General features: G+C 34.3%; 5 protein-coding genes across 14 annotated transcripts in view; all 5 read right to left on the bottom strand.

Annotated features, from left to right (window-relative positions):
* The window catches only part of LOC128206653 (multiple epidermal growth factor-like domains protein 6), a 20,044-nt gene extending 3,482 nt beyond the window's left edge, over positions 1-16,562 (bottom strand). For 2 of the 6 annotated variants that reach the window (XM_052909254.1, XM_052909256.1), the window contains exons 1-2: positions 8,107-8,270; positions 162-234 (exon numbers count right to left, since the gene is read on the bottom strand). In XM_052909254.1, the coding sequence (XP_052765214.1) occupies positions 162-213 (52 nt within the window). In that variant the 5' untranslated portion in view covers positions 214-234; positions 8,107-8,270. The other 4 variants (XM_052909252.1, XM_052909255.1, XM_052909253.1 and 1 more) reach the window with 3 other exon arrangements.
* Positions 16,563-37,456: 20,894 nt separating this feature from the next.
* Positions 37,457-47,807, bottom strand: LOC128204107 (receptor-type tyrosine-protein phosphatase H-like). Of its 3 annotated transcripts, none has more exons than XM_052905456.1 (12): positions 47,670-47,807; positions 47,024-47,111; positions 46,795-46,862; positions 46,071-46,107; positions 45,444-45,547; positions 44,621-44,746; positions 41,069-41,217; positions 40,376-40,511; positions 39,746-39,874; positions 37,937-38,038; positions 37,683-37,759; positions 37,457-37,515 (listed from the first exon to the last, which is right to left on the bottom strand). In XM_052905456.1, the coding sequence occupies exons 2-10, from the start codon at positions 47,055-47,057 to the stop codon at positions 37,967-37,969; spliced, it is 855 nt and encodes a 284-aa protein (XP_052761416.1). In that variant the 5' UTR covers positions 47,058-47,111; positions 47,670-47,807; the 3' UTR covers positions 37,457-37,515; positions 37,683-37,759; positions 37,937-37,966. The 3 variants fall into 3 exon arrangements, with proteins under 3 accessions (XP_052761416.1, XP_052761417.1, XP_052761415.1); XM_052905457.1 differs by having other exon boundaries at positions 46,795-46,864; positions 47,038-47,111; XM_052905455.1 differs by lacking the exon at positions 47,670-47,807 and adding an exon at positions 47,364-47,459.
* LOC128204862 (multiple epidermal growth factor-like domains protein 10) lies at positions 47,647-66,674 on the bottom strand. The gene is made up of 6 exons (XM_052906269.1): positions 66,561-66,674; positions 51,256-51,323; positions 49,328-51,141; positions 48,934-49,039; positions 48,011-48,099; positions 47,647-47,813 (listed from the first exon to the last, which is right to left on the bottom strand). Exons 3-6 carry the CDS (start codon positions 50,301-50,303, stop codon positions 47,647-47,649), a joined length of 1,338 nt encoding a protein of 445 aa, XP_052762229.1. The 5' UTR covers positions 50,304-51,141; positions 51,256-51,323; positions 66,561-66,674.
* A 3,914-nt stretch (positions 66,675-70,588) lies between these two features.
* On the bottom strand, positions 70,589-82,336 carry LOC128204106 (multiple epidermal growth factor-like domains protein 10). Of its 3 annotated transcripts, none has more exons than XM_052905454.1 (9): positions 82,277-82,336; positions 80,493-80,567; positions 76,338-76,358; positions 75,754-75,834; positions 73,995-75,461; positions 71,883-71,997; positions 71,629-71,717; positions 71,290-71,457; positions 70,589-71,079 (listed from the first exon to the last, which is right to left on the bottom strand). In XM_052905454.1, exons 4-8 carry the CDS (start codon positions 75,830-75,832, stop codon positions 71,324-71,326), a joined length of 1,884 nt encoding a protein of 627 aa, XP_052761414.1. In that variant the 5' UTR covers positions 75,833-75,834; positions 76,338-76,358; positions 80,493-80,567; positions 82,277-82,336; the 3' UTR covers positions 70,589-71,079; positions 71,290-71,323. The 3 variants fall into 3 exon arrangements, with proteins under 3 accessions (XP_052761414.1, XP_052761413.1, XP_052761412.1); XM_052905453.1 differs by having other exon boundaries at positions 82,066-82,302; XM_052905452.1 differs by lacking the exons at positions 80,493-80,567; positions 82,277-82,336 and having other exon boundaries at positions 76,338-76,410.
* A 16,121-nt stretch (positions 82,337-98,457) lies between these two features.
* Positions 98,458-103,615, bottom strand: LOC128205026 (perlucin-like protein). The gene is made up of 6 exons (XM_052906420.1): positions 103,535-103,615; positions 102,827-102,915; positions 102,431-102,521; positions 101,278-101,364; positions 99,008-99,131; positions 98,458-98,542 (listed from the first exon to the last, which is right to left on the bottom strand). The coding sequence occupies exons 1-6, from the start codon at positions 103,578-103,580 to the stop codon at positions 98,506-98,508; spliced, it is 474 nt and encodes a 157-aa protein (XP_052762380.1). The 5' UTR covers positions 103,581-103,615; the 3' UTR covers positions 98,458-98,505.
* Between the last annotated feature and the right edge of the window lie 40,564 nt (positions 103,616-144,179).

The following is a 144,179-nucleotide window of genomic DNA, read 5'->3' as shown; positions in this document are numbered from 1 at the left end:
ATTATCAACTGACCAAAACAAGTGGTAAGCAACAGCGTGTGATCAGTTAAACTAACCTACGGATAACTTATTCGTATTTTAATGATTCGGAAAATAGTTTAAAGGCCAAAACAACTACAGTTTGAGAAAAAATTTGTTCCTCAAGTTTTCCACTTACTTACCTCCATTGCAAAGACGAAAAATGAACAACAAGTAAATATTGTATGCTTTCATTCTCTGACCGCTCTTCAGGATCTGCATTTGTTTAAAAAGAAAGTATAGCTTTAATATTAGGCACATAAACTAGCAAGCAAATGTTTTGCAGCTTTGCGGATTTAAGACCAAAATATATTGGTGAATTAACTTTATATAATACTATTTTCGTATTCGTTTTTTTAAACAATACCAATTCGGAATGCATTTCATAGAGGAGAGCAAAAAGGCGGAAGCGGAAGAAGCACTATGTTTAAATAAGGACATACATTAAATCAAAAACAAGCACACCCGCCAGCCGAAACGAGTTAACAATAGCATTATTAGGAACAAGAAAAAATAAAAGATACATGATTGTGTAAAATACTTTTTATATTCAATGTATATTTGAAACAGGAAGAGTATAATGCAACACAGGTATAGTAAAGTGGTCTCATTCCCTTTTAAACACAACTTAAATATGAGATAAAACAAAGATACTTGATATAACGGTTAATACATGTTCCCTGGGGTGATATTTGAGCTATGCAATGGAAAAGTACAATGAGTTTAATTCACCTATAGTTTAATCATTGATGACTGTATATTATAATATTAGTTATCTCATAAACACATTTCAAGTATTAAGTTCAAAACAGACACACGCTTGATAAGTGATACAATATTCTCAGGATAACCTGCCAATTCGGAAATAATAATTCATATTGTTATAATTTTAGCTCAGTATTTTGTAAACAATTACGCGTCTGCATATATTATTATTCAAACACGATCATTATACATCGCAGGTTAGTATCTCGGTTGGGGAAGGTCCATTTGTCAAGGCGTAGAATATCAGGATTATTATTATTATGATTATTCGTTAACAATATAAATATACATTCATAAATGGTTGACATACAATACATCGTGTGGATTATCAGAGCTTGATTCCATATTAAATAATGATATACATGGTTGGACAAATGCTAAACCTAGTGTCATAATTTGTGGCTTCTTTGTATAGGACTACTCTAAGATCTAAGCTATATACTATGGCTACTGGCATTTGAGCTCTATCCTATCACGTTTAAAAGACGATTTAAAGACTTATCGTATTGTGAATGGTTAGAAACAACACGACGCTCAAAGTAAACAGAATGTTACAATATATATTAACAATAACCTGTAAATAGTTTTCGTATGTCAGGAAAAAGCGTATATATTACGTACGCCCGTCCGTCCTACCATATATTGATCTTTCATTTTTGAGTATTGACTCTTCGGGGGTTAATTTATGCGCTCCTTCTTGAGAATACAAGTCATTAGCGAATATCGACAAATATATTGTTATAAATTTGTATTTATATATTTTTAAAACTTGACTGTGTGATCAACTCTTAGTAGATGCCAAAAGCCTAGATAATTAAACATTCATCACTAATTAATGAATTATTAAACGTAATGAAATCGATCGTATGAAACTTTCTGTATTAAACTTACTATGATTGAATATGAACAGTGGGTATCCGAAGCAATTGGCTATTTGTTTAATCCAAAGCTTGTGACAAAATAATCCCAATTTAATAATAAGTATTTCGTGCCTTAACTATTATGATCTACAGCCACGATTGATATATTTATGATATTTCTCAAACAGGAAGAAAATATTTTAACTTTTGTTAAACTTCTCACTGCAATTGAATGAACATAACGTTGAAACATGATACACCAATTTAAACAATGTCAAAAAGCGTACTCAAGGTTTATGAATGAACGCATTCGTTTTTAATTTAATTGACCTGTTTATGCGTTTAAGAATCAATGATGCTTTGAAACCTGCTGTATATGATAGTAGTTATTAACATAAATTAATATAAAACAGATGTATAATCATTTTACTGATAAAACATTCAAAGTTCTTGCTTTGATAAAGGAACAATGTGGAACGTTATAGTACCATTTATCACATTCTTTAAGTGGCCCTTCACACCTGAATATTACAATCATAGACTGTTTATATATACATCCTATATCTAGTTCGGCATTCGAGCAGACTAGAATATGGCTAAGCACGTTAATGAATATGGGCTCAGACTAAGCACATCAGTGTGAAAAGGCTCAGACTAACCAAGTCAGTGAATATGGGCTGAGACTAAGCACGTCAGTGAATATGGGCTCAGACTAAGCACGTCAGTGAATATGGGCTCAGACTAAGTACGTAGGTGAATATGGACTGAGACTAAGCATGTTAGTGAACATGGGCTGAGACTAAGCAAATCAGTGAGTATGGGCTGAGACTAAGCACGTTAGTGAATTTGGGCTGAAGCTAAGCACGTATGTGAATATGGGCTGAGACTAAGCACGTCAGTGAATATGGGCTGAGACTAAGCACGTCGGTGAATATGGGCTGGGACTAAGCACGTCAGTGGGTATGGGCTGAGACAAAGCACGTCAGTGAATATTGGCTGAGATTAAGCACGTTAGTGAATATGGGCTGAGACTAAGCACATTAGTGAATATGGGCTGAGACTGAGCACGTCAGTGAATATGGGCTCAGACTAAGCACGTCAGTGAATATGGGCTCAGACTAAGCACGTCAGTGATTAAAGGCTGAGATTAAGTACGTTTCTTAATATGGTCTCAGACCAAGCACGTCAATGAATATGGGCTCAGACTAAGCACGTCAGTGAATATGGGCTGAGACTAAGCACGTCAGTGAATATGGACTCAGACTAAGCACGTTAGTGAATATGGGTTGAGACTACGTTTGTATGTGAATATGGGCTCAGACTTAGCACATTAGTGAACATGGGCTTAGACTAAGCACGTATGTAAATATTGACTGTGACTAAGCACGTCAGTGAATATGGGCTCAAACTAAGCAAGTTAGTGAATATGGGCTGAGACTAAGCAAGTAAGTGAATATGGGATCAGACTAAGCATGTCAGTGAGTATAGGCTGATACTAAGCACGTCAGTGAATATGGACTCATACTAAGCACGATAGTGATTATGGGCTAGGACTCAGTCTGTTAGTGGGTATAGGCTGAGAGACTAAGCACGTTAGTGAATATGGACTCAGACTAAGCATGTCAGTGAGTACAGGCTGAGACTAAGCACGTCAGTGAATAATGGCTGAGACTAAGCACTTCAGTGAATATTGGCTATGACTCAGCACGTCAGTGAGTATTAGCTGAGACTAAGTACGTCAGTGAATATGGACTCAGACTACGCACGTTAGTGAATATGGGCTGAGACTAAGCACGTTAGTGAATATGGTCTCAGGCTAAGCACGTTAGTGAATATAGGCTCCAACTAAGCAAGTTAGTGAATATGGGCTGAGACTTAGCACGTCAGTGAATATGGGCTGAGACTAAGCACGTTAGTGAATATGGGCTCAGAATAAGCGAGTTAGTGAATATGGGTTGAGACTAAGCACGTTAGTGTATATAGGCTCAAACTAAGCACGTTAGTGAATATGGGCTGAGACTAAGCAAGTCGTCAGTGAATATGTACTCAGACTAAGCTTGTCAGTGAATATGGGCTTAGACTAAGCAAGTCAGTGAATATGGGCTCATACTAAACACGTCAGTGAATATGGGCTCTGACTAAGCACATCAGTGAATATGGGCTCAGACTAAGCACGTATGTGAACATGTGCTCGGACTAGGCACGTTTGTGAATATTGGCTCTGACTAAGCAGGTTATTGAATAATGGCTCTGACTTCCCTGGTGGGTGAATATTTGCTTGGACTAAGCGCGTAAGTGAATATGTGCTAGGACTTAGCACGTTTGTTGATATTTGCTCGGTCTAAGCACGTTAATGAATATGGGCTAGGACTAAGCACATCTGTGAATATTTTCTCGGACTAAGCGCGTAGGTGAATATGTGCTAGGACTTAGCACGTTTGTGAGTATTTGAGCAAATATCTACATTTGCTGAAGGGTTCCAGCTATTGGCATCTTAGTTTTAACACTTCTAATGATTTAACACTCTCTTTTTTGTCATAAAAAGAGCATTTCACAGGCGAGTCGAGGATTGGAAGTCTTCAATCGACAATCTTTTTTTCTTTTTCATTTCTTTTTGGGGTTGGGGTGAGCCCCCCCCCCCCCCTTGGATACGCTAATACATTTAACAAAATCATGAATGAATACCTCTAATTCAACTTGGAAGTATTTCATCTAATTTTAAATATCAAGCAGCTCTGATGCAGTTGGAAGGTTATTTGATAGAATTATACAAATTATTAGGAAAAACATTCCACTATACACACATATATATATATATATATATATATATATATATATATATATATATATATATATATACAAAATCATGCTCCAAAAAGAGTAACAGGTTGTCTTATTATAAACTTTATACGGAACAACATGCAACACGACATATTTAAATGCACTAGGTAATACAAATATATTGAAAACTATATAATGCAGAATCAAAAATTAGTTGTCCCACTCATTTCAACTAAATAGAAATAGTATGCATTTGAATAAAATATCGCGACCAGGTACAAAGTACCCGATAACAGGTATTTATCCGGCAGCAATTGACTAGGGGAATGTTATATTGTAATATGAAACAACCAAATGAAACATGTTCAAAAGGTTTATGATCTATCGCCTTACTTTTAATTTTCAAAGCGCATTTAATTTGTTATAGTGTTATTTATTCAGCCGCTATATTCAGTAATAATAAAAATTATTTTATTAATAATATTTTATTATATTGCACTGTTCAAAACATTTTACTAGGTGCGCTAATTGATGAGTGTCTGTGATTTTGGTATACCTCCTGCTTTGATCAATATATTTCTGCATACATCCTGTCTCGTAAAGGTCGCAGTTTATAACGTTTTGTTAGGTGGAGAAAACATAAAATATAGTATATACTAATAACAAGTTCTCATTTTACCTGACTGAAATTAGTTTATCATAATCTCATTTCCCTTCAAACGATGACCATGCAAAGTAATGTAGTCCATAGTCCATATTCACAAATTATTGATTTACAAAACCTCGTGTTAGTTGTGAAGATGAAGATAATATGCAAGCGTACATAATAAACAAAATGATGTCGATCACAGTATTTAGTTCTAAAGTCAAAGTTGCTAGTTGTAATTCATCTAAAAAATAACATCAACAACATCAATCAAAGCTTTATTGAGCATTATTGAGTAAAACAGCAATCCAAGCGACGTAATTGCCACTGTCAGCTAAATACATAACATTATAACTGATATTTGAAGATTTAAGGCTCCATACATACTGCTGATTAAAAACACCAGACGCTTTTTTGCTAAGGACTACTAAGATCTTACTTAAACCGATACTGTTAGAATGAAGATATCAACTGGCAATTATCCCCCCTAAAATGCAACCGGCTTTCATAGTAATAAAATCGCAAAGTCCATAAAGTTTTCCGAATGTATTGTTGATAAAACAATTTTGTGTTGGTTTTTAGACAAATGGACAGAATAAAAAAATCCACATCGTACTCCTTACCATTTCATGATGATGTATTTGCATTTTTAGGTAAAAGTTCCCGGTTAAATTGTCTCTGTTTAAGAGCTGGAAATTGTATACAGAGAATCGAAATTGAGGAACAGTCAAACAATAGAAGTACTGTAACCAGCATTGTTTTGAAGTACACGCATTAGCCGAATTTCAGGGGCTATCATGTGTCGAAGAAGAGGGACACGCCCAGTATCGGAGTACAGGGACATTCCAATTTCTGTCATAGTCATATCTTCATAGTGCAGGGATAGGCCAGGCATGTTGGTACAGGGACAAGTTTAGTATCGAAAAAAGCGACAAGCCCAGGGTCGAAGTACAGGGACAGGCCCGGAATCGATGTACATGGAAAATATCAGTACCAAAGTACAGGGACAGTCACATCTTTGAAATGCAGGGGTAGGCAAAGCATTTCAGTAACGGGACAAGTTCAGTATCGAAGAAAAGCGACAAGCCCATGATCGAAGTATAGGGACAGACCATGAATCGATGTACATGGAAAATCTCAGTATCAAAGTACAGGGAGAAGCCTAGTAGTTTAAACAGGGACAGTCTCAAAATCGAAGTACAGCAAAAAACCAAGGATCGTAGTGCGTGGACTGGCGCAACGTCAAATTACAGTTACAAGCAAAGAAATAAAGAAGCTCTGTTTTTAATATCTGAGACAGACCCAATAAGGAAGTACAGGGTCAGACCCAAATTCAAAGTACAGGGACAGACTAAATGTCGAAGTACAATTACCGGCACCGTTACAAAGTACAGGGACAATCTAAGTATCGAAACAAAGGGATATACATAGTATAGAAGAACAGGAACACGCCAGAGTATTGAAGTACACGTAGAAGGCAAGGCTCGAAGTGCAAAGACTGCCCCAGTACACAATAGTATAGTGACTTATTAAGTAGCCCAAAACTAAGAATTTGTTTAGGATTGCACATTAACCAAAAACGCAATATACCACACAAGCATGCGTTATAAATTCGTAGTATAAAGTGAAAGCCTGTACATTTGCAGTCATAATCAAAAATAAAATGCATAATTATTCCACATATTAACTAAATTAATTTAATAAAATGAACTGTAAAAGATCAGACTTACTACGATTGAAGATGTACTGATAGGCTATATGTTAATTTTGAAGCTTGAGGCATAAATTCTAAACTAAAGAATTAGTCGCGCGTGCCGAAACCGTAAGGATCTACATCCCCGACTGTCATATTCATCAATTTTTCTCAAACAGGATGAAAATAGTGCAACCATAGTTTGTCTGCACACTTAACAATATTAACACAGACGGTAAAGACACTTGCAATGAAATGAATAGATGGTTGAAACATGATACAATTTAAACATTTTCAAAATAGCGTCCTCGTATCTCAGGTTTATGAATGAACGTATTCGTTTTCAATCTTAATGAGATGTTTATGCGCTGAAAAGTGAATGCTTATATGAAACCTAATGTATTTAGTAAAGTTAAACTCAAATATTGTTTATATTAAACGAGATGATATCATAATGTTGAAAAAACTATTCATTGGTTCTATTCGGTATCATGCTATCGTCGTTGCCCTTTCTATTCTATATGTTATTAGTTTATGCAACGAAAGGTAGCATAGTCGATTTGTTAAAGGGACAACCTCGGTTTCCAAGCTAGCACTAGATGTATTAAGACTAAGATTATGGTAGTCAGGCGTTGAGTGCCTTATAGAGCAGTTGGTACTTAAACGGAAACCAAATCGAAATTGTTCCATTTGATGAATATCCTATATTTCATACCCTAACATTTTCCTGAACTAAAACACAAGAAACACTTAGACTACAAAGAACGATGGCAGTGTCTTACATCTAAACATTCAGACCACATTCGGTTATCATAAAAGAAAGGAGACTATTAAACTGTCTGGATCCATTGTGAGCCATATACAGTGTTATTCAACAGAGATGTGTATATTCAAGCTTTTGTAAACAAATAGCATGCTTAAATAGTAATGTTTCAGTTTTTTTTTGAATAACGCGATTTTTCAAGTCACCCACAAAACGTGATATAACAGAACTTTTGTGTAAAGCATTTTACGTAACGTAGTAGCATGCCTAACCAAAGGTACCTAAACATTAATGCTATAAGACTAAGAAAATGTTGGAATGAACGGGATTGGACAGATTAGCTCGCACAGGGCTTGGACACAATTTTAACGTAGTCATATCCGAAATCATTTAACATTTTCATACAATTTGGTGCTCTATTCTGAAAAACTAAAAATCAACTGCCACCTAAAATTATAACATGTTAAAGGCATATCATGAAGAGGAAAACAAAACACTTTTTGTTCCAGTGTAAGATCCAAATGTATTTCATCTCGTTAATTTATTTAATTCACGGAAAATTATCTTTTGAATAACAAACCTCTTAATCCACGACGTGTGATTTCCAGTAATCTAGTGGATTTAATTATGATAAATGCAAGACATTGATTATTTACCAACACTACTGATTGATAATGAGCTCGTTTGACTAATTTGAAAAACGTTAACACTGAAGATCTATACAATTAATTGATTATATTGAACTGTTCTTACTTTACTAGAATCCAAGTTTTAATAATGTTCCAGTTAAAGCATCAATGCCTATGTATATTGAGACTGTACATCGTTTAAACTAGTTTTTGCACCGATATATGAATTAAAAAAAACTGTAAACTAATCATTCAATATATATTATATTGATTTTCCTGTATAATCGTCGCTATAAATGTACTGTTATTAATTTGGTGATAAGTCCAAATGAAGATGCACAAACTAAATCATGACAATCCGCAGTCATGACAATCATATTACAACTAAATAACGATAACAGGAAGAGAATATCTTCATTTCTAGTCCTTCTAACCTAACATAATTTAGCGACTGTAATACTCGTCATTTTCTCAAACAGGAAGAAAATATTGCAACCATTTTTGTCAGCCCACTTAACACTTTTAACAAAGACGGTTAAGTCGCTTTCAATGGACAGTAAATATCGCTGAAACATGATAGTATAACAACAATTTAAACAATTTTAAAAAGCGTCCTCATATCGCACGTTACTGAATGTACGTGTTGGTTTTCAGTCTAAATGAGATGTTTATTCGCTGTTCAGTGAATGATGCTATGGAGCCTGCTGAATTTTATAGAGTTTATTCAAATAGTTTTATATTATAAACCCATATATAATCACACTTGTGGTAATCCATTAATTGTATTGGGTTTCGTCGTTGCCCTTACTTTGTATGCGTTTTGGTTTATGCAAGGAAAAGTAGCATAGTCGATTTGATAAAGGGACAAGGTCGGCTTCCGAGCTAGTACTAATGATCTAGATGTATTCAGTCTAAGATTATGGTATACAGACGTGAAGGGCCACTTGTGCACTAGGTACTATAGCGGAAACCAAATTGAAGTAGTTCCATGATATTAATTTCCAATATTTCATACCCTTACCTTGTCCTGGACTAAAACACAAGAAACACTTAGACTACAAGCTACAAATGAAGTGTCTAATATCTATACATTTCAGAAGATATTCGAATACTTTCAACGAAAGGAAGCTGTTAAACTGTTTGGCTCCATTGTGGGACCTATACAGTGTTATTCCAAAGAAATATGGGCTTGTTGTTATAATGATATGTTGAGAGTGTATATTCAAGCTTCTGTAAATAAATCGCATGTTTGAATAGTAATGTTTCAACTTTTTTTAATAATGCGAGTGTTTAAGTTACCCACTTAATGTGATATAATTTATCTGTTTTGTGTAAAGCATTTGACGTAACATAGTAGCATGCATAACCAAAGGTAACTAATCATTAATTTTATTATATTAAGAAGATGCTGGAAGAAAACAAGATGGACTTCGTCAGAACGCACAGGGCTGGTACACAAAATTTACGTAGTCATATCCGAAATCATTTAACGTTCGCATACAATTTGGCGCGCTATTCTAAGAACCTAAAAATTAACTGCCATGTAAAATTAAAATCCGTTTTATCTTTTGATTAACAAAGCTCATTATCAACGACGTGTGATTTCAAATAATCCAGCGGATTTAATTATAATTTATGCAAGACATTGATTCTTTACCAACACTACTGATTGATTATAAGGTTGATTTATTTGAAGAACGTTAAGACTTAAGATCTATGCAAATAGTTGTTTATATTGAACTGTTCTTACCTTACTAATGTCCACTTTTTATCAATGCTCCAGTTAAAGCATCAATGCGTATAAGTGTGTATAAGTGTTTGTTTTTGCGCTTTGAATTGAATAATGCTGTGTAGTGTGTACCTACTTACAATAATAAAATAAAATTATTAAATGAGAAAACTTAACAATTAAAGGGCATTTAATTATTGCATTCTACAAAAATAAATAGTGATTATAGTATTTTTGCAGGGCCTGTTGTCTAAGTTATTGTTATTGCTGGGACTGTTGTATAGGTTACCGCCTCTTACCCAAGAGGTCGTTATATTGAACTAAACCAGGGCCTAGATCGATATGCCTCCCAAAAAGGACGATATGCTTTAGTCCAGAAAACTGACACGATATTGTTCATAGTGGCTGATAGTTACCTATACAAAAATAAGTTTGAATGAATGGCATGTTTGTATCTTCAGCAACCCGTCTAGTCTAATGGTATGTCAATTTGAAGATGATTTGCAAACTTAATTCATGAATATTTACTTCGTTTGGATGTCTTGTTGGACTGGCGAATTAATTGGCATGAAGGATAAGTGTATTGAGTTACTTACATACTGCATAACGCACCTTTCTTTGTAAAACCATATATTCTGTTTGCGGCAGGCATTTTCTACTTGCATTTTAGGAACTGTGAAAATGAATTTACAAGATCAATGATTGGACCTGGTTTTATATAAATGAGTTGCAAAGAAAAAGTCATATTAGTGTGTCATATTTTCGAGCGTTTCCTAATTATGTTTAACTTTACGATCTCCCCTCGTATATGCATATCAATTGTTCACCTATATGTAATACTTGCCCTTTAATATGACCTAATTTGTCCATGCATGTAATATAATGTGTGGATGCAAGAGACTTGACTTGATTTCATCGACCTCACTGGAATCAAACATGTATACACTCTTTCATTTACACGGTTCATAGAATTATACGTATATAGACAGATAATTTCTAAAACCGAATAATTGAAATGGTTTATACAATTAATGCATTTAACTGAGGTCGATGTAGCCGGATGGTTGATATCTTAATCATGCAGAAGGTAACGTGCTTCTAAATAGTAAAACATTAGTTATTTCGAAACATGCAATGCCGTAACGTGGAAAAAATGAGTTGAATTTGAGATTGCGAAATGAATTAAGTATTTTCCTTATATTATGGCAAAAATAAAAATAAAACCGGCGAAATGCATGTCAGTTCGCATAGACAAGTTTCCTCACTCTGTCACGCGGGGACTTCAGCGATTACTCAGACTACATGTCTTGAAACGTTATAACTAGAAGTTGCCATACAAAGTAGTTTAAGCCTCGAGTACACACATGTTCCACTGAACTCGTGATTTACTGACCGTTACAAAGCGTTGATTAGAATATTGTCAGAATAAAGCTTCTTTTCAGTTATTTGCTGACTAATTATTTACTTATGTTATTGTTGTCCAAAGTTAATACAACATTGCCTTCAATATTTAGGACAGTGCATCTTGAAATATTTATGTGTATAAAGTTAAAATAAATTGAACTCAGAGAATTATTATTTATGTGCTAGTGGTAATACGGACACCAATGAATACTTCCTCCCTATACAATATATTGCTGTGATTGTATGGTTGTGAGATTTTCGTATGCAATTTATTTGGCACCCTGATTATATTTTGTTATATTTTTGTTATCATCATTTTTGTTCTCACGGACATTCTGCCTTTATGTACTAGTAGGAAGGAAGCCTATGAGGAAAGGATTCCGGTGGCAGGATTTACATTTTCTTCTCATCAGATACTAAATAGGTAGTATTCATACCTTATACAGATTTTTATGTTTCTGTACTGTTAAAATGCATCAAATATTCCAATCCCATCATCGAAACAACTGAAGAATTCTCAAATTCCAAAGAGAAGGTCGACCGTTATATTAACAATACATAATGAATGACATATTTTAAATGACAATATTCGCTTTGGTCTAACATCGTGCTTGTTGTGCATGACAGGAAAGATAACCTTATTTGTTCAAAATATTGAGACTGGAAGTGATGTACCGCATTTAAGAAGTTTACCTTTAGATTGTTTTGCTGAAAAGAAGATAAAGGTAATGTGTTTGCGCCCGTTCAAGCATTCAAGACATCCAGACACTACTAGTTCGATACAAGATACAAGAAAATTTATTTCACGTCAAATACACATAAATTACAGCTGTTACTCGCTTTTACTTTACGAAACAATACAAATCAAATAACCTAATTAGTAATAAGTGTCGGAACTCGTATTTTGATCTAAATCTACGACTGATATATTTATGTTTTTTCTCAAACAGGAACAAAATATTTCAACTCTTGTAAGCCTCCCACTGTAATGGACTGAAAACATCGTTGAAACATGATACACCAATTTAAACATTGTCAAAAAGCATACTCAAGATATGAATAAACATATTCGTTTTGACTTCAATTGATTTTTCTAATGCGTCAATTCAATGATGCTTTGAAACCTACTGTATTGCATAATGTTAGTTAACATAAGTTTATATATTAAAAAAGTTATTTACTAATTTTACAGGTAAAACATTAGTTGTTATTGTTGGGCCTAATGCTATCGTTGTTGCACGAACTTTTTTATACGTTATTTGTTTATGCAACCAATACTAACATAGTTCTTGTTTTGATAAAGGAACAACATACGGAAACTTTAGTTTTTGTTATAGTACCAGTTGACATATTATCTAAGTGGCCCTTTAAGCCTGAGTATTGTAATCATAGACTGTTTATATCTAGATCTTATTTCTAGTTCGGCATTCGAAGAGGGCCCTGCATGGCGATGTTATAGCGTATTTTGGTACCCAGCACCCTTGTATACAGGAATTCAATTGATAGCCTTGAGCCGCTGATTTGGTTCATGAGTAAAAAAATGCGTGTGAATATTAACGTTTTCTACTTGACTTTCTGTTTTAATTCCGAATGAAACGACAAAGAGCTAGCACCTATGTCCCCTCTGACCATTGTTTATCGTTGCACATAATGTAAGGATGGATGTATGTTCTTAGCGGCACTGACTAACAGGATATTGTGTTATGCAAGTGGATCTTCAGCCTGTTTTTAACACAGCTGTTCACTTTCTATACGTTTAAACCGTCAAGTAAGGCTTGACAGGGTGAATTCATTATGCTGCTTGCAACGCATTACCACTGGTAAAACATTTTATTCATCAAACGTACGTCAAAGCAAATGATTTACGTGGTATATCGGTTCTTGCGGTTCGGTTCAATATTTAGATGAATAAATAGAAATAGATCTTCTAAACACCAAACTAATAGGTAACATTTCTTACCTTAATAATATCCACTATTTATCAATATTCCAAGGAAAGCATTAATGCTTATGTATGTTAAGGATTGTAAAATCTGTCAGGTTTAAAATATTGTATGCACTGGAAAAAAATCTAATCATTCAATGGGTAATATATTGTATTTCTGGTAGAATGTGCCTCCGCTTAAATGAGTAATGTTGTTAAAAGTATGATAAATCCCAAGGTAGATGCACTAACCTCAGTCTAAATGATGACAACCCGCAGTCGCGACTATCTTGTAACATTTAAATATCTGAAACAGGAAGAAAATATCGCAACCATTATTAGTCATACTCACCTACCACTGTTTAGCAATGCATGAATAAAGCTTTGTTTTATGATACAACAACTTAACCATTTTCAGGAGAGTGTTCAAGATTTATGAGTCATCGTTGATCGTAATATTGATTTAATGATAATAGTTGTTTTACACTATGAATAGCATAATGATCATATATTTACATCCGTACTTGATTTTCTGAACGATAAAAATTGAGTTCATTTAGCATGAACCGGTCGACCTTTCGTGGCCTATGTAGGCGGAGTTTGGCAACAAAGCAACGCTCTGATTGGGCGTAGTGATCTTACTACGATCTACTTTATTGCTAAATATAGCATGGCACATGTTCTGTTGAATGCCGGCTTGTTTACATGTTTCTTTTGATGTTTTACGAAGAATTTAAATGAAAGCCATTATTTTCTAGAAGTATCATTTGGAAAATGCTTTATTTTGCATTTGAAAACCAAAGAACACGCATTGAACAAATAATTCAGACAAATTAAAATTGACACGGTTTTTACTACGGGTCGTCTGTAACAACTGTCAAAACAAACATGGCTGATGATTCTAAATTTGGCGATTTCTTTTTAGGACAAATGTATTCGTTCGAACAAACATCTTAATATTGCAAATTCGAGAAGACTAGCACATCACAACACTTCAATATCTTTGCGAATGTTAAAAGACAACAAAACAATGAAATTTTGACGCTATAATTACCTTCAACTGGAAGTTATCCATGAAATCACCATGACCACATTTTTATGCCCACTCACATGGGCAATATAACAATCTAAAATAATAATTATCTTTTATATCAAAGAGTCAATAATCTAAATTTACCGATTGAATTTTAACTTAAACTATGTGACCATTCAGTGAGGCATATTTTACTTTTCTCTTGTACGGTCTGTATGGAGGAGAATTTTGATTTATTTGGAACAAAATACATATATCAGTCCTAAGAACAATTAAAAAAGTATAAAAAATATCCACCGACTTTCATGGTATACAGTAAACTCAACTGGGACCCACTCTCATTAATAAAATGAACTATTGGAACAACTTCGCTTCAGAACGTTTTGAATTGTACGCAATCAAATCATGGAAGGCAAATTCTGGACTACGAACTAATTTCAACACGTTATTTCGCAATAAATCCTTTAAAACATCGCATAACAACCGAGACTTTGATTGAAAAACGTTACCGAATATGTTGGTATTTTGCAAAATTAATAAAGGGGAACATTTTGTAAAACAAAGAGAGTTCTGTCCAGCTGGTTGTTCGACGAAACGGAGATATAATGTTGCAAGAACACAACATTTATAGTATATTTTGCTATTTATGTTCCATTGTGAATCTTTAAATATGGTAACAACATTAAATTAAAAAGCATATTGAAGCGAAGTTACTTTACTTGAAGTTAACTCGAATAAAATTATGTGTACTATGACTGGACTTCCTCATTAGAAATGTTTAACCCAAAAAGTTCCTTATACAATCATGAATAATAATCATATATAAGCAATCATTACATTAAGTTGGAATTTAATAGACAAATAAAGTCAATACATAACAAAACTATCTCATAAGTCGCCGATGAAAAAAGAATTACTATTGTGTGTGCACCATAGAAATGATTTAAATCATGTATTTAAGTTTTGAAAACGCCTGTCATTTTTTCTCATGCTCATTAATTATCACAAACTAGACTACATTTCCATGTTGTGTTTGACAGTTAACATAACTACAAATTTTCAACTGAGTATTGAATGCATAGCCAGACGTTCACAGCTCTATGCAACACAATGTTGTTATGTGTCAAAAACAGTTTGTCAGTTTTTGCTTCAGTCGGCATATAAAAAAGTAAGTTTTATAGGTTCATGTTATGTGTACCATAAATAAATAGAGGATTATTGTCTGTTTTAGCTAAACATCATTTTACCCCATGAATCCCATCTACTGAGAACAAACTAAAGAAAAACAGTGAAGATGACAATTTAAAGATAATTTTTTAGGTTGACTGATTTAAAAGTAAGGAGAGCTATTCTATGGGCATTAGCATGAAACCTTGTTTAAGATATTGCATGTAAGGGTTGCTATAAATGCCTTATATCAGAAACCACATTGTTAAGTTTCTTCTGAGTTTTATACGTTCATTCGAATTGCACCAATACTACGTAGAGGAATATTGTCTGTTGCAGCTAGATATCACTTCAATGCGTGAATATTGCATGATGTTAGCATGACAGTCCATTGTTCATAATTTATCACCAATCTTAATATCATAATACCCGCGAGGCTAAACCAACTTTAGTTGGCATTGAGTAATCATTATCATTTTGATAAAACACAATGTTTTTATGCTTTTTTACTCTAAATTGCCACTGCAATAACTTTTTGCAAAAAAACTATTCTTGTTTTAATGATCTAAAAATAACGTCTCTTAGCAATACACAAGTTTAAATGAACAGCTTGTGCAAGTACAGCAAAAAAAGGTTTCTTTTGCTTTTCTAAAGTTCCTTGGATTTAATAATAAATACGAGACACACAAGATAATTAGTATCTTTAGTTTTAAAAAGCGAACAATTATCAACAATACATGACGTTTAATTATAAATTCAGTATTGTCTGATCATATCAGGTTTTTGTGCTTTAGTAAGCTGTATTTTCGTGATTATGGATTGGTTTGTGTACAATAACGTCATATTCTATACATATATGTTTTAAATGTATTAATAAAAACATCTCAATCAAACTTACTATACGAGGAAAAAAACGATATAATGTACTTACTCTGATTAAGAAAGCCGTACACATAATCCAGCAATATTTAATTTATTCCGAAAAAAGTGATTGTAAAACGTCGAAATATAAAAGGACGTTTTTTATTGAGGTGAAAGTAAATTTAATCCAAAGAGCAAGGCGCTAACTTCATTCTTAGTTATGACAATCCGCAGTCACGACTATCATATTTTTAAAACAGACATTGCTCAAACAGGAAAACAAGTTCAGTTATTGTCGATCTACCCGCCTTTCCCTATTTGAATAGATATATTTTAAGTCATTCGCAATGGGTAAAATACTGAAATTTAATACATCCATTTAAAAGTTTTCAAATGCGGGTTACTCCAGGTTTAGAAACTTTCCTCTTTGTTTTGTATTTAAATGTGTGTTTTGTACGCTCTGGGTGAAATTATTTACCTGTTATTTTATCCTGTTAAACTGTCGCGTGAGACATTGTAAGTCTGCAAACATGCAAAGGTTCCTGCACGAATTTGCTGAATCCACATTTTCTATATTTCCTCGTACAAAGTTTCCTTAATAAAATATTTACTGTTTTGGATATAAAACTGTCTAATTGAGACGGAAAGAAGTCTCAAACTATTAACGCCGTGGATATTATTGTGTCTAGTGTCACGAATGACAAGAAGGAAATTGTGCTCATTTGGCTGATCCGTAGTAAAAATATCTGAACACCGTTTGGTCACGGCTCAAGATTTGAATGACCGCTAAACTGTACGTCACGAGGGTTCGAGATTCCAGAAATACCGAATATATATTCGTATTGTTTAACAATATAAATGTTCTATGTACAAATCTTTACTTTAATAACTTTGGACAACATATATCAACAAAGAAAACATAAGTGTTAAACGTACACGGACCTGTTGGGTTATGATATTTATAATAAATAACTGGAAGGACTTTTCCAATAAAACTGCGATCACGATTGTAAAAGACTGGGTTATATACTTTTATGTGGTCATAGAAACACGAGAGGACCATATAGTATGACAATCGTAATACCGCTTTATTCAATGCGCTTTAGAACCTTTTAATATTAATTTTTATTCATCATTGAAGCCGCCTTAGGGTTATTTCTGCGGTACGTTCGTTTGAATGTTGAGTGTTTGTCCGTGTAAACTTAAACAATAAGTTTACAACTAATTATTTTTGTGTTTTAGTTCATCTTAATTGTCATTCACTGTCATTTTGTATAAGTTGTTTTGTCAATAATATACTAATCAAACTTTGATATGACAGGACTCGGAAACAAATGCATTTATGACAGGAACTTGCTGGTGACCAACAAGGCATTAACCGTCTTATTATTTAAGAGTAGCGATGATTGAACGAGTTTTACAGGTCTAGCAAAATATATGCGATTTTAAAATTTAAATTGAGGATGCATTAAAACGAGTGTAAATATATATCGGAGCTGCGTGAGAGTCAACAACATAGAATAATAGTTTCTTGAAATTCAACGTTATGCATTTATATGTGTCTGCTCAAATATAATTCAATTTGATGGACGAACTAATTAATAAATCAGAATGATGTCAAAATATAAAAAAAAGAACGATGCATCAAACTGGACAAAATCGTGTTTATAAAAGCAGCAGTATTACCTAGACGTTAAACCTAGTTCATTCTGAATGATTTGTAAAGACGTAATTGAATTTTGATACAGTTATTTTATGCAGAATGCCTCTGTCAATCATCTAGAGTGAAATTTCAATTTCTGTCACATATTTACAAAACCATCGAATAGCGTATTCCAAATTGTGGAGTATATACTGTTAAGAAATGTTGTCGTGCCATAAATGTAATATTTGTTTAAAACTCTGCGGGCGATCAATAAACCATTATCGCACATTTATGATTGAGCAAAGATTGTTTTAAGTTATTATTGTTTACCAGGTTTTATTTATAAACAAGAAAAGGGACATAAATTTACTGAGTCTTAACTTAAACGGAAAATGTTCGTATTTGCATACGAGCTGGAGTTATATAATAGTAAGAATTACGTGAAAATAATGATTAAAAATGCTTATAAAGTTCCGTCTGATTTCAATGTGTTTCAGGGACACCGGGTAAAGCTAAAATAAGAACAAAAATGATTAACTCATGCACATTTTAAAAACACAGTATGAAATACGAGGTTTTTCCTAAACCGCTGATTCGGGCTTAAAAGATATTATGATGAATAGCTAAGCTACGCGCGTTTAAATAATACTATTCTCAAACATTCCAGTTGAAATCTGAAGTGCGAATATGGATTCTGCATTGTCCCAAAAGCTCCGAATGATGTACACAAATTAGTTTTACCTTACTTTCTAAGTTATATAAACATCCAATAATGAAAACCTTTTTCCGACAAATAAAAAATAAAATTTAGTAAAAGAAAATGTTTTCAGAATTATATATATTACATTATGGCCAGCAAAAGAAAAAAAAACAGGATTCCGAAACCGCTGACCCGCTTTCAACATAACTTCACAAAATAGGAACCTTGCTGCCAGGACAAGGGCTGTTTTTCACCTTATGTCCTTATGGAAAACTTCTTTTTCTCAGAAACCTGTGGCCAGATTTCAAAACATTTTCACAGAATTGATCCCTGTGTGGCCTTTCTCGCAGTAACAATGTGCTCTTTCGTGACCTTTTTAACAAATTTATATTTTAAAAGTTTTCGAAGCCCTTTTTAAAAACGTTTCGAATGCGGGGTACGTGAGGGATTCTTCACGTATGTTGTCCAAACAATAAACTAAGAGACATTTGTTTAAACTGATGAAAAATATAGTTCCTCCTTCATTAATTGAAGTTTTCACACAAACTCCCTGAAAACACAATGTCATAAAAACTATAAAATCGGTCTGACTTCGTATTTTATGGCAACCCTTCAGTTATCGTTGTGTACCCTAAAAGTCGATCAAAAAATAAAAGAGCGAGACAATTTTAGCCACAAAAGGTAATACCATGTTTTATTAAAAGAAATATTACACACCACTTACGGACGGTCATTCGCCATTATAAGGACCGGCCTGTCAACCCCCGAAGATATATATCGACTTAGGCATTTTTCGATTCCGAACTATTCCCTTGTTTCTTTGTAACAAAAACACCACTAAAGTAAATGCAATGGGATGATGACATTTTAAAACTTCTCATTCCTGTCAATGAACATTGTCATTCAAACCGGTAGCAGAGGATGAGGTGTGATCAAGGAATTACATATCAAGCATGTTTTTTTTTTCAGAGAAATAAATATTTCCGAGAGCATGTTACGTAAGTAGTTCTTGCAAATTCAAACACTCCATTTGAACGGACAGAGCCTAGTGTTGATAAAAGAAGTTAAAGGGCACCCTTCTTGATTTTAGCATCATTCGCAAAATGCAACTAAATGTTTCAAATAATTCGGTCATAATTTGTGTTCTGATTGTTTGCTTATGCGTTAGTCATTGACAACACAAGGGCATGCATATAAGATTTAATTTCAGCCTAATCTGAACTGATGCTTTGACAACTTCATCGCATCCCGGTATAAAAAAAAAACAAATTATAATTTCAAAATGGTAGGTATGTTGGAAATACGAGTGCATTTCGAATAGCAAAAATGTTGTGCTTTTAAGCACAGTATTCAAAGTATCGTAATTAATGAACTACTAAAGGAGTTAACGAGTTTATAAGGTGACAGTCTTAATCTAAAAAACTGAATGCGCAAAAATGTTATAGCATATAATTAAAGTTCAAGAATACATATAAAAAAGCAATACTGCCAGTTGTTAAATATATGACTGAATATAAAATAAGGTTGAATCAATTAAGGTTGTAACGATAACGAAAAGACAACGTTACACAATCAAAGAAACACATAAAACATACTTTTATGATATACAAAAATGTAGTATGCTGTAAAGGGCTATTGCAGTCTCCCAAAAGTTGCCGAATTTTTTATCTTTACATTGACTGTCTATGCATATGGCTGTTAATACGCACGCTTTGCTTTGATCTACCTCAACATTAAATAAATCTTCATATAACAAATTAGGCCTAAAGTTTAGACTGATGTTCAATTTGATGATGGGTGTTGATTAAGAATAAAGTTAATGTTGGCAGACGTTTCATTGTTAACATGTTCATCTAAGGAATCAACCTTCACGAACAAAAAACATAACCTTTGGTGCTACATAAAAAGGCAATTAGTATTTTCATGGGGTTTTATTTTGTCTAATATACATCTTTTAAACATTTTTTTTAAAATTTTTGATTTTTTTCGATTAGAAAAAGTACACATTTATAACTGATTTGTCTCTTAATATTTCTGATTCTTGTTTTATCACGTCAGGATGAAACATTTTTGTTTGATTGAATCTTATGTTTCAAAGTTATGATATGTGTACACTCTTATACAACATACCGATCATTTACGATGCAGGATTTAGTGTGATTTTATCAAGCTTCTATCTACTCTGCTTGTTATGTAAGTGACACTTGCGTCAATTTACAATGTTTAGGAATTATTTGATTGACATCATTTCCAACGATCATATCTACCGATAATGATTAGAGAAGTTACATTTTTGATAAAACATTTTATTGTAGTAAAATTCATTTAAGGTTGAAATAAATGTTAAAGCGAATTTCGATATCAAGCACACGTATTTCTTGTCATTCAGTCACTTTTCCAATCTAAATAATGCATTGACAGATCATATTTGTGAACTAATTTTCACAAATGTTACATATATCCCCCCCCCCCGTACAGAGCATGGTAGGTCATTCCACATGTAGTTATACATTGAATAAAGATGAGCACAATTTCCGTTACCATACGGCTCATTTAGACTCCAATCTGCAAGTAAAGAAGATAAATAGGTAACTTAGTAATATTGTTGACTCATTTGATTATCATCATGTGGTAAACGCTGTATAGGATATACATTTTTTTTAAAAATGGGTGGTATAATACTTTTCCCCTGTGGCGTACAGTATGTTGTCCACTCTACAACTTTTTAAGCCTTTGACCAATCATCACTTAATTTGGTCAACATATATATTGGCATATTATCTTGATCACCAGCCATACTTTTTTAGTAACCTTAGAGTTATCGCTCTTCAATTTTATAAATTAGCTAAAATTGGTCTTGTTCGCTCGATAACTATAGAAGCCTTTGTCCAATCACTATATAATATGGTCAGAATGTGTAATGACATAATTTCTTAGTTTAATTATCAGCCATGTTGGTGTAGTCGCACGAGCGTGATCGCCCTCTAATTATTGGAATGTCCTCAAATCGGCCTTATTCTATCAACAACTTAAAAAACCTGTGTCAATCATCACCAAACCTAGTCCGAATATATATGGGCGTTCTGTTTGGGACCATTCCGATAACCAGCCATATCGCGGAGAAACACAAGAGTTATTGCTCTTTAACTGTATGAAATTATACCCCAAATCGGTCTTGTCCGATCAATAACTTTATAAACCTTTTTTCTAATCATCACCAAATTTAGTCAGAATGTATATGGGCAGAATATCTTAGTAAGATTCGATAACCAGCCATGTCGACCCTGTCACTCTAACGATATGACCGTTGGAATGGAAGAAAACACTGTCTTTACAGTGTTCGCTCTCCAAATCTGGTTTAGCGGGCAATCACTATTACCAAACTTGGTGTCCGTAAACACGGACGGGCGTTTGTAGTGGCAGTTGGCGCGCTTGTTTAAAATAGTTATAGCAACGTATTCAATAAAATAGCAATACAGTGCCTTATAACTTAGAGTCGTTATTTCCAATATCATTGCTAGATAAATGTCCCTCAAACAATTTCATACATTTATATAATCCCTAACATGTATTTGCTATAACGATTAAATAACACTGAATCAATATAATTATAAATATCGCTATTAAATAAACTACTAAATATCATTGAAAACTGATGAATTAATTACACCATATTTCCTATTTCACATACCAGTAAAAGTGAGCTTCGAGCCATTGCCAAGCATCCACACATCCTCGACTACATTGCGCGTCACACCGATCCACCAACTGCGTTCTTCGGAGCCGTGCACAAAACAAGAGTTTACATTTCATTTTCATTTAAACGTTCAATTAATAAGTTACAGTGTTAAACAAGCAACCTCAAGTTGTGATGTCATTGTTAGCAACACAATATAAATATAGGTCACACACACATATTTACACTAAGCACATCATAACATTAACGAACACGATGTATGGCATACAACACAAACGTTGTTACATTTGGCGTGATGATAATAGAAATTTAGAATACAATTACCTCTGAATCTGCAAACGACGAATACCCATGTTGTCCAAACAAATAACAGGAGCTCTCGTAAGACAGCCAACCATTTGGACACTCACCTACAATGTAATGCATTTTGCTCAATTTTCTAGTTAAAATATCGATGAAACAAGGTAGTCACAGAGTTGTGCACACGATCAAGTGACTGCCTTTATGTCTTAATGATATACTCAATCTAAAGAATATTACTAATATGTAACTTTTAACAAATTGCAGAAGTAATCAAATAACATGAAGCAGAAAATCGGCCAGGCTTTACCATGACATGCATGTAAACTGGTTAAAAGCTCCAATAAATTTCATTTAACTGACCGTTCCAAGGCGGTAACTAACATTCCTTGATAACCATACCTACTTTTTAATATAGTATATATGCACTGTGTTGATTGTTGAGTTTTGTGCTGTTGTTCCATGTGTCTTGTTTCTGATTTTTTCGGTGAGTTTTATGTCTTTTGCGTTTAACCAGTGCCATTAAACGGGGTTTATTTTTAATTTTTAGGCTTGTTTCTGTAGTTTTTCACATAAATATTAAACTGATATTTTAAGGATAGTCTAATTAATCATCGTATGGTATTCCTATGATGTACCAACTATTACCTAAAACAAATCAAGTATGGTTTATGCTTATTTGATATTAAAAATGTTTTTTATCTATACATACACCATAGCGAGGTTTATATTCATACATTATAGCTACCTTAACTTATTGATATCTTGTTGTTCATTGTTATGATGTAAATATATTTTATTATATAAATATCAGATACCGTGGAGGGTGTTAGCCTTTAATGTTAACCCGGAAAAATTAATGTCAGTCGAGATATAACGTTTCTAGGGTTACGCTTATATGCTTTCATGCATCATGATATCTGATATTATTATAATACCGAATAACTTTATTGTTTTAACATATGCAACTATACAATGAGTTAACATGATCAAATGTATCAACCATGAAGTTATTCAATTATTCCTACGTTATTATAACATCATATAATGAATTGTTTGAGATTTATTAAAATCACTATTTTCAGACTTTTCGTGTTCTAACACGGATTTTCAAATTAACTAATTTACTAGAATGTTTTATAAAGAGGTTCAACACACAAACTCTAATTCACTTCATTCATTTTAAAATTAAAGTTACATCAAAATAACTAACAATGTTGATCAGGTCACAATCATTGTTTTCACAATGGAGTAAGTTGTTTGTTTCTGCGAAACACTAAATAATACAACGAACAACAATCATTGAAAACTTGGTTTCATCGCATTGCGGCGTTTCTTGTATACTTGTAAAGTTGTCTTTTTAGCTCTACTGGCCAAAGGCCAGAAGAGCTTATACGTTGGTAATGTGTATGTAATATGTGCATCCGTGCGTGCGTCAGTGCGTCTGTAAACAATTGCTTGTGAACACGATACAGTCTTCAGTTTTGATTGCATCTCGATGAAGCTTGTACAGTATTTATATATCTATCAGAGCTTGGTTCCTTTCGAAATACAGCCAGATCCGCCCATGCATGCCTAAGTTATGGGCCTTGAAAGTTTTAAAGAAGTGCTATATTTAGCTTACCTATTTTTAGCCAATTCTGTGTGAGCGAATTTATCTATTTTCAGCCAAGTTTAATGTAAAGTCAAGTCTAGGATGAAAGGGAGACAACTTGCTTTCATGGTTCTGCAGTTGATTTTGTGAATTTCTCTGCCAAAGGCCATTTTTTAGCTCTATTGGCCAAAGTGTCTGTTGTTCGCGCATTCATCTTATCAAAATTGGTTGTGAATGTTTGTTCAAATTATGCCCCGAGGTCATTACTGGCCACGCCCCAGGGTTCACAGGTTTGGTATACTTAAATATGGAAATGTTTGAAAATCTGTTCGAGTGTTTGCGCATCCATGCAAGCACAATTGCTTGTGAATGATTGTTCAAATTATGCCCTTAGGGTCATTACTAGCCATCCCCTGGGATTCACAGGTTAAGTATACTTTGTTCTACAAATTATGCCCCTGGGGTCAAAACTGGCACTGCCTCTGGGTTCACAAGTTTCAAAGAGACTTATTTAAGAATTATTTTCAAAATATTTTTGTTTCAAACCACAAGGCTCATACCTGTTGTTGTGGAGCATCATATGATGACTGTCTAGCAAAATAGTTGAAATCATGCCCCTTGGGCCAAAGCTGGCCCCACCCCTTTTGACCTTTTTTATTTTTAAAGCTACAGCAATGATATTTAGACCATGTGTACAGTTTTGCAAACGAGCATCAATGTTGTCCTCGGATGACCTTGACTTTGACCTTTTGACCAACTTTTTTATTTTTAAAGCTACAAAAATGAAATTTTGACCATGAGTACAGTTTTGAAAGCAATTTTATTTGTCAGGTGACCTTTACTTGGCACATATTAAAAAGTTCATGCAACTAATCTGTTGCCTTTTACCCATACATACATGCTTTGGATTGGAAATGACAACAAGAGCCATGCTAGTAGAGCATAGGCCCTATATAGAAATGATGCAGTAACTGTTTGAAACATTAAAATCGCATACAGTCTGTCCTTGTAAATAATAAATTCAAAACATTATAAGCATCTGTATTACGAGTTTAATAATAATTGTTATAACACTGACGTGATAGTTTCCCGTCACTTACAAAATGAATACTTTATGAGACAGTTCAACTTATTATGATTCAAAACAAATAGTAAAACACGGACATGCTGTAATAATGTTTGAATCGTGAAAACATGCTTGATTAAATACCGGTTATGCAAATTAATGGTTTTGGCCTCCAGGATCCGTCAGTTCCACACGTTATAGTGAAATATACAGGTCCCTTCGCGAATCCTTTCTTACATCGCATCTTTACCTTGGCTCCGATTGCTTTCACATTACCAAGGATGACGGTGCTATTCGAAATTGATAAGGCGGAACATTCTGAAAATAATTGTATCTATCTTGGCTGTTGGGAGAAACAGAACAATGTGTTTACAGGGATACAAACTTGTTATTTTAGTCAATGAAATGGCTAGAACATTGAAGCGATAGAATATTGTTTCCAGTTTAAATTAATTCGCTCTTTTAAAGCCTCTGTACAATAATGAATGCAATACCTACAGTTAATATGTTTAAACTCGAAAAAACAAAACGAGCATACGTATGATTATGGTTAACTCGAACTCGTTATTAACAAAGAAATAATTAAATTATATTCCAATTTCTTGTCAAAACAAGCGGATAAATTATTTTTGATGACTAAGATATCTGCGCTATTGGAAAATTTATAATTGGTGTATTGACGTTCTATGCGCTTGCCATTTTCTCACGAAATATAAACATTTTAATGTCTACCTTAAGCTACAATAATTATTTCATAGCGTACACTCAACGAGAGACCATCGAATTAAAGAGAAAGGCTTATAAAACATATAACATACGCATTACTGTTATGAATACATGTGTGAGTTGTCTTGGAACGGTCAGTAACAAACGAGTTTACTTGGAATTACTGTTATAAATACATGTTTGAGTTATCTTGGAACGGTCAGAAACAAACGAGTTCACTTGGGTTCTCAACAATTTATGTTTAGTATAAGATAGCTAATATACCATTTAACAAAATAGTTTTTAAACAATGACTTAGCAGGTATATTTTTTACAATGTTCGTTTAAATCATGTGTTATTGTTCATCATTGTATTTTCATCCTATGTTTGTAATGCACATAGAATGTCTAAGTGATTAGTAAAATAATTGATTTTGTAAAAGATACGTAAATCGATCGTGATATTATCTAACTCTGCTAAATACACGGTTACAATCGTATTATCAGTAATTCATATTTTCCATAAATGCAATTTTAAGTAAATAGTTTAAGGTTAATCAGTCAGAACTTATGTTTTTGTACATGTATTGATTTTGAATAAGAGTGTCACTTCAAGCGAATGCAATGCGTTATAAATATGATTTTAGCAGCGTTGATAATGTTTTAACAATAGAAAATAACTTAAAGTATAGTTTTTCTTCTAAACATATGTCTGAATACGAATAAGAATCTTATATTAAAACATATTACCTCTCCAAAACAAGATTTGCCGTGTGTTGAACTCGAATCTCATATCTACTAAACTACAATCCTTCAAGAATATATTGCCTTTAAAACAAATTAATTAAACTCAAAAGAAGCATTATTAACAAAGATGTTTGCAATATTTACACGGACGAATAATAACTGAGCGTCTAGTTACCCTGAATGCTTCTTCCGACCGTCCAGCGCTAAAAAAGTGTTGCAGTAAACATATAACTTAATACATAAAGTACAAAATTTACTTCGCAAATAAATTATGACCTATTTTGGGATTTGCGAAAAAAGAAAACTGTAAGCTGCCATTTTAAATTATAAGTATCTTACATGGCCGAGAGTGTAAGATAGGTTCATCCCGACCCGAGCATAGGGTGTTTCGTGGAAACGAGGTTTTGCGCGAGGGTTGGGATGAACATATCTTAAACGAGCGGCTAAGGTAGATGCTTTTTCTCCAACCTCAAAATTCAGTAAAATGTATTGTTTTTGCTCGAACTCGTTTGTGCGTAGTGAACATTAATGCGTATTGATATGTGATAGTTTGTGGTTGTCATGGATATGCAGTGATTCAGATTATGTTAATAGTGAAATCGGTCTTTAAATAGTTCTGAGGAGAGTGAAGCATTATTTCTTGAAAAGTGCGTGAACACCTTTTTATGGTGACATTTGAAGCGAGAAATAATTGATCAGCTTTCTAAATACTGCACCAAATGAAGGTTTCTATGATGCTACAGACGACATTCTTCAACAAAGGAGGTAATTACAATGTGGTGACTATTCAAAAAGAGTTCCATATGGGCGTTTGATCTTTGCCCGGGCAAGATTATAAGTATCTTCCATGGCCGAGAGTGTAAGATAGGTTTATTCCGACCCGAGCGTAGGGTGTTTTGCGGAAACGAGGTTTACCGAGTTTTCGCAAAACACCCTGCGCAAGGGTTGGGATGAACCTATCTTACACGAGCGGCTATGGTAGATGTTTTTTCTCCCACCTCAGTTAAACAAAATTCAGTAAAAATGTATTTCTTGCCGGAACTATTTTGTGCTTAGTGAAAATAATTGCGTACGGATATGCAATAATTCTTGGTTGTCATAGATATCCGCGCAGTGATTCAGAGTATGTAAATGGTCTGATCGGTCTTTAAATAGTTCTAAGAAGAGTGAAGCATTATTTCTTGAAAGGTGCGTGAAAACTGTTTTCTGGTGACATTTGAAGCGAGAAATAATTAACTAGCGTTCTAAATATTGCCATCAGAAAATGTTTCCATGATGCGCTACAGACGGCAGTCTTCAACAAGGGAGGTAATTACAATGTGTTGACCATTAAAATAAGTTCCATACGGGCATTTTATCTTCGCCCGTGGGCAAGATTATAAGTATCTTCCATGGCCGAGAGTGTAAGATAGGATCATCCCGACCCGAGCGTAGGGTGTTTTGCGGAAACGAGGTTTACCAAGTTTCCGCAAAACACCCTGCGCGAGGGTCGGGATGAACCTATCTTACACGAGCAGCTATGGTAGATGCTTTTTTTCCCACCTCAGTTAAACAAAATTAAGTAAAAATGTATTTTTTGCTGGAACTCTTTTGTGCTAAGTGAAAATAATTGCGTATGGATATGCGATAGCACGTGGTTGTCATGGATATGCGCGCAATGATCCAGTTAATGTTAATAGTCAAATCGGTCTCTTTAAATAATTCTAAGGAGAAGGAAGCATTATTTCTTGAATGGTGCGTGAAAACTGTTTTATGGTGACATTTGAAGCGAGTAATAATTACTTAGCGTTCTAAAAATTACCATAAGACAAGATTTCCTTGATGCTACTGACAACATTCTTCGACAAGGGAGGTAATTACAATGTTGTGACCATTAAAAAAAAAGTTCCATACGGGCATTTTATCTTCGCCCGTGGGCAAGATAAGCATATCTAGCATGGTTAAATTATCGAATCTACTTATCTGAGGTGGGAGAAAAGAATTTCTAGCATGGTTAAATTAATGGATCTACTTATCTGAGGTGGGAGAAAACAATTTCTAGCATGGTTAATTTTTTGGATCTACTTATTTGAGGTGGGAAAATAAATCCAAACCGACGAACAAGACGTCTTTGGGAAATAACTTTGATTTTTGATAAAAGCATATTACATGTGGTACATTCATAATACGAAAACATTTTCTGCATTTTGTTTTGACTCGTGACCGTACAGTGCCCATATATTGTAAAAAGTCATTGACATGTTGATGTTGGAAAAATTCAACACTTGCTAAAACAATGACCGAGACGTATCCAGCTTTCATAAGGTATCTCAAATATTGCCTACATAAGTCCATTGTTATTAAAACGTGGCAATACGTATTGGAGATATTAAAGTCAAATAAATGATGGAAGTAGTTTGAATGAGATCCACTTAAGCCTTCCCAGTCGTAGCTGCGCCAAACCTAACCCCATAATATCACTACCCAAACATATGGAAAAGGGTGAGAGTGGTAAAGCGGAATCGCGCGTGATTCCATTACCTTTTATCAGGTTTCCTTAAAATCGAGCCAATTCAAAGTCATGAAATTACAATTACTTAACGCAATTTCCTAAACCCAAATGCCTGATAATCGATGCTAAGTCTTGAGAACGTCAATACCGCTGGAAATCAGAAATCCATTAGTTTTGTAATTGAATATCAGGTAGAACGGGAAAAATAAAACGACATATTAAATCAGTTATATCGGTTATAATAACCTGTCATTAAAGCATGGCTGAATGCGTTGTAAACAATAAAATCTATTAAAAATGTATATGTTAAAAAGAGTTTAAACATAAACCCCGTTTAAGACAAAGATCACAAAAACAAACACCTATAAACAAGAAACACGGTACAACAACACAAAACTCCACAATTACATAGTACATATATACTATATAGAAAATTTAGTGTGTTTATCAAAGAATGCTAGGTACCGCCTTGGAACGGTCAGTAAAATATAAATTTCCTAGGGGATTCTGGACGACGTTTCAGTTCGGTTTTGAAAGTAAAGACAATTGCATTTATTAAGATAATATTATTATGATTTATGTTTAGAACGTGTTTTACTAGTAAGAATAAGTTATTTGAAATATCTTTGTTTGAATGTTTGTAGAGTCTGATTACTTTTTTCAATATATGTCTGTTCAATTTCCCGCACACAAAGTATCTGATGTGGATACAAACGACTTCCATCAAGACCTGTTGTGTATTCAAGCAATTTCATGGAACAGCTTTTAGCGAACTATAATAATATATATTCTTTGATAAAGAAACAAGCAGTGTGTTGCTTGCAGTCGTACTTAAAAATTCAGAGTACATAAAAGTATCAGGTTATTTTACTCTTTGGTTTAATCAAAGACATATTGTTCAATATTATAAATTGTTGCTATTTGCTCAAATATTTAATGCATTTGGACGGGAGCATTCGGCATATTGCTAAACATTGCTAAAGGCGCACTAGCGGAATTACACGGGCGGCGCACCGGGCGCGCGCCCTTTCTAAAATTGTGAAAAATTTACATTTAATATCAATATCCGAATAACTATTTGAAAAAATGCACTTGAATGCAATATTACAGACCAAAATATCTCAATATTCCTTTTGGGACGACTCCAAGTATACTACGGATAGCAAGCCTTAATCTTTCATTAGCATCCTTTTTGTCATTGCATACATTGCATAATCCCAGCATAATCAGGATAACAAGTATAAACCGATAATAAAGAACCCCTGAATTTTGCGGATAGCATAAAATTATCACCCCTATATGTTAACCCCTGCTTAATCAGGATTACAAGTATAAACCGATAATAATTCACCCCTGAATACTGCGGGTGGCCTCAAATGATCACCCCTATATGTTAACCCCTGCATACCAAGGACTACAAGAATGAACCGACCATAATTAACCCCCGTTTTGACGTCCCGTGCGTACTACGGGGCGCTTACAATTATTACCCCCTTTTGTTATACCTAGAATTATAAGTGTTACAAGAATGAACCGACAAAATTAACCCATATTGTTGTCCCCTGCCTATTACAGTTAGCAAGAATGAGCCGACCATTATTAACCCCCTTTTGTTGTCCCCTGCCTACCACGGGCAAGAATGAGCCGATCATTATTAACCCCTTTTTGTTGTCCCCTGCGTACCACGGGCAAGAATGAGCCGACCATTATTAACCCCCTTTTGTTGTCCCCTGCCTACCACGGGCAAGAATGAGCCGACCATTATTAACCCCCTTTTGTTGTCCCCTGCCTACCACGGGGCAAGAATGAGCCGACCATTATTACACCCCTCCTTTCGTGTCATCCCCTGCCTATTTCGGGTAGCAAGAAAGAGCCAACTATTATTAACCCCCTTTTGTTGTCCCTTGTAGTCCACGGGGAGTAAGAGATGTGTTAGCTTATATATTCCAGTTGAGCTCAAGTCCTTCTGTTTGAAAATATTATCATCTGAAGGTTTTTGAGCATTGACTGATCGTGGGTTGTGCTCCAACCAAATGCATCAATTGAATTCCGAATAAGTGCAACATCAATACCTGTCATTTTTAACGTATCAATGTGAAACTAAGGAGCGGGCTGGTACAATGGCAATTGAATCCATATAGTTATCGTCTGCATGTGTTCAAAACAACTGGCCATTAACTTGAGGCTTAAAATTACACTTTCTTAAATGTCGAAAACGTACTAATCGAAATTTTGATGTGTTATAAATTGAGTGTTACTTGATTCCAAAAAGGCTTCATGATCTTGATTTAAAGTAAGCTTTACTAAATGTATTTGCATACACTTGTAAATGTTCTTTGTAACCTGAACTTCTCCTTTTCGATATATATTTTTTTATATCAGCCATAACAAGCTGCGTTGCCAATGCATAAACATCCACCATTGCATTAAGTTACCGTCACTGTATTGTAATGATTAATACCACACACGTTATTGAACAAAACTTAACTACCATTTTCCAAATCTAATAACATTGATATCTTTGTTAAAGCTGATAAAATGAAATTACTACGCATTTGTGTAAAGAACAACTATTCTTATCAGTCACTTTTCAGATCCCATACTATATGCTTGAACATGTTTAGCTTTTTTTTTATTATATACTATTAAATATTCCTTGCAAAAATACTGCATCTTTAACAAATATCCCCTATCACACACTGTTGTTTTCTGTTTCCGTATTATACACTAGACAGGGGCTAGTTTTTTAATCGTTCATGTTCGGTAGTTTCCGCCATTCCGAGTCTTGTATGTGACAGCAATTCTTAATACAGTAAATAAATGTTAATCAATAAAACGTTGGCTGTACCGCCTCGATCGGATGATATCTCCATCCAAATGCAATCAAGTATCGCAAACCACATGTACGAAGAAATTTCCACAACTCCTCCAAATTCGAAATATTCGGCTACTCAATAAACCATAACGACAGATCGCCACATAAAAACGAACGTAGATTGATTTGTGTAATTGATAGTGACAGTAATTAAGTACCATGCTTTGAATAAACAATCATTTGCCAAACAATGTTTTTATCGTGTTTTTTTCTGGGGTTTTCTTCACCTATAATATTGATTTAGGGGGTTATAGTTATAAAGTTAACAATGTCCTTACGCGAGAAAATAAACAATATGGTCATGGAACAATATGCTGCACATTAATACATAAATGACTGTAGTGTTTATTTGGTGATGGTTATATTTCTCTTATTTATCAAAATGCTTGGTAACAATTATGACATGTGTTCAGTGTACTTGAGTGTAAGCCCTCTACAAGTTTTGGAACTCGATTTCAAAGCATAATTTAGTTTAAATTGGTACACAAAGAAGATGTTAACAGTAATGGTATATGTGCTTGGCCGGCATTTACTAACATCTTTTATCTGATTTCGAGACTTGGCTACGAACAGATAGTTAAATAACATACTAATTGATTAACTATGAAGAAAGCGAGATTGAACAATGTTTATAGCAGTGATTCTTCATTGTTAAATTATTCCCATTCCATTGCTGTTTAAATAGCTATTTTCTTTTCAAAAAACACATAATGAAGAATTACACAATAACAAACTTTACGATTTAAAATGTGTAACCCAAATACACGTTAATAAGTACCTTATTACACTAACTAATTGAACTAATTGTTTGTACAAATTACTGTCATTAATAAAATTAGTAACTACTTTACCTTCGTTCCATTATACTACATCTCCTTAAAGGGACGTAACACAATATTGAGTAATCTAAAACAAACATTTTTATCTCTCCTAAAAAATGATAGAATAGGAGCGAAGTGGATTCGTTACCAAAGTATGTTTTCTGCCATTGAGTGATTGATGCCTATGAGTATCAAACTTAAAATCTTATTGTAAGAATAAGACGTGCTTTTTATGACCATTTCCTGTCAAGAGAGATTAAAGAGAGACAAACGAATGATTGATTTCCAACATTGTATAACATGTGTGCCCTTTTCGAAAAGGTGAACCGAAACCCGAATTAAGAAACATCTTTCATTTGACTATTGCAAAACAGGAGAACATCCATTGGCCGTTAAAAATGGACATCATTATTGGGTTCTACCTCGACTCGATCGTCAATTTCTATAAGCATGTAACTGTCAACAATATTACGTTTAAGTATATGTAAGTATGAACTAGATAAATGTGAATGCTGCCATGATATATGTGTGACACTGAGAGTCCGCGAACGTTGATGGCTAGCACGGTAATATTCACGCTTTAGATACAGGATTGTTCCTGGGGTTTCCATTGTATTATTATGAAACGGTAAAGACGTTTAGAAAACATGTAATTTAAAAGTTTTATTCGTATAAAGGAAAATTAAAAACTAAGCTACCAATATCCTATGTTGACCAAACATTACACACACAAGAACAATAACTCATAGTATATTGTACGCAAATATAACTTCTCTGATTTATAATGATTAACATATTAAGACATTGTCAGAAACTATAAAACGTTGACAAACAATTAAAACAAAACAACAAGAGAGCAATTAAGTAGAAGTTGCACTGCACTGTAATGGCTATACAATAAAAAAAGCAATTTTATACAATCAATTTGTAAATGGGTACCTTAAAAAAACCCATGGTAAACGGAACTCTTAAGGCAAATGTTCAAACTATTTTCGATACAAGAGTATTGTTAATATAATCCCCTATAGATATATCCAGACTTGATAGGCACTACTAATAATACCAACATAATAACATTTTGCGCAATGATGAACAACAAAAATGTGAAAGGCGGTATAATTTGTAACGTCCCAAAATGTTCAAATGGTTGTCTAAAGTCACACTTTGCTTCCAAATGTATCGTTGAAATTGCAGAAATAAAATCTCACAAACTGTTCACACACATATTATGCAAAACATTAATTGCTTAAATTATAGTGTGTGTATGGATGTTGTTTTTTTTTAAATTTTACTTGTTTTGAAGGACCAAATGATACAAAATACATGTATGTTTCTCTTTAAAAAGTTTTTATAAATGTCTTTCATGTTACTGTTAACGTCCTTTCATGTCAAAAAAAGCATAACAATCAGTAAGAAAAATACGTTATAAAAAAGGATCACAAATTTCTAAAACGTTCGGTTTTGCAGATCGGTGTGAAAGTCGTTATACTAAAATAATTAGCATCAATAATATCCCTTAACAGTATCAGAAGATGATATCAAGTACCAAAGCTATGTTCATGCTAGTCAAAAAGTATGAAATTGATACAAAATATTTATATAATACATACTTGTATTTGTACGTGCAAAAGAAATGGGTAAAAAATAATAAAAACTGTATAAAATATTACCACTTTATACCAATCTTGATTGTCTTATAGAGCATTGTGATTAGAAGCAATCTGCACGTATTAAAAGCATTACGAAATGTAACAAAATAAGATGAATATATGGCTGTCAATGAAAAATAGTGCAAAACTTTTATTAAGATGTTTTGCAAAGGGGGGATGAAATCATAGATAAAATAGCTATTCAAATGACAACATGAATTCTGCTGACAAAATTGGTGTCAATTTTTTTTTAAATGTTCCATGGATGTATTTTAACAATGACATATTATATTAAAGTTGTATTTTTTCATATCTAACATTAAACATGGTAACGTCTGTTTCTAATTGGCTACTGTAGTTCTAGTATGTTTCCTTGTATGATGAACTCAGAAACATAGTTATTGCAAACAATCATCAATTCGTCTGATAAATAATTGAGCTTTAAGTTAACAAACACTTTACATTGCCTTCTTCAGTGTTATGATGTATAGTGTGGGTGAGTGTGATATCAATAAAAATCGGAATAGCTAACGTTTAAACTATTAACATAATTGTTCTTTATTGTAGTTTTGGATTTTTCTTTTTTGCTCATGGGGTCCAAAATGACCTCGTTCAAAATGCACTATGATTAAGGATGAATGGCATTATATCAATTCATAAAATAACCATACATACTAGTATATGTATGTTAAATAGAAACTAGCAATAATTACATATTTTCCTACGTGTACTCTAAATGGGTAAACATTTCATCACATTTAATACATTTGATGTTTATTATAAAGAACGCTAAGGTGAAAGTTAGAGCTTTTGTACCCTTTTTTAGCAATACACATATAAAAAGTATTACGAGACATGTTTTGTTAATAACTTCAATGTCATTAATTCATAAGCACTAATGGATTAAATACAGTTTAGCTAACATCTGTCAGCTTTCAAATAATTGCATAATATTGTATAAGTGTATGCACAATGCACTGCACCAAACACACATACATTATGCTATTTACATTGTCTATATTCTTAAATATCTCCAGTTTTACACTCGACAGTCGACAGGACAGCACTTTAAAGTTGACCAGTGTCATCGCTAAAGTTGGCGTAGACGTCGAACGCACGAAGATACTCCGAAACGCATCCATGGCAGAACACAAATTGTTCCTGGTAACACAAATAAACACAGGCTTCCAATTATTTGTCTAGTGCAAATATATCTGTAGCATAAATGAGCTATGACATGTTTATATTAGACTGTAATTAATCAACTGGGCATCATTTCCAACAATACTTTCAAAATGTAGAGTTTTTTAAATGAATAGAAAATAGTGATACGATATATTTTATTTCTAGTATATTTTGTTCGTTATGGTTTGATTGATAGGAATAATTATTCACCTGATTGGGAATTGCTAGCCTCCGCGTGGTTTTGACCTTCCTTACAGCGTTAAGTACACTGACTTCATGTTCCACGGCCATTTTTTGAAGAAGCAACGAAACCACACAGAACAGACCGCTCTTGCCCGCACCGTCACTTTGTTAAGGAAAAATTGATTGCAAATAATACTTATAGTTTTTTCACTTAATTAGTATGTGGTTATGCTATAATAATAACATATCACATTTGTCATGGACATGCCATGAGAAACATATTATAATGACTAACAAATGCGTACATGTTGCGCCTATTATTATAACCTATAAATACGTACATGTCATACCAAGTGTAACCCAAAAATACTTACATTATTTAAATATGATTTTTAGCATCTGTTTATGTCTTGAGGGTACATTTTGAGATTTTTCGCAACCAAAACTGCACATACCTAGACTTTTGAACATTTTGATGATGAATGGTAGCGACAAGTTGAAAGAGTAAAACTAAAAGTTAAAATATGTTTGCTTACAAACAATGGACCAATATCGGTCCGTCGTCCTGCTGCTTCATGACATTATCTATCACGTTCAGAAATGACAGGAAGTTTGTTATTGACCGTGGCCTGTTTTCCATTTCATCCCAGTCAGTAAATTGAAGATGTGGAATGGTTCGATAAGTGCTCGTCTGAAACGGTCACCATTTACACGATAGCTTTTAAGAACATTTTATGTTATTGTCATTGAATACACAAACAATTGTCAATTGCACCAAAGTACATGTTTTCTAGCAAATATTCAAACGATGTATTGAATGTTAAAATATTTTACAGAATACATTGTTCGTCGAATTGTCTGCAGTTACAAGGCCAATGTCACAACAGGAATTATTCTATATAAAGTAGTGGAAAGGAATTGTCATATCCTATAGTTTCAGTGTATTAAACTGCATTTAATAAGAAGTAAATCAGTAAGTGAAGTAATAAATCTATTATTAGTACTACATCCTACCGCTTTGTGCTGTATTGTCAATGTTCGTTCTGCGTAGAATGTTTTATTTTCCTCTCTTGAGCAGCTGACTTGGAATGTTCCCTTCTTCAAAACTTCTTGGTTGGCCGCAGGGTAGTATATTCCAATATTCTGCACCACGTGTTATACATAATGAGATCACAAACATTTTGAAATTGCATGATACTGTATTGAATCATCAAAAGCCACATGGAAATATTCGCAGTAGTTACCATATACATTTTTTAACTTAAAACCATTCTATTGTCTCATATTTGGTATATGGTATCGACGAATCGTTTGTCAACGCCTGTTCGGAAATTGATAAGATAACCATGTGCTATAATTCATTCAACTAATTTAGTGATTTGCCGGCTTAATTAATGGCTATTTATCTATTGTTTATGACGTTAATACGAACAGAGCAATACATCCTACCTTTTGTTTTTCCATATCAGCTTCGAAGCTGACGATACACGAACACCTCTCTTTGACAGCTAGTGTCAAAAAGTCGATAACCGTCTCTGGGAGTGGAGTTTGTGCTACCAGGTAGCGTTTCTTCATTCTGAAACTCTGTCAAAATGTGACCAAACACAATCCGTATGACTACGGAACTTTATCACATACAAGACATAAATGTGTTTCAAGACCCAGCACATGGTGATAAATTACATATATTAATCGACACGTTTGAAAAAAATTAAATTACGTTAAGACCGATCTAATGAAAACTCGTTTACGTGAATGTACACAGCATTGATGTAGTCTGGCGCTCCTGGTTTTAGATGCAGATAAAGTCTTGGCCGGTTTTCATTTCCTTCATGAAAGCAAATTTATAAGCAACAGAGAATGTTTAAAATGTATAATTCGTATTTACGGTGTTGCGATTTTTATCAAACTTTGAATGATATGTTGTGTATTTAAAAAGTAAATTGTGACTAAATATTGTTTAAAAAACATGAACACTTCTATTATATAATTGTTTGCAATTTACCCGGGATATCGGCGTTTGCTCTGTTTTTGCTCAGGTGCTGTTTATTTCGTTCCACTGCTTCTGTTTCATTTTAGGTCGTGTCTCGAGCGTATGCTGCAGATGCTGAAATAAAGACAGATCATTAGAAGAAGATTGTATTACTTATCTAAATCGTTTAGCTATAGGAAGGAATGATCATTTTATTGATTCAATGTAATAATATGCATTTACACAACAGCACAAGCGGATATGTGAGGTACTGTAATGTATTTCAGATAATTCTCACCGACGGTGCCACTATCTTGTGTAACGTATTTTAAGAGGTCTTTATGTATTTGATTTTCCTCTTGCTTCATGGCCTTTTGAAATATATATCAATGATTCTAAAAAAGATGTGTAGTTTAAGAGTCTTTAAATTAGAAAATGAGAAACCTTCTGAGCATCGAAAAAAATGTAAAATTTTAATTAGCTAAAGAAATCGCAAAAACACACAAACTTCAAATACTTCAGCGACGCGTATTTCAACATTGTTTTCGTGCCACTAAGAGAAAAATGTATATATGGAACTGCCCTCTGTTACACTTTTTTGTCTCTCAGGACTTCGCACAGCACCAAAGCCAATGGACTGATACACCTACTTATTAACAGGGTTTTGAATATCCAACGTGATATGCGTCAGCTGTGGTACAAAATCCCTCTGTCTTTGACAATACTGACTAAAAACACGTGCTCATGAATGAATATTTAACGCTAACGCACATAGGAGGCCAGAAATCCACAAGGTGATAACTAAAAATGATTACTTTAAAAGTAAGACACGTTTGTCTGTCGATTTGAACTAACTGTCCAGACTAGACTCCAGCCATACAACACCAATACAGAGGAGATATCAAAAAGCCACAATGTTAGAACTAAGAATAATAACTTTATAAAAGAGTGTCACTTTTGTCCCATCGTTGCTAGCTCTCTGGCGTCCCTTTTCAGATTATCGCTTGGTGAACCGAAGAGCCCGGCCAGCTATTTGAGCCAGACTGACAAGCAGTTTATTTATGCTGAGCAAAACCGAGTATTATGCAAGTGCAAGGAATCAATAGAATCATGGTATAGTAAAGTACGAGCTTGCGCAATCTTCTATTAATTATTAGTATTAGTGTGTGGCGTACGTTTAATTATGAAATGTATGCAGCCTTCTTTTAAAAAAATCTCATGACTGAATTAGTATTGTGCATTACTTAAAATGCTTCAAATCAACTTTATTAAATACTTTGATTTTTTAAAAAAAAATCGTTTTCCAATTAAAGGTCTTACACTGTCAATAAATAGCTTAAATGATAACGAAACTGTTAGTTGAAATCGAAATATATATCTATCTTAAAGTTAAGAAATACCGTTTTGAAGAAATGCACTCGACCTAATGCTCGTTTAAAAACAAATAAAATCACAATATTAAAGTTTGTAACTGATGAGTAATATCTACCTTGTTTATGGCAAAATGTGAATATTCATATCAAACAGTTAATCTAACGGAGGCAATCATGAGGCGGTTACATTATACTTATGAAACGCAAACTAAAAACAACGGACTCAACTTATATGGTCATCACGGATAACTTTAATTAAGCTTTACACAGCTGATACGAATAAATTTTAATTCCCTTTTATTTGGACTGTCGGACTGTCTCATGAAAAGGTTACTGATCATTTGGTTTAAAACGTAGGCTAAATGCTTGAGAAAGGTTTCAAATCAAAACTGATATGCATTAATGAAACAGATATATGAAACTAGGTTACCATGTACTGAAAATTAAACACTCGGTTGATTAACTGTACCTTAAACTGAGTATTTAGTACTTGTGTTGTGTGTTTGTTCATGTACTCGTTGAAGTTTTCTCCCTTGATTTGTTTGCAGTCGAATGTAAGTGAATAAACCACGGCGGTGTGTAGAAACTGATACTGGCCCTGAAACGAAAATATGACACTCTTTGCACAGCAGCAAGGCTGTCAATATTTACGTAATGATAATTTTATTTGGTAAACTTATCCATAACTCGACTTGTTCAGCGCAATTAAGGTGATCATTTACCAAACGACCAGTTCCAATTAAATGTTATCAATATTTCTTGAGTTTGTAGAGGACGTTTATAAACAATATCTGTTGTATAGTGTGTACCAGTTTTAGAAAAAAAACATATAACGATGCACACGGAGGAAAGGCAATTTATTAACAAAGCATTCATACGTAATGACTTGTGGTCTTCAATCCGCGATATATTTTACAAATCATAACAATATTAACATTGACAGGATATTCGGTTTTTGGTATACATGTTTATATCAAGTAATGTAAGTCTAATTCGAAGGTATAAATGCGTATTTATTGGATAATAGATACCCCATCAAACTCATTTTGTTAAGTATTTTGCATTAGCAGGGAATGATTCATACAAACTATTAACTTACAATTGTTTGAACCATATTCGGCCTATTCTGACGCATTTTGTGGACACACCCAGAAATGTCTATGGCCTTCTCAGCTTCACCTTCTTTCGTCAGGATATCCAAAGCAATGTAGGTGCCTGTTCTTCCGACACCTGCGCTGTTAAGTAAGAGAAGAACATACTAATATGTGCATTAAATTATACAAACCTGTTTCAGAACTTATTAACAAGTATCTTATCTATTTTGATTGATGTCATTTTTTTCCCTTTGATGCAGTTTAGTTATTCATTACCAAGGAAAACTCTTACTGCTCTAAGAACTAGTTTCAGGTAGGAAAATAATAATTTTCTTATTAATTTCACGTAAATAAGAGTATATATCTTAAACGAGGCAATAGCTTATTCCTCAACGGCTTTACTGATTTTCGTTCAGATACATATTTTAAGAAATATACTCTTAGAATGTTTGGTCATATAGAACAAAAACACTTACATTTTTTTCATTAAACAAGTAAGGTTCAATTCAAGAATTAGTGCACTCGTACCAACGTATACATCATCCATATACGTAAACCATTAGTTCAAACATGATACTTTACATGAAAGTACTTCGACATAGTTACCCGATATCGTAAGGAAAGAGGAAGTATGTTAAAATGTTATAATTCTATATTTCTCTAACTGTATACTTTGGATATGTTATATTTGTACAAACCTGCAATGCACAACCGTTGGTCCATTCAGTGTATTCGACGTACTCAGAACACGCTGTCTGAACTCTATCATCGCAGTTACATCGTCTGGTATTGCCTTGTCTGGCCAACACGTGAAATGAAGATGATGCAAGGTCCTTTCCTCCGATCCCTTCAGATATATGACGGTTCGAATATGATAGTTTTCAAATTATAACGTTATACTTGTAATGCCTATGAATTGTGGTGTGCTCTTGAAACGAAGCTCTAAAATTATTTTAACTGCCCAGCTTACACATTCCCAGGCAGAAGAACATGTTATCATGGATGTTTTTTTATAATGCTAAATAGAAACACAAAAACGGACGAACATTGATTGTGGTTCACCTTTGGTTTGTCTCCTAATCTCGCTTTGAAGTTTGAAATTATCATTATACCGTATGAACGTTTCATTTGAAAAAAAAAATGTGCCGGATGCTGTCTCAACATATTCCGGGTTTTGGTGACGGTAGTTCTTAGTGTTAATATGCATTTTCAAAAACATGTGACATTTCGACATTAAGTATTTACTAAGCTTATAATAGGTTAATGGGTATTTACAAAAGTTTGTAATGAATGTAAAAGGTCAATGGTATTTTATAAATCGCCTGACTCTGCTTCCGATAAAAGAGTTCCATCCCACGAATGAGAACTCTTCACATAAAACTGTTCCATTTGATAACATTTATATATATTTATTGAAACAAATAATATAATTGCGATTCATTGCGTTTAATTTTGAGCTATTTGGACGCAAAAGTAGAAGTTTCAAGTAGATTGTATTGGTACGCGACACTTGCACTATTCATATAAATTTATTACTGTTTTTCGGTAAAGAAGTCTTTATTATATAATCATTCTCATAATCATCTTAAGCAATTTCTACGTCCAAACTAAATATTAGCGATGTGAAAAAGTACAGAACGCACGAAGCCTTTGTTTCGCTGTCGGTGTCATACAAAATCAATAGCAATGGTCACAGATCAATAATTGTTTAAGATATAGTTACTCAGTACACTTTCTGCATATGGTGCAGAATACAATAAACATATAAAGAGCAAAGGCTATACGTCTGAATTTTATTATTGTCAAACATTCTACCGAAAACAATAAAAACGAGCGTAGTAATTTGCAACGTGATACTCTTTTATGTATATGCAATATTCCTGTATTACTTTACATTTGCCCTTCATTTTATACACTGGAATATTTCAATAGCTCCGAAAATATTCTCTACAGAATGGGGACAGTTCACCTGTCCCTCCAGGAAACATAATTCAGTACAGTGCCATCTGGTCTGCCGTACTTTGCAGTACCATCTGTACTTTGATTTGCTACTGGGATTGTCGCTGTAGTTCGGTTTGCATAACTTAAACTGGTTATTGCATGATTCCTCATTTATTTTCTTGTTTGCTTTTATTTGAGCACGATTGCATTAAATTATTTGGCACATTTAAATATTTACATAATAAAATTACATAAAGATTTCTTTCGTCAGCACTTAATGTGAATATATGTCGGTTGCAATATATATGCAAAAAGCTATAGAAACATGCTCAGTAGCAAAAAGTTTAAACATAAACCCGGTTTAGTGGCAATGGGCAAACGCCAAAGACATAGAACACAAAATCACAAACAAGAAACATAGAACAGCACAAAACTCTACAAACAGCACAATGCGACACCATTATGCACTTCCTTTTTAAATAAATACTATCACAAAATTTGATCGTCATATATTTGTTTATATTTCTGCTGTTGTACATTGTTGTTAAACAGTTGTTGTTTTTTTGAAAATGCTCTTTTTTCAAGACCAGAATAAACAAAAACGAATGAGTAGAATAATATAGGCACATGTAGAATTGGGCACTTTACATAATTTTGATATATTCAAAAAGAAACTTTATCTAAGAAACATAGTTAGTACGGGTTTTAATTTGCGGTGGTCAAGTGTAAAACGACACGGAAAACAAATAACATTGGTGATATAAACCCGGAAGAAAGGAGTATATCTGCCATCTTAAATACGCAAGTTTTCAATGGGTGTGCTGAGGCATTAAGGTCATAATGGATTTCAGATATTTGCTGTATGATCTACCAGTTTCAAATTATATTCCTATATTGATAAAATATTTAATGCACATGTGAGACATGTTTTAATTCTATAATGATTATACAAAAGTTTGCATTGGGTAAATGTCCAAAGATCATGTCTTATTTCAAATAAGATGTTAAATTAACATTATTCGCTAATTTAACAATATTCGCTAGATCAACAGTCTTAAATAGTTTAAATATTAAAAAAATATACGTTCAAATCCACGAAGAGTTGACACTACAGTATGGAAACATGTGTTTTATTATTATAACAATTTAACAGGAATTTTGAGTTGAATACAATTCTGTCAACGACCTTTAACTCTGGCTTAAGGGGTGCGTTATTTTGAAATCTCTCCGTACGAGCATCTTAGTGTTACTTATTATATAACAATAGTGATTGTGTTTATGACCCGATCCCGAATTTCCCGATTGAAATAATATTGTATGCGCTATCGTAATGCATAATTGACATATTTGCTTGTATTTTTGTCATAGTTTCATAGTATTCGTTCATGTTGGACGGACAGAAGTACCGAATACGCAGAATCCACATCCATCAATTGAAAATTGTTGGCAGTTCATAATAAGAAATCACGAAATTCTACATTCAACATACGTACTATTTGTGTTTGCTTTTTTCATCATTTAATGTTATTTTAATTATAGTGCAACATCGTAAGGCCTTTACTTAATATTAAAACACACTCACATAAGTGATTGTCCTATTGTTTACTGTTAACTTTTGAGTTATTTTTTTGTTGTGAAACTGCTAATATTTTGAAAAGAACATTTATATATAAACAAGTAAAATGAGACATCATATCCTTTCGTAGGGGTTTAAGAGTCACAATGAAACAGGTGAGTTTATCAAAATTTAAATAATTCATACTCACACTCTCAATATAATGTGTAACTTAATCTAACAGAGCAATATAATATGGCTTATTATGTCCCCAAAGGCAAGTCACAAAAGGCTTCAACTACAATAAGTATGGGTAATTTGTCAATTTAAACCCGGAAGAATAAGTTTGTTTACGTTCACGTTGCTTTAATCTTAAGATTCATTCATTTAACAGAAGGGTGGTCGTGTCTTAGTATTGAATGAAATATGTTTTGGTGAATTTCGTACAAGAACGAATTCCCCATGATTGTATCTGATTTTATTTATAAGAAAAACGATAACTCGTTAATGTTAACCAAATATTGTGCGGTCGTAAAACTAATATTTTCATCAAAACGTATTGTTTATATTTCCATTAGGAAAGTCGATTTATTTTTTGTTTGTACACAATACGTTAGCGAGTGTTATAAGGCATCATAAGTTTTACTGATACTATTTGTGGGACAGTAATCATAAATGTAACATTTAAATTGTCACCTTGTACTAGATAAGCCGTTACATGACATTCGATGCGAGATCAAACTTGTCAACTCACCATAGTCACTGTGAAAACTCTCCTAGTAAACTCAGCATACTCATCCTCCGAGCAGCTCTCCACCTTTATATCGCCATACTTCATAGTTGTTCCAGGCTTTGGCCAGTATTGCTCGCATTTAGGGGACTGAAATCGCACATATAATTGTTATCAACAGGCACCATTTGCAATGTTTAAACGATAATGATTATAGTTATAGTAGTTTCATTAACAAAGGAACAATCTTCAAGGCGTTTCCTCTCTCAAGATATCGTATTACTTCAACAAGTAAATTACTTTTCACAAACGTCTTTATATATGTATCCAGCTCACTCCTATATTTAAAGCACGTCGGTGTCATTGTGTTCAGGTAAGGAGTAACGTCAGTAAACTTCTCAAACGGACAACGAGATGATTCTAACGGATAAACTGTACACTGATAGACCACGGGGTTATAACGTGCATTTGGACATGTCAGGTATGAACAAAGGCCACCTTAAATGTGATATACGAGTATTATGACATGTTAGATTGAGGACAATTGGGACAGATTAAAACTACATAACAAACATTATTCGAATACGTGAAATAACATGAATTAGACGTTAAATTGTTAAGATAGATGTAATATGTGACGTAATATTGTAAATACTATAACAACATGTGGCGTTACGTTGTAAATACTGTTATAACATGAAACATATGGCACAACCTACATTGCGCATTCATACTCATGATATCCACATTGCGGGTTCTGGGAATTGTATTTAAACGGTCATGACCTTTTTTTAAATGCTATCGTTTCAAGCACCTTTAAAAAAAATGCATTTGGTTGTATACTTACTCCCTGTTCAATGAGGTTGGTAACCATGACAATTTTCTCAACTTTCTGTTGCCAAATCATTTTCCAAAATAAGCCGAAATCTCCTAATTGTTGTGACATTGGTCCTAGAAAATAATTGTGTCCAAACAAAGGATAACATTGAAACATGTATACACAAACTAATGCTACAAATGAGAGGTAAGAACAATTCATATGCAATAATTGTGTCAAAATATTAAATAAATCCAATTGAACAGCTGATAAAAAGGACAAGCATGGCATGTTTAATTGAACGTGTTACTAGATTTTTTTTGTGTTTGGTATTTTTCCATGGCAAAGCGAGACGTGTTTATTCCTATTTCCATAACGTTGTTTGTATAGTTTTGAACATGAATGATTTGGGGGGTTTTCAATAGAGCATATGGAAATGTTAAATCAACAGATACAGTACAATACAATACGAAACATTTTCTCAACTTTTTTTCCATTTTGTCAGCTGAATACGAAAATGCTATGTATTAGTTTTCATGCATTTAAATAACGAAACTTAAGTTCTGCAGATTAACAACAAGTAATACTATATAAAACATTATATATAATGACATCTGACTCCGTGATATGGGTATCATATTTCATTTTAACTCTTACCTAATGTGGCGATGTACTGCATCGGCGTTTTATACCCCTGAAAAGGTGGTTTGAAATGAAGTCGGTATAATTTATGTAATTCTTCTTTCTGAAGGTTTACATACGATGACAAAGAGTAAATGGGACCGCGATTGAAGTTCAACAAACAACTAGGAAGTTTTGGAAATACTATTGTCTTATTTAAAGTACGAATGCATACTCATTATACTACGGTGTAAGATATAATTTATTAAATTGAGTCCGCCTATTCATGATCAGTGCATGTTACCGCACTACAAACTAATTAAATAATTGTTACCAACAAACAGTAAATACTACCAAGGAAGACAAAATGAAAAAAATAAATAAGAAGCTTGCCAAGTATTTCTTATTAGTGACCTCCGTATGTTACTTTTGCACTACATACACAATAGTAAAAAAATGTATAATAAAAAAACAGCACCAACATCCTGAGATAATTTTGATTTTACGCAAGCGATAAAGTTCGAGCGTGATTCCAATCACGAGGGTTTCCAGTTACGAATTAGTTAACGTACCATGTGTTCAACGACACCATTAAATGAATAGGGTGCGTAACAAATGAAAAGCGTTGTTATTGAACCAAAGTTAGAGGACGGGTACACACATTTTACGTTAAGCCAGTTCTAATATGGGTGTTGTTGAGTGGACATACATAAAACAAAACATAGTCAAGGATGCAAGAATAATATTAAACAGTACATACGTCAATAAAGCTTGCGTTTATGTAGTCTGACCCGCCATTACTTCTAACCTTTACACTTGAGTCATCGTCTAAAAGGAAGGCAGATAATCAGTTTATCACATATTTTATAACTAATTTACGAATTAAATCAGTGAGGGAATTTAGTAGCTTTAATTATAGACATAAAACTGAACTGCCTGAATCATTTATCCGTACAATTTATATGACAGTTACAAAGACCATAACTTACATGGATAAATTCCTTTGTATCGATTCTTACTCATATGTTCTTTCTTCTGTGATTCAACATATGGCTTAGATAGACCGCTGGAAAATTTCTGTAAACAAAGGAATCAAGAAACATTTTTAAATATTACGAACAGTGGGGGTAGTATGACTGCCAATGACTTATTTGGCAGAATTTAATTATACCCACTTTAGCCCTTCTTGTATGGCGCTTTAAAACGTGTTCGCTAATAACTATGACCACATGTCCTGAAATGTTACATTATCGTTACACCTTTGCCATTATCATTCAACTGCACACCACTTATACAAATGATGCCAATTCAATCGCTCCTGCTTTTTACCTCAAATTCTGTCCTGAATGCCTCATGAGCCTTTGCATCCACATACATGACGAGTTGGCTAATGGGTATTTTTGACTTATAAGTGGATGACCCAAGTTCATTATAATAAATTAGTTAGATATTATTTGTAAATTATTTTGGGTATTTGTTACACGATCATTTGTTTTGTACAATATAAGGTAATGGCCTAACTTAATATTTAACGATAATTTTAAATCGTTTATAATGAATCTACATCTAACAGATTGACATATGTCTTACTAACCTAAGTATTTGACTTGTCCTAAATTTCTTTGTAAAACTCACCTATCTCAAGGTCAGTCTCGATTTCTGATGCAGACACAACATGAGTCGATGGTTGTTTCTGTATTGGTATGAGTTTGTTTGCTGATGGCAGGGACAAAGCTAGACTTTGTTGTGTTGATTTCCTCTTGATATGGTCTTCGTTTGCTAATGATAGCAAGTTAAGAATAAAAGATGATTTTCAATGAAATGCAGTTTATATAAACAAGATGCCTTAACACGGTTTAATTTATTTTACTAGAAAGTAAGAAAACATTTATTGTTATCAGATAAGGTCTTACAAATGCATTCATAGTTAACTTTCCCTTAACAAAATTGATAAGGTAATGACAATATGGACTTACTGTCTTTGTTTTCGTCCTCAGTAATGTTACCCAGAAATGTTGTGTTGCTGTTTTGTTTGTTTTTGCTGGACGCGGACTGGCGAGCGGATCTAATAAAACAAATATCTAGATAAGTATATTTTAATATCCTAAAACAACATGAACAAATATTACTTTTGATGGCATACAATAAATATCAACCATTTTCAGTGTGTATGCTATTTGTATGCATATGTTTAGTTTGGAAATTGTTTTACATTTTCAGCAATTTGCATACAATTAATTGTGTATATTATCAATTGTTCCTAGAAAACATATAAAACTGTTTAATCGTAGTATATGCTCAAATCATTTGTACGACGATTTGTGTATGTTTGTATATTTGTTGGCTAATCATGTTTTCCAATTAAAAAAATCAGATAATTATAAATGAACTATTACGAACATCGGTTATATATATATATTTTTATTTTTATGTTTTCTTTATTTTGTTTGTGTGAGCATTGGCCACGCATTTGACACGTACACTATATTTACTTTGTATGTGTGTAATCGTCATATAAATGTTTTGTCATAAATTATCGTGTTTCTATACCATTAGTGTGTTATGAATCGTTTTAATGTAGAGCGTTAATTTGATCATATAATAATTACGTTTGGTAATATCAAAATATGTATATATCATAAGTGTTTCAAAGAAACACACATCAATTGTTTCCCGTCAGATATTTATTAAATAGCAATTGTAAATTTAACAACTTATTTTGTTACTTTGTGATATCCAAGACTGAACGGACAAGATTATAGTGGTGGGAAGATGGGAGCAACATAAATGGTGCTTGTCTTCCGTAATATGCAAGTACTTGCAATATACAAATACGCATCAATTGCTATAATAATCAATTATAAAATACAACACTAAAATAGGTAACTAAATGTTATACCTTCGTCGAAAGACGAATAATGCAACAACGATGCCAATAATGACTACTGCGCTTCCAATTAAACCTCCAGCAATTGCTGCTACTGGTGGTCCGGCGCTTACTGCGTCTTATTAAACATATAATACAAGTTTGAATATCTAATAACATGATACATTCAGCTTGGTACATGTAAGTAAGAATGGTGGTGATGATGCAATTGTATAGTGTGTGAAATATATTTTCGTTGAATGTTTTTCCATTTTAGTATCTTTATATTTTAATGAAAAAATAGCATAATGATATCGACATAAAACAACGGCACATTGATAGAAACTTGACTATTATCAGTGAATAAAATGTATATTTAATTGATTATATATTCGAATAACAGTTGAAACATTCATTAAATTCTTACTTGAACAATCATCCCCGACATAGCCATCAATGCAGCCAAATGTGCAGAACCCATCGGCATTACAACTCGTGTCAGAACCACTTTTCTGACAATTTTCAGGGCAGTTCGTTTGGCACAGAATGCCGAATAAATGTCCAATGCAACCTTTTAAACAATAGCCAGTTCTGTGATCGCATTTGCCTTCTTTACACGAAGAGCTGCATGATTCATTGCAATAAACTCCATGGACTGTTTGATATCTACATGAATCGCACACACCGGAATGCTGATGACATGTTTCACAATCTAAACTGCAATTCCTACCGCATTTGCTTCCCCAAAACATTTCCACACAGCCATTTGTACACTCGCCTGTTTCAGAATTGCACTGCATGTTTTTACAATTACTATTGCAACTGATGCAACTTCCATTGTCATGCGGATAAAGTCCGTTTTTACATTCAAGACACATACCATCACTCCTGTTACATATTGAACAGTTGGCATTTAAGGACGAACAACGTATAGAACAATCGAGACCGTAAAATCCATCAAGGCAACCGGATATACACTCAGGTCCACTCTTGCATACACCACCTTTGCAATTCTCTGGACATTTACAACACGCTGCGTTGTTAGCATAGTACGTTTTGTCAATGCATTCATTACAACTGTCCCCGATGCAATATTGTGACTGACACTTACATTGTTGTTCAGGATTAGCGTAACCCTCCCTACATGATGCACATATACCAGATCTACTTGCACATTTACAGTTAGGAGGACATCGGCAGGCTGTTCCAGTGTATCCATTGTAGCATGACAGGCAGTGAAGTGTATCATTTTGTAGACATGTTTCGCAAGTAAAATCGCAGGGGGTTGTACAATTGTCACCAGAGTATCGATCAACACAACCCATTATGCATTTACCCACCTCTTTGGAACATTGTTTTTTCGACGCAATTTTTTGAGCAAGGAATGTTACATGATTTTCCATAAACGCCGAATTTACATTGTTCGCATTTATCGCCAGTGAAATTAGGATCACATTCACAGAATCCGTTATTTATATCACATGACGATGATGCTCAACCGATACTGCATAGTTTATCACAGTTTTCTCCGTAGCTTTCATCAGTACACAAATCACATTTAATTCCTTTAAAATTGGCTCTACAGGAACAAAAGCCATCTTTTGAACACTGTTTATTATCACAGCCTACGGAACACATTTCATCGCAGTTTGTTCCAAAAGTTCCCGCCGAACATTCACTGCATTTACTGCCAGTAAATGGTGAGATACAGTCACAAGTTCCATCGACATTACAAACTCCATTTCTGCATCCGGGGGAACAAGGTGTTTGACAGAAGGTGTTTTTGCCATAAAATCCCGTTTTACATGAAACACAGCCATCAATACGTGTACAATGGCAATTCTCATGACGACAGTTTAAAGAACAAGTTGTACCGTATTTTCCTTGAATGCATGTCTGACACTTGTTTCCTTCAAAGCTTTCCCTACATGGACTGCATGATCCATCGTCATCACATATCCCCTTTTCACAACCAACAGAACATTTCTTGGTGCAGTTACTTAGTGCTTCATAAAAGGTATCTTGACAACTGTGACATTGCTCACCATGCGCCTGTTCGCACGTCAAGCAGTTACCTTTACAAAATTGTTTGCATCTATGACAAAATATTCCGTCCACGCAACCACTTACACAATAGTTATAACCAACCGATGGATTATGACCACATCCTAAGCCTTCTTTTTTACAGCAAGCACAGTTTTGGAACGCAGTCAACCTCGTTTCCGTCTACAAGGACTGTCACTAAAAGAAGTTTGTTTCAAATATAAAAACTTTCAATATCAAATTGTTGCCGTGTTTGTTTTACAAAATCATACATCATACCATCACCTCGTACATAAACAAACGTGTACATACCTGCCGTACATGATCGTGTCAGGCAAAGTAGAGCAAAGATCCGAAATATCATTTTGTCTATAAGTGGTCTGAAACAGCAATGATGGTATTATATACACATTTGTTTTTTTCACTCCTTTGAACAAAATTGTTTATTTGATTTGACTTCTGAAAAATGGTCAAAACTGTTAATACAACTTCATATATCGAAATGTGAAAAACACTTATTACTGCAGCTAATTTGGAATTGATAGGATTAGTCCAATCAGCAGGGCGCCAACACCAGTTTTAGAAATGACAACCCGCTGTCACGACTATCATATTTATAGATACCCGTCTCAAGCAGGAGGAAAATATCGCAACTATTGAAATTCTACCCGACTGACTCTTTTTAGACAGAGCAAATTAGTTGTTTGCAGTGGGTAAATAGAACACTGAATACAACTAAAAATCTAATACATGTTTTGCATAGCGTACTCTGCATTTAAAGGGACTGTCCACCAGATTGGCACCAAGACTTGTTTTTCTATAATGAATCTCAGGACAATTATTTAATATAATGCGTTACGCTTTGATATCATGATTGTAAAAAAGTATCAAAATGAAAAAAAAGTGTCGGTGACCGGGTCCGAACCCGTGTCGCTAAAATTGAGGTCCAGTGTTGTATCCACTGTGTTACGAATGCTTACTCGAAACGAATGGTATATTGAAGCTATATACCTAACTTGGTAATATCAAGTGATAACATCGACTAGCCAATCACGCATATGAAATAACTTCTACTAAATAGACATACCCAGTAAACTTTTAAATGGAAAATACAAAACAACTGCTAAACTTTAACTAATAAATTGTTAACTATATGGTACTTTAGTAAGGAAGTTTCAATGCATTGTACACATAAATACCACGTTTATGTCAGTTTTCGACAATTTTCTTTTTTTCTTGCAAATTGATCATCTGATGCACAGTTGCATTAAGAATGTTCGTCTTCGTCTCAATTTAAAATCATGTTTTATGCGCTATAAAGTTATTTATGTACCTCATATTGAATCATGTTAGATTTAAATAATAGTTTTTAGTACAATAATTAACTTACCGCAGCATTTGTTTTTATCATTGATCGGGTAATCGCTGTTGATGTCACTCGTTTATGCAACAAATAGGCACACACTTCCTTCATTGGTATGTGTATCAAAATACCCGCTTTAATTAAATATGTTTTTATTAATCAATTATCTTAGTGGAATCACTTTTATCATAATGTAAATAAATTTACATTGTAAGGTTCATTGTAAATGTGAATGATATTCAAATCTGAAATCATAAGTGATGGAATTAAATATCTATGGTGTTGATTTACAGAATGGCCTACTTTTTAACATAGTAACTAATTAAACAAAATGCAGCAGGCGGAGATAAAAGTTCATAAAATTAATACATAAAGAGACAGATGACTTTATAAACCGTATAAATGAAAGGGTATATACAATCAATGCATTTCACTGAGGTCGATGTAACCGATGCCTGAGATCTTTATCATGCAGAAGTTAACGTGCCTTTAAAGAGTAAAACATTAGTGTTTTTGAATAACGCAATGATGTAACGTAAAAAAAATGAGTTGAATTCGAGATTGCGAAATGACTTGACTATTGTTCTTTTGATGATGCCAATGTTTAATAAACCAACCGGCGAAATTCATGTCAGTGCGAGTAGATAAGTTTCTTCACTCTGGCATGCGGGGACCTCAGCGATCACACAGACTACACGCCTTGAAACGTTTCTAACTAGTAGTTGCCATACAAAGTAGTTTATGCCTCCAGTACACACATGTTCCACTGAACTCGTGTTTCACTGACCGTTACAAGGCGGTAGTTAGAATATTGTCAGAATATAAGTTTATACATCCTTTTAAGTTATTCGCTGACTAATTATTAACTTATTTAATTGTTGTCATAAGTTTATAAAACATAGCCTTCACTGCTTGGGACAGTGCATCTGATAATATGTATGTGTAAAAAGTAAAGCTAAATTGTATTAAGGGAACTATTATTTATGTATTACTGGTAACACAGACGCCAATGAATACTTCTACGTATACAATATATTGTTATGATCGTGTGGTTGGGTGTTATTCTTATGGAAGGAAGCATATGCAGAAAGGATTTCGGTGGTATGACTCAAATATTTTTTTCATCAGATACTAAATAGGTATTATTCATACCTTATAAAGATTTTTACTGTTTAAATGCATCAATGATTCCAATACCAAACTGAAACAACTGAAGAAATCTCAAATTCCAAGCGAGTAGATCGACCGTTATATAACCAATACATAATGAATGACATATTTTAAATGACAATATTCGCTTTGGTAAAATATTATGCTTGTAGTGCATGACAGGAAAGATAACCTTATTTGTTCTAAAATTTGAGATTGGAAGTGATGTACTGAATGTAGTAGGTTTACCTTTAGATTGTCTGGCTGAAATGAAGATAAAGGAGACGCGTTTGCGCCCGTTCAAACATTCAAGGTATCCAGACACTACTAGTTAGATACAAGATACAAGAACATTTATTCAAGTCGAATACACATAAATTACAGCAGTAGCTCACAGAGCTACTTTACGACAAAATACAACTCATATAACATTATTAGAAATTCGTGTCGGAACTCGCATTTTGATCTTAAACCACGACTGATATATTTATGATTTTTTCTCAAAGAGGAAGAAAATATTCCCACTCTTGTAAACCTTCCCACTGCAATGGACTGAACATATCATTGAAACATGATACACCAATTTAAACATTGTCAAAGAGCGTACTCAAGGTTTATTCATGAACATATTCGTTTTGAATTTAAATGAGCTTTTTAGTGCGTTGTAAAATCAATGATGCTTTGAAACCTGCTGTATGTGATAATGTTAATAAACATTAGTTTATATATTAAAAAAGATATATAATCATTTTACAGGTAAAACATGAAATGTTATTGTTCGGCCTTATGTTATCATTGTTGCACGAACTTTCTCATACGTTATTTGTTTGTGCAACGAATAATAACAAAGTCCTTGTTTGATATGATAAAGGCACAACGTAGGGATACTTCAATTCAGTTTCCGTTATAATACCATTTACGTTAATCGTGCAATTTGTCGCTGAAATATCTCTCATTATTATGAAGAAAATGACTTGCACATTTTATGCGATAAGTTGTTAACGACAGCGTCCCCGGTATTACGTCACTTGGTTGCTATAGTGATTAATAATATTGAATAGCATAGATCTGCAATAAAACTAATTCAATAAAAATATCTTTGCCGTAGATAAAAGAGTGTATTCAGATTTTTTTATAAAAATCTTTAGTAAAATAAAGGAAATATAGGGACAGTCCCGTTTATTCTGGATCACCCCTCGTATCATATTATCTAAGTGGCTCTTTACGTCTGAATTGTAATCAAAGACTGTTTACATCTAGATTTTATTTCTAGTTCGGCATTCGAAGAGGGGCTAGCCCTGCATGACAATGTTTTTGCATATTTTCGTTCCCAGCAACCCTTATTATACAGGTATCCGGATGATAGCCTTCCGCCACATTTGGTAATTTAGTTAATGTGTAAAAGATGCGTGTGAATGTAAATGGTTTTTACTCGATTTTCTGTTTTAATCCAGAATGAAACGACAAAGAGGGTGGGTGCCATTATGCTGCTTACAACGCATTACCACTGATAAAAACATTTCATACATCGTCTGTACTTCAAAGCCATACTGAAATTTGGCTTAGCTGATTTTATTTTGATATAATGTACTTTTTGACGTCAGATCATTATTGTTATTTTATAATACAACAAGGCATATTACACACGACGTATGACTTCAATTTATTCACCGAATCTAATTATGATTTATGCAAGACGATCAATCTTAACTGATTGATAACAAGCTCGTTTGATTTTGATTAATTTAAAGAACGTTAACACGATTGATGTAGTTTTTTGCCTCTTAAGCATTAAGTTGAAAATAGGTAACAGTTCTTACCTTAAAAATATTCACTGTTTATCAATATTCCAGTTTAAGCATTACTGCGTATGTATGTTTAGACTGTAAAACATTTCACGTTTAAAATATTTCAATCACCGAAACAAATTTGTTAACTTATCATTCAATCGGTAGTATTTCTTCTAGAACGTGCCTCCGCTAAAATGCTATGTTTTAAAAGTATGATAAGTCCAAATGGAGATGAACTAACTTCAGTCTTAATCATGACAATCCACAGTCGCGACTATCATGTAACATTTAAATCTCTGAAACAGGAAGAGAATATCGCAACCATTGTCAATCACTCTCACCTAAAACGATTTAGCAATGCACGGAATAAAACTTTGTAACATGATACAGCAACTTTTCAAAAGCGTTTTTCAAGATTTATGAGTGTTTGCAATCGATATGATTATAAGTGTTTGTTTTATCCGCTATAAAAAAATAATGCTGTGTACCTACTACACAAGAATAAAACATATTGAATTAGAAAACTTGAAAATGTATTTAATTATTGCATTTCACAAAAACAAATACCTAATTACATTGTTGATACACGGCCTGTTGTCTATGAAATTGTTGTTGCAGTGACTGGTGTCTGTATTATTATTGTAACATGGATTGGTGCTATTTTATATCGTTGTAGGGACTGCTGTCTAAGTTAATGTTGTTACATGGATTTTGATCTAAATTAATGTCGCTGCATAAAAATGTTGTATAATATTTTCAATTGCAGGAACTGTTGTCAAAGATGATGTTGTTGTAGAAACTTGTGTATCAGTTATTGATATTTCAGGTATTGTTTGTGTCTTAGTTATGGTTATTGCAAATACTAATGTCAAAGTAATTGTTCTGCAGAGAATGTTGTCTAAGTAATTGTTATTACAGGGACAGGGAAGTTCTTGTTACTGCGGGGATTGTTGACTAAGTTATTGTTATTGCAAGGACTGTTGTCGAAGTTATTGTTGTTGCAGGGAAAGTTGTCTAAGTTATTGTTACTGCGGGGACTGTTGTCTAAGTTATTGTTGCTGCAGAGAATGTTGTCTAAGTTAGTTTTACTGCAGGGGCTGCTGTCCAAGTAATTGTTCTTGCAGGGACTTTGGTCTAAGTTGTTCTTGTTGCTAGGACCGTCGTCTAAGTTATTGATGTTGCCGGGACTATTGTCTAAGATAGTATTATCTCAAGGACTGTTATTTTTGTTGCAGGAACTGTGTCTAAGTTATTGTTGTTTTGTTGTTACATTAATGTATCCTTGATACCTAGTTTTTTATATATAGTATGTATGTGCTGCTTGTGGAGTTTTGTGCTGTTCTTCTATGTTTCTTGTTTGTGATTTTATGTTATATTTCTTTGGCGTTTACCTAGTACCATTTAACTGGGTTCATGTTCAACTATTTCTACTGAGCTTGTTTGTGCAGCTTTTTGCATAAATATTGCAATATTATTCAAGTTAATGTTATTGCAGGGACTGTTTTCTTAGTTATTGCTGCTGCAGGGGGGATTTTATCGAAGTAATTGTTGTTGCAGTGAATGTTGGTTTAGTAATTGTTATTTAAGGGGCTGTTGTCTTAGTTATTGTTGTTGCAGGGACTGTTGTCTAAGAAATTAATGTTGCAAGAACTGTTGTTGATGTTATTCTTATTGCAGGGACAGTTGTCTAAGTTATTGTTATTGCAGGGACTGTTGTCTATATTATTGTTGTTGCATCAATGTATCCTTAATAAACATGCCTAGTATTTTATATATATATAGTATGTATGCATTGTGTTGCTTGTGGAGTTTTGTGCTGTTTTTCCATGTTTCTTGTTGGTGATTTTATGTCTTTGTCTTTATTTCTATGTCTTTGGCGTTTACCCAGTGCCATTAAACCGGGTTCATGTATGTTTAAATCTTTTGCTACTTAGCTTGTTTCTGTAGCTTTTCGCATAAATATTACAGTGGCTATTATGCAAGTTAGTGTTATTGCAAGCACTAAAACAGTGCTTAGTTATTGTTGCTGCAGATGCTTTTATCGATTTTATTGTTGTTGCAGGGACTGTTGGTATAGTTATTGTTAATTAAAGGGATGTTGTCTTAGTTATTGTTGTTGCAGGGATTGTTGTCTAAGTAATTAATGTTGCAGGCACTGTTGTCTAAGAAATTAGTGTTGCAAGGGCTGTTGTTGATGTTACTCTTATTGCAGGGACCATTGTCTAAGTTATTGTTTTTGCAATGGCTGTTGACTAAACTATTTTTATTGCAGGGACGGTTCTCTAATTTATTGTTGTTGCAGGGACTATTGTCGAAGTTATTGCTGTTCCAGGGACTGTTGTTATACACACGAATAGCGTATATCTGTTCTGCTTTAATAAATATATAAATATATATAAAGTTCTCAAACTGTCCGGATACCGTATTCTGTTTCAAATTCATTTCCCTTTCCATATTAAGATGCAATATAATTCCGGTAACTCTTGTCGTTTAAATGGGACAAATATTAGTTGCTATTATCCATCTGTCAACGTAGGTTCAACTCGCATAATATTATGTTGTTCATTGTCTTTTCAATTTTATATATTAAGTCAATTTGATTCTTGCTTGACAAAGCGCACGTATTCACCGGTATAAAACATAACTGAAACTTACTTTGTTTTTACAAAGCTGTATATCTAAAACAGAACTGTTATGAAAGCACCCGCATACTAATCTAAACTGAGAAGACGCATCTTGTAATTCGTGTTCTTGCTACAGTACTTGACTTCAAAATGCGTCTTTTCGGCACAAGGGCCATATAATTAATTTGGGAGGAGTATTATTGTTATGCACTAGTAGTTGATTTGGCTATAAAATAAATACAAAATATAAGAAATATAAGCAAATAAGCACTGGTTTAAATAAATTTACTCGCAAATGGTTAAACATGCTGTTTCCTCGTTAACTATTGTTTTAAATTCATTACAATATCTAAGTCGGATCTTCGCAACATCATACATGGTCTGCGGACAGCGAAACACGGACGATTCGAGACGGCCAAGCCGTTATACAGTTCACGTGCATCCAGGTGAAGATCAAAAACGACCCGTATGCCAGCTACGTAGCTCAACTGTCAGAAACATCATACAGCGACGCTCTACCTACGACGTGCAGGTCGGCCATAGCAAGATCCAACACTGAACCAAAACCTTTGTGAATCAGGCACATTGTTAGCAAGGTATAATTCCTATTGATCATTTCCCTTTAGAGCAGGATGCGGCCATGTTTATGTCGCCCAGCAAACATCGCCATTTGGGCGACTCAATGTTGGCGTCCATTGAATCTCAGATCATTTCTGGTAACTGTGTCGATTTAAGTCAATTGTAAGACGTAGAAAGCCTTTAAACGGTCAAGATGATGTAAACAATTATCAATAGCGACAATAATACGTCTTTATTATATCAAACATTGAACAATGGACGAACACCTTTCTTTATGTATAGCTCTTTATTCTTAACAGTCCACCGCAATAGAACACAGTAGTTGTTGAAATACGAGCGAGATATAAGGGGGCAGCTAGAAAATATGTTTGATTTGGCTGGCGTGAATATGACCAGCAATTTAGAATGCACTTTGCAAATGACACATCGATCCTATCGTTTGCAAAAGAATGATAATGAGCTGATTTTTCGTCAATTGGCCCGTTATTCGGTGATTTGAATAATGTCAACGGCCAACTAAATACACACGATTATAACCGATATTTGAAGCGTTAAGGCTTCATACAAACGGCTGATGAAGAAACACCAGACGCTTTTCTGCTAAAGAAGACACAGATTTTACTCAAACAGATACTGTTCCAATGAAAATACCGACTTGTAAACATCTCAACCCCGCCTCCCTCCCTCCCTCAATAAGACTAAATCCATATAGGACCCCATTTTACAATGGGACAATTATTTGACAATGCAATTGATAAAATGCTAAGGGCAAACATTGTAATAAAATCATGTTGATCTCATTATTAGATACTAGAGTCAAAGTTGCAAGTAGTAACATATCCAAATAATCAAATTATTAAAACAGTCATCAAAGCTTTATTGAGAATTATTGATTAAAACAGAAATTCAAACGACGTAACTGCAACTTTCAGCTAAATACATACCATTATAACCGATCTTTGAAGAGTAAAGGCTCCATACAAACGGCTGATAAAGAAACACCAGACACTGTCACAATGAAGATACCGACTGGTAAACAGCTCAACCCCCACCCCCTAAATAATGATAAAATGCTAGGGGCAAACATAATTCAAAAAAACAAAGTCAATAAAGTTATCTGATTGTATTGCTGAACAAACGAATTTGTGCTGGTTTTTAGGCAATTGGACGGAATAAAAAATCTACATCGTACCCCTTAGCACTTCATGTTGCTGTAATTGCAATTTCAGGTAAATGATTTTTGGTTAGGTTATCTCGATTTTAGAGCTGGATATTGTATATGGAACATCTTAATTTAGGAATAGGCAAAGAATCGAAGTATAGGAACTAGTATTCTTTTGAAGTACAGGCTGAGTTTCTAATTACAGGACATGTCATTTATCGAAGTAGAGGGACAAGCCCAGTATCGGAGTACAGGCACTTTTTTTTCCTGTTTGGACGTACCGGAAAAGGCTCAGTCATTACGTATAGAGATAAGACAAGTTCCAACGTACAGGGACATTCTCTTTATCGGCCTAAAGGGATCGGCCAATCATTTTAGTACATCGACAAGTTCAGTATCGTAGTCAAGCGAAAAGCCTAGGGTAGAAGTAGAAGGACATACCCTGAATTGATGTACTTGGAAGTACAGGGACAGGCCAAATGTCGAAGTACAGGAACAGGCCAAATGTCGTAGCAGGGACAGGCCAAATGTTGAAGCACAGGTACAGGCCAAATGTCGAAGTACAGGGACTAGCCAAATGTTGTTGTAGAAGTACAGGCCAAATGTCGAAGTACAGGGACCGGCCAAATGTCGAAGTACAGGGACCGGCCAAATGTCGAAGTACAGGGACAGGCCAAATGTCGAAGTACAGAGATAGGCCAAATGTCGAAGTACAGAGACACGCCAAATATTGAAGTACATGGACAGGCCTAATGTCGAAGTACAGGGACAGGCCAAATGTCGAAGTACCGAGACAGGCCAAATATCGAAGAACAGGGACAGGCCAAAGGTCAAAGTACCGAGACAGGCCAAATGTCCAAGTTCAGGGACAGGCCAAATGTCGAAGTAAAGGGACAGGCCAAATGTCGAAGTAAAGGGACAGGCCAAATATCGAAGTACAGGGACAGGCCAAATGTCGAAGTACAGGGACACGTCAAATGCCGGGGAACAGGGACAGGCCAAATGTCGGGGTACTGTTACCGGCACAGTTACAAAGTACATGGACCATCTGAGTATCGAAATACAACGATATGCCCAGTATAGAAGAACAGGAACACGCCCGCATATTTAAGTACACAGAGAAGCCAAGGTTAGAAGTGCAGAGACTTGCCCAGTACATAGCAGTATAGGGCAAATTAAGTAGCTCCAAAACTAACTAAGAATTTGTATAGGATTACAAATAAACCAAAATCGGAATAAACGACATCAGCTCTTTAACAGGTGTTGATGTAGTTCATGTGCGTTTGAAGATTTAAAGAAATATCGTTAAAAAGACATGTGTTGTTAATTTTATTGGAACGCTTAGCGCAAGAGAAAAGAAACTCACTTGGGTTTAAACCGGCAAATATATATATCTTTGTTTTATTTATTGATGTAATACTGTAATTTTGATTGAATTTATGTTGCACTTTTGAGAATTAAGAGAAAATGTATGTTTGCCTCTATTCAAAACATGAATGTGTTATCAATTCGTAGAAGATGAAAGCTTATACATTCGCATACATTTATGAAAAAATGCAAAATCAGTCAACATATTAAACTAAATCTAAATCGATTAGACAACATGAAATGTTAAAGATCAGACTTACTTTTATTGAAGATGTACTGATATTATTCAGAACAAGAGGCTAAATATAAAGCTTTAGGCAAAATATCCAAACTTAAGAACTAGTCGCCCGTGCCGAAACTATAACGATTTAAAGACACGACTGAAATATTCGTCAGTTTCTCAAACAGGAAGAAAATATTGCAATCATTTTTGTCAGCCCACTTAACACTTTTGACAAAGACGGTTAAGTCGCTTTTAATGGACAGTAAAGATCGCTGAAACATGATAGTATTACAACAATTTAAATATTTTTAAAAAGCGTCCTCATATCGCACGTTTATAAATGTACGTATTCGTTTTCAGTCTAAATGAGATGTGTATTCGCTGTACAGTAAATGGTGTTATGGAGCCGGCTGAATTTTATAGAGTTTATTCAAATAATTTTATATTATAAACACAGATATAATCATAATTGTGGTAATCCATTAATTGTATTGGGTTTCATACTTTCGTCGTTGCCCTTACTTTTGTATGCGTTTTGGTTTATGCAAGGAAAAGTAGCATAGTCGATTTGATAAAGGGACAAGGTCGGCTTCCGAGCTAGTACTTAGATCTAGATGAATGCAGTCTAAGATTATGGTATTCAGACGTGAAGGGCCACTTGTGCACTAGGTACTATAGCGGAAACCAAATTGAAGTTGTTCCATGTTATTAATTTCCAATATTTCATACCCTAACCTTGTCCTGGACTAAAACACAAGAAACACTTATACTACAAGCTTCGAAGGCAGTGTCTAATATCTAAACATTTCAGAAGATATTCGAATACTTTCAACGAAAGGGAGCTGTTAAACTGTTTGGCTCCATTGTGGGACCTATACAGTGTTATTCAACAGAAATGTGGGCTTTTTGTTATAATGAAATGTTGAGAGTGTATATTCAAGCTTTTGTAAATAAATCGCATGTTTGAATAGTAATGTTTCAACTTTTTTTGAATAACGCGAGTGTTTAAGTTACCCACTAAATGTGATATAATTGAACTGTTTCGTGTAAAGCATTTGGCGTAACCGAGTAGCATGCATAACCAAAGGCAAATAATCATTAATGTTATTTTACTATGAAGATGCTGGAAGAAAACAAGATGGGCCTCGTCAGAACGCACAGGGCTGGGACACAAATTTAACGTAGTCATATCCGAAATTATTTAACGTTCGCATACAATTTGGCGCGCTATTCTAAGAGCCTAAATATTAACTGCCATGTAAAATTAAAATCCGTTTTATCTTTTGATTAACAAAGCTCATTATCAACGACGTGGGATTTCAAAAAATCTAGCGGATTTAATTATAATTAATGCAAGGCATTGATTCTGTACCAACACTACTGATTGATAATGAGGTCATTTGATTTATTTGAAGAACGTTAAGACATAAGATCTATGCAAAAAGTTGTTGATATTGAACTGTTCTTACCTTTCTAATGTCCACTTGTTATCAATGCTTCAGTTAAAGCATCAATGCGTATGTACATTGAGACTGTACATCGTTTCAAGGTTAAACTAGTTTATCACCGATATATGAATAAAACAAAACTGTAAAATAATCAATCAATGGATAATATATGTTTGTCTTGTACAATGTATCTTCGCTCTAAATGTAATGTTTTTAATTTGGTTATAAGTCCAAATGAAGATGCATAAACTATATCATGACAATCCGCAGTGATGACAATTATATTGCAATTTAACCCTAAAACAGGAAGAGAATATCTCCATTTCTAGTCCTTCTAACCTAGCATAATTTAGCAAGATTAATATGCACTGAACAGAGCGGTAAAACATAACACAACAACATTTAAGAAGCGTTTTCAAGGTTTATGAGTGTTCGCAATCGAGTTGAGTATAAGTTTTTTTTTTGCGCTATGAAATAAATAATGCTGTGTTCCTACTTACAAGAGTAAAATAAACTTATTAAATAAGAGAACTGAAAATTGAAAATGTATTTAATCATTTCATCTTACAAAAACAAATACCTTATTATAGTGTTGCTGCAGGGACTATTGTCTAAGTTATTGTTATTGCAGGGACTGTGGTAAAGGTTACTTTACCGCCGCCTCTGACGCAAAAGGTCGTTAGATCGAACTCCACCAGGGCTTAGATCGATATGCCTCTGTCTAGGAAACGAACACGATATTGGTCATAGTGGCTGACAGTTACCTACACATAAATAAGTATGAAATATCGGCATGTTGGTAGCGTCAGCAACACATCTAATGGTATGTCAATTTGAAGATGATTTACAAAATTCATGAACATTTCGTTTGGACGTCTTGTTAGGTTGGACTGGCGATTTAATTGGCATGAAGAATAAGTGCCTTGAGTTACTTACACACTGCAAAACGTACCTTTCTTTGTAAAATCATATATTCTGTATGCGGCAGGCATTTTCTACTTGCATTTTAGGAACTGTGAAAATGAAATTACAAGAATAATGGCTGGGCCTTGTTTCACAACAAACAATTGCAAAGAAAAAGGTCATGTCAGTGTAACATATTTTCGAGCGTTTCCTAATTATGTTTACGATCTTCCCTCGTATATGCATGTCACTTGTTCACCTAGATGTAATTCTTGTCCTTTAATATTACCCAATTTGTCAATACGTGTTATTAAATGAGTGAATGCAAGAAATTTGACTTGACTTCATTGACCTCACTGGAATGCAACATGTATACACCCTTTCAAGTATACGGTTCATAACATTTATACATAAATATACAGATAATTTCATAAACCGTATAGTTAAAAGTGTTTACACAATTAATGCATTTCACTGAGGTGGATGTATAGGTCGATATCTTAATCATGCAAAACGTGATTTTAAAGAGTAAAACAGTAGTTATTTCGAATCATGTACTGCTGTAACGTGGCAAAAATGAGTTGAATTCGAGATTGCAAAATTGCGAGTATTTTCCTTATATTGGGGCCAGGGTTTAATAAACAAACCAGCGAAATGCATGTCAGTTCGCATATACAAGTTTCCTCACTCTGTCATGCGGGGCCTTCAGCCATTACTCAGACTACATGTCTCGATACGTTTCGAACTAGTAATTGCCATACAAAGTAGTTCAAGCCTCAAGTACACACATGTTCCACTGAACTCGTGATTCACTAACCGTTACCAGTCGGTAGTTAAAATATTGTCAGAATATAGGTTTATACCTTCTTTTCAGTTATTCGCTAAATGTAAGACAAAAATAAGAGCCTGTGGTCTCATGTTTTGTAATAGTAACTTGTAAACACTGAACGATTTGAATAAATAATGTAATTTATACAAATAAATGTACAAACCATATTGTAAGTGAACATTGGTGCTTACAACCGGGTGCAAGTTCGGTATCTGTATGCCTTATAATGATGACCAAAGATAATTAAATAATAATTTAATCGATTAATAATCGATCATTGATCTGTTCCATAAACCGATTATCAATAGTAATTTTTCGGTCCGATCACCAATACTACAATATTCGCTTTGTTCAATCATCATGCTGTAGTGCATCACAGAAAAGATAATCGAAGTGGAAATTAACTGTCGAGCTTGGAAGTGATGAACCGACCCTTAAAATATTACATTTAGATTGTCTGGCTGAAAAGAAGATAAAGGAGACGCGTTTGCGCCCTTTCAGACATTCAAGACATCCAGACACTACAAGTTAGATACAAGATAAAAGAACAATTATTTCACGTCGAATACACATACATTACAACAGTAGCTCGCAGAGCTACATTACGACAAAATACAACTTAATAACACTTTTAGTAATTCGTGTCGGAACTACGTAACAATCTAAAACCACGACTGATATATAAATGTTTTTCTCAAACAGGAAGAAAATATTCCCACTCTTGTAAACCTTCCCACTGCAATGAACTGAACATATCGTTGAAACATGATACACCAATTTAAACATTGTCAAAGAGCTTACTCAAGGTTTATTAATGAACATATTCGTTTTGAATTCAATTGAGCTCTTTAATACGTTGTAAAATCAATGATGCTTTGAAACCTGCTGTATGTCATAACATGTTACTTAACATAAGTTTATATACTAAAAAATATATATAATCATTTTACAGGTAAAACATTCTGAAACCGTTGTTGCACGAACTATTTTGTACGTTATTTGTTTGTGCAACAATTTATAACATAGTTCTTGTTTTGATAAAGGAACGACGTAGGGAAACTTCAATATAGTTTTAGTTAATGTACCAATTATCATATAATCTAAGTGGCCCTTTACGCCTGAATATTGTAACCATACACTGTTTATATTTAGATCTTATTTCTAGTTTGGCATTCGAAGCGGGGCTAGCCCTGCATGGCGATATTTTAGCGTATTTTGGTACCCAGCACCCTCGTATACAGGAATCCAATTGATAGCCTTGAGCTTCATATGGTGATTTGGTTCATGTGTAACAAATGCGTGTTTATGTTAATGGTTTCTACTTGACTTTCAATTTTAATCCCGAATGAAACGACAAAGAGGTAACACATATGGCCTCTCTGTTCATCGTTACAAATAGCGTAAGGGTGGGCTTGTATGTTCTTAGTGGAACTGACTAACAGGACATTGTGTTATATAAGTTGATCTTCAGCCTGGTTTTAACACAGCTGTTCACTTTGTATATGTTAAAACCGTTAAGTAAGGGTTGACAGGGTGAAATTCATTCTGCTGCTTGCAACGCATTACCACTGATTACTTATTTCATTCATCAAACGTACGTCAAAGCAAATAATTTACGTTGTATATCGTTTTTTTGCGGTTTGATTTAATATTTACATGATTGAATAAAAATAGATCTTCTTAACACCAAACTACCATCATGCGAAGATATTTAAATTTGGCGTGGATGATATCATATAAAAGTAGTGTACTTTTTGACGTCATACCATGATTGCTATTTTATAATCCAACAGAGCATTTTACACACGACGTATGACTTCAATGTATTTAGCGAATTTAATGAAGATTTGTGTAAGACGATACTTCTTAACTCACAGAACTGATTGATATCAAGCATTAATTTAACACGATTCATAAAGCTGTTAGCATCTTAACATAAAGTTGAAAAAAGGTAGCATTTCTTACCTTAATAATATCCACTATTTATCAATACTCCAGTTAAAGCATAAATGCTTATGTATGTTAAGATTTTAAACCCTGTCAGGTTTAAAATATGTTATGCCACGGAAGAAATCTAATCATTCAATGGGTTATACTTTGTATTTCTTGTAGAATGTGCCTCCGTTTAAAAAAGTAATGTTATTAAAAGTATGATAAATCCCAATGTAAATGCACTAACCTTAGTCTAAATGATGACAACTTGAAGTCGCGACTATCTTGTAACATTTAAATATCTGAAACAGGAAGAGAATATCGCAACCATTGTTAGTCATACATACCTAACACAGTTTAGCAATGCACTAAATAGAGCTTTGTTTCATGATACAACGACTTAAACATTTTCAGAAAAGTGTTCAAGATTTATGAATCATCGTTATTGATTTAATAATAAGAGTTGTTTTACGCTATGAATAACAAAATGATGTGTACCTTCTATGTTTACAACTGTCTGATTAAATTGGAAAACATTTAAATGATCATGTTCTTATCATTGCATTTTACAAAATAAACCAATGCATAATTACATTGTTCTTACAGGGACTGTTGTCTAAGTTGTTGTTATTGCAGGGACTGTGGTCTAAGTTTTTGTTACTGCAGGGACTGTGGTGGAAGTTTCTGTTATTGCAGGGACTATTTTTATATACACCAATAGCGTATAGATGTTCTGCTTTTACATTATGTTTATAAATAATATAAAGTTATCAATTTATCTCGCTACCGTCTTCTGGTACAAATTCATTTCCCTTTCAATATTAAGATACAAAATAATTCCGGTTACTCATGTCGATTAACTGAGACAAATATTTAATTAGTGGTCATCGGTATAAAACATATGTAAAACTTACTTTGTTTTTTGTATGGCTGTATATGTAAAACAGAATGGTTTTGTAAGCTTCCGCATAATAATCTTAGCTGCAAAGACGCGTTTTTCATCATTCGCTTTTTTTGCTACAATACTTGACTACGGCATGCGCTTTTTCGACTTAAGGGACATACATTTTTTTTATACTAAATATGGGTGAAGTATTATTGCTACGCACTAGTAGTTGATTTGTCTATAAAATAATTACAAAATATAAGAAATAAAGGCGAAAAAGCAGTTGTTTTAATTACTTGCTTATTTATGATCATGATGTCGTTTCCTCGTTAACTTATGTTTTAAATCCATTGCCATATCTGAGTCGGATCTTCGCAACATCATACATGGTCTGTGGAAAGCGAAGCACAAAGTTCACGTGCGCCCAGGTGAAGATAAAAAATCGCCAAACGTATCATACATGGGTTGCGGACAGCGGAACACGCATGATTCGAGACGGCCACGCCGTTAACATGGATACAGTTTACGTGCGCCAGGTGAAAACCAAAAACGCCCCGTCTGCCCTCCGCGTAGCTCAACCGTCTGGAGCAGGGTCAAGCGCCGCGATGTTTAGAGCCATATCATATGATTTACGACAATTCCGACGACCAGATCGGCCCTACCAGATCCCCCACCCCTTCACCACGACCTGGGTGAATCAGGCACACTTTGAACAAGGTATAACCGCTATTGATCATTTCCTTAAGGGCAAGATGCAACCATTTTTATGTCGCCCAGCAAACGTCGCCATTTGGGAGACTCAATGTTGACTTCCATTATATATAAGATAATTTATGGTAGCTTTGTCGATTTAAGACGTAATAAATCCTTAAACGGTAAAGATGATGTCAAACGTCATTGCTATCAATAGCGAGATAGCATACCGCGCGCGGCCCATTTTCAATCGGGATTACTTCCGCTTTCTACCTTAAGCCAGTACTCTCGCTTCCCCCGATCAGGTCCCAATAAGTATAAAAATAGCGTATGTATGTTTATCGATATTTGTAACGTAACTTGCTTAATATAAACAAATAGTGCCTTCCTTAAGAAAACTGCTGGGTTTTTATAAACGGTGAAAGTCAGCAAGAAATAGTGTGGGACAAAATGATTGTTGCGTTTATTCTTTTAATCATCTAAAATAATGTATGCCTGGCCACATGATATCACGGAAGTTTGTTTTTTAACATTTATCTCTATTTCTATTGCTCACTAAAGCGGAAATCGCGCGATATTTCCGATATTATTTTTACACCCTTTCAGTCAATAAATCAGTTGGCGCAGAAGAGTTGCGTCCCTTACCGGATATGACGAGTGAAGGGGATAAAATGTTCCGATACGGCGACTACTGCTTTGATTATCGCTGAACATTACCGAAAAACAGTCATATGTGCTTTATTTCTTGTCGAATCTAATAAGTATTCTGCTTTTATTTTGCTATTATAATTTTCAGACAATAAACTACGTCTCCAAATAAGATGAATTCTGTATTTTATCAGAAATCCCGTTATCGTTGGCATAAGGTTTTGGATTTCTGAAAGTTTCGCGACTGTTTTTTTCTATTCAATTTCATTAAAATCTATTGAATAATCTGAGTGAAGCAGCTTTTATGTTTTAGATAAATATGATTATACGCATTTGTATTCAAAATCATAATGTCGTTCTTTTATTTTACCTGTAATAACATGCATGTACATGTTGGTGAACTGTTAATCACTATAATACATAATTCTGATTTCATTTGCTAGTTCTTGTTGTGCAAATACAACTCATATACCACTGTGCGCTTACCTGAGTGAGAGAAGGGATTGATTTAAAAAAAAGTTGTAAATCTTAATTTACAATTACATATGATTTAAAGTTTGCCGTTATTGAAAGTATATAGCAAAACATATATAGTATTAGTTACTTAGTATACCGTCTGATTATAACAACTGATAAAATACGAATCTAAAACAGTTTTAATGATAATATGACACTTTGCTCGCGTAGCACGGTGTTCCAAAATCGTGGTCGTACGTGTAGCGTTTGCCCGGACACAGATTGTGACACTTAGTATTCCGTACTTATTTTATATTTATTTTCATTTCACATCGTTCCAATCCCACTTAACATCAAACACATGCAGGAGGGAAGTTCATACCATTTCTCTCAATAATTACCGTCATTGAGAAAGGTTTACCCAAAACATATACTGTAATGAAACGTTTTAAGCACCGGCAAAATATGATATAAAAATCAGTTTACTTCAATCTGATTGCTTTGTACATTACCTGGCACACATTACATGTACAAGGCCATGTAAATTGTCATTCATATGTATAAAGAAAATGAAAAAAAAAAACGAAGTTAAGCGCATAGATTTATGTGAAATTTATCGCAGCCCAAATTACTTACGAGTCATTTACTTAAATTTAAATGATAAAAAGAAAATGTTATTTCTCCTTGCAACAATACCCAAGTGATAAAACATATTTATTGCTTAAGAAGAAGAGTTTGGCTGTAATGACATATATCAAATTTTTTTGAGTGTCGAAAACTAGAGGATTTTTTTTAACTTTAACTTGTTTACAAAAGCAAGGCGGAAGTGTTTATTGTACAGTGTACAGATTGCTTCAATAGTGGTAATTTGAATACGGCAATACCACACATGCTTCAATGTATTATCTTTTCAATTAACTAATTTTACTTACTAGATGATTCTTTGTCACATATAATGTATTAAATGTCTTCAGAAATAGATAGATTCAAAAAGGAGTAAATATAAAATACGTTTTTTATAAACTGTTAAAAAACCTTAATGATGTATAACGGTATTTTAATGTTTAAGATTTTTGTGTCCTTGCGCTGTTTTGTCTTTTTTCGTTGAGTAAATGTTAATCATTGCTTTAAAGGCATTTAAAATCAAGTTTATTATTTAATTGACCGTTTCTGTTGCTAGGTATGTTTCAGTATTTTCCTTGGTATTAGTTATTTTTATATCATAAATTATAGTGTGCTGATACTGTAGACCTAAGACGTCGCAAAAAGTGCGCATATATAAAACAAGCAGTGGTGGTAGAGGGTGTAATGCGACCCCATCAAAGTAACTAGTCGATGTTTGGATTTCGAAGTGTATGTTTGGAATTAAATAGTATGATACAATTTAAAAGTTTGGAGCTGCTTATATTGTCAGTTATATGGTTTTGCATACGTCAATTTTAATATCATGTATAATAAAGGGACTTTTAAAGTACTGGTTACAAGACTGAAAAGACTGAATCATTTCATTGAATGGTTTGAGCATTGAGCAACGGTGAATGCAAAGTGACATCAAAGGTAAGAATGAACCATTTATCAGAAAACAATTGAACCTGGTATAAAATTTAATATATAATATAATATATACATATAATATTTACTGCTTAACTTCAGACGATGAAACACAATGCCGATTTCCGGGTTTTTACAATCATATGCTCGGTGTATGCCAAAACCCAAAACTTTCTGAACTGTTTCTGATAATGGGTTGCCTACCAACTTTCTTTACAACAAATTGTGTACAAACTTTTTTTAAAACTACCACTGTTATCTAAAGTGTTTTACATTCATGTAGCGCTAGACATTCCTTGTTTATTTCTGTTTAACAAACTTTCAAAAAAAACACTGAGAAAAAATATGTACAAATGAACTGCCTATTTCATTGTTTGAGCATAAGAATGAGCAATCTAAGTATTATGAACATTCGATAGCACAGTATAATGGTCGTCAACATTTCTGTATGTGTGTTCGTTTGCCTGTCCTTGTAGCTGTTCATATGTTATATCGATTTCTCGCTGATCTAACTCAATCGTCGAGATTTGTTCTGAAATAAAAATATGGCGCATGTAACCGTTGAGCTAGAATAGAACCTTCTTGACATATCATTATGTTAAGGAAATCGATGTATTGAAGTTAGTGTTAATGATAAAACTGCGTTTTTTCACAAATTCATCATTTTTATATGGTCTGTATAAAATGAACTTGAAACGTAGACCTCAGAATCAAATATAACAGAAAGCGTTGTTATGCTTACCTATATCCAGATCAAAATCGTTTTCAGATGCAGTTCACACATTTGCATTCGCGTAAAGCTCGGTGGGAATAGGGTTGTTTGTTGGCGGCTTAATGCTACTTGAATTATATTTTGTAGAAGCTTTTTTAATCTGTCCTTCGTTGTAGCATGTACGTTCGTTCGCTGGTGCTAACAGGTAAAGTAAAATATTATAATGTGTCAATTTACACTATTTATTAGCTTTGCAAGCATATTATTAAGAACCTAACATCATAGTCTGTGTATTTAGTTAAGGTTTTACAAAAGTAATCGAATGCATGATTTTCTTACCAGGAAAGGTAATTTTCTAAATGGACTTACACTCTTTTATTATTTTTTCGGAAAAATTAGGTTGTAACGGTTTGTTATCCTTTCTCTTGTTTTCGTTGGAGGCAGGCAGACGAAGTGATCTAATAAAAGATAAGCTGCATTACAAAATCATGGTTTATTTGTAAATTATTATTATACATAATCTCCATTTACGCTATTACTTATTAAACTTATGTCATGATATTTCATTTTTTCAAAGTAGTAATTAATTTTACTACAACTTCGACAAAATAAAATGTTGATACCTTCGACGAAGTAGGAGTATGGCAACAACGACGCCAATAATAACAACCACCCCACCACTGACACCTCGAGCAATGACTCCTCCTGGTGTCCCGGCTGAAACCGCTTCCTTTTTGGCTAAAACATATGTATATTTATCCTGCACACCTGGTAAGCTTAGGTAATTGTATCCATGCTTGAACATTTCGTCTTGTACACTCTATGCCAGTTGACCTACGCGCAGCAACACGCATCTTATTGTGTTTAATTTGTTGTTAATGAAAGTAACATAATGACATTTCAGTAAAGTTCAAATACATTTATTATTACCAAGACTTATAATAATCATATTAAAAATGGAAATAAGTAAAAAAGATTGAGTAGTTTAAAAACGTCAACAATAATCTTAAATCACAACGCGTCATGACATCTGTTAAGAAGTGTCGCACGCACTTTTTCATGAACTGCACATGCACGCATTTTCAGTCAAATGTTATAATAATGAATAAGCATGAAAGAACAAGAATAATTCATGGATTTCAGGTCCAGCTTAAATATTTAACTCTCGGTCACGTTGTGTGGCCGGTCACGCGCTTCGTGACCGCCCTACGGGCGTGCCCTTGGTTCGGATCAATTATTTGACAATGATAACATGAACAGATTTATCTTTAATAACATTTTGGTACAATTAAATAAGCTTGCATAAAAACACACACAACGTTATAAGGACTTGTTTCTTGTTCAGGCAGAAAATATGCTCAGAAGAAAAAGTTAAGTCAGTACTTCTACTTTTTCAAATAAATTTCGGAATTAAGACTATAACGTAAAAACATTTGACTTACCACATAGTTTATTTAATATCCAACATTTGTTAACAATTTAAACACACAATACCAGCTGATTCCAGTATTTTACACGTCATATTTAGCATAGGGGTCGAAATGAAAAATTCTGTCGATGTCAATATCTAGTGTGGGCACCCCTCGATTAATGAGCTCCCGATTCCCGACGTCTCATGATGTTTATTAGTGTTCTAATAACGTGAAGTGGTATTCTCGCCCATCCCTCCTGTAAAACCCGCTCAAGGTCCGCAACGTTATTGACGTCATCTCTGCTACGTACTTTACGTCCAAGGTAGTCCCACATATGCTCGATCGGTGAGAGATCAGGTGATTTCGCAGGCCGATCAAGGGTTTCGATGTTGTGTCCAGCCAGAACGTTTTGTGCGTAACGTTCAGTGTGGCAGCGAGCGTTATCCTGCTGTAGAATATCAGCCAACGTAAGGGCGACGAGCGCGAAGTTGTGCGGCCTTAAAACGATTACGTGTGGTGAAAACCGAAATTCTGGTTCCTGTGGCAATTCTCAATTGATTTGCGATCTTCCGGGCAAGCATGAAACGATGACGTCGAGATGACGTCACTTTGTACCGATCTTCGCGTGGCGTCGTTTTACGAGGTCTGCGTGACCGCGGCCTGTCCTTAACGCTGCCTGTTTGAATGAATCGTTCTTGCAGACGACAAATAGTCCGTTTGTAAACACCAAAACGACGTGCGATGTCAGCTACGCGTATACTGGCGTCCAGCAATCCTAAAGCGATATTTCTGTTATCTAATGATAAGCCTGGGCGACGTCCCATGATTGTTGTCGATATGTTGTGTCCTGATTATTTCAATGTGACCATTACACTATTCATTTGATAAAATTGCCGACAAAATGGCCATGCCGATTAACGTGTGCACGTGCACCACGTTAATTTCGAAAAAAATAGCAAAACTACTGTATGCAGTGGCAAATTAGGGATTAACCGATGTATTGATAATAAATAGGTCAACCACTTGTTGTTTAGACGTATTTACTTAAACTATTTTCAAAATTGTTGACTTAGTTAAAAAATGAAAATACTGACTTAACTTTTTCTTCTGAGTATAAGTATTGTATTGTGCACCTTAAAATATTGATTGATAAAGCTCGAATTGTATATAGATTCTTTTCTATATTGTATCGAACTATCAAACTCTTAGCCACATTGAACACTTTTGATAAGAATACAATAACTTTTTGATGAAAAAATTATAAATTTAAGGGTGCACAAAGTGTAATAAACCAACTTGTTATTAGAAAAGTAATATTCATACCTATTTTACAGAAACTCCCTGTATATCCAACGACACACCCATTAGTGCAAACACCGCTGCCATTGCATGGTGATTCGCCGTCATTCTGTTCACAATTGTCGGGACATTCTTTTTCACAATAAATGCCATGCCGATTAAAAATGCATCCATGTGTGCACTTTCCAGTTTCATGATGGCATTGCGACTGGACACAGGAAGGGTTACATGACATATTGCAAAAATGTCCGAAAACGACATCTGTAGTGCAGTTCAAACATACACTCGAGAACTGGTCACACGATGAACAGTTGAGCTTACATTTTGCATTGCATTTGTCAGACCAAAATCCTGCCTTGCATCCCGATGTACAACGACCATTGGTAGGGTCGCATTTCCCTTGTAAACAATTCATTCCACATGCAAAACATTTTCCATTACTTGAGAAAAATCCATTTGTGCATTTCATACAAAACCCGTCATTTCGTTTGCATTTAAGACAATTAGGGTATACCTGAATACACGACATTGAGCAGTTATTTCCATAAAAACCATCATCGCAAAAGTCGCATCTTGTCCCATTAAAGTTTTGTTTACAATTGCAAGATCCATCATTTTGACAAGCATTTCTGCAGCCCTCAGAACAGGAATGATTACAGTTTGAAGAAGCGTTGTAATAACCTTCCATACATACATCGCAATTATATTCGGCTGTGCATTTGCAGTTAGGATAAAAGCATGTTCTATTGCATGTGTTTCCAAAAAATCCACTTTGACATTTCTCACAATTCGGTTCCATGAAATTCGGTAAACAGGAACAACTGCCATCATTTTTGCATGTCGCATTAACACAACCCTTACCGCATGCCGTTTTACAAAAGGCACTTATTTCATAAAACCCAGCTTTACACGAATCACAGCCTAACTGTTGACGACAACGGCAATTGATATAAGCACATGTATCTTGACAAAGAAGGCCATATTTCCCTTGGACGCAATTATTACATTTCTCTCCTTCATAATTAGCTGCACATAAGTCACATTTTGTTCCAGCGAAATTGTACTTACAGCTGCAGCTTCCATTTCTATTGCAGGTTTCGCCAATGCAGCCAATAGAACAAGTGTTTTCACAGTTATCTCCATATCGCCCCTGAACGCATGTGTCACATTTGTTACCTTTAAAATTTGGTATACATGTACAACTACCGTCGTTCTCACATGTGTTATCAATACATCGAATTGGACAAGAATCAACACAGTTGTTAAGTGTGCCATAAAATCCCTTTTTGCAAGTATTACAGTGTTCCCCTGTGTCCTGAGAGCATTTTAAACACTTATTGCCTTTACAAGGAGTTTTACATTGATGACCATAAATGGTGTCAACGCATCCTTTTAAACAGTTTGTATCTTCTCCTAGTCCTGGCTTGGTTCCACACCCTAATTCTCCGTCAATGCAACAGGCACAGCGTCCACTGCAGTCGATGGCAGATTCTATAACATAATTATAATTTGTCGTTATTGCTATTGTACTGCTAATGTTTCTAATTTTGATCAGATGGAAATAGAGAAAATTTCATCTGTAACTAGTTTTTACTATATGTGGCTTCAATACATATTAAAAGGGATTGCCTAGCCTCCGTTCTTGTGGTCAGAATTGGAAATAATTAACTTACCAAAAACAATTTGCAAGCGACAGCATGCGATCAGTTACATTAGCCTTGATATATATTATTTGTATTTTTAATCATTTCGAAACGCGTTTTAAAGTTTCGCTCTTACTTACCTCCTTTGCAAAGGAGATATATGAACAACCAGTAGAAAATGTTTCTTTTCATTCTCTGGCTGGTCTTCAGAATCTGCATTTCTTGTAAATATGAGAGAGTATAATGTTATTCTTAGGCATATGCACTAACAAGCAGATGTTTACAGCTATGAGCCTGTACCACCAAAATATATTAATGAGTTTTCTTTATATAATATTTTATTCGTATTCGTTTTGTTGAAAAAACAATACCATTTTGGAACTCATTTAATAAATGACAACCTAAAAGGCGGAAACGGAAAAAGCATTATGTTTAAAAAAGAATATACAAACCCGCTAGGCGTTACGAGTAAACAATAATATTACTATACAATTGATAGATACAGGATAAATATATTCCACTATTTAACGCACATTTAAAACAGGAAGAATATAATGCAACAAAGCAAAGTTGTAGTTTTCCCTTTTCCTTATTCCCATTCGTTTTAAAAGCAACTCAGATATGAGATAAAACAAGGATATTTGATACAGCAGTCATGACATGCTCACTAGGATAATATTTAAGCTATGCAGTGGAACAATAAGTTTAAAATTGTATACTTAACCTTTATTTTCATCATCGATGCCTGCAACATAAAACATTTTCAACTCTTAGACACATTTCAAACATTAGGTTCGAAAAGGAAAACCGCTTGTTGAGTGTTACAATGTTCTCCATTTTACCTGCTGGTTTAGAAATAATCATGCATAATGTTATCATGATGATGATACTACATAGCAGGTAAGTACTTTTGTTGGTCCACTAGTAAAGAAAAAGGAATTTATCGGTTTAACATTCGCATCAAAATAAATAATTTCATAAATGGTTGATAAATACTACATTGTGTGTCTTATATAAGCTTGGTGCTTTCTATTGGTTTCCGACAATTCATCTTTCTAAATGTCTATCTTACATTCCTTATAGAACACTTAAAATCCTTATATTTATATTAACAACTTCAGAAACAAGCGATGTAGTCGTAAAGACAAAGAACACGAAATCAAACAATCACAAATCAGAAACATGGAGTAAAACACAAAAAACACAATGGAAGGGTGTATCAGGGATTGTTAGGTACCGCATTGGAACGGTCAGTAAAATGTAAGTTTACCGGGAGAATAAACTAGTTTGTGTGCACAACCTCACTCGTATCCCAACATTCCCGATTAAGGTAAAAACGTAAACGGTCAATTTTATCAAAGTATGCATTAATTTGAGGACACTTAGTAATATAATAAATATTAATGCAATTATATGTGGACCCAAAGTACTTCTTACCCTAGAATCATGTGTGGACATTTGACACAGGACCATTCTCTAAGATCTTAGCCATAGACTATAGCTACTGGTGTCTAAGCTTTATTAAATCACGTTTGGAAGATGTTTTCCAAGAAGTGATAAAGTAGAAATTCCTTATGATTGGATGCAGACACAGGACGCTTGATGGACTAGAAAGGCTACACTATATTTAAACATGAGTATATGCCAATCAAATTCCTTTTCCATATCAAATAGTGAAAATACAGCAGGCCGTACTGATACTGTCGTTTCTGATTCCGCATCATGCGAGTAACGTGTGTTATCTCGGAACTACTTTCGCATTGATAAAAATAGCTGGACAAGAAAAACCTGGTAAAACCTGTCAACTTTTAAATACGTAAACTTAACTTTGCTTACGCCATAGAAGCATGTAAATACTCAGAAACATGGTTCTCATGTTCTTCAAATAATAATTAAGATAAGGACGAAGCAGATAACTATTCCAATCCATCTGGACAGCTTCTTTAGTGAACTAGTTCTTTGGCATTTAGAAAGTCATAAATTACTGCATTATCCATGTTTATTATCATGAATATAATTTTGCTAAACCACAAAGTATTGTGTTCTTAGTTTGATCAATAAACTCAATTTTGTAACTTCTGACTTAGTTTCGCTGTAGTTGCCTCCCTTGACTCCATAACACAAAACTACGTAACACATTCGAATTCATACGCGCATTTGACAGGTTGCAGTAAATTTAAATCAAATTGAAACCGAAATATTATAAGGAATGATTAAATAGGCATGTAAGTAAAATGAAATATTACGATAAAACTTTTTTTCAGCGGTTTCGACGGATACCTGTTTACACACAAAACTCGACGTAATACAGGTCACCAGAAAAGCGCCCTATTAAAATATCCTCTGTGTATTCTGTAACGTCCGTCCGTCCGTCCGCCCAAACATCTGTTGACCTATCTATTTTGTTCTGTGACTCTTCGGGATGAAATATATACATATATCTGTATATGTTCTCGAAGCATTTTGACAATTATATATATTGTCATACGTGTGTAAATATATTTTTTAAAACGTGATCGTGTGATCATATCGTGGTAGATGGTAAAAATCTTTATTTGCAAATATTAATAAACAATTTCATTAAATTATTCCACATAAAATATTCGTCAGATCATGATTGTTGTTTTTTGATCAAACAAAGCATAATAACTCGATGTATGACTTCAAATTATTCATCGAATTTAATTATCATATATGCAAGACGATCATTCTGAGCTAACAGTACTGATTGATTAAAAGTTTGTTTGATTTTGATTAATTTATAAAACGTTAACGTTATGTAGTTTTTTGACTCTTCACAATAAAGTGAAAATAGGAAACAGTTCTTACCTTAATAATATCCACTATTTATCAATATTCCAAATTAACCATGAATGCGTATGTATAGTTAGGCTGTAAAACGTTTCAGGTTTGCAATATTTTATGTACCTTAACAAATCTATAAACTAATCATCCCATTGGTAATATATAATGTATTTCTTGTAGAATGTATATTTGCTAAAAATGTTATTAAAATGATGACAACTCCAATTGAAGATGCACTTACCTCAGTCTAAATCATGACAATCCACTGTCGAGACGATGATAAAACATTTAAATCATTCAATAAGGAAGAAAATATCTCCATTTCTACTCCTTCTTACCTTACATAATTAAGCAATATTACAATGCAATGAATAGGGCGATGTAACATGATACAACAACTTTTTAAGTTTCAAGAGTGTTAGCAATATATTTGATTATAAGTGTTTGTTTATGCGCAATGAATGAAATAATGTTGTGTACGTACTAAACAAGAATAAAATATTCTCATTAAATTAGAAAACATGATGAAAATGTATTTAATCATTGCACTTTACACATACAAAACTTATTATTGTTTTCATGCAGTGTGTCCTAATAATTGGTGTTGCAGTGAATAGTGTCTCAATTGCAGTGACTGAGGTATAGGATACCGCCTATGGCTTGTTTGTATCGTCAGCAGCACAACTAATGGTATGTCATTTTGAAGATGATTTACAAACTTTACTTCATAAATATTTACTTTGTTTGGATGTCTTGTTAGGTTGGACTGGCGATTTAATTGGTATGAAGGATTAGTTCATTGAGTTACTTACACAATGCATAATGTACCCTTTTTGTAAAATAATATATTTTGTATGCAGTAGGCAATCTACTTGCTACGATATCACATCGTATATGCATAACACTTATTCACCTATATGTAATATTTGTCCTTTATTATTACCTTATTCATCCATGCATGTAATATAATGAGTAAATGCAAGAAACTACCCTTGACTTCATCGACCTCACTGGAATGCAACAAGTGTAAACCCTTTCTATTATACGGTTCATACAATTAAAACATAAAGAGACAGATGACTTTATAAACCGTATAAATGAAAGGGCTTATACAATCAATGCATTTCACTGAGGTCGATGTAACCGAATCCTGATATCTTAATCATGCAGAAGTTAACGTGCCTTTAAAGAATAAAACATTAGTGTTTTGAATCACGCAATGATATAACGTGCAAATATGATTTGAATTCGAGATTGCGAAATGACTTAAGTATTTTCCTTTTGTTGAGGCCAAGGTTTAATAAACAAACCGGCGAAATGAATGTCAGCTCGCATAGACGAAGTTTCCTCACTCTGTCGCGCGGGGACTTCACGGATTACTAAGACTACGTGTCTAACGTTGAAACGTTTTTTAACTAGTAAGAACCATACAAAGTAGTTTAAGCCTCCACTGAACCCATGATTCACTGACCTTTACAAGGCGATAGTTAGAATATTGTCAGAATATATGTTTATACCTTTTTGTTGTTATTTTCTGACTAATTATTAACTGATGTAATTCTTGTCATAAGTTTATAAAACATTGCCTTCATTGCTTCGGACAGTGCATCTGATAATATTTATGTGTATAAAGTTAAGCTAAATTATATTAAGGGAACTATTATTTATGTATTACTGGTAATACAGACGCCAATGAATACTTCTACATATACAATATATTGCTGTGATCGTGTGGATAGGTGTTATACTTATGGAAGAAAGCATATGCAGAAAGTATTTCGGTGGTATGACTCAATTTTTTTCTCATCAGATACTAAATAGGTATTATTCATACCTTAAACAGATTTTGTTTATGTTTTTACTGTTTAAATGCATCGATGATTCCAATACCATCATCGAAACAACAGAAGAAAACCAATACAATACAATATAACCAATACATAATGAATGACATATTTTAAATGACAATATTCGCTTTGGTAAAATATCATGCTTGTAGTGCATGCCAGGAAAGATAACCTTATTTGTTCTAAAATTTGCGATTGGAAGTGATGTACTGAATCTTAAGGTTTACCTTTAGATTGTCTGGCTGAAATGAAGATAAAGGAGACGTGTTTGCGCTCGTTCAGACATTCAAGACATCCAGACACTACAAGTTAGAAACAAGATACAACAACATTTATTCAAGTCGAAAACACATAAATTACAGCAGTAGCTCACAGAGCTACTTTACGACAAAATGCAACTCATATAACATTATTAGAATTTCGTGTCGGAACTCGTATTTTGATCTAAAACCACGACTGATATATCTGTGATTTTTTTCTCAAAGAGGAAGAAAATATTTCAACTCTTGTAAGCCTTCCCACTGCAATGGACTTAACATATCGTTGAAACATGATACACCAATTTAAACACTGTCAAAAAGCGTACTCAATGTTTATGAATAGACATATTCGTTTTGAAATTAAATGAGCTTTTTAATGCGTTGTAAAATCGATGATGCTTTGAAACCTGCTGTATGTGATAATGTTAAAAAACATTAGTTTATATATTAAAAAAGATAAATAGTCATTTTACAGGTAAAACATGAAATGTTATTGTTCGGCCTTATGCTATCGTTGTTGCACGAACTTTTGCATACGTTATTTGTTTGTGCGATGAATAGTAACAAAGTCCTTGTTTGATATGATAAAGGCACGACGTAGGGACACTTCAGTTAAGTTTCCGTTATAATACCATTTACGTTAATCGTGCAATTTGGCGCTGAAATATCTCTCATTATTATGAAGAAAATGACTTGCACATTTTATGCGATAAGTTGTTAACGACAGCGTCCCCGGTATTACGTCACTTGGTTGCTATAGTGATAAATAATATGGAATAGCATATAATCTGCAATAAAACTAATTTAATAAAAAATATCTTTGCCGTAGATAAAAAAGTGTATTCAGAACTTAAAATAAAAATCTTTAGTAAAATAAAGGACATATAGGGACAGTCCCGTTTATTCTGTATTACCCCTGGTATCATATTATCTAAGTGGCCCTTTACGCTTGAATTGTCATCAAAGACTGTTTACATCTAGATTTGATTTCTAGTTCGCCATTCGAAGAGGGGCTAGCCCTGCATGACAATGTTTTTGCATATTTTTGTACCCAGCAACCTTTATTATACAGGTATCCGGATGATAGCCTTCCGCCACATTTGGTAATTTAGTTAATGTGTAAAAGATGCGTGTAAATGTAAATGGTTTTTACTCGATTTTCTGTTCTAATCAGAATGAAACGACAAAGAGGGTGGGTGCCATTATGCTGCTTGCAAGGCAATACCACTAATAAGAACATGTCATACATCAATTGTACGTCAAAGCCATATTGAAATTTTGCTTAGCGGATTTATAGTGATAAAATGTACTTTTTGACGTCAGATCATTATTGTTATTTTATAATACAACAAGGCATATAACACACGACGTATGACTTCAATTTATTCACCGAATCTAATTATGATTTATGCAAGACGATCAATCTTAACTGATTGATAACAAGCTCGTTTGATTTTAATTAATTTTAAGAACGTTAACACGATTGATGTAGTTTTTTTGCCTCTTAAGCATTAAATTGAAAATAGGTAACAGTTCTTACCTTAAAAATATTCACTGTTTATCAATATTCCAGTTTAAGCATTACTGCGTATGTATGTTTAGACTGTAAATCATTTCAGGTTTAAAATATTTTAATCACCGAAACAAATCTGTTAACTTATCATTCAATCGGTAGTATTTCTTCTAGAACGTGCCTCCGCTAAAATGCTATGTTTTTAAAGTATGATAAGTCCAAATGGAGATGAACTAACCTCAGTCTAAATCATGACAATCCACAGTCGCGACTATCATGTAACATTTAAATCTCTGAAACAGGAAGAGAATATCGCAACTACTGTCAGTCATTTGTAACTTTGTAACATGATACAGCAACTCTTCTAAAGCGTTGTTTCAAGATTTATGAGTGTTTGCAATCGATATGATTATAAGTGTTTGTTTTATCCGCAATAGAATAAATAATGCTGTGTACCTACTACACAAGAATAAAATATATTAAATAAGAAAAACTTAAAATTGAAAATGTATTTAATTATCGCATTTCACAAAAACAAATACCTAATTACATTGTTGATACACGTCCTATTGTCTATGAAATTGTTGTTGCAGTGACTGGTGTCTGTATTATTATTGTAGCATGGATTGGTGCTATTTGATATCGTTGTAGGTACTGCTGTCTAAGTTAATGTTGTTACATGGATTTTGATATAAATTAATGTCGCTGCATAAAAATGTTGTATAATATTTTCAATTGCAGGAACTGTTGTCAAAGATGTTGTTGTTGTAGAAATTTGTGTATCAGTTATTGTTATTTCAGATATTGTTTGTTGTCTTAGTTATGGTTATTGCAAATACTAATGTCAAAGTAATTGTTCTGCAGAGAATGTTGTCTAAGTAATTGTTATTACAGGGACAGGGATGTTCTTGTTACTGCGGGGATTGTTGACTAAGTTATTGTTATTGCAAGGACTGTTGTCTAAGTTATTGTTGTTGCAGGGAAAGTTGTCTTAGTTATTGTTACTGCGGGGACTGTTGTCTAAGTTATTGTTGCTGCAGAGAATGTTGTCTAAGTTAGTTTTACTGCAGGGGCTGCTGTCCAAGTAATTGCTATTGCAGGGACTTTGGTCTAAGTTGTTCTTGTTGCTAGGACCGTCGTCTAAATTATTGATGTTGCCAGAACTATTGTCTAAGTTAGTATTATCTAAAGGACTGTTATCAAAGTTATTTTTGTTGCAGGAACTGTGTCTAAGTTATTGTTGTTTCAAGTACTGCTGTCTAAGTTATTGCTATTGCAAAAACTGTTGATTAAGCTACTGTAATTTCAGGGACTGTTGTCTAGGTTATTATAATTGCAGGGACTGCTGTCTAAGATATTGTTGTTGCAGGGACTGTTGTCTGAATTATTGTTGTTGCATGGACTGCTGTCTAATTCATTGCTTTTGCAGTGACTGTTGTCTAAGATAGTTTTATTGCAGGAACTGTTGTCTAGGTAATTGTTGTTGCATTAATGTATCCTTGATACCTAGTTTTTTATATATAGTATGAATGTGCTGCTTGTGGAGTTTTGTTCTGTTCTTCTATGTTTCTTGTTTGTGATTTTATGTTATATGTCTTTGGCGTTTACCCAGTACCATTTAACTGGGTTCATGTTCAACCTTTTGCTACCGGGCTTGTTTGTGCAGCTTTTTGCATAAATATTGCAGTATTATTCAAGTTAATGTTATTGCAGGGACTGTTTTCTTAGTTATTGTTGCTGCAGGGGGGATTTTATCGAAGTAATTGTTGTTGCAATGACTGTTGGTTTAGTTATTGTTATTTAAGGGGCTGTTGTCTTAGTTATTTTTGTTGTAGGGACTGTTGTCTAAGTAATTAAGGTTGCAGGCACTGTTGTCTAAGAAATTAATGTTGCAAGAACTGTTGTTGATGTTATTCTTATTGCAGGGACTGTTGTCTATGTTATTGTTGTTGCATCAATGTATCTTTAATAAACATGCCTAGTTTTTTATATATAGTATGTATGCATTGTGCTGCTTGTGGAGTTTTGTGCTGTTCTTCCATGTTTCTTGTTGGTGATTTTATGCCTTTGTCTTTATTTCTATGTCTTTGGCGTTTACCCAGTGCCATTAAACCGGGTTCATGTATGTTTAAATCTTTTGCTACTTAGCTTGTTTCTGTAGCTTTTCGCATAAATATTGCAGTGGCTATTATGCAAGTTAGTGTTATTGCAGGGACTGTTTTCTTAGTTATTGTTGCTGCAAGGGCTTTTATCGAAGATATTGTTGTTGCAGGGACTGTTAGTCTAGTTTATGTTAATGAAGGGGCTGTTGTCTTAGTTATTGTTGTTGCAGGGACTGTTGTCTAAGTAATTAATGTTGCAGGCACTGTTGTCTAAGAAATTAGTGTTACAAGGGCTGTTGTTGATGTTACTCTTATTGCAGGGACCATTGTCTAAGTTATTGTTTTTGCAATGGCTGTTGACTAAACTATTTTTATTGCAGGGACTGTTCTCTAAGTTATTGTTTTTGCAGGACCGTTATCTAAGTTATTGTTGTTGCAGGGACTATTGTCTAAGTTATTGCTGTTCCAGGGACTGTTGTTATATACACGAATAACGTAAATAATTTCTGCTTTAATAAAAAATATAAATATATATAAGGTTCTCAAACTATCCGGATACCGTATTCTGTTACAAATTCATTTTCCTTTCCATATTAAGATACAATATAAATCCGGTAACTCTTGTCGTTTAAATGGGACAAATATTAGTTGCTATTAACCGACTGTCAACTTAGGTTCAACTCGCATAATATTATGTTGTTCACTGTCTTTTCAATTTTATAAAGGTCAATTTGATTCTTACTTGACAAAGCGCACGTATTCACCGGTATAAAACATAACTGAAACTTACTTTGTTTTTGCAAAGCTGTATATCTAAAACAGATCTGTTATGAAAGCACCCGCATACTAATCTAAACTGAGAAGACGCATCTTGTAATTCGTTCTCTTGCTACAGTACTTGACTTCAAAATGCGTCTTTTCGGCTCAAGGGACATATAATTCATTTGGGAGGAGTATTATTGCTATTCACTAGTAGTTGATTTGGCTATAAAATAAATACAAAATATAAGAAATATTAGCAAATAAGCAGTGGTTTAAATAAATTTACTCGCAAATGGTTAAACATGATGTTTCCTTGTTAACTATTGTTTTAAATTCATTACAATATCTAAGTCGGATCTTCGCAACATCATACATGGTCTGCGGACAGCGAAACACGGACGATTCGAGACGGCCAAGCCGTTAACATGGATACGGTTCACGTGCATCCTGGTGAAGATCAAACACGACCCGTATGCCAGCTACGTAGCTCAACTGTCAGAAGCACCGACAAGCGCCGCGACATTTAGAGCAACATCATACAGCGACGCTCTACGTACGACAGTTCGGACGTGCAGGTCGGCCATAGCAAGATCCAACACTGAACCAAAACCTTTGTGAATCAGGCACATTGTGAGCAAGGTATAATTCCTATTGATCATTTCCCTTTAGAGCAGGATGCGGCTATGTTTTTTTTTCGACCAGCAAACATCGCCATTTGGGCGACTCAATGTTGGCGTCCATTGAATCTCAGATCATTTCTGGTAACTGTGTCGATTTAAGTCAATTGTAAGACGTAGAAAGCCTTTAAACGGTCAAGATGATGTAAACAATTATCAATAGCGACAATAATACGTCTTTAATATATCAAACATTGAACAACGGACGAACACCTTTCTTTATGTATAGCTCTTTATTCTTAACAGTCCACCGCAATAGTACACAATAGTTGTTGAAATACGGGCGAGATATAAGGGGGCAGCTAGAAAATATGTTTGATTTGGCTGGCGTGAATATGACCAGCAATTGCAAATGACACATCGATCCTATCGTTTGCAAAAAAATGATAATGAGCTGTATTTTTCGTCAATTGGCCAGTTATTCGGTGATGTGAATAATGTCAACGGCCAGCTAAATACACACGATTATAACCGATATTTGAAGCGTTAAGGCTTCATACAAACGGCTGATGAAGAAACACCAGACGCTTTTCTGCTAAAGAAGACACAGATTTTACTCAAACAGATACTGTTCCAATGAAAATACCGACTTGTAAACATCTCAACCCCGCCTCACTCCCTCCCTCAATAAGACTAAATCCATATAGGACCCCATTTTACAATGGGACAATTATTTGACAATGCAATTGATTAAATGCTAAGGGCAAACATTATAATAAAATCATGTTGATCTCATTATTAGATCCTAGAGTCAAAGTTGCAAGTAGTAACATATCCAAATAATCAAATTATTAAAACAGTCATCAAAGCTTTATTGAGAATTATTGATTAAAACAGAAATTCAAACGACGTAACTGCAACTTTCAGCTAAATACATACCATTATAACCGATATTTGAAGAGTAAAGGCTCCATACAAACGGCTGATAAAGAAACACCAGACACTGTCACAATGAAGATACCGACTGGTAAACAGCTCAACCCCCACCCCCTAAATAATGATAAAATGCTAGGGGCAAACATAATTCAAAAATAACAAAGTCATTAAAGTTATCTGATTGTATTGCTGAACAAACGAATTTGTGCTGGTTTTTAGGCAATTGGACGGAATAAAAAATCTACATCGTACCCCTTAGCACTTCATGTTGCTGTAATTGCAATTTCAGGTAAATGTTTTTTGGTTAGGTTATCTCGATTTTAGAGCTGGATATTGTATATGGAACATCTAAATTTAGGAATAGGCAAAGAATCGAAGTATAGGAACTAGTATTCTTTTGAAGTACAGGCTGAGTTTCTAATTACAGGACATGTCATTTATCGAAGTAGAGGGACAAGCCCAGTATCGGAGTACAGGCACTTTTTTTTCCTGTTTGGACGTACCGGAAAAGGCTCAGTCATTACGTATAGAGATAAGACAAGTTCCAACGTACAGGGACATTCTCTTTATCGGCCTACAGGGATCGGCCAATCATTTTAGTACATCGACAAGTTAAGTATCGTAGTCAAGCGAAAAGCCTAGGGTAGAAGTAGAAGGACATACCCTGAATTGATGTACTTGGAAGTACAGGGACAGGCCAAATGTCGAAGTACAGGGACAGGCCAAATGTCGTAGCAGGGACAGGCCAAATGTTGAAGCACAGGTACAGGCCAAATGTCGAAGTACAGGGACTAGCCAAATGTTGTTGTAGAAGTACAGGCCAAATGTCGAAGTACAGGGACCGGCCAAATGTCGAAGTACAGGGACCGGCCAAATGTCGAAGTAAAGGGACAGGCCAAATGTCGAAGTACAGAGACAGGCCAAATGTCGAAGTACAGAGACAGGCCAAATATTGAAGTACATGGACAGGCCAAATGTCGAAGTACAGGGACAGGCCAAATGTCGAAGTACCGAGACAGGCCAAATATCGAAGAACAGGGACAGGCCAAAGGTCAAAGTACCGAGACAGGCCAAATGTCCAAGTTCAGGGACAGGCCAAATGTCGAAGTAAAGGGACAGGCCAAATGTCGAAGTACCGGGACAGGCCAAATGTCGAAGTACAGGGACAGGCCAAATGTCGAAGTACAGGGACAGGCCAAATTTCGAAGTACCGAGACCGGCCAAATGTCGAAGTACCGGGACAGGCCAAATCTCGAAGTACCGAGACAGGCCAAATGTACATGGACAGGCCAAATGTCGAAGTACAGGGACAGGCCAAATGTCAAAGTACCGAGACAGGCCAAATATCGAAGAACAGGGACAGGCCAAAGGTCAAAGTACCGAGACAGGCCAAATGTCCAAGTTCAGGGACAGGCCAAATGTCGAAGTAAAGGGACAGGCCAAATGTCGAAGTACCGGGACAGGCCAAATGTCGAAGTACAGGGACAGGCCAAATGTCGAAGTACAGGGACAGGCCAAATTTCGAAGTACCGAGACCGGCCAAATGTCGAAGTACCGGGACAGGCCAAATCTCGAAGTACCGAGACAGGCCAAATGTCGAAGTACAGGGACAGGCCAAATGTCGAAGTACAGGGACATGCCAAATGTCGAAGTAAAGGGACAGGCCAAATGTCGAAGTAAAGGGACAGGCAAAATATCGAAGTACGGGGACAGGCCAAATGTCGATGCACAGGGACCGGCCAAATGTCGAAGTACAGGGACAGGCCAAAGGTCAAAGTACCGAGACAGGCAAAATGTCCAAGTTCAGGGACAGGCCAAATGTCGAAGTAAAGGGACAGGCCAAATGTCGAAGTAAAGGGACAGGCCAAATATCGAAGTACAGGGACAGGCCAAATGTCGAAGTACAGGGGCACGTCAAATGCCGGGGAACAGGGACAGGCCAAATGTCGGGGTACTGTTACCGGCACAGTTACAAAGTACATGGACCATCTGAGTATCGAAATACAGAGATATGCCCAGTATAGAAGAACAGGAACACGCCCGCATATTTAAGTACACAGAGAAGCCAAGGTTAGAAGTGCAGAGACTTGCCCAGTACATAGCAGTATAGGGGCAAATTAAGTCGAACCAAAACTAACTAAGAATTTGTATAGGATTGCAAATAAACCAAAATCGGAATAAACGACATCAGCTCTTTAACAGGTGTTGATGTAGTTCATGTGCGTTTGAAGATTTAAAGAAATATCGTTAAAAAGACATGTGTTGTTAATTTTATTGGAACGCTTAGCGCAAGAGAAAAGAAACTCACTTGGGTTTAAACCGGCAAATATATATATCTTTGTTTTATTTATTGATGTAATACTGTAATTTTGATTGAATTTATGTTGCACTTTTGAGAATTAAGAGAAAATATATGTTTGCCTCTATTCAAAACATGAATGTGCTATCAGTTCGTAGAAGATGAAAGCTTATACATTCGCATACATTTATGAAAAAATGCAAAATCAGTCAACATATTAAACTAAATCTAAATCGATTAGACAACATGAAATGTTAAAGATCAGACTTACTTTTATTGAAGATGTACTGATATTATTCAGAACAAGAGGCTAAATATAAAGCTTTAGGCAAAATATCCAAACTTAAGAACTAGTCGCCCGTGCCGAAACTATAACGATTTAAAGACACGACTGAAATATTCGTCAGTTTCTCAAACAGGAAGAAAATATTGCAATCATTTTTGTCAGCCCACTTAACACTTTTGACAAAGACGGTTAAGTCGCTTTTAATGGACAGTAAAGATCGCTGAAACATGATAGTATTACAACAATTTAAACATTTTTAAAAAGCGTCCTTATATCGCACGTTTATAAATGTACGTATTCGTTTTCAATCTAAATGAGATGTTTATTCGCTGTACAGTGAATGGTGCTATGGAGCCGGCTATTTTTATAGAAATTATTCAAATAGTTTTATATTATAAACCCAGATATAATCATAATTGTGGTAATCCATTAATTGTATTGGGTTTCATGCTTTCGTCGCTGCCCTTACTTTTGTATGCGTGTTGGTGTATGCAAGGAAAAGTAGCATAGTCGACTTGATAAAGGGACAAGGTCGGCTTCCAAGCTAGTACTTTGATCTAGATGAATGCAGTCTAAGATTATGGTATTCAGACGTGAAGGGCCACTTGTGAACTAGATACTATAGCGGGAACCAAATTGAAGTAGTTCCATGTTATTAATTTCCAATATTTCATACCCTAACCTTGTCCTGGACTAAAATTCAAGAAACACTTAGACTACAAGCTACGTAGGCAGGGTCTAATATCTAAACATTTCAGAAGATATTCGAATATTTTCAACGAAAGAAAGCTGTTAAACTGTTTGGCTCCATTGTGGGATATATACAGTGTTATTCAACGGAAATGTGGGCTTGTTGTTATAATGATATGTTGAGAGTGTATATTCAAGCTTTTGTAAATAAATCGCATGTTTGAATAGTAATGTTTCAACTTTTTTTGGAATAACGCGAGTGTTTAAGTTACCCACTTAATGTGATATAATTGAACTGTTTTGTGTAAAGCATTTGGCGTAACGTAGTAGCATGCATAACCAAAGGTAACTAATCACTAATGTTATTATACTAAGAAGATGCTGGAAGAAAATAAGATGGGCCTCGTCAGAACGCACAGGGCTGGGACACAAATTTAACGTAGTCATATCCGAAATTATTTAACGTTCGCATACCATTTGGCGCGCTATTCTAAGAACCTAAAAATTAACTGCCATGTAAAATTAAAATCCGTTTTATCTTTTGATTTACAAAGCTCATTATCAACGACGTGGGATTTTAAATAATCTAGCGGATTTTATTATAATTAACGCAAGGCATTGATTCGTTACCAACACTACTGATTGATAATAAGGTCATTTGATTTATTTGAAGAACGTTAAGATCTATGCAAATAGTTGTTTCTATTGAACTGTTCTTACCTTTCTAATGTCCACTTTTTATCAATGTTCCAGTTAAAGCATCAATGCGTATGTATACAGAGACTGTACATCGTTTCAAGGTTAAACTAGTTTATCACCGATATATGAATAAAACAAAACTGTAAAATAATCATTCAATGGATAATATATGTTTGTCTTATACAATATATCTTCGCTCTAAATGTAATGTTTTTAATTTGGTTATAAGTCCAAATGAAGATGCATAAACTATATCCTGACAATCCGCAGTGATGACAATTATATTGCAATTTAACCCTAAAACAGGAAGAGAATATCTCCATTTCTAGTCCTTCTAACCTATTTATATAACTTAATAATTGTAAATAAAATGTACTTAACAATCAGCAGTCAAACTCTCTAGAGGGTTTTTTAACATATGAAGAGGTTGCAGATACTGTCAAACAAATGAAAAATGATAAAAGTCCAGGCTGCAATTAATCATGCCTTTTTGTCTAATTCATTTTCTAGAAATATCAAATTGGGAACAATTGTATGTATACCAAAAGACGGTAAGCTTAAACATTTTTTGAAGAATTGGAGACCTATTACTCTTTTAAATGTTATTTATAAAATAGCTTCAGGAAGTATAGCCAACAGATTGAAAAATGTTTTAGATACCTTAGTTTCAAAAGATCAAACAGGATTCATGAAAGGTCGAAATATAAGTGAAAACACAAGATTGTTCACTTGTATGATATTATGAAAACATGTGATGATAAAACAATTCCTGGCCTAGTGATTGATTTTGAAAAGGCGTTTGATTCCATATCTTTTAATTTCATTGAAAAAACTTTGTCTCTGTTCAAATTTGGTGATATGTTTAAAAAATGGATAAGAATTTTTATGTATAATACTGAAGTGGCGATCCAATTAAATGGACACCTTTCTGATAAGAAACAATCAAACTGTAAAGGTTATTGTAATTGATGGTGAGGAGTATAAGATCTCACAATATGCTGATGATACATCTCTTCTGTTAGATGGTACTGAGGATACAGTGAAAAAGGTTGTAGATTTGTTGTATCATTTTTCACAATTATCAGGGCTCAAAGTTAATTATGATAAGACCAAATTAGTTTGGATAGGACCACTGAATTACTCATCACAGTCCATAAAAACAAAATTTAAATTATCATGGGGCGATACTAGATTTAAATTGCTTGGGTTACATTTTGATGTAGATTTAAATCAAATGGGTAAGATAAATTTTGATGAAAAAATGTTAAAATTTGAAAGCAGTATCGCATATTGGAAAAAGAGGAAACTTACACCAATTGGCAGGCTTACGGTAGTTAAGTCACTTTTACCACCATTATTCACACACCTTTTCATTAATTTACCTAATCCAACAAATGATTTTATTAAAGAGCTAAACAATTTATTTTTTGAGTTTGTGTGGAATGGGAAAGCAAAAATTAAGAGTAACATTTTTAGAAAAGATTTTCCAGAAGGTGGTATTAATATGATTGATATTACAAGTTATATTTATAGCTTAAAATTAACATGGAAAAAAATGTATATTGAATGGTAGTAATAAATGTTTCAAATTAATGTCTGTATTATTTGATGTAAATAAAATGTTGAATTGTGGTAAGAAATTTTGTGAAATTATTTGTCAAAAGATGTCAAACAAATTCTGGAAAGATGTAATAAATGCATATATGTTATATATAGATAGGTTTTGCATAGACAATGTTAATCAATTTATGCATATGCCATTATTTTATAACCACAATTTTGTTAATGGAAACTATGTATTTATTCAGACCCTATACAAAAAGGGCTTTCCTTGTGTGAAAGATGTTTTTATGCCAATGGAAATCTGTATAGCCTATTGGAAATTGAAGCAATAATTGATAAGAAAATCAACTTTTTACACTTTAATGGATTGACTTCTGCAATTAAGGCCTATATAAGACGTTGTAATAATGTCCTCAATGTCTTTAACTTTTTAGAATGTAGTAACCCGTGTATGAACACTTTTATTAACCCAATTTTGACAAAAGAAAATGTTAACAGATTTCTTTACAAAATCTTTTTTGATAATAATGAAATTCCTACAAGTCAACACAAATGGCTGTTACAATATGAAAATGTCTGTATTAATTGGAAAAATGTCTATAGCTGTGTATTTAAGTGTACAAAGGATTCTTACATTCAATGGTTACAATTAAGAGTTCTTCATAGAATATTACCAACAAACTCATTATTATATCAAATGAAGCTAGTTGAAAATGATAATTGCTCCTTTTATGAATGCCGAAAGAAACTCTTTTACATCTATTTTGGGATTGCAATAAAATACAGCCGGTATTGCAGGATATGCTACAAAAGTTGAATACAAATGACTCAAGTATTGTCATAAACAGTATGCTTGTATTGTTAGGTTCTGGGAATAGTAACTTTAAAATTGATATACTTTTATTAGAATAGAAGAAATTTATTTTTTGTGAAAAAGAAAAAAGTGTGTTCCAACAGTAATTGGTTTCAGAAATAGCCTTCAGCTAGCATGAAACATTTATAAAAATACAAATGTCTCAGATAAATTTAAAAGTAATTGGGCAATTGTAAGAAATTTGTTTTTGTAACTACACTTTTTCAAAAGTTGTTTGTACAAATGAATAAAACAATGTTTGGAAATGAACAATTAACATGCATGTTTTGTGATTTTTTTCTTTTCCTTCATTTTTTCCCAGTCTTTTTTTTTGGTTTAGATTGGTTTTACATGCATAGTATCTCAATTAATATTCGTAAATAACATAACTGCATTCTTATAGCATGCTTGTAAATTGGTATTATGTAATGTCATACTATGTTATGTAAAATGCATATTGTTGAATAAATCCAAATTTAAAAAAAAGAAAAAAAAAAAGATATAAACTTTATTACACTTCTATTTTTGTTAAAGACCGCATGAAAAGGCTTAATTTATGGTTTATGGGTAAAAATAGTGAAGGAACGACTCGCCATGCTGTCATTATTTCATGGACATCGTGCTTTATGAAATTATTCTCGTTCACCAGAGTGATGGTGATATGCGTTCCACATTTGATTTATCACTATCAAACCTCTTGTGAATAAGAATGTGTGAATATGGTGTTCATAAATCAATAGCTTAAAAAACAAAACATATTTAGAATTTTGCAAAATAGAAGCTTGAACTAGAAGACTTACTGCCATGACTGATAAGATGCTATGTGCCAGGCCGCAAAAGTTATATCAGTGAAAATATTAACAGACAATTAAGATATTATATTCAAACAGGGGAAAGTAATATGAAAACCTGTCGCTGCAACGACGTAGTTCAGTGCATTTGGTGTGATGTGCATTGTGTATGCCGTTAAAATGAAGTTATGGACAATCATTATGTCAGTGGGAATATTAACAGACAATTAAGATATCACATTTCACCTTCCAGGTGGCCACACAGTGCTGGGTGAATGCGGTGGTTTTGTGTTCGCGCCAAAATAGCGGGGAATTGGGCTTACCTAAGGTCTCTGGGTGCGGGGGCATTTGACCGGCAGTTCGTCCTTGCAGAGCGGGGATTTTACCCAGGATTGGCTGGACCGTAAGTCAAATACCCCGATATTTTCCGAACCTGAGGAGGGGCGGGAGGGATGTACAAGTGGCTGGTGCATAAATGCAACTGTGTATCTCAAGGTTACTGTTTTCAATATTGTAGAAACAAAGGTAATAAAATATGCTCATAATGAACCATTTCTGACTACATATTGTTAAATTTTTCATGAGGGAGAAACCCCAAATTCCCGTAAAACAGTTTATGCCATATACTTTCGGTTCTGAGGGAGGAGCACATGTCAAAATTTGCGCCCCTAAGTTACGACCCCTCTAACATCAATTCATGGATCCGCACCTGCCAGGTGCCATGTTTCTGCAAGCTGGGAGATTTAATAAAACCGCTACTGTTTCTGGGGACCTGATTACGAAGTTCGTAATCACTGCTTCTGTCGTAATAAACCAAGATGATACTTGACTTCAACTACTACAAGTTACCTGCATTCACGTGCATTATTTAGCGCATTATTACTATGTGTTTCACAAGATTTATACCCTATGTACTGCTAAGATTGAGCATTCTCAAACATTTATTGTTGAATAAGATTTTAGCTGATAGCTATTTTCTATTTGTGTGAAGATGATGAAAAACATAATCGCATATATTCAACCTCAAGTCAGTTTCCTAGTCTTAATTTTAAGAGGCTACAAAAAATATTCCTGGTGGGTACAAGGTAAAAGACGGACACAAACACATGCATGCCATATTTTTGAGAGGCTTTGCAGTGGATTTTAGTCTGAATTCCAGGGAATATTTGTCTAAAGTCCAGCTGATTTTGATCTTAATTCCAAGAGATTTTGGTCTGAATTCCAGGGTATTTTCGTTTAAATTCCAGGGTGTTTCGGTCTTAATTTCAGGGGATTTTGATTTTAAACCAAGGGATTTAAAGAAACTAAGCACAATATCAACATTTATTATATAAGACTAAATACAGAAATCTGAATGCATATATGATATATGATCCATAAAAAACAAGACAGAATTTTTACAAATTGTACTTAGCACATTTACTTATTTTAATAAGTGAATTATCATAGCACTGCGCACAGTAGTATACTTTTCATTATTAATTTATATGGTTGGGGATTCCCCCCCCCCCCGGGAATATATGGCATACACAAATCAACTTTAAACTTACACTCTCAGTTGTTTCAAATGAACATTATTATTTATTAACTATTTTAATTTGATAATCATTCACATTTAGTCAAGTCACCATGATTTGCATTTAAATTTAACTCATTCTATCTATCTTTTGCTATTTGTAACAATAGACAGACCTATACTTCATTTGTACCAAAATTAAACAAATAATGATCTGTATTATAAGATAGCACAATTTGAAAAAAAGAGAAAAAATACTTTCATTACTTAATTGTTTAAACATACATTTTTCCATACTTTTATGAAATTCAAAAAGCATTGCATTATTCTTCATATGAAAAATAAGAAATAAAAATAGTTAATGTATGTATTCATCTATTTTATTTAATTTAAACAATCATTTGATAACAATATAATTTTGTTCCTACAAATCATGCAAGTAAGTTCACTTTCAATAAATTGAGAGTTAATAAACAGTCACATGACAAATTCCTTATATTGGACATTATCAGATAAAAAGCTATTATTAAGGACCCAATTAAGGAATGAATTGCGGGGTTGATGTCATTATCGGGGTATGAACGCAATTGGGTTGGTCAATGTGTGTGGAGTCCGAACTTACACTTTTAAAAATGTTGATCTATATTTTACGGGACCTGCAGACACAATACTTGTAACCAATAACAAGATCAATCGCTTTCATGTATATTGTTATGCAATGAATTACGATCCGAACATATCCGAAGATGAATGACTCATTCAACAATAACTCTTGCTGTACAAACTTTAAAAAGATACAGATCAAACGCCCACAGCAACATAATGTTTTGAGTGGAAATTATTCGAATATACAAAGTATAATCATACGTTGAGTCAATTGTACAGTGATTCAAGGTTTTTGAGAAACTAGGGCTAGAAAATAAACATGAGCGAAGCCAATGCATGGAAGATTCGATCGGAGGATAGACTGTCAAAATGTCCAACCACGAGCACCATCCATAATACCAATGTTTGAGGCATCATCAATTAATAAACTCTTTCAATATACGGGTGTGTAATAAATGCGATTGAAATATAAAGCAATCTGTAATCCGTAAATGGAGACTATGCATTTAACATTTTTTCATTGAAATTCATTCTGTAAAAGGAGTTTGTAGTGCGCCTGTTGGTGTCACCGCGGTTTTTGCAGCACTGATCTCATTTTTACAGCAAAGTATATTATATACGTAATATATTCACTAATAAATGTTTAAACAACATTTAACTGAACGGCAGCTATAGGGTAATTCCGCAAGGTAATACTTTGGAAAGAAAAGAAACCCATTGCCGGTTAATGTCGCTCAATGGCAATTATATGCGATATAAGTTTTATTAAAAATCGAAATATCTTTGAATCATCGGGGACCACTGTTTCAAATAATTGTGCAGGCTATACAAAACATTTCTAGGTTTGGACGTATTCATTACAGACAGCCCTTGTTTAAGTTAACCGGTATATGTGTGTTAGTGTATTTAATAACAATGAGGCCGATGTTGAACATGCAGTTGAATAGACAATTGAAAACCTTGTGCCCGGATATATTTGAATTGTGAAGGTTAATTGGTGTTTTAGCTTTTTAGATTAGATGATCATTTGCTAATTCAAATAGATCAATTCTTTTCAACGGTTTTTGTTATTATTCGAAATTGCCTTTTTTACTCGAAATTGTAGTAATGCTATATTTGGGGTTTAAAAAAACGTTTTTCGATTTTAAAGGAGGTTTTGTAATGTGTAATGTAATCGTCCTTTACATTCAAAACTAATCTACAGGTTTATCTCAAACTGCCTTGACCAGCCGATTCCTCGGATTCATCATCCTTGAAATACTTATAAGAGGAAAAGGTTGACCTCATAGACATTGTTTAGTAAGTACTTCAGTATAATTGTTTTATAGTGTTAAATGGACTGTCTTTGACGTCTGTCGGTCAACAAGCTAGCTCGCAATTTTCAAATGAAAAATGTTATGTTTGCCAATTATTACGTAATAAACGTCAGGAAAACGTTTGGAAAAAATAATAAAGAATTAGTGTCTGATCAACTATTGATAATGTAACAGTTATACCTCAGCGTTGTAACATATTGGACATTGCAATACGTTTTCTTTTTTTGTGATTTATTTATTAACAAATCAGAACGGTAACCAGGAGCTCTCGGTAATGCAACAAGTAGTTGAAAGCGGGTAGTCGATTTCAAAATGAGTAAAATAAATTTAAATTAAGTTATTGTTAAATAAAACAATAGAAATATTCATCAGCTAACGATTTGGTTTTGTTCGGATATTCATTCCGGGTAAACTAGAATGTGAAAAATGCATTTGTGACTTGTACAGTGCAACAATGAATTTACTGATAACGTTTAAACTAAATTATTTCTCATTGAATATGCACAGATAATGAAAAAATAGAGCCCAAGGATCGTTGCATAAACACATGCTAACAGTATCACTACGCTACAAGCCAAGAGTGTTCAAACAAGTAGCTAAACTTGACAAAATCGCCTCGTTTTTGCTATCAAAATCATAAACCTATTAGCAAACTGAGGTTATTGTCGAAGAGTCGTTGATATAAAGTGAACAAATAATGTTAAGAATACCATAACGATACCTAATCTTTTCTAAAAGCATATCAGCAGCTTATTTAATAATATTTAATTGCATGACGATACCTTTGGCAATGCGGAGTTTAACCCAATATTTAAACCGACATTATAAATCAAGCGAGCATAGGGTTTTGTCAACGAGTTCTGCTAACACCAGTTTCGGCCCTTTATTTTAGCAGCTACACTAGGAAATTCAAACATCCAAACACTAAAGTGGTCAAGTAAATTACAAACTAATTTCATTTTTAACGATTTAACTCTTTTTAACGCTGCATGTTTGTTTTATTTTTATTTTTGTCTTACCATTTAAAAAACTGCTGACAAAAACAAGATCGCAGATATTTATTTTTAAGTTAGACTATTGATGTTTTATGATTTTTTTCTTAAACCGTTGCACTAACAGTTTAAGCCATTAAACAATGCTTTTCCAACAGAAATATGAAGATCTACGATCTCATGTTTTCTCAGCAAATCTTATATTATTGGTTTGCAGATATTTATGCTAAAGTTTGCTGTTTCCAGGTCAAAAAATAATTAGAAATTTGTTAAAATGGTAAATCTGTGAGAGTGCAGCTTTAAGTCTCATATTACATTTATTAAACGTTTTTTTTCAACAATTTTCACTTCAAGCGTGTACACTATTTTCCTAGGAGTATATAAAAAACAATTCCAATAGCATTTTATTCGATGTCTTGAAGAGCATAAACAATATATTTCAACCTACTACGACTGGATCTTCACAGTCACTCGATCTGAAAATACATAAATGACTGCTAACGTTATGAAATTCATCTAAAGACAAACATTAGTGTTTACGTTATGACCGTACAAGGACATTATAGTCAATGCATCTGAACAAGTCACACATTATCGTTCAAATTTCACCTGAGGAATACATGAACGATAATCTAATGCCTGAAATCAGACGCACGTTATCTTGAATGTGTTGACACATTCTAATGAAATTAAAGCCTGAAAGGACGACCATTATTGTGGAAATGATGAATGAAAAAGAAACACATCAGATTGAGGATATACCTAATACAGTAATATGGATTGTGCGCAATGAAAGACCCAGATTCTTTTTACGTTATGAATGAAAATTATACACATTATTGTGTATGTTATTCGTCAATACATCACGCACTTAGTTTACGTTATGCATGAAGAATTAAATCTTTAACGCAATTATATTTCCCGTCATCTATTTGACATACCTGGCTTCACAGAGGGGTAAAACGTTTCCACTACAAGCAACATCTGCCCACTGGTAGTCATAGCCATTGGAAAAGAATGCACAGTCTTCGATGTTATGGTTGCCACCATCACCAGGATGAAAGTCTGAAGATGTAAAGCAGTATAATATTTTTTGGCAAATTCACGATTCTTGTTTCTTTGTTTAAAAGTAGCAGATATTTTTGTTTGTACGGATTTATATTTTAACAGTCCCAGATATCACAAGAAAGCATAAAAAAGATTCATTTAATCTAAATATGCAATGATGTTGCTAAAGATCGAACATAAGTAAATGGTTTTGTCTCCATTGCAAATTGATAAAAAAAACATTGATCACAATGTTTCAATATATAGCGATCAAAAACAGATTTGAACAAATCATATAGATAAAGCTAGCAAAATTAAATGACATACATCGACAAATCCCACTATAACGAATATCTCATACAGTTAAGAGGCTTAATCAGGACCAATGTGGGTTTGGAATCGGATTAAGTAACGCTAGTGACTTGAAAAACAATGCCATTTAATGTTTATATAGGTTTCAAGTTATATAACTATATGTTATTACATAAGTATTCATTCAATTATACAATGAAAAATCAAACATAATCCCTGTTTAGGGGCACATGGCAAGGGCCTACGCGACACTGAATTATAGACACAAACAAATTGACATCTCAGAAACAAATACAAACACAACAAACAAACCATTGCCTCATTAAAATTGTTTACCGATACATGATGGGAGTACTGCCTTGAGGCGGTCAGTGATATGTGTATATACAATGTTTTGTTACAAAGTTTGTACAATATTGAGGTTAAGAAATCAAATCGTACACATTCTAATTTTTGAAAATTTATTAAGATAATGGCTGAAATTTAAGCTGAAAAATAGATTCAATTCAAAATTACGGTGTACAGTAAGTGCCATATTATTAATGACTATGTTTTTAAATGACCTAGCTGACATTCTTTCAAAAGCGTAACAAATGATCTTTGTGTATATTTACACCAAATACGTTATTTTCTTACACCATGACTTTTGTACATTGGTGAAGGTTTGACAGTTAAAAAGTATTGAAATCGTGTTTTTAAATGCAGTTTATGAAATGCATTATATTTCAGGAAATACATTTTACATTATACTGAATTCAGTTATATTAATCAAACTCAAAATTGTTAACACTATTCTACGGAAAGAGATCTCTTATCTGTTTTAAACTTTTTTGGCAAATATACTACCTTAAATAAACATTAAATCTCATCTTTGGTGATGCTTATTGATTAAAAAAGAATAAGATGGATATGGTAACACTATACCATTTAACCATAAAATGCAGTTCATGTCCTTTTTGTTTATTTTTAATTATTTTATTATTATTATTATTTATTTTTTTTTGGAGGGGGGGGGGGGGCGATGTGATACTTATGATCAAGTGTCCGTTGACAAATTAAATCGACCAAAAATTACAATCATAGATTAATACATATGTCTGTTTTTATACAGCCCTTGCAGTTACAGTCACCATACTACAGGGGCCAAAAACATGAAATTATTCTATATTTGCATGATCGCCTTCGCACATGAATAAAATACGTATCGATAATATTTAATAACATTTGGTTCTGATAAACGAAATACTTTTATATGTTTCTTTTATTTCCCTCATATGGAATAAACACGCCATGTTTATCAAAAATAGTATATTCAAATTCAAAATGTGTATATTTGGTATTTGCTCGTGTTTTGCACTAGCTATTAACAGGACCCTCAAATATTTGCAAATATAAATTGATGTGTTTGTTTCACATACAATACTAGACACCCATCTTTGATCCCGAAAATACTTCTGCCTACATTGATCATAATATGCAATTCGACCCGTCACACCTCCATTTAATACTAGCTGACCGGAGGATCTGAACCGTATTTAATCAAACTAGACTGTTTGTGTCATTACCCGTTTTTAACTATATATACATGAACATGAATAACCTTTTCGGTCACATAAAAGAGTGTATTGAAAAATGAATAAAAATCAGATACATCTGGCTGAACTATTGAACTACATACAATAAAACTTGGGTAGTTTTTGCTTGATCTTTTTTTTATTCATCTTCGCTGCTATCTACTGCATTATGTTTGTTAATAATGAGTTCATATAAGCCATGGGTTGGATACCTAAACGAAACATAAACTCTTTGTCACTTTCCATTGCAGATAAAAGATACGCGATTTGGTACCTACCTTTAAATTCAGCAAGAGTGTTTGTATCAAACCAATGCCAAACTCCTTCCGACCCTTCGTCTGTAATGCCTAGCCACCTTGGCTGGTCTATAAACGGTAAATGTTACATTTTTATGTTCAAACTTCAACATGTGATATAAAGCAAACCCGAAGATATATAGCCAAGATAATTCAATCAAACCAAAACGAAACCGTTAAATTAAAGATTATTATACACCGTCAAGTTGCCGTATATATTTGACCTAGATAACATGACTAGACAAGGCAGATCATTATTATTCAGATGCTATTTTAACGTAAGTTCAATTTTGCTGGAGAATCACTATAATATATTGTATCGTCAAAGCATGACCAAGACCTAGATGGTGTTAATCATTATTTATTTTACAATTTGAATTTTTAACATTAAAACTTTCTATACATATATGGGATACATTTCTGCCAATGTTTTGCATTGCGATTGTTATAAAACTTCACTACATAAAATTTGTTTTAAATTAATCTTTATTCGTTATCATTAATCAATAATGTTACGGGATGAGATTTAATGAATCAATATATGATATACCGTACATAGTCAGTACGAGCATTATGTTGTATTCCACCTGGTTCCTAAAAATAATAAACTGTCCTACATATAAAGTACGTGGTTCATATAAACATATCGGTGCCATACATAAATACCATACCTGGCTCATTCATATTCCTACATATATGCATTTTGCCATAACTACAAACAATATTGTGACCTACATATATATCCTACCTGTTTAATATAATATAAATTTTATCTTTTAAACCTGCTCCAAAAAAGACAATATGGTGCCCTACATATATTCATTCACTTACCTGGTTCCTACATACAATAAAGTGTCCGACATATTTTGCGAACCTGATCTTTACAAACAATATGGTGTGCTACATATATGCCTTATCTGGCTCATACATTCAATATGGTGTCTTACATACGTATATACCGTACCTTGTTTGTACAAAAAATACAAGTTTTCAAGTTTTATTGGCAATAAACAAATTACTTCCTATGTACTTTTGTTTGTCAAAGGGACGCTAAAGCATTTAAACCAAATCTAGTTCAAACACACGGAAGTACAATATAGCTCAATAATGGTCAGCTAATTAATTAGAACCTTACCTTTCCTGTCTCTCATTTGGTCCTTGAGGAAAGCATTCTCTTCAATATTATTTACATGAACCAAATGACCGTTGTGCTGGCGACAGTATTGCTTGAAAGTAAAAGTTCAAAGTCAAGATTAAGAGAGAAACATATAACATGTATACGAAAACAACACAGTGAATATTGTCGATGTAAATGTTACACTTACATGAACAAAAAAGCATCGATATTAAATATTGCAAATAGATAAATATAAAGTGTTCGGACATATAAAGTGTACATGAAAATAAAATCGTATAAATAATCCGCAACTTATTTATTGTGTTGTCACTGCAGTGAATCAGTCCACATTAATCCACTGTGGGGTTTTAAAGATTTTCTCTTTACAAACAGACTCCATTTTTCCGTATGTACCTCAGCAGATGTGAATGTATGTAAGCCATGACCAAACAAGTAACATGAGCCTCTATAGCCAATCCACCCGTCGTCACAAGTATTTTTTGCTGAAAAAATAGTTAATTAAGTTTGTAATTATCTACCTATAGTTACACCTCAACTTTCATTCCTTTAATAAACAGCCTTTCGACGATAGCGAATATTTTCCTATAAACGCAAAATCTTTTGATCTGTTCGGTACACGTTTTATCGCATATTAATATAAATAGCGTTGTTTAAATTGTGTCAGCAGGCCACAAACAAATAAATTATTCAACATGTGAATAGGTCTTTATTTATGATTTCTTAAAAGTTTTGTTGTCTTTTTTTATTTAGTTCTACGTTTATAGGAATAGTTTTAGGAATTATATTAATGGCCAAGTTTTGTCCGTAGCTATAAAATGTGAAAAGTAGTCAAATCGTATCTGTGTTATTATAAGTAATGAATGACGTCTTTGATGTGACTTTCAGGGATAAGAATGCAGTTATGCTGGTTTGGAAGGACTCCACACACCTTTTCCAGTTCAACAGCTTGTATACCCCGATAATGACATGAAAAACGTCCATTTATCAATAACAGTAAAAGGCCATTAAACGCATGAATGAAGTTGTACACCCTTATAGAATATACTTATTCAAAATACGTATTGTTTTATATGGCGCGTATAGAAATAAGATTCAACTTACCATTAATAAAAACCAGACAAAGGAAAACAACAATTAACCGTCTCATTTTAAGATCTTCGTTTGAATGAGGTTTACCGTCTGCTAAATTTGGAAAAGTTTATCTGTATGACATTTGACTAGTTTCATACGAGATAAGAACAATTTTGAACGTGTTAACAACTATGACCCCAATTGCCTTTGAGATATGTGAGCAGTTGAGACATTTAGTCATTTATTTCAGAATTAGCTCAGTGTTTTAATAGTCAGTTGGCTTTATAGTTATACAAAAGCAAGTGCATAACATGAACGAATTATTAAGCTCATGCGAACCTATACAGCTCTGGGTTCATGTGAAAAATCTGTAAAATGCCATCGAAATTCTAGTCTCGAGTTGACGTTTCTGTCCGCTCGAATAATGAATTCTAGTAAAAAAATAAGACCACTTCACGCACTTCAGCCACTTGTTTTGCATTACATTATAATATAAAAACGACGTGTTTTTTTTTTTTCAACCTGTTTGTGCAAATACACATAAACGTTATATCATTGAATTGTTGGTTTCGATCGTGCTTATGTCGTATCAGCAAGATGACACTTCAATTATATAATCAAATTGACCTTCTTATTCTTATTCTATTTCAGAAAAGAATATAAAAAGATATTGTTGTTAATTGATATGTTTGTTTGTAACTTTCAAATTTGAGGTATTCCAGTTTGTAAGGTAATTCCTGATAGTATGGCGAGTAATTGTTACAAGTTTTATTTTTTTATTTTGAAACTGTCTTTTTTTCTGTTAATTAACATTTTTGTGTAGGCAAATTAAAGAATAAATTGAAATTTTTACAGCAAGGAACAATAAAGTTTATAAAACACTAACCTCAGTTACAATTTAAAAATGTTTTTAATGACAATACATGCACCTGCTTTGAACGTGTATTTTCTAGCGTGAATTTCTTAAAAAAAACAAAATGTAAAAAATATATTTTCAAATGTCATTTGCTTGTGTGTCCATATACACACTGGTATCGTAGATCTAACAAAATATCATTTTAACCAACAGTATGACAATAGTACTATTCTTGATATATGGCGGCACTTACCAAGCTTTGAATTACCCAGAACAGGAGAGTTTTGTACTGAAGCACCTGTAAATATCCCTCTCTTGCCTTACGTGTAAATGTACAATGGAAACTACGAGAACACGCCCAGACGCCAGACAAATAAGCATAATCATATGATGATCAAATTAAGGAATGAATTCCGGGATTGATGTCATTATCGGGGTATGAACGCCATTTGGCTGGTCACAGTGCGTTGAGTCCGAAGGACTCCACGCGTACATTGACAAGCCAAATTGCGTTTAAATACCCGATAATGACATCAACTCAGAAATTCATTACTTATATTGACACCAATAGTGCATTATTCATTCAAGAATTGTTAACTTTATTTCGTTTAAGAAAACCTTTCAGTAATCCTTTTTTACCCATTATGGAAATAGAACGTCCCGACTGTAACCGAAAACGTTTAATCAAATGACGTCACGATAACGTGGGAAAAGATCTACCACTTGAAATCACTTTCACACGTGAAATTGTAAGACTTATGACAACAATACATTTAACGTATCCTTATTTAACACTTTCTTAAATGTTTATTTATATTTGACGGCACCTGCAGACACAATATAAACAATAACAATATCAAAAAATGTTCGTGTAAAGTGTTATGCAATGAATTGCAATCCAACAGGTTCACATGGTGTCACCTCCTTCGATTAATCAGTGACAAGACAGGATCACATGGTGTCACCTCCATCGATTAATCAGTGCCAACATACGTTTTTTGACGGTAAGCACCTTCGATTAATCAGTGACAAGACAGGATCACATGGTGTCACTTCCATCGATTAATCAGTGCCAACATACGTTTTTTTTACGATAAACACCTTGGATCAGTCAGTGACAACACAGGTTCACATGGTGTCACCTCCTTCGATTAATCAGTGACAAGACAGGATCACATGGTGTCACCTCCATCGATTAATCAGTGGCAACATATGTTCTTTTACGATAAACACTTTGGAACAGTCAGTGACAAGACAGAATCACATGGTGTCACCTCCATCGATTAATCAGTTCCAACATACGTTATTTTACGATAAGCACCTTGGATCAGTCAGTGACAACACAGGTTCACATGGTGTCACCTCCATCGATTAATCAGTGCCAACATACGTTATTTTACGATAAGCACCTTGGATCAGTCAGTGACAACACAGGTTCACATGGTGTCACCTCCATCGATTAATCAGTTCCAACATACGTTATTTAACGATAAGCACCTTGGATCAGTCAGTGACAACACAGGTTCACATGGTGTCACCCCTATCAATTAATCAGTTCCAACATACATTTTTTTTACGATAAGCACCTTGGATCAGTCAGTGACAACACAGGTTCACATGGTGTCACCTCCATCGATTAATCAGTTCCAACATACGTTTTTTTACGATAAGCACCTTGGAACAGTCAGTGACATCACAGGTTAACATGGTGTAACCTCATTCCATTAATCAGTGGCAACATATGTTCGTTTACGATAAGCACCTTGGAACTAATTTGTCTAAACGTGATCGCTGAAGCAATATGAAGTGCTTAAACTATCAAAACACGATGTTGATATAGGTTTATATCCACAATATCAACCGAAATATACTGGAGCCTTGTTACGTCGATTTTATTTGATGTCTGCATCCGGTCGTTGAGCATTTTTATATTTGTACATTTTTGTTTTTATTAAATGATGTTCAGTGATAAAAAAATGTACTGATATTGTTTTGAAATATGTTATCAATGATAAAGGTCCTGATCAAGTCAGGTATGAAATTATAAGTCATTTCATTAGAAAAAACAAAAAAAACTATTTACAAACCCTCGTTTTAATCAACATCTAGAAGTCCCGTTAATTAAAGTGCTTATTGATTAACCACGAATGCCATGTACACTATATATCACACGTCATGAATGCTTATGACTTTGCTTATTGTTCGTAAACAATTGTCAATGTAGTACGATCCTAGCGCGTGTAAATAATTGATAATTTCTTTGTCAATTGATCATTAAAACAGTTTAAAAATCCTTTTCACACAATAACTTCGTGGGTATCAGTTGAACAAGCTTCATTTTGGTCACATGTTCTTGTTCGGCGTTTGATCTAATACCTGCTCTTGTGCATAACACATAAGGTCAAACTATTTGAATGCAATATTATTATATTGTGGTTACAAGTGATATCGAGATGATATTTCAATATTGTTGTTGACAATGATTCTTTGTTTTGTTATAAGATAAACAACTGCCTTAATGAGTTTATAATGGAATAACTTTAAGATGGTATTTCATGCACACGGGACAAAGAAATTAACAAGAGTTGGAATTGAAAGAATTCCCTGGAGTTTTAAAGGGAATTCAGAGACATCGTTTGTTTTAAATGAACATTGGATATTAAGTATTTTACTGAAAATGAATGCGCATTTATTTATTTATTTCATTCTTTACACCAAACTTTCACTACTTTGTGGTTTAAGTGAAGGACGATTTATGGGACTAAACCAAGCTGGTTATGGCAGCATTGACATTTCGAATCAGAAGGTTTGGATAGAAGACGTTAGTTTTGACGGATGCGTCGATGAATGTAAGATTCGTGCATCTTGCACGGCTGTAAATTATTACAGAATGTTCCACCTCTGCGAACTGGACAAAGAGCTTAGTCCTAAAGTTGCTTCGACCAAAAGGAGCGGTCTACTATACTGGATAAAAACCAACCAACAGGTATTAGGCTTGATTATTTCAAAACAAATTGTATAAACGTTGCATGGAAATATCTGAGATAGTAGGTAATTTTCAAGAAAGAAAAGACCCTTATCGTTTAAAGTAGTGATCAGTCATGATAAGGCTCAAATGCCTCATACACATTTGTATAAATAATAGTTTTCTCGAAGTACATTTATGATGTCTATGTCAAGGCATTAAGCAAAGTCAATTTTGTCCGATGTAGTTATGGTATAACTGCGTTTGGCCGTGAAGTTTATGGGGCTAACCGGATACAAGGTGCGTAAAGGACGTCCATGCAATATCATAATGTTTATTTAAATGAATATTTTTACCAAAGCTGTTGCCTTCTTACCAATGATATCATTTATTTGAATTGAAATACATATTATAAACAAATTCCTTACCGTTATAAGTAACACTTCGAACATTTTAATATTCATGGCTTTCGTTTACAAAGAAAACATATCACCAGAAGAAAGCGAATTGATTATAGTTTCAGGAATTTATTAATCAGAAAGCGCTTCAACATTGACATTGACGGGAAAAGTTTAGTAACCACTAAAAACTGAATGATTCTCACCTCAAATTAACAATAGTCAGTAAAGGTAAGTGATTGACAAATGCTAATGAAAAAATCAGAGCCTACTTTCTATAAAATCAAAGCTAAAAGAGTTAAAAAAAGATTGATATCTGCTCAAATAAATCTACAAAATGAATCAATTTGAAAGCTTTTTTAAAGTATTAAATGTAAAAGCATTAGACGAATAAATATTGGAAGGTTTTGTTACTCTTGCCTTGCGCAACTAAACAGGCTTTATCGTTCAGTGTTTGACTTCTAGGCTGCTTCCTGTAGCTGTCATTGTATTATTGAGTTAACTGATAAACCCAATGTATATATTTACTTGTGTATTGTTAAACTACAAAAGAGTTTAAAAAATGACACAATTTTCAATGAAAGTATAGTGGCTCTTCTGTAATATTAGTAAAATGAATTTCACAATTATATAGGATACATTCGACAAACGTTATGCAATATATAATGCTGTCAAAATACACTATTAAGATTATACAAATATAATACGCACCATGCATGCCGTGAAGTTATTATTTGTGGCGCAGAACATATAAATATACTCCATTAACAGTAACAAGTGTTTTGCCAATTCATGTCGGACTTGGCCCTGTCCAGTGTCATCGATCAATTGTCGACCTGACATTTTTTTTAACAAAATTACAATTTGTTAACAACATAAGCGTTGTAAACTAACATACCCGTATTACGAATACAAGTAAATAAGTAGTGTCAGTCTTAAGGAAAACGTAGAACATGTAACCATTAAACTGATGTTATTAGCGTGCTTATGTGATGGGAAATTGGAAGAAAAGAACGCGGGATACATAAATTATGTGCACTTAATGCAAGGCGCTATTATTTATTTCATATGTTTTATTGCTTAAAAATGAACCCATTACTAATTTCTAAAGTAGTCTGCAGAGCCATGAGGTGTCAGGTTATAATAAAAAAATGCATATTTGTATAACAAGGTGCACAACTCAACATTTATTATGAGTTAAAAGCCTTTCAAATGCATGTACGTTTTATATCTGACAACAAGTTTGCAAGGTTCATATTTACATATTGAACGATTGACAAGGTAAAGTGGTTGAATGTTTTAAGACAAAGTCTTGTTTGCTGTTTCTTTTGTCTAAATCGGAGTATAAGACAAAAGATCTAATCTAACAAGTTAGATCTTGCTATGTGTTTCGCATATTGTTCTTTCATCATGTGTTCAAAGTCTGATTTGACTAGATTGAATGTGTTTTGATTGATTACCCTGGTTAAAGTATTTGCATACCAACGACTATGTAGTAGGTTTTAAGGTTAAATGGCGAAAAACAGACGTCTGGTTCAAAAATGACAGCAAAACCTATAAAAGTATCGACTCTCCTAATAAGCGCGTTATTAATCCATAGGACAGGTAGTTTTTCTTTGTTAACGCGAAAACATTACAACACGAATAGAAAAAGGAATATGCGCCTCTAAACAAACACGAACATGAAGCATTTTCCCGATTTTATTGCCATCTATATGTTTATTTAAATGGTTTCGTTTGTCTTAACACATTTGAAATTCTTCCCGATCACCCAAGAAATAATGCATATTTCCAACACAATATGGCAAAATCAGCCACCATGATTACTTGATTTTACAGGTCCAAACTGACAAAAATTAGATATCCAACATATAGTTAGGTCTTTTTGATTTAATCTTGTCTTGGTTTCACGGTAGTTAAATTCACAAACAAGCATGATCATTATGAAATATTAGTTATGATTTCAATTGATAAAACAGTTTTCTAAAGCATGTATTTATAGGGTTACTAGACTTATATACCAACATCAGACTTTTGAACTCGTCCCTGCATGAAGTTGTCATCTGTCCTATGAAGCTTTTACAGCAATTTCCATTAGATTGATGTTAAACAAATATATCATTGTTACACACTCTCCATGATAATTGTGTTCGCATACTCGATGTGATGCGCATGTATGATACATTCTATTTTGAAGTGTTCTCTTTGTTATTTTGTGTTTATATACCATTTTCTGCAACTTGAACCGTTTAAAAACATTTCATGGGAATAAATGACTAATTATCCGACTTAAGCAAGCATGGAGTCTATGTAAAGAAATACACATCAATAAAAACATATTTGTTTTATTTAAGTTAATATAACAATGTTTAAAATATAATAGTGCCAGTCTTCTCCCTTGGTTGTCATTCCCGTCTGCTAAAACAAAATAACAACATGTATCTACTGTTAACAATCAACTTGTTATATTACGTTTGAAATCACGTAATTAAAGGATATGAGTAAAAACATAAACATGTAGATGAAATTGTTTTAATTTTATTTGATTCAGCCATAACATGTAATGTTTACGCGGTGATAATATATCTTGCTGTAACAAACAATAATCGTCTCGGTGCATTCAATTTAATTAAGTGAATGAAGCTAATTTATTTTGAAAGGGAAATTCATAGGAAATCAACAAAAGACTTTCAAAATCAAAAACATTACATTTTTATCTGGTAGGACCATGTAGAGTGCGGCACGAACTCGTGTAAGCCTGGAGATGTGTGCAATATCCAGAACAACGCATGTGAAGTTAAAGGTAAAAAACAAGTCAACAACGACATAATGGTATATTCCAAGCAAAGGAAGTTAAAGTTCCATGAGGAAGTGATAGGCGTTCGTAATTACTTAATCAAAACATTAAATTGCTCCTAAGGTACACTGACCATATTATTATACTTGCCTGATAAGATTGATACAAAATTGATTTGCTATTAATGTAAGAGTTCGAGTTAACAAAAAATATACTTGCCCTTGATAAGATACAGTTAAAATATTGAATACAAATAATATCAATCAAGTGTATACAAAAGTGTCTAATTTTAACTTCAAACAAAATTGTATAGCTTTAATATGCTTAACATTTCAATAAAGTTTACATTGGTCAATATATACAAAGTTAAACAAGTACCAAAGATGATTTAGAAGGTATGTGTTCCTGAAAACAATGAACCCTGTTATGTTAACCAATGTTAATACGTTTTATTTCAGAATGTTCCCCTTTATCAATCTTGAAAAGCAACGTCATCTTCGGAAATGTAAACGCAATCGGATCCAACATTAAGGTAGGATGTCAGGAAGGGTTTGCTCCACATGGACCGACAGCCATCACATTGACGTGTGAATTAGACGGAACCTGGAGACCCGAACCTTTAACTTGCATGCCAGGTATTTGATCATGCAATGTTTTACAAATCCAGACTGATTTTTATGCATTTTTGGACATCTCTAGCTTATTATTGTTTTGCAGTTTTGCGTAATCTATAAAATTTCATGTTTTTACTCACGAACATCGGTATGTCATACTGTCAAGAACTTGTTCATTTCACAATTATATCAATCCGTCATTAAAACGTATGGCTGTGGTTCTACCTGAAGCGATCATTCAAATGATTCCTTTTCCGCAAATGACTTTTACGGGTTTATTTTTGAATGCATAATTAATGCGCTTGTCCATGCAGTCTTCAGTATATTATCAAACGTTTGCAATAGCTATTATGCTACTCTTAGAATATAAGCGTTTGTGACAATCTAACAAATTAAGTAAATTACAATTGCTTTCGAACTCTACCGCAATATGATAGTTCTTTGTTATACAAAATAAATTTCTCATTCCTGCTATGAGAAGGATCGCAATACTAGTGTCATTTACGAAAAACTGTGTAGTAATGATGTAGATATAGAAAATGGATCAATGCTCATTTTAACAATCTTAGTAACCATAAACTATTTTATTCAATCTAAGTATTTCATATCACTGCTTCGAAAAAAGTAAAAAGGCAGTACATTTTGTTTACTGTACCAGACATTTTATATCAACAACAAGCTTGTGCAATTTGACATTTAATTAATTTTAAAATAGGTATGCCCACACTTTCTAGACAACTGCTTAATGGTAGGGCTGGTACCACAGTATGCCTAATCTTTAACCTAGTGGTAATTAAAACAGTTATCAGGGACGTAGTTAAGATCCGACACAAACTGCGTTGCTTACATTGTATACTGCACTGCATACGTGGGTTTGTGCAATCAAAAATGTCGTTTGTGTATGTTTTACATGCAGAGGTAGCTTCGTACAATTAAGGAGTCCATATAAGCATGCATACGTACATGTGATTGCCTCTGGCTTTTTTAAGTAAAGCCTGTGGGTTATATATCACTGTGGCTGTTTATGTAGCTTTTTTACAAAAATAATAATCCATCCACGTTATTTTATTCATCTAGTAAAAGTCATCGTTGTACCATTTATTCCTATGACAATGACCAAAAACCTAAGAACGATCGTCTTCCTCCTCCGACCACAGTTTGTACACCTATTTGCTAAATCCAATAATGTGTTGAGTAACGGACTTTCCTGATGTACTCTCTAAATACCATAGATAAGAGTCATCCATTAAGCTGAAATGGCCTTTTATATCATTGACTGATCTAAACCTTTTCCGCGAATGCTACATCGAAATAAGATATTACCCAGATGTGTTTTTGTTTCGCAAATTGAAATTCATAGTTATGATATAACGTAATTTTTAATTACTATTTAAATATTTTTTTATATTTTTTTTTTTTTCATTTCGTACAGTACTGCTTCTCCCAAATTTGAAAACATATTTTTTTAACCTAAATACCTATAATTTATCAAAAATGTGCAAGAACGTGTATCGATGTTTTATGACAAATTTTGTCTTTTGCATAGATCATAACAGTACTTCAAATGACAAATATATATTGAAAAAATAACATTGAAGGTTTGATATGAACAAGATAGACGAGGTCTAAATTCGGACGTTAATTTTTGTTTCGATTATAGTAAAACTCGGATCTTGTGTGCACTTTCGCCTTCTCTGCAAAACATAGCTACGTACTTCAATTAGAAACACACATGTTGATTGATTAGTTGCTAATTATCAAAGTCTTATAATAGGTTCTTGTAGCCTTATGATGCGGTTTATCATAGGAAGGTTCAATCAGTGCGTTTAGAATGTGTACACTTGTGATAATCAATTGTAAAGCCTTAGTATACGCATTAAGCATTACGTCACATGAATTTAATAATCGGTACAAATATCAAATATCAACTATTAATTTAAAATGTGCAAATTTTCTACACCCGAGAGATCTAGTACAATATCCCCATATTATTGTAGAAGCTCTATTAAGCGTTTATGCATAGTTAATGTAAATTATCTTATGCCGTTTTATGTATTAAACTACTTTAAATGCTCTTTTTGTATGACTGTCCCTTAAAAACATAAATATACCATTTGTGGAAAGTGTGTTGATGTATAAGTTAATGCCATAATTTATATTATACTACTGTTCATGTCATTTTTGTATGACCTAAACTTCAAGGTACTCATATACTACTTGTAGAAAGTCTGAATCTGTATTCGAACAAAGGAGAAGGGCAATTAAAAAAACTACACAAAAACATAACATAATATAATTTAAACAATCAATTTGGGCTTCTTGATTATATAATTATATATATATATATATATTTTAGAAGTAAAACATATTTTAATATTAAAAACATAGACCTCTTTCTCCATTCAGTAACATTGAAAATGGGCATCAGCGGACATTACACGTTAACGCTCGCCGAGGCGGCTGGGAGATGCACTGACTATGGCCTCACGATTGCCTCCCCTGCCCAACTACTAGAGGCATGGAAACAAGGAATGGAGAGGTGCAGCTGTGGGTGGCTTTCAGACGGATCAAGTGGTCTCATTTTACAATCTGAGTCTTCTTCGTGCACGAGTTTTCCATACAATGCTGGAATAATGACTGCTCCCTGTGCCTTTCGACTTAAGCAGAATGTATGGTGTAGTTTTTGAATATGTAACTTTGATTTTGTATTTCGTAGTTTGAATTTAAGATAAAATTAAAAGCAAATTATCGAGTTTCATTATATTTTTTCGCCATATAACATTGCAATGTGTCTACGAAAAAAATTAAGTCACAATAATATGGCATGTGATCACTATATCGATCTCATTTACCCGATCAACTGCGTCCAATTTGACAAACATATGATTTAGGAAACGACGTTGTATTGTTTAATCGAACTTAGTTTCCTTCTTAAAATCGTATAATGTACAGTGCAGAAATTTTGAAATATCATTTTGGGTTTAGGATCTATTTATTTGAGTATGCAAACAGTGTAAACATCAAACAAAAAGTTGTTTTTTTAATAAATAATAAAACTCAAAGAAGAATTTTAAGTTTTGGCTGGCTGGGCAATTGTCTGAGTAAATTATCACCTGTTAAAGTGGTGATAGTCAAGACTTATTTAACCTACCCATGTAGGATTTGACTTTGCGTTGTAAACCATGTCGAAGAGAACTATATAATAACTACAGTGTGCAATTTATATTGGTTAAAATATCTAGTCTTGGATTTTCTTAATATGATACATGGGTGCAACATTAAATACATGTGGCAACAACAAGTTTTTATTTTTATTTTCCCAATATGTTACAAGTAGTTGAAAACTGCAAATCCGACGCTCCGACAACCGGAGCCCCTTCCCCGTCACATCTGACGGTCGGATGGTTATATTTAATTACCACCAGTCGGATGAATAGAAAAGTGACATTTAGACTTTAAACAAAACCCAATATTTATGATTAATCCCTATGTGCCCTCAATAAATTGCAAATACAAATGTAATACAAATGCCAGTTATAAATGTTGGAAATCATCTGTATAAATTGAAAATTAAATCAACACGGCAAGTAGTAATTGCAATATGTCGTAAGAAATGATGCCAATCTTATACTTAATCAGCTGCATTATTAAGGTAATCTACTATCAAATATTACGGTTCACCAATACTTGCTAGGACAGCTCAGGCTACGGACCTACTTACCGTTTAAACCTGTGTTAAATCGCCAAAATAGCAATGATAAAATATATGACCGTTACAAAACCGTAATGATCTTCATTTTAATCCATATTTAATAACTGTTCTACTCTCATTTTATACTGGCGGTGATGAGGATCTTTACCTAAGAACAATTATGAAGTCACCCGTGTCTTGCATTGCGCGTACTTCCGAGGGCAGCCATTAGCTCACTCGTGTCGTGTATCATGGTTGATCATTAGGACAATTACTTCGTGCCTTGTCTCTCGAAAATTCACTCGGGCAATTTGTAGCCCACTCGTGTCCTGTATCACGGGTTCTCCCTTTGGCAATTCGAACTTTGTCTCTCGGATATTTTCTCGGGCAATTACTAGCTGACTCGTGTCCTTATTAACAGGTATTCACTTGGGCAATACTGTCTTGTCTTATCCATCGGAAGAGTACTCGGACAATAATATCTAACCCCGTGTCCAGTCTAACGGCGATTTCTTTCAGCACAAAATATCTTGATCAATCCAATGCCCTGGTCATTACACTATTTAACTATATTCATTTTCCATTTCACAATTAGGTCATCGCGGAGCAGTCAGCAACGTCGACGTTTGTTAAAGCCAAAAAAGGCATAACTCAAAAATTATTAAGCATGCTTAATTGTTGGTAAAAGTGTGCATATTTTTTTGTGACAACATGTATAAAACCTTCACGCAAATGAATGTTGTATGTAATTGATAAAATATTTTGGTTGACAGTGCAACTATCAGTTCGATTTTTGTACGCATAGATATTATCTACCTTATATTTTATGGCACTTCATTTTGTTTTTATTTCCACTTAGATTATAATGTTATTAATTAGGTGATTTCATATTGGCCTAGTTATTTGTCCGAGGTTAGCAGTATTTGCCTGAGCCCTTTCGGGCTCAGGCAAATACAGCTGACCGAGGACAAATTATTGGGCCAATATGAAATCACCTAATTAATAAGTATTTTATTTATTAACTATTACTATTTCGGTTAAAAACATTCTTATAACTTACCTTTAGTTGACAGTGAAGCCGTATTTATCCCTTATTCATTCATGGTGTCTGCTTTTCTAGACTTGACTTTGCTGGTTTTGACATGCACATATTTATGAAAAAAGCACTGTACATTGTAAGGAGGCATGTCTTTTCGTCTTAAATTCGTAAATCATTTGCCAAAACGTCAAATGTTTAACCTTCTTCGTCCATTTTGTCGGTGTACAAAATCGTAATAGTCGTAAAATCCACAAAAAGGTTAAATACAACTGTAATATCAAACCGTATAAGGTGGTTCAATCATTCAATAGGTTCAAGTATTCCTAATAGGTTTATACAAAGCACACATTTTTCAAAACAGTCGGAAAACGAAAAACAAAATGGCTACCTTTAAAAATAATTTCCGGCATATTTCTCATATTAGGCTAGTTTCAATAACTAATGAAAATGGCCCATTTATCAGATCCTATATTAGGCAAGTTTTTTAGCCAATCAAAACGGAGGAAACTCATATTAGACGAGTTTTTTTAGATTGTCCTAGTTTGGTCGATATTGAGCGAGTTCTGGCATATATTGTCTTATATACTCTTTATTTCCACCATTACAGTGATTAATTTTATAAATAATTCAAATTGTATAAATAGTACAAGTGTTACACATAATAAACAGTCATAGAAATATCATAAATTATATGCAATATCACATACATGCCGTGAACAAATTATAACATAATTACACACTCTCAAACACAATCATACTTGTATTTGGTGAAAAAAGTAAGAACATTAAATTTTATATAATATTAAACTTTATGCAAAGGAAATATAGGAAAAAGAGTACTCGTTTATCGTAAAAAGGCAATGGCTGGAGTAGAGAAGTTTAGGTTAATAATAGTGTTGTTGATAAGGTAGATTTGCCGAATAACTTAAATTGGTGATGATTTGGTAAGGGATGATAACTGTAGGAATAATATTAGATGAGTTAGGCACTAATACCCGCACTTGTCGAAACAAAATACAAGTGAAGGTTGTGCGGTGTTGAACATCTACGTTGAAAACAATGTAAAAAGAAAATAGTATTTGTGATACGTCTCACTTTAATCAAAGTGGTTTGATGTTGATATGGAAGAATGGTTTAAGTTCCCATAATGATTTAATTAGTAATATTAAAATATTTGTAATTACCAAATTAAAAATAGAAATAATAAAAGTGGAAATATGTTCCTGACAAACAAATTGCTTTACATTATTATAGAGCAAACAAAAAACAGAGCACAATATTAAGTTGCTAATGAGATCAGCTAAATATGTTAAATTGTTAAGCTTATTCAATTTACGAACAAACATGTAAAACATGTAACATGTATTTAATGTGAAGAATATTTCATATCAACATAATGCAAAAACAAGCATTTATAAGGTGATACGTCTTTCAGAGTTTTAGACTGTGATCTTGTCAATATACAGTTTGCAATAGTAACATTGTAACATCTTAGTCTATTTCTCCACGGATTACTGATGATACGTATTTGCACACATCATTTATATATGTCTGTTCCATATGGTGGTCAAGTGTATGTAGCGTTCGTTCACTAAACATATGTGATATAATATCAACGTCTGACCCGGCGCACACTATGGGATGTTCCTTGATTGGTTGAAATAGTTGCACGAATTGATCCTGTGATCACAAACATTGTCTGTAACAACATTGCATCTTCTGCACAACGATCGAGCGTTTGTCCGCGTGTCCGTCAGTAAACGAATCACGACCGTGGCGTTGCGTACTTTAGTCGGGGAGTCGGCGGCGGCCCATATAGACGCCCTTCTAGGAAGTGGATGGACCGTTGTAAACCGAGTAAAGTCAGGGTCTCCGCTGGTACGAATAAGCCACTGTTGCTTGTGATAGTCACTAACACGTGCGCTGACAATGCGTTTCCATGATGTTTTGCTCGGCATCGAGAATGTTTCTTTGTAAGAGGTCAGGTAGTTCAGCATATCATACTTCCTCAGCACATTGTATAAATCCGGTATAACACCACGTTGACCAGTGGTGTTACGTAACATGAATAAACTCCATCTGTAGTCGAAGATTTTCTTAGCTGTGTAGTTAGCGTTCATGCAGCAAAGCTTGTGAAAGAACATCAGCTTTCGTTTGTCGACATTTGCAATCACTGGGTACCACCCGAGAAGTCCCAAAGCCATGTCCGTGCGTGTTCGTGATAAAACGTTTTGGCACATCTTTGCAGCCAGTCTTAATACACGTTCCAGATTTAGAATGTCAATTACAGTAAGAGTCGACCATAGCTCGGACCCGTATAGCAGAGATGGGACTGTAATCTTCTGGACCAAATCCGACATGATAAGTGGGTTGACATCATAATTTGCGTCACGGATGGTCATCAGGGAAAATATGGATGCACGCCCTTTTCGCACTCTTGCGTCAACAGCATTACTGCATTTGTTTGACTTATGTAGAACTATTCCGACGTGGGTGGCGCTATCAGACGAATTGAGAATAGTTTCATTAATTAGTACAGAATCGATGTAATTCCTGCGTCCGCCAAAGATAATATATGCACATTTTGATTCGTTAAGTTTGTATCCCCATTCATTGGCATACGATGTAACGATGTTTATTTGGGATTGCAGACACGATTTATTTGTAGAAACTAGAGTTAAGTCGCCAGCTAGGGTTGGATTTCCCGTTTTCATGTCACCAATAAAGGATCCATATGGAGATTCTTCCAGATCACATAATAGTTTGTTGATAAACAGGAGGTAGAGCCAGGTTGACAGTACGCCACCCTGGCGGACACCTTGGAGTACCGGAAATGGTGATGACTGGACGCCATTTGCAATAACAACGCTTTCAATAGTAGTGTAGCAGTTAATGAGCGTGCGTAGTGTCTGCCCGCGTATTCCGTACTCGTGTAACTTAACAAATAGTGCGGAGTGAAGGACGTTGTCGAAGGCACCGGAAGTGTCAAGCATGGCCACATGGGACGGGGAGCCGTATTCCTGATTTGATGCAATTGTTTCTTGTAGACTAAAAGACACTGTCAGCGAACCCAGTTCACGTTGATATGCGTTCTGTTGTGGATTGGGAAACTTTTTACCATGTACTTTGGACCAACGCGTGAGTCGATCGTGTATAAGTTTTTCAAACACCTTGTAAATGACAGGTAGTAGAGTTATAGGCCTGTAACTTTTGCACTCATTCTTTGGCTTATTTTGCTTATGAATAGGAATAATGATCCCCATTTTGCAGTCTATAGGAACGTAAGATGCAGTCAATATCATTGGAAATAACTTTTGCACATAGACACAAAGTGTGTGACCTCCATAGATGAGATGTTCATTGACAAGTCTGTCATGGCCGCCCGCTTTACACTTTTTGAGATTTCGAAAAAGAGTATTTATTTCATCATGGGTGACGTCACGATCTAGAATGTTATCAGTGTACGGTCAGCTGAGTATAAGAAGGTTATTTTTTAAGCTCACGAGGCCTTGTCATTTGCGTTTCTATGCTTGGCCCTTTGTTAGCGTAATTTCTGACGAAACAATTATAAGATAACGGAAACAAGTTTAGAAAATTGAATGCTCATTATTTTCCATTCAAGTTTTAATACATTACCCTTGGCTGCCCTTTAAGGTCCATAACACGCTCTATCAATCCAGTATGTAGTAGACGGAAGCCATCTTTGGTGTTACACACTACTGCGTTGTCGAATCGCCCATCACAAAGTACATTGTTGATTTTGACATCATCAATGGAATTTTATAATTGTAATTCTGTAAAATATGTCGTCTTTTCCTTGTTGCAAATTGCCAATAAGTGTTTTGTTGACATGCCAACAGTTCATTTTCTATAATAATAATAAACAAAAAAAAGATTTACTTAAAACAGATTTCCATGTGTTGGAACAATCCAAAAAAAGCAATGGAAGGAACGTTAATTGTGTTGTGTTCTGTGTTGTGTCAGACATATGTTCTCCTTTCAGCACACCCCCCAAAAGCGGCTGAACAAATGATGAGTGTGTACTAAATACCAAGACATAACTACGTTAGGTATGACAACACATGAGAAGAAAAATAGTGATCTACAAAAAGATAATGATACCCATACAACTGTAATTATTATCATAATAGCGGACTAAATGTAAGAAATGATATATCCTTAAAAATAAGTGGCAAATTAATGCCGCATAAAATGGGCCTTGCATTAAAGCTCACTCTCACAGATTGAACGTTTTGACAATTGTTTATTTTTGTCTTGGAACGGGCCAACTTTTGCGAAAATCCACTGGAAACCAGTTATATAAGACTGCTGACAAAAATAGAATGCAGAGTTTACATTTAATTCCAAAACTTCATGTTTTATGCATTTTTCTTAAACCGTTAGGAAAGATTTTAGCCATAAAACATTAATTTTCGAACGGAAATATGACAATCTACGATCTGATTTTTTGTCAGCAATCTTATATCATTGGTTTTTAGATATTTACGCAAAAATTTGCTCTTTCCAAGACAAAAATAACAAGTTGTAAAAATGGTAAATCTGTGAGAGTGCAGCTTTAAAAGCACAGTGCAATAGGCCGGCCATAGAATGTGATAAACATTCGCCTCAAACGGATACTGTAGAAACAAACAATTATTCAACGACTTCAAACCTGATGGAAATTGAAATTTTTCATCAATAACAGTCTGTTTATTTTATAAAAATATCGTAATGCAATATGTAGGCTTTTGAATAATAACGAAATCTGAAAAATAACCCTTAGCATCTACATGGAAAATTAAGCATATTCTTCACTTTATAAAATTTCAGGGATTGATGTTGAGAAATGACGATATTGAAAAGCTATCCATTTCAAGTGGGTTATGTATAAATTGGTAGCTAATAATAACATCATTATATAAAATAAGTCGAGAAGAAAAAATATTGCCAAAGTGGTCATGTAATAAGGTTGATTGTGTAAAATGTACAGCTATAAATAATAGTGTATTCCAACATGTTTATTTTGGTGTTAAATATACAATAGTTGAACGACTGGAATGATGTGCTCAAACACTAACATTACACCGTCCATGTACATTCACAATGTATTGACATGCGCTTGGACTATCTAATTCAATATTGTATTAGTTTAATCTGTTTAGTTCGTCGAAAATACAGCACGGCCATTTTTTTCTCAATTTACCTTGTTGTAGACATACACAGTATGCAATATAAAAAAAACAAACAGACACTGCAAACATTTTAACAAAGATATATCTTTGCAGATTCAAATAACTAATAATGAGAAAAGATAGTAAATTTCCTCTAAAGATGTATCATGATTATATTACTCAAATTATTGAAGTTCACCTTTCCTTCACAGCTGAGTTGATGTTGTGAGGAAAGCCTAAAACCTACCAGCATACAATATAGCACGGCCTTACCCTTCAAAATCAGTATAGGAAATGGCCATCAAATGAAAATATTGGTTTTCATTTATAGTTTTGTTTTTGACCAACAATATTTAGATATATAATTTACAATGCATTCATGTATGTTATAATAAAGAGTTATTGTTATTGATATAATTGATTCATTGGTCGTTTTATTTTTTCTGTTTTTCCTGATACAAGATTCCTCAAGTAATGGATTTATTCTAATTTCCAGCGATATTGTCGTTCCAAAGACTTAATAATTCAGGTATTCTGGTCTTGTAGTTTGCGATAAGAAATTGTGGTTTTGTAATTTGAATTGCTCAGCAGAATTAATGAAATATATTGATAGGAAATGATTTTAAGCTATGTTTTATTTGTGTTGTCCATCTCTCCGTTTGTTTTTATCGATATGATTATTTAAATGGGGCTACAATTTAAGACACTAATGTAAACTTAACATACTCTAAGAGAGACACTCTACAATAAAGGGGAAAACAACAATACACACACACACACACACACACACACACACACACACACACACACACACACACACACACACACATATATATATATATATATATACATATATATATATATATATATATATATATATATATATATATATATATATATATATATATATATATATATATACATTTAAGTTTACTGCCATAAAACGTCCAGACGTATCAATAGTCGTTCACTTCGGGATAAAAAATCTCATACTTTATCATATATGTATATAACCATTTATGGTACTTTAAAAGCGATTGCGAATGTCTTCTGTTGGAGATAGGTGAATCGATCGTACATTTTGTAAGTTAAGATAGTATCATATTGCTGCAGAATACGGTCTTAACACACAGAAGATATAATTTTGAAAAACTAGAAAACTCACGAGTACTGCCTAATAGTATGATGAATTATTAAAAGTGTTTAAAGAATTTGCATAATTGATACACACACACTAGCTTGATTCAGAACATAACAGCTTTACGGAACGTACATTTATGGAACGCGTTTGGTATACAATTATATTCGATCAAGTATTTCATCCACAATGAGCAATACAATATTTGCTGTTAGTATTTATATACTTCTTTTACAACACTTTAGTTTATATGAAGGACACGGCGTTGAAAAAACTGAAGCAAGTGGGAGAAGATTTCATGTCAAAATAAATATTTCGTATCCGACAGTTTGGGAAGAAGATGTTAGTTTCGACGAATGCGTTCAGGAATGTATATTTCGCGCATCTTGCACCGCCGTGAATTACCACACATTCTTCAACCTATGCGAACTGGACCTAGAGCCAGGTCCTGAAGTTGTTTCGACTAAAAATAGAGCTGTACTTTACTGGATAAAAACAAAGCAAGAGGTAATGAGCTTTCTTATTTCTAAATGGACGTTTATATGCGCTTCAGGGAGTCTTCTGAGAACTTCGGTACATACAATAGGGATTAGCCCTGTAGAGTGTCAAAGTTATTCATATTTACGTATAATACGTACAAAATGGTTTTAAGTACTATGTAAAGAATATAAAATACAAAGACAATATGTCTGTGTAAACTGCCATTTTGTCAGAGAAAGGACAGTCCGAGGACTGGTTCAGATATTATTGACAGTTTGAGACGTTTCCCTTCCCTGAAATATATAAACAATGAGATCATAGCTTTAAGGTCTTAACAAGCAAGTGTGAATCCTCAGAGAAGAATATAGATGGTGTGTTTTCCTATCATTAGAGTGTTGTTGTTTTTTTCAATTCTTAAGCTCCGAGATCAAAAAAGCTATTGCTATGATATTGTATCTGTTATAAAGATAGTTGTGCGAGTCGCGATAATTATTTAGACATTAATTCCGATGAATTCATTTTCGGCGTAAAACCGGAAATCATAACATGACGTTTACGGATTTCCCGTCAATGGCAGCATTGGACACGAAGACAATCAAAGCGTGTATATGACCGCGAAAAAAGTATAATTGTTTATTGTTCATAATTACTCAGATTTTATTGAAAAATGTAATTATTGTACGGTGGTCATAAAATGTAAACAATTTATTGTTGCATGATAATTCATTGTAAATCGCCTTCTACATTTGTGTTCGTAAAACATAGCTGCAGTTAAATGCCGTTGCATCTTGAAAACGAATGAATTCCTTAAAGTTATAACCTGAATCTGCTTGTGCTGAGCTAATCGGAGCATATGTCGTTATTCGGCCATTATGTGGTTTAATTTCTTAAATAAATCAGGATGATTGTGTAAGGGCTGAAATAATCACTGATACATTCTCGTTAGTTGTATTAATACATCAAACAATGACTGCTAATGACAATATAAACTGTAATATAAACATATTTGTTTTGCAACTTGATAATGTCGTGATAATGTAGCATATTTAGAAGTGATGCTTTCTCTGAAACTGATTAAGCGTTCGTACCAAGACTTTGGCTACGAACTAAACATTGTAAAATATTATTGTTAATATTAAACTACAAATAGTTTTCATACATTACTACATATTCCTATTGTATGGTGGGATTGAGGGTACTTTTTCGAAAATTAATATCATTTAAACTTTAGCATTTTCATTTCGACTGATAACGAGTATTTTGCTTTCAACTATCAAACAGTATATATTTAGAGAATCATGTAAATATTAATGGCTAAATGTAATATTGAATCAATAAGCCATAATTGTTTTCCTCCCTTAATATAATTTATTTTTACTGGGTAGGACACTGTCGAGTGCGGCACACATTCCTGTAGGCCTGGCTATGTATGCAGTATCGAAAAGAACAAATGTGAAATTAAAGGTAACCTTTTTGATAACGACAGTATGAAACTAATTTTCAGGCAAATATATATTGTTAATCTTTTCTGGGAGAAAATTGCACACGATTGCAGAACATCAAGGCGTAAATTATGATGTTACACATATGTGCACAAACCCACAATATTCGTGGGTTCATCCTAATGATATGAATCTCCTAATGAAATATTTGCATTTTTTTGTAAATTAGTTCCAGTTAACCAGACTTATACATATGCTTGATTTGTTCGAGTAAAAGCAAAGCATTATGGGGAAATGGATGATATTTGTTTGTTTTAGTGTAAAATTGAGATATATTTATCCGAGTATGCACCGAAAACCATATTGACTTTTGATGTTCACGAGGTGAAATATATTACGGTCATACTCTCAAAATAACTTTTTGTCTTATAACCATATGCCTTAAACGGATATTCTATGACAGTTTTGTTTTTTCAAAAAGCACACCAATTGTATGCGAACGTAACGTCGTTTTGAGAACGGTGTTGTTGAATTTGTGATTCAGTCCTGTTCAGGCTGACGTCTGATTTAGAATTAAGAGCTTGCTTACATTTGAAAAGAAGAAAACATATATTAATGTTAGTTTACTGTTTGAAACAGTGTAAAATCGTTTTAATTTCATGATCAAATTTCTTTAAATCTCTCACTGTGAAAACAAGTATAATATATTTAAAGTCCCATTGAAGCAGAAACATTTCATTCGATTCATGAAGGTGGAATAACAAAATGAAAAAAGGAAATATTTGATCCAGCAGTTTTATCAGGCAACCATTATATGTTTATCATGTTTTCAGAATGTCTCCCTTTACCCATTTCGAATAGCACAACTATCCTTGGTAACGTAAACAAAGTCAGAGGCAAAATAAAAATGAGATGTAATGATGGATTTGTTGCCCAAGGACCTGCAGCGATCACTTTAACGTGTGGAAGGGATGGGCTTTGGAGTGCAGAACCTTTAATATGTAGCCTTCCAGGTAATTTATAGCGATATACCTTTACATTTCAATTTTAATTGAATTATTTCCCTTTTTCGTTATTTGACTTGAAATACATCTAATAGATATGGGTCATATAGAAAATATACTGTAAGTCAATGAAAATTTAAACGTCATATTTCCGCTTATGTCATCATTTAATGAAATATATGAACTTGAGCGCTCTCGCTGGACGGTAGTAAGTAAAACACTTGTATTTCGATATTATATTTGAAACGAGTTTCCTACTGGTCACATGTTAAAATTATTACATGCAGGCCATCAGTCATGATGTTCCACATTTACCAGGTTTTTAGCACTTTATTCATTGAAACGGTTTCATCTCATGTCTTATTTATTGTTGTCGTTCATGCTTGAGATGCCAAATTTAACTAATATATTGTAGTTGTATTTATGTTCTTTAGGAACAAATTATATAGCAAAGAATGATGAAGTCAGTTCATCATTTTTTTAGTTTGTTGACAATATGCCATAAATAAAATCAGTTTGATTATAAAAGGTATAAAGGAAAAAACTACATAAACGTTTTACTTTTTATTTAATTCACCATGCAATAAGTGTGATTTTATTTATCACTACCTACTTAGTAAATGCGAAATGACACAAAATGGAGTCTCATGATTTTTTGATAATTATCGATTAATTCTATTAATTAGTCGGTCTGTTTATCCAACTTGTCGATAATGAAATTCCAACCGATTGCTCATAACTAAATCCAATCCATTGCCTTTAAGTCACTAGACGAACAAGCCTTCACAATCTTTACAAAGCGGCTTCATACCACATCACCCAAACATATTTCTTTGGTTCATTAACAAGTATTATTTTATTTCTTGGAAATACAGATGTGTTATATTTACAGTACGGCTTATTTCACAATGGGTGGACAGAGTGCATGACTTTTCCTCGGAATCTTCATCTACTGTGTAAGTTTTACCTACAGTTATTTGAATGTTTAGTATATATCTTTTTAAAAATAGAGGGTCTTACATGTGTTCCTGCCATATGTAATGTCAGGTATTTATAGCAAACTAATATGTGTTGTCTGTTGCGACAGTACAGACGCACCTTGCTTTTATTCCAACATAAACGTCTTTAACCATCACAATCATGTTCCTAACATGATTGTGATGGTTAAAGACGTTTATGTTGGAATAAAAGCATTACTTTAGGACAAAACACTGCTATTATCCGTTTTAGTGTAAACTTTCAAGTGCTTAATTTACCAATTTTACGTGCAACATCGAGAGGTCGAAGACAATAAGTTTCATATTTTTGTTTCGAAAAAAATCAACTTCAAACTTGAAAGGTGAACTATGCAGTCAGAAAATTAGTTTTAACAATGATACTTCACAAGGTATAAGAGCGACAACAAGAAGTGTACCAAAAGGTGGCAAATAGAATTTGGCTCCATTCGGCTCTAACTATATTCATAAATTTGTCCCATGTTCATGTTTAGGAACTGTGTGAAACTTTGTCCCTAATTCTATGCCATTAAAGCTTTTAATGCTAAATTTAATTAATTCATTATAGTTGTATATGAGTTATTTTGGATCACCTTATAAATCAAAAAATGAAAGAATATACTAACATTACCAACCCCTTAACATTGCAAACTGTATGTACTATAGTTTGAACGTTAAAGCAAGTGTTGAAATGCATGTTCAGTTACAGTCAATATCTGTAACAGAAAACATTCATTGAACACATACTGATTTCCTGTACATTGAGTACTGCGTCTGTATTGTCCTCTTCTGAGTCATTAGGAACAACGTCTTTATAAGAGTTGCTGACAAACCAAGAAGTGTAATAATGGTCGAACCTCTCTGGAATAGTTTTCCTTTCACAAAGACGTTTGAAGTACGTTTTATCTGAACCGATAGTGGACGTTTGGACTTGTAGCATATATTTAAATCTTCATCAAACGTTTGCCTCTTTTGGTGTTTTCCCTGTTTCTTTTTGGACAGTTTTAATTGAATATCATGAAAGTCATTGCTGTCAATTGTGTAGTTGATGGATACAGACCTCGGAGGGTCTTGTCAAACTTAATACCACTTAACAGGGAGATAGTTAACGTGCAAGGATTGTATACCTTGTTATGTGTACTGTACTGTACTGTAAAATCCTTGATGTCAATATTGTTCATAATCAAGGAGTTACGAACACGTGCAAACACAGTTTAAATCGAAAACGATAACATTTGATCTTGATCGAAAGATGCAGGATTTTATGTGGTATTTATAAAAAAAAACATACATCATACATATGAGCGTGATTAGATATGTTATGTTGTTGTATCACTCATATACTGAATTCACACATTCTTAATTTATTATGAACAGCTTGTGTTGATGGTTTGTCAGATTTTGTTTTAAATTATATTGTTAAATGTATTCCACCAGCTTTTTAAACAAAACGGCGTCCAAGATAGCTGCCATAATATCCAATAAATATTAATGTTCTGCATTGGCTCTGCTTTTTTAAAAATAAATCGGTATTATTTCTTTATTACAACTGTGATCTCGTGTAACTACCGAGAAATTTAGATCATACAAAGTCTGCGACAGGTGTGGTCATCACATTACATGTGCTTTTTTAATGAATACACGGGTTTTCAATGGTAAACGAAATTATTTAAAACTTCAATCACAACGATTCTTTAGATACCGTGCCTTGGGTTTTGCATGCTCTGCGAGTCTTCGCTTTGGGATTCCATACTTTAAATTGCGTTAAATTATTTACGCATGGTACTTATTTCTATTAGCTTTATGCACGTCCCGATTATGGGGTGATGCTTGTCATGTTTGGTTATGTGTAGCTTTATTAATGTTTAATGTTAGTGTAGTTTCCTTTAAAATGACAGGTGACTCATAGGTATAAGTAACTTCAGCAGATTGGACGTATATACCATCACAATCCACTTTACTTATGTCGTCAGTACCAATTATGCCTGTATTATCTTAACGCTCACCTCAACGTTCTGCTAGTGTGTCAATACCTATTACATTATATTTTGGTTCTTTAGGTGTCAATTCAAAAACAGGCGTTGATACTTCTATATATCAATTTATCGCATTCATAGTAGTCTGCCACAGCCAAAAGCAAAACATTTACAATGCCTGCGTTCCATCTTCTGTTCGTCCTTAGTATGTTAACTTTGTCAGAAAACTCCTTATTTTGTTTCGCAGCATATCCTTCTCGCAAGCACACAATAAAGAATATTTATCCAAATTACGAATCATGCAATAACACAACAGTAAATGCAATTCTTCTGCACCTTCGTTTAAATCTCAGAAAAAATACCAATCAGTATTGCGTATTCTCCGTTATAGCATTTTCAATATATATTATATGCCCCTGAATTTCACTTTTCATATTTAACAGTAAAATTAAGCACACTGCATTGAAAAATCCTATAAAATACATATATAATATATCTCAAAAAAGAGTTACAAAAATAGCTATAAAATCCTGTCAAATATTAGCTTTACCTTATTTTACTCACGCCCCCAGTAGCATGTAAATATTAAAGAAAATGGTATTCAAAAATACACAAAGCACAAGGCAGAGAACAATTCTGATCCGTCTAGACAACTAGTTGTTTGCCAATTCGAAGATCATAAAATGTAACATATTCGTAAACATGAGCAGTTCGCAAATACAAAAAGAGAAGTCAAATTCGCGTCATCGATAGTACTAGGATTGACTGACGAATTGCCCTCAGTTTTGCATAATCTGGTATAGTGATACACTGATTCGCGTCATCGGTGGTACTAGCGGACTCACGAACTTCCCTCAGTGCTGCATAATCTGCTATAATGATCGTCAAAAATACTGGGAGCGTTCACTTTTGTTAAAATTGCCTGGTTACGTCAGAAAATGACGATTTGTTTAGAATCGTAAAATAAGTACCGTTTATGATTTTTTTTGAAACATTCAATAATGGATTGCGTATAAGCTTTTTGTTTACTGAGATATACAACATTTTATTTTGCTCAATAAAGTGAATTCTGTAACTTCTAACTTGCTTGGCTTGAATAGCCTCCCTTGACTTCATCACACGAAGGTACGAAACATATTCATACGCGCAAGCCATTCAATAGTTGAACATTTGAAAGATAGTGTTAAATTTAAATCAAATTGAAACTGAAAAAAATATAAATTAGTAAGCTATGTAATAAATAGAATATTACGATACGTTCGGTGAATAAATACTTTTCAGTCGCAACCCGCGGTGTCGACGGATACCTGTTTACATACCGAACTCCACGTGATACAGGTCATCAGAAAAGCGTCCTATCATACCTAGTTAAGCAAATGAATGTGAGAGAGAAAATGTGAATAGTCTGTGTGTGAACAATTTAATGTCACCCTTGCTATCACGAGTTAATTGGTCGACCAGTGTTATTGGATATTATAGAATATTATATTTCTTTCCTGTGTCTGAGATGTGTATCACCAAAAACTGGCATACGGGAACAAACAAACACATTCACAGTAGAAACTTTATGTTATTTTCATTACATGATGTTTACAAAAGGATCCAAACTTTATTTGGTTATTCCTTGTACTATATTCAAAGTGTCTGACAGTATTGAATGCAATAATTCTAATACGGTACTAACTGATTTCCTGGTTCCTTCTGGCAATTTATGACCAGCGGTTAGTGTCATCCGGTATTAAACAATTGTTCAATGATGACTTGGTACCTATGGTTTTGGCAATATAACTTGACATTATGTTTAAATTATGTGAACACTACACTGTGGATGATTCCTTTTCTGGTACATATAGTAGTACTAACCCCTCGACATTGTGCATGCCGTCGGTGCATGATTCCTTTTCTGGTACATATAGTAGTGCTAACCCCTCGACATTGTGCTTGCCGTCGGTGCATGATTCCTTTTCTGGTACATATAGTAGTAATAACCCCTCGACATTGTGCATGCCGTCGGTGCATGATTCCTTTTCTGGTACATATAGTAGTGCTAACCCCTCGACATTGTGCATGCCGTCGGTGCATGATTTCTTTCCTGGTACATATAGTAGTACTAACCCCTCGACATTGTGCATGCCGTCGGTGGATAATTCCTTTCCTGGTACATATAGTAGTGCTAACCCCTCGACATTGTGCTTGCCGTCGGTGGATGATTCCTTTGCTGGTACATATAGTAGTATTTACCCCTGGACATTGTGCATGCCGTCGGTGGATAATTCCTTTCCTGGTACATATAGTAGTACTAACCCCTCGACATTGTGCATGCCGTCGGTGGATAATTCCTTTCCTGGTACATATAGTAGTGCTAACCCCTGGACATTGTGCTTGCCGTCGGTGGATAATTCCTTTCCTGGTACATATAGTAGTGCTAACCCCTGGACATTGTGCATGCCGTCGGTGGATAATTCCTTTCCTGGTACATATAGTAGTACTAACCCCTCGACATTGTGCATGCCGTCGGTGGATAATTCCTTCCCTGGTACATATAGTAGTACTAACCCCTCGACATTGTGCATGCCGTCGGTGGATAATTCCTTTTCTGGTACATATAGTAGTACTAACCCCTCGACATTGTGCATGCCGTCGGTGGATAATTCCTTCCCTGGTACATATAGTAGTACTAAACCCTCGACATTGTGCATGCCGTCGGTGCATGATTCCTTTCCTGGTACATATAGTAGTGCTAACCCCTCGACATTGTGCATGCCGTCGGTGGATAATTCCTTTCCTGGTACATATAGTAGTGCTAACCCCTCGACATTGTGCATGCCGTCGGTGCATGATTCCTTTTCTGGTACATATAGTAGTGCTAAACCCTCGACATTGTGCATGCCGTCGGTGCATGATTCCTTTTCTGGTACATATAGTAGTGCTAACCCCTCGACATTGTGCATGCCGTCGGTGGATAATTCCATTCCTGGTACATATAGTAGTGCTAACCCCTCGACATTGTGCATGCAGTCGGTGGATAATTCCTTTCCTGGTACATATAGTAGTACTAACCCCTCGACATTGTGCATGCAGTCGGTGGATAATTCCTTTCCTGGTACATATAGTAGTGCTAACCCCTCGACATTGTGCATGCCGTCGGTGCATGATTCCTTTTCTGGTACATATAGTAGTGCTAACCCCTCGACATTGTGCATGCCGTCGGTGCATGATTCCTTTTCTGGTACATATAGTAGTGCTAACCCCTCGACATTGTGCATGCCGTCGGTGGATAATTCCTTTCCTGGTACATATAGTAGTGCTAACCCCTCGACATTGTGCATGCAGTCGGTGGATAATTCCTTTCCTGGTACATATAGTAGTGCTAACCCCTCGACATTGTGCATGCAGTCGGTGGATAATTCCTTTCCTGGTACATATAGTAGTGCTAACCCCTCGACATTGTGCATGCAGTCGGTGGATAATTCCTTTCCTGGTACATATAGTAGTATTTACCCCTCGACATTGTGCATGCCGTCGATGGATGATTCCTTTCCTGGTACATATAGTAGTGCTAACCCCTCGACATTGTGCATGCCGTCGGTGCATGATTCCTTTTCTGGTACATATAGTAGTGCTAACCCCTCGACATTGTGCTTGCCGTCGGTGGATAATTCATTTCCTGGTACATATAGTAGTGCTAACCCCTCGACAGTGTGCATGCCGTCGGTGGATAATTCCTTTCCTGGTACATATAGTAGTGCTAACCCCTCGACATTGTGATTGCCGTCGGTGGATAATTCCTTTCCTGGTACATATAGTAGTATTTACCCCTGGACATTCTGCATGGCGTCGGTGCATGATTCCTTTTCTGGTACATATAGTAGTGCTAACCCCTCGACATTGTGCTTGCCGTCGGTGGATAATTCCTTTTCTGGTACATATAGTAGTGCTAACCCCTCGACATTGTGCATGCCGTCGGTGGATAATTCCTTTCCTGGTACATATAGTAGTGCTAACCCCTCGACATTGTGCATGCCGTCGGTGGATAATTCCTTTTCTGGTACATATAGTAGTGCTAACCCCTCGACATTGTGCATGCCGTCGGTGGATAATTCCTTTCCTGGTACATATAGTAGTATTTACCCCTGGACATTGTGCATGCCGTCGGTGGATAATTCCTTTTCTGGTACATATAGTAGTGCTAACCCCTCGACATTGTGCATGCCGTCGGTGGATAATTCCTTTTCTGGTACATATAGTAGTGCTAACCCCTCGACATTGTGCATGCCGTCGGTGGATAATTCCTTTTCTGGTACATATAGTAGTGCTAACCCCTCGACATTGTGCTTGCCGTCGGTGGATAATTCCTTTCCTGGTACATATAGTAGTATTTACCCCTGGACATTGTGCTTGCCGTCGGTGGATAATTCCTTTCCTGGTACATATAGTAGTATTTACCCCTGGACATTGTGCATGCCGTCGGTGGATAATTCCTTTCCTGGTACATATAGTAGTGCTAACCCCTCGACATTGTGCTTGCCGTCGGTGGATAATTCCTTTCCTGGTACATATAGTAGTATTTACCCCTGGACATTGTGCATGCCGTCGGTGGATGATTCCTTTCCTGGTACATATAGTAGTGCTAACCCCTCGACATTGTGCATGCCGTCGGTGGATAATTCCTTTTCTGGTACATATAGTAGTACTAAACCCTCGACATTGTGCATGCCGTCGTTGCATGATTCCTTTCCTGGTACATATAGTAGTGCTAACCCCTCGACATTGTGCATGCCGTCGGTGCATGATTCCTTTCCTGGTACATATAGTAGTACTAAACCCTCTACATTGTGCATGCCGTCGGTGGATAATTCCTTTCCTGGTACATATAGTAGTGCTAACCCCTCGACATTGTGCATGCCGTCGGTGGATAATTCCTTTCCTGGTACATATAGTAGTACTTACCCCTCGACATTGTGCATGCCGTCGGTGGATAATTCCTTTCCTGGTACATATAGTAGTGCTAACCCCTCGACATTGTGCATGCCGTCGGTGGATAATTCCTTTCCTGGTACATATAGTAGTGCTAACCCCTCGACATTGTGCATGCCGTCGGTGGATAATTCCTTTCCTGGTACATATAGTAGTGCTAACCCCTGGACATTGTGCATGCCGTCGGTGGATAATTTATTTCCTGGTACATATAGTAGTGCTAACCCCTCGACATTGTGCATGCCGTCGGTGGATAATTCCTTCCCTGGTACATATAGTAGTACTAACCCCTCGACATTGTGCTTGCCGTCGGTGGATAATTCCTTTCCTGGTACATATAGTAGTACTAACCCCTCGACATTGTGCATGCCGTCGGTGGATAATTCCTTTCCTGGTACATATAGTAGTACTAACCCCTGGACATTGTGCATGCCGTCGGTGGATAATTCCTTTCCTGGTACATATAGTAGTACTAACCCCTGGACATTGTGCTTGCCGTCGGTGGATGATTCCTTTCCTGGTACATATAGTAGTACTAACCCCTGGACATTGTGCATGCCGTCGGTGGATAATTCCTTTCCTGGTACATAAAGTAGTACTAACCCCTGGACATTGTGCATGCCGTCGGTGGATAATTCCTTTCCTGGTACATATAGTAGTACTAACCCCTGGACATTGTGCATGCCGTCGGTGGATAATTCCTTTCCTGGTACATATAGTAGTGCTAACCCCTCGACATTGTGCTTGCCGTCGGTGGATAATTCCTTTCCTGGTACATATAGTAGTACTAACCCCTGGACATTGTGCATGCCGTCGGTGGATAATTCCTTTCCTGGTACATATAGTACATATAGTAGTGCTAACCCCTCGACATTGTGCTTGCCGTCGGTGGATAATTCCTTTCCTGGTACATATAGTAGTACTAACCCCTGGACATTGTGCATGCCGTCGGTGGATAATTCCTTTCCTGGTACATATAGTAGTACTAACCCCTGGACATTGTGCATGCTGTCGGTGGATAATTCCTTTCCTGGTACATATAGTAGTACTAACCCCTGGACATTGTACATGCCGTCGGTGCATGATTCCTTTTCTGGTACATATAGTAGTACTAACCCCTCGACATTGTGCATGCCGTCGGTGGATAATTCCTTTCCTGGTACATATAGTAGTACTAACCCCTGGACATTGTACATGCCGTCGGTGCATGATTCCTTTTCTGGTACATATAGTAGTACTAACCCCTCGACATTGTGCATGCCGTCGGTGCATAATTCCTTTCCTGGTACATATTGTAGTACTAACCCCTGGACATTGTACATGCCTTCGGTGCATGATTCCTTTTCTGGTACATATAGTAGTACTAACCCCTCGACATTGTGCATGCCGTCGGTGCATGATTCCTTTCCTGGTACATATAGTAGTGCTAACCCCTCGACATTGTGCATGCCGTCGGTGGATGATTCCTTTTCTGGTACATAAAGTAGTGCTAACCCCTCGACATTGTGCTTGCGGTCGGTGCATGATTCCTTTTCTGGTACATATAGTAGTATTTACCCCTGGACATTGTGCTTGCCGTCGGTGCATGATTCCTTTCCTGGTACATATAGTAGTACTAACCCCTCGACATTGTGCTTGCGGTCGGTGCATGATTCCTTTCCTGGTACATATAGTAGTACTAACCCCTCGACATTGTGCATGCCGTCGGTGCATGATTCCTTTCCTGGTACATATAGTAGTAATAACCCCTCGACATTGTGCATGCCGTCGGTGGATAATTCCTTTCCTGGTACATAAAGTAGTGCTAACCCCTCGACATTGTGCATGCGGTCGGTGGATAATTCCTTTTCTGGTACATAAAGTAGTGCTAACCCCTCGACATTGTGCATGCCGTCGGTGGATAATTCCTTTCCTGGTACATATAGTAGTATTTACCCCTTGACATTGTGCATGCCGTCGGTGCATGATTCCTTTTCTGGTACATATAGTAGTGCTAACCCCTGGACATTGTGCTTGCCGTCGGTGGATAATTCCTTTCCTGGTACATAAAGTAGTGCTAACCCCTCGACATTGTGCATGCCGTCGGTGGATAATTCCTTTCCTGGTACATATAGTAGTATTTATCCCTCGACATTGTGCTTGCCGTCGGTGGATAATTCCTTTCCTGGTAGATATAGTAGTGCTAACCCCTCGACATTGTGCATGCGGTCGGTGCATGATTCCTTTCCTGGTACATATAGTAGTGCTAACCCCTCGACATTGTGCATGCCGTCGGTGGATAATTCCTTTTCTGGTACATATAGTAGTACTAACCCCTCGACATTGTGCATGCCGTCGGTGGATAATTCCTTTCCTGGTACATATAGTAGTGCTAACCCCTCGACATTGTGCATGCGGTCGGTGCATGATTCCTTTCCTGGTACATATAGTAGTGCTAACCCCTCGACATTGTGCATGCCGTCGGTGGATAATTCCTTTCCTGGTACATATAGTAGTATTTACCCCTGGACATTGTGCATGCCGTCGGTGGATAATTCCTTTTCTGGTACATATAGTAGTATTTACCCCTGGACATTGTGCATGCCGTCGGTGGATAATTCCTTTCCTGGTACATATAGTAGTGCTAACCCCTGGACATTGTGCATGCCGTCGGTGCATGATTCCTTTTCTGGTACATATAGTAGTACTAACCCCTCGACATTGTGCATGCCGTCGATGGATGATTCCTTTTCTGGTACATATAGTAGTATTTACCCCTCGACATTGTGCATGCCGTCGATGGATGATTCCTTTTCTGGTACATATAGTAGTACTAACCCCTCGACATTGTGCATTCCGTCGGTGGATAATTCCTTTCCTGGTACATATAGTAGTATTTACCCCTGGACATTGTGCTTGCCGTCGGTGGATAATTCCTTTTCTGGTACATATAGTAGTACTAACCCCTCGACATTGTGCTTGCCGTCGGTGGATAATTCCTTTCCTGGTACATATAGTAGTGCTAACCCCTCGACATTGTGCTTGCCGTCGATGGATAATTCCTTTTCTGGTACATAAAGTAGTATTTACCCCTCGACATTGTGCATGCTGTCGGTGGATAATTCCTTTTCTGGTACATATAGTTGTATTTACCCCTCGACATTGTGCATGCTGTCGGTGGATAATTCCATCGGTGGATAATTCCTTTCCTGGTACATATAGTAGTTTTTAATGAAGTTTTACGGAGTATGCTGGACTCAAGGTTGTGTTAATGGGTTCGCATAAACATAAAAATGGCATTATTTGGTAGGCAGATTTTCAAAAGTAGTTCTTTTATTTGTTTCAAATGACTCGTTTTGAAATCTTATGGTAAGATGTATTTGGTACGTAAGAAGTTGGTAAGCGGTTAATAAAGTATTTTCGAGCTACGGGAAGGTTAAATCTGTTAGTGATATATATGAAGTAAATATTATGAGTTGAAATTACTTACGCTGTAAGTGATATGAATTGAATATCCTAACGCTGTGAGTGATATGACATGAATATTTTAACGCTGTAAGTGATTTGTGTTGAATATCCTTATGCTGTCAGTGATACAAAATGAGAAATATATATATATATATATATATACGTTGTTAGTGATATGAGTTAAATATAATTACGCTTTTAATGATGTGAATGGATCATATTTACGATTTTGCGTACGCTATATGTTTTTTCCTTAAGGAATGCGGCAAGTCAGATAGTGGGAGAACCAGACGTATATCCGGCATATGGAGTCAATAAAAGGGCTTGGAGTACACCAAAGAAGAATAGAAACGAGTTTATTGAGGTAATACTGGTTTCATATCATGTGTTTTCATTATTTCTTTAACATTGATATTCTGACCACTAAGCATATGCTTCTATTACAACGTTGGAGAAAATATCGTTGATACTGAGGGAAAATACCTCCTTTGAGTAAGGTGCTTTCTTTACAGCACCGAAAATCGATTAAAGCTGAAATAAATGTCGATTGCCTTATATTTGTACAAGAAATATTTGTCCAGTCGATGGATGCATGCAAGTTAATAGATGAACATGGTCAAATATCTCTCATTGAATTTTTTATTGTTGTCCGTATGAGTGGAGCCTTGTTAGGAAATCTTTAATAACACGCATGTCCAAATTATTATACATGTTTGACTGCTTATTGCCTTACACTTGATTAAAGCATTTCACTTGCTATAGACATTTCACATAGACCTACTATTCATTTCAATCAAATTATTAAAAGTTTAAATTGCCTTTGGCAAAATACAAACAGTAGAGTTGAAAATGCTGTACCAAATGGATTCATTTTTTAAAACTCCGCTTGTTTGTGGTTTATTTGTTATGGCCCCGGAATGGCATTTGCTGTGTAGTAGACAATACATTTTAACGGCTTATGCTAGTGCCCGCCGATCGGGAATAGCACACATGGACTAAACTTTAAGTCTAATGTGTGTGACGCTTTTTTATTGGCATTGTAGGTAGACTTTGAAACCACAGTAAAAGTGACAACGATTGAAATCTACGAAACATTAGCCGGAGGAGTCGTTACAGGGATTATGTGTTTTCAAGAAGGAGCCTACCACTCTCTGTATATTGGCGAAGCTAAACCTGTGGAAGGTGCAAGGATCTTTTCACCGGCCTTGGTATGGAACACTCTTTGTAAATAAAATTGGTGAAACATATGTAACAAACTTCCAGGTACCCAGAATATCAAGTACGATGGGTTCACGATAGTATGATACGTTCACGTCAAATTTAGTTTGTAAACACATATCCAACAAGACTGCAGCTGCGAATACATGCTAAGAAACCGAATGTGACGTGATGCATATCGTCAGAACAGCATTATTTTATTATATTTATCTCATTATTTGAAATTTCCTTCACTTTATAGAACCAAATGTTAGCGGATTCCATTATTGTATCGGTTTCATAACAATTGATAGGCTGGAGCTGAAGGATTCACCAAGAAATAACAAATAAAGACGAATTTCACTCACTCCCTTCTTCGCAACAAATTTGGTTTATTTGGTTTAACATGTATGCCTATGAATTAATTCAACAGTACTAAACAACGGCAGCGTTTACACACTTATACCTTTTTAACAGTTTTTTTTATTAAACATTTGGATATATTATACAAGTAGGACAAAATAGTACATAAGTAATATCACATATCGACTGTTTCTACATACAAGATAGAAGACTAATACAAATATTATTACAATTTAGATGTAAAAGAGAAGCTCTTTCTGAATTCACTTGTTTATGACGATCACATACAATCATCACAATTCCGCAAGTTTAAGCCTTACGTTTGGCATGATTTTTGAATGTGAATTAAACGATCAGTTAAACGCAATAAAACTAGGCAAACGTGTTTAAACGATAAAAGTGAAAACCTATCATACTAATGCATTGCTTTATTGTTTTTCCGTATTTTGTAATATTATCCATTCTTTGTTTTTTTCCATTGTTTTCCATTTTCAGACGTCATCTTGTGTTTCCAACCAGTTACGGATTGAAGTATTTACTGCCCCGATAATAAGGAGCGGTTGGTCTGGCTGGATGGAAATAGATGCAATACGGCTGAACGGGACATTAGTGTAAGCATGGGAAAACTGTTAAACGTTCTCATTACATTATTCAAAGACAGAAGAGTTTAAGTATATATGGCCATGATTAGTATAGATTTCTAGAAGTTTGAATTTATTCCGTGGATGAAAGCCTTAGAATAAACAAAAATGATTCGTAATTAAACAGAGAGAACATTCTTGAGGGTATTTGTAGTATGTTTTAAAACAATTTTATTTGGTATATAAGGGTAAACTTCTCTGATCATGGGTCTTCGGTAAATTAAAATTTCTATAAAAAGCATAAATGCCTAAAATTACAATTTTGCATTTAATTAAACTATCACGTAAAGATCACAATTCGGAGTTTTGTTTGAAATGTTCTGAAAGTGTTGTTGGGCTTTAATTGCGCTGACATATTGTTGTTTATATTTCATGTATATTTAATTATGTAGATATTTTGTGTATTTTTGTACTTTGGATTAGCTATATGTATTTTTATTTTTTTTTACCTTTTCAAATATATTATTTAATTTTTACCTTTTCAAATATATTATTTATTTGAATTGTTAAACCATACATTTTGTGTTGCCGGTTGTCTTTTCTTATTGTGTTTAAATCACTAAGCACTATATATACACTGGGTGTCAACTGAAATTTCGCGTAAATGTCTGTTATTTTTTATTTCCTTAAAAAAAAACATCAACGTCTCCAACATTTCAAATAATATTAAGAAAACCGACTTTACGGTCGTTTGCAACATTGAACAGAGCATCTGAAATCAGCAGCAAAGGTCAATCAAATATTCAAAATAAAACAAGAAACAACCATTATTTTAAATGATCAAAAAATGCCCTTTGTTGTTTTTTTCTTGACAATTACATAATGTCGAGCCATTCTAATGTAAATCACACAATTCATCAGTCAGTATTAAACAATGGAGGTATTTGCTAACCGGAAAACCCTTGATAAAAAGAATGTTATTAATAACTTGGATTTGATATAAACGAATGCATTTAAAACTTATAAAAGAACATATTAACATATCAGGGTAGGATGTTATCCGATGACCCATGATATCAGTTTCCAAACAGACCTTCATTATAATACATTACCAGACAAATACCAAATTGACGTGTGGTTGGTGTATATTGTAATGCTTAATGATGAAATCTTAAACGCACTTTCTCGGAGTTGTCCTTTCCAATATAACCTGCGAAGTCACAAAGGTAGCGCTAACCAATCATCATCCTCATCGGTAATTCAGGACACATCTTTTTCAATTTCAAGACCAAATTGAATTCTTATTATTGCAGCACAGTGCAGAAAACATCTTCGATATGAATTCTACGAAAATACTAAATACTGATTATAGCACTGATGATCAGACCTTAACATCACCGTTCAATAGAAATCATCAGATAAAGAAAGCTCTTAACTTATTAAGGAAATTATCGCAACTGTTTTTGTGCGTACCGAACGAATGGTTTCTGATCGTGTGACTAGTATTGGACATATCCCTTACTTTCCCTTGAAAATGAGACCCGCGCAACAAAGCGCCAATTGAAAATGTTGCTTTTCTAATTATAGGTTAATATTAGATGGCAATCTCTTGTACACACCGAAACAAAATAAATCATACAATGATTTTTTCCTGATGTTTTTTTCAAATGTTGTCTGAAGTTTGTATTGCTGATGCTTATCTATAAATGCTATATAAAACGACGTCAGCGAAATAGTTACCTTAAAATGGTTAATATTATACCTCTGGCATTATCTATTTTGCCCTTAAATAAGCACATTATTTATTAATATGGTGATACAAATCTGCATTGTTTTTTTATGGCAAAACACTTGTTGTTGAACTTTACATTTAAAGTATTATCTCCACATTTTTTTGTAAAATATAAGCTTTTTTCACTTAATGTCACCATTGCTTATGTACTTATAGCGAAATATTGATTGTGTAACATCTTTGAAAGGTTTTCTTTATTTCGTGCAACATAAACGTTGTGGCCGGGTAATACAGTTTGTTTTATATGTATCCTATCACATCCTATCACATTAATGCACTGATTGGGCCTTAAAGTAATCTTTTGTGAAGAGGCACATTCGACTACTGCTATCCTACTCTTGTGTTGTTCTAACCGCTTAGCAAGGATGGCCTCACTCCTAGGTAAGATACCATGGACTGTGCAATTCAGCATTTTGTAAATATTGTGCCCCAAAGTTCTCGTCACATTCATGCCAGAAATTTTGCAAAATATTGGTACCTACTTTTGGCAGGGATGCTTGTGGATTAAAAGGTGCCAGATGTAACTTATTAAAGACAAACTGTGGTGTTGCTTTTGGTAACCAAGTACTAATTTTAATTGAGCCTCAATGTAATCAGCATTTAGTATGTTGTTGCCATCTGAAAACTGTATGTGCAGTACATCATTATAAGGGTTAATAGTCAAATGATCTAAATTTATAGTGTAGAAAGTTTCTGCACCAGCAGTTACACAACTACCCGTATATCATTTCGAGGGTTCAGAGGTAAAAGGTGCCAACTTCCAATTTCAACATTTGGAGAAAAAACGGAAAAAACGAAAATATTGAAATTTCTCCGTTTTCCGTTAAGTCTATGATTTTATTTTGCCTAGTCTGACTAGAATGACTATTGCTTGTCATGTTGTGAACGTTAGAAGCCAAGGTATACAGTAAAACACATTATATTTGCAATTTTGTAATGAGACAAATGCCATTAGATATTAATGTGTGGGGGTAAAAGGTGCTAAATGTACTTGACACTGTTCAAGTTCATTTCTGCAAGAAGTAAAAGGTGCCAAGTGCAGATAGCACCTTTTACCGCTATAATATTTCATCATGTTTGAGTATTTCTAGAATCGAAAGGGGCCAACTGCGGTCAAACCCTTTAAACATTTGAGGAAAACCAGGTAAACTACTGTTATGCTCATATTATTTTTTATTATACATGTATTTTAAGATAAAATAACAACCAATATATTCGGTCCCTTTATTTAGACGATTAATGCATTTTGTAACACAATAAGAAATTAGGTAAACTTTAACAGTTAAGCCGTTTACATTTTTCTTTGTAGTGTCTGTTAAACTTGAAGTTCTACATGGTACGCAGATAAACTTAAATATTGAAAAATTCATGACTTAATATCAGATAGTAAGCAAAACTGCATATGCATTGGTAATCAAAACATTACCTATGTCTCTTATCTTTTGTTAGACAATGAACACGTATGTATCATACAGTAATAATGATGTACACAATTCAACAGATATGCTGTTTCCCAATAAATAATTTCCATTTTAATTTAACAATTTTATGGATCCATATTCTAATGGCTTATCATTAAGGTCATCGAAACTTTGACATGTAACCTAGTCCATATCTGTGTTAATTTGATGCTTTAGACACCTGTCGGCGTTTCGTCTTTGATTTTGTAACACCATCAATTTTGCATAGAACACCTCATAATCGATCAATTGTTTAATGTAATTAAATAAAAAACCCGTTCGAAGGCACTATATTATATTATTGGTCAGTTCTGGAACTCGTTTCAGAATCGATGGACTTTTTTCTTTCACGACCGTTCATATTACAATATGATTATAGCATAAAACACTTAACGATTATTTCAATATGTTTATTACATAAATTTATTGAATTAAAGAGCATTGCTGTTACGATGAGTTATGACATACGTGTCAACTTATTCTTCAGTACTGACTGACCAGTCAGACCACTCGTTCTCTGCTATCTACACAAGTTAAAGATATTTGATTTGTTTTGAAAATTGTTTAGAGACATGCACTGTTAAGAACATAATTTTAAGACAACACAATATCTATTATTTTGAGACCAATAAGTATATAATAACTAGTTAACGAAGAATGATAAAACAATTATTATCAAATAATCAAAGATCAGTAGTATGCCAAAAACACATTTATAAGTACTGGTATAACTTAATATAAATTTTTTTGCCTTATAATATTAGAGGAAAATGATAACAAAACAATTGAGATACTCAACGATCAATGCAAGTAAAGAACAATTTTAACCCTGTAGTACAACTTCATTTTTTATTTTATTTTAATGTAAGTAGTAGCCTTTTTTGCATTTGTATTATATATAAACGGTACCTTATATCTAATAAATTTAAAAGCTATTGCGGTATTAATTAGTATGATTATAAAATATGAGCCCACTACAACATTCGTTCCAGTTACATAGAAAAGTTAAATAAAATAGACGTTTGAATATTAATTTAGTTAATACCATAACACAAAAATATTTCTCCACCTTAGTAGTCAAATCAAGCATCCCAACATTCATAACCATGAAGACAAGTTTCATGATAATTATCATTTTCCAGTAGTTAACCCCAGCTTGACCGGTAAGATAAACAATTAGCCAGAAAAGTTCCTGGAAAAAGGAGATAACTGATTTTAGCACCTCTGTTGTTGTATAAATACAGCCTTATTTTATTGGTAAAAGGTTACAAGTAAAGTTAGCACCCTTTTCCACTGTAAAAAAGTTTACATTTTGTTTGCAAGACGGTACCAACTGTACTTGGAACCTTTAACCTGAACAAATTTTCCCTGAAAGTAGTTAGCTCATTATAATTATATCAATTTTGCCCATATAAGGAATGAACTTGAACTAGAGAATTTACCCACATATAAAAGGTACCTTGTATGTTTGAAAAAACACAAAATGTCATATTTGACCATAATTGATGTTGGCACCTTGTATTTTTGAACCCTCGATTTGTTTCACCTACTAATTTGAGACCCACAACAGTCGTACCCAGGTTCAATCCAACAGCCTGAGTACTTACCAAAGTGGCTCTTCTTCATGCACAATCCGCAAACCATCTGTTGAGATATAGTGGAGCAATTTCATGTCCTCTCTCATTGCTCATATGGCAGGTTGATTGAAAGTTCTTTGCAGCAATCGGTTTCTTTATATAATACACACCTTTGCCTCTACTTCCACCACTACCACTATATAAACCAGAGTTTTCACCATGTCCTGTGACTATAATTTAGTTCCCATGTCCTGTGACTATAATTTGGTTCCCATGTCCTTTAAACTTCAAATTATAACAATAACTTATTTACCATATAAGTATCATCAATAAATGCCCTGATTGAAATACATTAGCTTATTTTAAACAAAATATCACCAAAATATCATAAACTCTGTTTTGTATTACATAAATACCATGCCCAAGTGTCCCAGCAACTTCATTCCAACAGAGTAAAACTATAAAATTTAACAAGTAAGATTTTATTTAACATCACAAATTTTTTAAAGACTATCAAATCAATTAAATTATATACAATCTAAATTAATTGATTTATTTTTTTTATTTTTATTTATTGACACCTAGGTTATTTCATTTTATAGTATTTTATTCAATGTTTCATGCAAGTGACTTTCATTTCATTCATGCTACAATTTCTTACATCAAAACAACAATATCAATCAATCAATATGGATCTTTAAAAATAAATGGCAAC

This window comes from Mya arenaria, chromosome 10 (genome assembly GCF_026914265.1).
Source record: "Mya arenaria isolate MELC-2E11 chromosome 10, ASM2691426v1".
NCBI lineage: Eukaryota > Metazoa > Mollusca > Bivalvia > Myida > Myidae > Mya > Mya arenaria.
This window is presented reverse-complemented; position numbering and strand designations above follow the sequence as displayed.

What these genes read in the sequence shown, in the direction of transcription:
- LOC128204107 (XM_052905455.1), bottom strand. Translation starts at nt 47,411, where the DNA reads ATGTATGTGGATGCAAAGGCTCATGAGGCATTCAGGACAGAATTTGAG. An exon ending in TAAACGCAAGCTTTATTGAC is followed by an intron (nt 46,108 to 46,794) that starts GTATGTACTGTT and finishes CCACCTTTTCAG; the next exon opens with GGGTATAAAACGCCGATGCA. An exon ending in CCAACCTCATTGAACAGGGA is followed by an intron (nt 44,747 to 45,443) that starts GTAAGTATACAA and finishes GTGCGATTTCAG; the next exon opens with TCCCCTAAATGCGAGCAATA.
- LOC128204862 (XM_052906269.1), bottom strand. Translation starts at nt 50,303, where the DNA reads ATGGAAAATCATGTAACATTCCTTGCTCAAAAAATTGCGTCGAAAAAA. An exon ending in TGTCGGGGATGATTGTTCAA is followed by an intron (nt 49,040 to 49,327) that starts GTAAGAATTTAA and finishes ATGTTTAATAAG; the next exon opens with ACGCAGTAAGCGCCGGACCA. An exon ending in TTATTCGTCTTTCGACGAAG is followed by an intron (nt 48,100 to 48,933) that starts GTATAACATTTA and finishes TTGTTTTATTAG; the next exon opens with ATCCGCTCGCCAGTCCGCGT.
- LOC128204106 (XM_052905452.1), bottom strand. Translation starts at nt 76,374, where the DNA reads ATGTTTTATGTTGCAGGCATCGATGATGAAAATAAAG. An exon ending in AGGGAGTTTCTGTAAAATAG is followed by an intron (nt 71,998 to 73,994) that starts GTATGAATATTA and finishes CATATGTTTTAG; the next exon opens with CCAAAAAGGAAGCGGTTTCA. An exon ending in CGAAAAAATAATAAAAGAGT is followed by an intron (nt 71,458 to 71,628) that starts GTAAGTCCATTT and finishes TTTACCTGTTAG; the next exon opens with CACCAGCGAACGAACGTACA.
- LOC128205026 (XM_052906420.1), bottom strand. Translation starts at nt 103,580, where the DNA reads ATGAGACGGTTAATTGTTGTTTTCCTTTGTCTGGTTTTTATTAATG. An exon ending in TTGTCTGGTTTTTATTAATG is followed by an intron (nt 102,916 to 103,534) that starts GTAAGTTGAATC and finishes CTATTTTTTCAG; the next exon opens with CAAAAAATACTTGTGACGAC. An exon ending in CACTCTTGCTGAATTTAAAG is followed by an intron (nt 99,132 to 101,277) that starts GTAGGTACCAAA and finishes TTACATCTTCAG; the next exon opens with ACTTTCATCCTGGTGATGGT.